The sequence below is a fragment of the Lepidochelys kempii genome, chromosome 25 (genome assembly GCF_965140265.1).
Source record: "Lepidochelys kempii isolate rLepKem1 chromosome 25, rLepKem1.hap2, whole genome shotgun sequence".
Classification (NCBI taxonomy): domain Eukaryota; kingdom Metazoa; phylum Chordata; order Testudines; family Cheloniidae; genus Lepidochelys; species Lepidochelys kempii.
The window spans coordinates 4,447,581-4,585,508 of NC_133280.1; the positions used below are offsets into that span (position 1 = coordinate 4,447,581).

The 137,928-nt window shown below is 54.0% G+C and overlaps 6 protein-coding genes and 1 long non-coding RNA gene across 17 annotated transcripts in view; 4 read left to right on the forward strand and 3 right to left on the reverse strand.

The window, feature by feature from the left end:
• Nucleotides 1–407: 407 nt before the first annotated feature.
• Nucleotides 408–32,615, forward strand: LOC140903111 (uncharacterized). Of its 4 annotated transcripts, XM_073323887.1 has the most exons (14): nt 685–754; nt 10,793–11,174; nt 15,174–15,311; nt 15,949–16,030; nt 22,117–22,186; nt 22,267–22,370; nt 23,545–23,661; nt 24,071–24,142; nt 24,605–24,679; nt 26,289–26,352; nt 26,820–26,876; nt 27,625–27,721; nt 28,255–28,362; nt 31,056–32,615. In XM_073323887.1, exons 2-14 carry the CDS (start codon nt 11,128–11,130, stop codon nt 31,069–31,071), a joined length of 1,047 nt encoding a protein of 348 aa, XP_073179988.1. In that variant the 5' UTR covers nt 685–754; nt 10,793–11,127; the 3' UTR covers nt 31,072–32,615. The 4 variants fall into 4 exon arrangements, with proteins under 4 accessions (XP_073179989.1, XP_073179986.1, XP_073179987.1 ...); XM_073323885.1 differs by lacking the exon at nt 10,793–11,174 and having other exon boundaries at nt 419–754; XM_073323886.1 differs by lacking the exon at nt 10,793–11,174 and having other exon boundaries at nt 424–754; nt 23,545–23,643.
• TEKTIP1 (tektin bundle interacting protein 1) lies at nt 29,725–39,188 on the reverse strand. The gene is made up of 4 exons (XM_073323889.1): nt 39,001–39,188; nt 37,991–38,223; nt 34,491–34,616; nt 29,725–33,905 (listed from the first exon to the last, which is right to left on the reverse strand). Exons 1-4 carry the CDS (start codon nt 39,072–39,074, stop codon nt 33,763–33,765), a joined length of 576 nt encoding a protein of 191 aa, XP_073179990.1. The 5' UTR covers nt 39,075–39,188; the 3' UTR covers nt 29,725–33,762.
• A 1,638-nt stretch (nt 39,189–40,826) lies between these two features.
• Nucleotides 40,827–72,225, reverse strand: FZR1 (fizzy and cell division cycle 20 related 1). 3 transcript variants are annotated; one of them, XM_073324697.1, is made up of 14 exons: nt 72,109–72,225; nt 60,888–61,030; nt 57,270–57,395; nt 56,894–56,957; nt 56,486–56,613; nt 55,812–55,894; nt 51,494–51,677; nt 50,792–50,857; nt 48,927–49,029; nt 48,015–48,199; nt 46,804–47,037; nt 46,597–46,701; nt 45,571–45,663; nt 40,827–44,477 (listed from the first exon to the last, which is right to left on the reverse strand). In XM_073324697.1, exons 2-14 carry the CDS (start codon nt 60,954–60,956, stop codon nt 44,436–44,438), a joined length of 1,482 nt encoding a protein of 493 aa, XP_073180798.1. In that variant the 5' UTR covers nt 60,957–61,030; nt 72,109–72,225; the 3' UTR covers nt 40,827–44,435. The 3 variants fall into 3 exon arrangements, with proteins under 3 accessions (XP_073180798.1, XP_073180796.1, XP_073180799.1); XM_073324695.1 differs by having other exon boundaries at nt 60,888–61,033; XM_073324698.1 differs by having other exon boundaries at nt 60,888–61,033; nt 72,105–72,225.
• A 7,829-nt stretch (nt 72,226–80,054) lies between these two features.
• LOC140903176 (uncharacterized) lies at nt 80,055–84,246 on the reverse strand. Its single transcript, XR_012156176.1, has 3 exons — nt 83,205–84,246; nt 82,176–82,253; nt 80,055–81,949 (listed from the first exon to the last, which is right to left on the reverse strand). It is a non-coding gene; the product is annotated as an uncharacterized lncRNA (long non-coding RNA).
• On the forward strand, nt 83,667–93,181 carry LOC140903175 (uncharacterized). 3 transcript variants are annotated; one of them, XM_073324043.1, is made up of 2 exons: nt 83,667–84,398; nt 86,064–93,181. In XM_073324043.1, exons 1-2 carry the CDS (start codon nt 84,132–84,134, stop codon nt 87,165–87,167), a joined length of 1,371 nt encoding a protein of 456 aa, XP_073180144.1. In that variant the 5' UTR covers nt 83,667–84,131; the 3' UTR covers nt 87,168–93,181. The 3 variants fall into 3 exon arrangements, with proteins under 3 accessions (XP_073180144.1, XP_073180145.1, XP_073180146.1); XM_073324044.1 differs by having other exon boundaries at nt 84,342–84,398; nt 84,918–93,181; XM_073324045.1 differs by having other exon boundaries at nt 84,342–84,398; nt 85,534–93,181.
• A 9,018-nt stretch (nt 93,182–102,199) lies between these two features.
• Nucleotides 102,200–112,018, forward strand: DOHH (deoxyhypusine hydroxylase). Of its 3 annotated transcripts, none has more exons than XM_073324349.1 (5): nt 102,200–102,368; nt 104,774–105,141; nt 105,865–105,941; nt 106,869–107,106; nt 108,678–112,018. In XM_073324349.1, the coding sequence occupies exons 2-5, from the start codon at nt 104,868–104,870 to the stop codon at nt 108,992–108,994; spliced, it is 906 nt and encodes a 301-aa protein (XP_073180450.1). In that variant the 5' UTR covers nt 102,200–102,368; nt 104,774–104,867; the 3' UTR covers nt 108,995–112,018. The 3 variants fall into 3 exon arrangements, with proteins under 3 accessions (XP_073180450.1, XP_073180451.1, XP_073180452.1); XM_073324350.1 differs by lacking the exon at nt 102,200–102,368 and adding an exon at nt 102,384–102,489; XM_073324351.1 differs by lacking the exon at nt 102,200–102,368 and adding an exon at nt 102,551–102,571.
• Nucleotides 112,019–133,867: 21,849 nt separating this feature from the next.
• Nucleotides 133,868–137,928, forward strand: part of SMIM24 (small integral membrane protein 24) — a 6,875-nt gene continuing 2,814 nt past the window's right edge. Inside the window, exons 1-2 of one of the 2 annotated variants that reach the window (XM_073324353.1) lie at nt 133,868–134,220; nt 134,634–134,769. In XM_073324353.1, the coding sequence (XP_073180454.1) occupies nt 134,157–134,220; nt 134,634–134,769 (200 nt within the window). In that variant the 5' untranslated portion in view covers nt 133,868–134,156. The remainder of the gene's footprint in view (nt 134,221–134,633; nt 134,770–137,928) is intronic. The other variant, XM_073324352.1, reaches the window with a different exon arrangement.

Below are 137,928 nucleotides of genomic sequence, written 5' to 3' on the forward strand. Positions count from 1 at the left end.
AAACCCCTCTGCCACTGCTACTGCCCCCCGCTGGCTGGAACCTGAATGGCTCAGCTGTGTGTCATAGGCCCAACACTGTTAGCAGTGATTCTCCCTTCCATCCCTGTTTTTGTATACAGGGACTCTGGGTTCTGGCCCCAGCATGGCTGTGGGGTTCTGGGTGCGCAACAGCATGACTGTGCCTTCATCCCAGCACCGAGGGCTGTCACAGCTCAGTTTAGGAACGTCTGCGCAGCGCCCGGGGTGGAAGGGGCGTCGGAAGCTTTTGTGGGCATAAGCTGCCATCTGATTATCAGCCTGGCTGCCAGCCTGGCTTTGGCGTGTGCTGGCATGTGCCATGCGTGTTCGTGCACGGCTGTGGGCGACGGGAGGAAGGAATATAAAGATGATCTCAGAGCCGGCAGTGGTGCAGAGGCAGCTTTGCCATGCTTGGATTTCCTTGAAGGCGGAAAACACCTGCTGACCGGTCGCCGGGGAAACCGTCACGAGGAACAGAGTCCGGAGTCACTGTGGCTAGGAACGAGCAGCCCTTGGTGCGCCAGGGCCTCTCAGCGTCGACATCAGCGCAGGCTTCCTGCGGGCAAGTCCCCCAGGCCAGCCCAGTTCCAGCCAGCGCCGGACTCTGAGCTTTGAACTCGCCCTCTGCCGAGTTGCAGACGGACAGACAGGAGCGCGGCCAGGGGATGAGGGAAGCGTGTCCGATGGAGCCCCAGCTCAATGGAGCGGACAATGCCCTGGGCGAGGCGCGGGAGCCGTAAGTGGATTTCTCCTTCCAGGCGTTTAGGAGCGGGCTGTCCCTGGGGCCCTAGGGCTGGCCCCAGCCCTTCCATCAGCCTGCCCCTGAGGGACCCCCCCACCCCCGTGCCCTGAGGAGCAGCCTCCGGGAGGGGGCCTGCAGCGTCTCTCGGTGCCCAGCCACCCACATGCAGGCACTGCTAGCGTACGGGCACATGGCAGCAGGGCTTAATTTGTAATGAAAGACACGCCGGGGCTCAAGCAGTTTTTTTATTTTCATAACTGATGCGGCAAGCCCAGAGGTGCCGGGGCTCTGAACTGCCGGGCCCAGAGGTATCAGGGACCAGCCCTGCCAAGCCCAGAGGTGCCGGGGCTCTGAACTGCCGGGCCCAGGTGCCGGGGCTCTGAATGGCCAAGCCCAGAGGTATCAGGGACCAGCCCTGCCAAGCCCAGAGGTGCCGGGGCTCTGAACTGCCAACCAGAGTTCCGGGGCTCAGCCCTGGCATGAATTAAACACTACGCGGCAGAGGCATTGGGACAGCGTTCGCAGTGGGGGAAAACACACCTGTAACCCCTGTGTGAGACGTTCGGATGCTGTCACCCCTAGTTCCAGTGCCCCAGCACGCGCATGTAGGGAGAGAGATCTTGGTCCAGTCTGTCCTCTCCAGGCTAAATTAACCCAGACTCCCTGGGGATTCCTCTGGGGGTGTGTCCAGGGGTGTATTGGGTTTGATTCCTCTGTGTGCTGTGACAGGGCCAGGCCAGATGGCGACAGGAGAGTGAAGGCAGATATATTAGTCCCAGATTAAGCAGGTGCATTTTCCCTGGGTAAGGTAACGGGCAGTTCCAGAACAAGAAGGAACTTGCAATTCAGGCAGGCAGCGTAATTAGGACACCTGGAGCCAGTTAAGAAGCTGCTAGACTCAATTAGGGCAGGCTGGCTAATCAGGGCACCTGAGTTTAAAAAGGTTTCAGAGTAACAGCTGTGTTAGTCTGTATTCGCAAAAAGAAAAGGAGTGCCACAAGTACTCCTTTTCTTTTTGAGTTTAAAAAGGAGCTCACTTCAGTTTGTGGTGTGTGTGAGAGGAGCTGGGAGCAAGAGGCACCAGGAGCTGAGAGTGAGAACACGGACTGCTCAAGGACTGAGGTGTACAAGCATTATCAGACACCAGGAGGAAGGTCCTGTGGTGAGGACAAAGAAGGTGTTGGGAGGAGGCCGTGGGGAAGTAGCCCAGGGAGTTGCAGCTGTCACACAGCTGTTCCAGGAGGCACTCCACAGCTGCAATCCACAGGGCCCTGGGCTGGAACCCGGAGTAGAGGGTGAGCCTGGGCTCCCCCCAAACCTTCCAATGTAGGAGGAGTTGACCTGGACTGTGGGTCCCACCAGAGGGAAAGGTCTCTGGGCTGTTTCCTGACCTACATCGTGGATCAGCGGAGACTGTGGGGATTGTTCTCCCTTTCCCCACGCTGGCCAGTGATGAGGTTAGCTGAGTGAACGGCAGGTTTGAGCCACTAGCAAAAGTGGCCAAACTGAGGGCTGCCGTGAACCTCTGAGGCGAGCAAATCTGCCAATAAGCACAGGACCCACCAGGGCAGAGTAGGAATTCTGTCACCGTACATGTCCTGGGTTCAGTTCCTGTCTTGGCTACAGAGTCCCAATGTAACCTTGAGTAAATCTGTTACCGGCTCCATGCCTGAGTTTCCTCCCCTGGGGGTGGCTGCAAGGCTAGGCCCCCACCTGGAAAGGCTGGGCCATGGAACCTGCTAAAGGCTATAAAGCTCTTCAGAGCCCCTGGGCCGGTAGGGCTGGGGTGTGTTCCTGGAGAGTTTGTCTTGCTCTCGGGGCCTGCAGCGTGGGCCTGCAGCAGACTTGATCCAGGGGCCGGTGGCTGTGGCTGCTTGGTTCTGCGGCAGGTGTGGGCGTCCCAGGAGCTGTGGGTGTTGGGGTGGAGGTAGGGAGGAAGTGGGGTGCGTGGTTTGGGGGGCAGGGTGCGAGTGGGGCTGTGGTTTGTGGGAATGGCGGTGGGAGGGGGTGTCTGAGGGAGGTGGAGTGTCCAGGGGAAGGAGTTTGTGCCCTGGGCTATGCATGTCCCCCACCCGGTGTCTGAGCGCTGCCCCCCTCTGTGGGCTGGGGCAGCTCAGCTGTAACACGCACAGCTCTCTCCTCCCCAGACATTCAGCAGTGCTGGCCTGCCCTGTCTGCTGTGGGGTGATATGACCCCCCCCGCCTCTCCACTGGCATCACCCCATTGTGCCGGGGGTGCCTGTGCAGCGGCCAGAGCCAGGAGGGGAGGGCGCCAGTCACTCCCCTCCGGCAGCCTGGGCTGGGCTTTGCTGTGAGCCCAGCACTTGCCAGCATCACAGGGCCTGACCTGGCACAGGGAGATCAGCGAGCTGGTCGGAGTAGGGACCCTGGTGGCCTGGATGTGCCTGCTCGGCCCTGGGCGTCTCCACAGGGCACAGAGCATGACCTTGTGGGTGAGGCATGAGACCTGGGCTCTGTTCCCAGCCCTGCCACATGCTCCTGGGATGACCCTGAGTAAGTGATGCCCCCACCCCGTGCCTCAGTTTCCCCATCTGTAAAGGAGGGAGAATGATATCTCCACCCCTGGGCATGCTGTAGGGCTTCAGTCACTGACTCATATCAGGGGCCTGCTGCTGGAAGTGTGTGTGTGCGCAAAGGGAAATCACTGCACTTACACAGCCCTGTGCTATTTGCAATGGGGCAGGAGTATAATCTCCCCTGTATCACAGCTGGGAAAACTGAGGCATGGAAAGGGGTGTGACTTGCCCAAGGTCACCCACTGAGTCTGAAACGGAGCTGGGAATAGAACCCAGGAGTCCTGGCCCCACTCCCTTGCTCTAGGCACTAGACTGTAGAGTTTGGGTTCACACAACGAAAAGCACTACATGTAAGGACTCCCTTGCTGGGCCTTCCCGCTTTCGACCACTTTTCCCCCGGACAAGGAAACAGCGGTCAGGTAACCATCGGAAAGGCCAGGCAGATTCAGGCTGGGAGCCATCTAGCCTAGCATCCTGCCTTGGGCAGTGGCCAGCATCTCCCAAGACCAGCAAAGCTCCCTATCTCCAGGAAAAAAACTGGCCAAGCCTGCCATGGCAGAGGGTCCATCATTTGTCCGCAGCGGGGTCCGTGCATGCTCTTGCTGATCAGCAAAACACCCAGCAGCAGCTTGACAACTCAGCGACCCTGGGGTCAGACACCCTCTTCCTCCCTCCGCTGGGGGAGGGGTTTCTCCTCCTCTCCCCTGTCCATGGGTGGGTGCAGTTACCCGGGCGGGGTATCCAGGCCCTCAGAACATGCAGATGGGCCCTGTGCTGAGCTCACTCCCAGCAGGAACATGTGTTTCTGGAGCCTTTCCAGCTAATCATCATCTCGGAGGGGCCAGAGAGCTTGGGAGCAAGGTGCAAACCATCATAAAATCTCAAGGCTTGGGAAAGAGGAAACAACCTTGTGGCAGACGTGGGTAACCCCGTGGAGGGGCAGCTTGTTTTTTCTTTTCCCTGTAACGCTGGGAGAAATCGGACGTTTTGTTGGGCATGAGAGGGGCAGGTGGATTCCGAATCCCGGCTCGGCCCCAGCCCTGCGCTGTCCTTTCACCTCCCAGCCCCACCGTCATGGTAGGTTCCTACCCTGCCACTGTGATGAACCTGAGTCCACAGACACGATCCTCCCTACACACAGCAGAGGGGAGGGGATCCTCCTCCCTGCCCCACACAAGCTGAAGAACTAGCTACTATGTGTAGCAGGGCCCAGCCACTAGAAAGCAGCAGCCACAAAGCACTAGAAGGGGGCTCTGTCAGGGTGCAGTAGCTCAAAGGAATACTGTGGTCCAGTGGAGAGTGCTGGGCTAGAGAACCCCTGGCCGGTCTGGGTGCTTCCCCCCAAAGTCCCCCTGGCCTACAGGGTGGCTTTAAGCAAGCCATTTGGCCTCTTTGTGCCTCAGTTTCCCTGCTTGTACAATGGAGATAATGATCCTGACCTCCCTTGTGAAGCATATACAGATGGACTGGGGTCAGTAATAGTCATCCATCCTGAATTCACAGCTGTGGGCTGGGTTAGTGAATCGTTCAGTGGAAGCCAGCCAAACCCCCAGTAATAAGAGATTCTATCTCGGTGTCTCTCTCGTCCTGTAGCAGCAAGGCATTGCATGCCATTATTCTTCATTATTTAACATTAATGTTGCAGCAACATCTAAAAGCCACAGCCAGGCTTTTGTGCTGGGTGCTTTACAAACGTATAACCAAGGACAGTCATGTTTCATGGGTTGCATAATACCAGGAGAAGACTCCATGCCTGTAAAACTAAAGGGGCTCTTTATTAGGAGGACTATGTATAGAGGAGTTGGAGCTGCAGCAGACATTCCAGCCATGTGCACCCAGACTGACTCTGGGGTGCCTTCCCACAAACTCTTCCCTCCTGCAGCCTGTGTTCCTCCCTCCAAGTTCCATGCCAGTTGCTACAAGCCCCTACCCCAAAAATCACACTCCAAAAAACAGGAGGCTATAGGTGGGTGAGATGAGGAAGATGGGGCAATAAATAAATGAAAGGGGATAATTCCTAGCCAGTCAGTAGAGAGATCCCAGCTCTCCTTTGCATAACCATTCTCACACTGAACTTCCCCCTCCGCATTACCGAGGAGGGCTGTGCAGGACAAGGTGGTGGCTTTGTGGCATCTGCCCAGGAGTGGTTCCTGAGCCCTCTCGCAGGGGAAGCATGAAGGTGGGTTGGCAATAGGTGGCTCTGTAGGGCAGGGGTATGCTGGGGAGGGCTTTCTGTGTGCAGACAAGGAGCGTGTGTGCAATGCAGCATCTCACACACCAGCTGCTTTAAGGCTCTTTGCCATCCCAGCCCACCCCAGGGATCACATCCCTGAGCTGTGCAGCCGTGGATCCGGCCTGCGCTCTCCTGGGGACAGCAACCTCACCTGCCCAAGTCTCCCACCAGTGTCTCCCTGCCTGTCCCCACCCATGCATGGCAAAGCCTCCCCAGCAAAACACATAGAGCTGCCCCAATCCCTCCTGAAGCCTTCCAGCGCTGCCAGTAATGCCCTCCTGCCAGGGACACGCTGGGCCTTCTGCTTTGCTGCTTAACTCTGTCTGCCTGCTGGTGACCTCACCCTCCTGTGGCCTGTCTGACATGTAGATTGCAAGCCCCCAGGGGCTGGGACCTCAAAGGTATTTAGGCACCTAATTGCCACTGATTCCAATAGGAATTAGGCATCTCAATACCTTTGAGGACCTGGGCTTGTCTGCTTTGTTACATCTGAACAGCACCTGGCGCAGTGGGACCTGGTCCTTGGCTGGGGCCAACAATAAATAACAATGGCACAAACTGGCCAGCATGGGCCCAAACCACTATTTCCAGCTCCTCCTGATCCCATTCGAGCTCTGCTGGAAGCCAGGAGATAAGCGTGAGGCCCGGAGCAGTACAGGTTGTTCTCCTCTCTTCTCAACAAGCTAAGATTTTAAAACCCAAAGCCCAGATCCACCATGCGACCCACTCATACCACCAGAAATAGAAACTCCCCAGGGAAGGCAGGAGTCCAAATATACCGCTCATGTCAGGAAAGGGACGTGACGCACAGAGAATGGGCCTGAATTCATCTCCTACCCAGCAGATGCTGCAAAAGCAAAAGGCATTCTGAGTGCAAATGAGCTGTCATTTCTGACTTGACGTGTGTAAAATACAAGGGGTATATTTAGCGGCTTGCCAGACATTGTTCCTACTGGGACATCTAGCTGTGGTGACTATAGAAACAGCTCTGAATAAGCTCTATATGGCCACAGCTTTGCTACCATGTATAGGCTCTTCCCACACTGAAATGTGGCCATCTCTGGGGTAGAACAGCACAGTGCAACTGGAATTTCAGCCATGGCTGCTTCTCCTGCATGAAGGATTTAACCTCGCTGCCCTGGTGCCTTCTCCACCAGCCCCACGCGACGGTCTCTCGGACAGTGGCACTGATTTCCCCTTCCTGTGGGTGCTGCACTGTATACCTCAGACGCTGAAAGCAATAATCATCCGTGGCACAGTTGGCCATCCCCATCTCTGGCCAATGCCTGAGGTGCAAACAAGTAAAAGGCACAGCCCTTCTGCCTGCCACCAGGGGTAGATACAGCTTCTACGTGTGCATGAGAAATTGGAAAGGGCTCCGGCCCCACTGCCTTCTTGAACATAGTGTGCACAAACCACCCTCCGCCGACTGGAAAGCTTGGTGTATGGGTCTGCTTCTTTCACTCCATTGGCTCTTCTGCCTGCGCACGGGCTAATGGCTCCCTCAGAGTCTGGCGCATGGCGGCAGAATCTTCACTGCCCTGCTCAGAGGAAGAGCTGTCCTCTGATAAGTGTCTCTGAGGCTACCTTCTCCCAGGGAGCCTGTGCACTGGATGGCGTCTAATCAGTTACACCAGTGTGAATCCAGAGTCACTTCAGTGGAGTGACTCCGAATTTATGCCTGTGTCAATGAGCAGAATCTGGCCTGCCGGTTTGGTTAGGGGTGTGTGAATTTTATCAGTATAGCCAATCGTGTGGACACAGTTATACCAGAATAAAGGTTTCTGTTACTGGTATAGCTGATTTCCCTTCCCTTATATTGGTGTAACTGTGTCCACATTAGGGTGTTTTACCACCAATACAGACCCAGAGAGCCCACGTTTGTGTGCAAACAAGGCTAAGGCAGGTTATGATGGGCCAGAGTCGGCGTTCAGCTAGTGGGATCCTGTAGGGAAAGCCCTGTGCTCCCCTGCCCACCTGGGCACTGTCCAGCTCCCTGTAGGGTTGCCAACCCTTTAGGGTGTCTAGGAGTCTCCAGGAATTAAAGATTAATCTTTAATCAAAGATGATGTCATGTGATGACACCTCCAGGGATACATCCAAACAAAACCGGCAACCCTGCACCCTGGGAGAGCAACACCCACTCTGCTGGCGGCACCCTGGGAAATGCCACCCCCTCAGCCCCGAGCCCCTCCCACCAGCCCTATGGGGCATGGAGTTGGGAAACAGCGAGGCCTTTCTTTGCTGTGTTGGGGCTGGTCCAAACTTTCCCATCACAACCGTGGTTCGACCGGCACGTGGGGGTTCGACTCGGATTCTCTGCGTGACGAGAGTTCCCCAAACCCCGAAATGCTGCCATGGTGCCTCGGTCGCTATTATCCTCTCTGGGCTGGGCTCCCCAACTGGACTTCATCTCCCAGGATGCCCTGCCTCCCTGCTCAAGAGAAAATGACATTTATTTTCATTTCCACCAACATTTTCTGAGGGAAACCCCCCTGTTTCTCAGCAGCTCGGCTGGGCCTGGCCCCGTTACATCCAGGAGACGTGTATGCTCTGCTTGTGGCTCTTGCTTGTTGAGATTTTTCCCTCGGTAGAGGGGATAAAGCCACCACAAACAGAGAGTGCATGTTTTGCTGGGAAAACACAGTACTCCTGTAGAATCAATAATGCTTCGCTATCCTTTGCCATCTGTAAGGCTCTCGAACTGCTCTTTGAAGATGGTAATGAGTTAAGGGTCAGGGAGGGAATCCCCATCCCCTTTCCATCAGGAAGAAAACCGAGGGGCAGGAAAGGGAAGTGAAATTAGGTAATGCAGTGAAGCAGTGGCAAAGAACCCAGGAGTCCCAAGCCCCTTTCCCCCATGTCCAGAGCTATCAATCCAGCATGACTGAGCTGTCACTGCTGACCGGAAGATGTTGATAAATCGGAGAGGGTTCAGAGAAGAGCCACTGGAGTGATTAAAAGATTAGAATATCTTCCACTGTTGTAGGCAGCGTTGTTGTAGCTGTGTCGGTCCCAGGATATTAAAGGTAAGAGCTTTTCTTGGACCAGTATATGGCTTATTACAACAACCCCTGCTCCTTTTTGTCCTGTGGTTACAGGGGTTGTCATAAATATAAAGGGAAGGGTAAACACCTTTAAATCCCTCCTGGCCAGAGGAAAAACACTTTCACCTGTAAAGGGTTAAGAAGCTGGGATAACCTCGCTGGCACCTGACCACAATGACTAATGAGGAGACAAGATACTTTCAAAGCTGGGGGGAACAAAGGGTTCTCTCGGTCTGTGTGATGCTTTTGCCGGGACCAGAGCAGGAATGCAGGTCAGAACTCCAGTAAAGGGCTAATAAGTAATCTAGTTAGATATGTGTTAGATTCTGTTTTGTTTAAATGGCTGATAAAATAAGCTGTGCTGAATGGAATGTATATTCCTGTTTTTGTGTCTTTTTGTAACTTAAGGTTTTGCCTAGAGGGATTCTCTGTTTTGAATCTGATTACCCTGTAAGGTTTTTACCGTCCTGATTTTACAGAGGTGATTGTTTTACTTCAATTAAAATTCTTCTTTTAAGAACCTGATTGCTTTTTCATTGTTCTTAAGATCCAATGGTTTGTTTCATTGTTCTTAAGATCCAATGTTCACCTATGCAAATTGGTGAGGATTTTTATCAAGCCTTCCCCAGGAAAGGGGGTGTAGGGCTTGGGGGGATATTTTCGGGGGGAGATGTTTCCAAGTGGGCACTTCCCCTATTCTTTGTGTAACACTTTGGTGGTGGCAGCGTTTTACCTAAGCTGATAAGAATAAGCTTAGGGGGTCTTTCATGCAGGTCCCCACATCTGTACCCTAGAGTTCAGAGTGGGGGAGGAACCTTGACAGGGGTGTTTACGGGCCACTGCACCTTGAGCGGGCCCTTGAGATATGTTAACTCCTTATGCTAAACAATCTGTATTTAGCTGGTCCAGTACATTTCCCAGCCCTGAAGAAGAGCTCTGTGTAAGACTGAAAGCTTGTCTCTCTCGCCAACAAAAGATATTACCTCACCCACCTTGTCTCTCTAAAGGACTGGAAAACCTGCCTTACCAAGGAGCTCTATCTATTTAGCTTAACAAAGAGAAGGTTAAGGGGTGACTTGTTTACAGTCTGGGGACCAAATATTTGATAATGGAGGCTTCAGTCTAGCAGGGAAAGGGCTAACATGGTCCAATGGTTGGAAGTTGAAGCTAGACAAATTCAGATTGGAGAGAAGGCATACATTTTTGACAATGAGGGTAATTAACCACTGGCACAATTGACCGAAGGTTGTGGTGGAGTCTCCATCCCTGGCCATTTTTAAATCACGCTCAGATGTTTTTCTAAGTGATCTGCTCTAGGAAATATGTTGAGGAAGTTCTCTGGCCCCTGTCATGGGGAAGATCAGGCTAGAGGATCACAGTGGTGTCTTTTGGCTCTGGAATCTCTGGATTTGTCAATAATCTGCCCAGGAGATGGAGCTGAGACCTTGCAGGGTGAAGCTTTATCAGGTGGAGGGTCTCGGGGGCACAACCCAGGAATCACCAGGTAAAGAATTTTTTCAACTAAAGAATTTTTCATTGAATGCCCTTTTGGGGACCATTTCCCCCAAAATAGGTGTTTTTCAAAATAGCACCACAGAATAAATATTTCCTACTGATTTTTGATCAGCAGCGTTACCTGTGGTTCCATTTTCTGAAATGAGACATTTTAAAACATTGTTTTTTAAGTTTCAAAATAAAATTTGTGTTTCGGGGGGGAGAGGGAAAAAAACCAAACCCCTCCTGCCCTAAAATAACGCCAAAACCCTTTTAAAAAAAATAAATCTTATTTTGAAAATAGATCGGTGATGAAAAATGTTGCTAAAAATGTCTGATCATTCTGGAAAAACAACAACATTCTTTGGAAATATTGTTCAGGTAAATCAGAGCTGCCAAGTCCAGGTGTTCAGAAATCATGAGACTGGCTTAAAAATTGCCTTTTAAAGAAACAGGGTTTTGCCTTGCTTTCGGGCCATTAGGGGTTACCTTTCCAGTGTTTCTCTGCAACCACAAGGGCTAGAAATGACTGTTCTTTTTTTATTACAAGCTGTGATTCTCTCATATTCACATGACTCCAGGGGCTGGGGCTTTAACCAAAACAACAGTTATGGCCAGACTTGCAGGACTGGGACACTGCATCCCCATGCTGTAGCCCTGGGCTGGGGAGTGTTTGATTCAGTGGTTACACACTAAAGGCACACCTGGTCTCTGCTTTCAGAGCAGGATCTGCCCAAGCAGATCCTGGGAAGTGAGGTCAACACTCAAGTGAGAGGAATGTGCTGGTGGGCAAAGGGCCATGTGCTTGCAGCAAGAGTGTTCATTCTCTGGGTCCGGCCCTTTAAGGAAATGGTATTTGGAGCAACGCCTCCCTACAAACTCGACTGGGCTGGTCCCAACAAGCTGGGCCAGCTGAATACAAGGCATCCCTTCCCATTCCCAGCCAGCTGGGAGGAGGCTGAGGGGCAGGAGCATCAGAGCCAGGAGAGGAGTGTGTGAGGCAGACAGGCTGGAGTGCAGCAGGGATCCGGAGCCCAGCAGAGCAAGTGGGAACCCATGGGAGCCGGGGTGGGACGCGACCCCTCAGCTGTCTCAGTGATGAGGTAAAGGGTGTGTGTTGGCTCCGGTGGGCTCTGATCTCAGCCAGGGTGGGGGTGCTTTGGCCCCCACGCAGAGGTGGGAAAGGGCCCCAAGGTACAGCTCTGAGCACCCCCACTCTGCAGCTCAGGCTCGTCTCCTGTTCTCTCCCCCTCCCCCCTTCATGATGCCAACTCCCACTCGGCAACAGAGACTCAAAATCCCTTTGCTCTCAGTAGAGCGTCTCTCGTGTGCCGTGGGATTGCACCGAGGGCTTGTTAGCAATGGGGGAAGCTGAGCCATATGGCAAACCAGTGTCATGGCTGAGACTCGAACGCAGGAGTCCTCTCCCCCACGCCACTCTGTTTACTCTAACCACTAGGTAACTTTTCCTCCCAGAGCTGGCAATCTAGGGATTCCGTCCCCAAGTCCGCTCTCTAATTAACAGGCTGCCCTGCCAGACCTGGGAACAGAACCCAGGAGTCCTGGCTCGCCATCCTCCGCTCTTACCCATAAAATCCCACGCTGTCCAAAGAGGCCTGCGCTAACATAGAGCTATAAATACTCCGGCAGGGCCTTTGATTGTGGTGAGGAGGAGAGGTCAGGCTGGGATGGGTAATGGGCAGCTCTTTTTCTTTTCATGGTTGAGGACACTGGGATGTTTCTATCAGGCCCCAGATGGGTGTTTGGACAGAGCTGTGGACTGATTGAGCTGCGGCTGGTTGGCATGTGCTCAGAGTACCGTTATGCCTTCGCGATGCCTGCGTGTGGGGTGTAGTGTTGCCCTAGAGGGGAGGATGCCCGTGGAAACCAGCACAGTCATTTTAAAGAGCTCAGGGCTTTTGACTGTGGGATTCCCCCCAAGGGTTTTATCACCAGCAGGCACCCCTGCGAGGCTGGGCCGGGTTAGTCTCTCCATTGTCCAGAGGGGGACGTGAGGCACAGACAGGCTAAGTGACATGCCCGGGGGCACACAGGAAGCTTGTGGCAGAGCTGGGAACTGAACTCAGATTTTAAAGTCTCAGGCTCACACCCTAGCCACTGGACTTAACTTCCCCATGGTCCCCATGTCGCCTCCCTATTCCCACTGCATGCTGGCGCCAACAGGAGGCCTGGAACCCCGAGTTCCCAGGCAGTGTCACAGGGCTCAGAGCAGCAGCAGGAATGGTCAGGGTTGAACAGCCAGAGGTTCCCTCATCTCAATGGGCCTGATCCTGGGAGATGTTGATCACCCCCAAGCCCCCACTGACACAGGATGCTGTGCACCCCACATGGGCCCGAGCTTGGGGAGATTGAGGGGATGAAGAGCTCAAACAGAAAAGACATGCTTATTCAGTGCTGCAGGAAACCCAGCTCTCTCCTCCTCCCCTCCCCCCCCCCCCCCCGGCAGCACAGGGCACCCCATTACCCAAGCTCCAGGCCTCATGCTGTTCAGGGTTTTGTGGGGGTGGGGGGAAGAGGTTAATCTGATGTTAAAGGCAAACAAGGCTGTCACAGGGCGAGAGGCAGTGGGAAGGGAACAATTCCACAATGCAGTCTTCTCCCTGATTTAACCCGCTCTGAACACAACCGCCCAAGGGGTAAACTCCTGTCTGGGTCATTTGTTTCTGTAAGAGGGAGCTGGGAGGGGTGACAGGTCCGGCCACTGGGCTGGAGGCCAGGAATTGCTCAGATCCCCTGCCCAGCTGTGTGTATATGGGGGAGAACAGCCCTTACTGCATGGAAAGGGTTGTGAGAATGAATTGATTGGTGTTTGCAAACCTCATTGGAAGGTAAAGGCAGGTTGGGCCACCCTTGCAGTCCTTGCACAGGCAAAATTCCCTTTGACTTCAAGGGGAGATCACGCCCAGTATCCTGTCTCCAACAGTGACCAGTTCCAGCTGCTTTAGAGGAAGTTGCAAGAATCCCTGCAGTGATGAGATAACATTCCCCCAGGGGAAGTTCCCTCCTGACCCCCATGATTCAAGGTCAGGTCATGCCACGCCCTGAAACATGAGTGTTTATCTCCCTTTTGCCTTAGGAAGCAAAAATCAAAGGCTCCATAATCTACTGAGAACCCTCCAGTTCCATTGCTCTGGGTCAGGGCTTTAGAATCTGCCCCGATGCTGTTACCATCTGACATGCAGGGTATTACACAAACTGAAACTGATCTTGCACTGTATCAACACAGTATTATTAACTTCCAGCTAATTACAGCCAATCCTTGTTAATTCCCCTAAGGCAGGGGTGGCCAACCTGAGCCTGAGAAGGAGCCAGAATTTACCAATGGACATTACCAAAGGGCCACAGGAATATGTCAGCAGCCCCCCATCAGTTCTCCCACCCCGCTCCCAGCGCCTCCCAGCCACCGGCAGCCCTGCGGATCAGCGCCTCCCCACACCTCCCAATCAGCTGTTTTGTGGCGTGCAGGAGGCTCTGGGGGGGAAGGAGCGAGGGCACGGCAGGCTCAGGGGAGGGGTGGGGAAGGGGTGGAGTGGGGACAGGGCCTGTGGCAGAGCCAGGGGTTGAGCCGTGAGCCCCCCTCCGGCACATGGGAAAGTTGGCGCCTGTCACTCTAGCCCCGGAGTCGGTGCCTAGACAAGGAGCCGCATGTGGCTCCGAAGCCACAGGTTGGCCACCCCTGCCCTAGTGGGAGGGACACTTGTTGCGAGTGATTACATGTTGTGAGTTAGCAAGTAAATGAATAAACCCCTTTAAAAAAAATAATGAAAAGGCAGAAAAATGGACTTTATGCTTTTGTTCCGCCAGTTGGCGGTTTAACTGGGAATTGGTCCTGCTTTGAGCAGGGGGTTGGACTAGATGACCTTCTGGGGTCCCTTCCAACCCTGATATTCTAGGATTCTATGACGCTAATTGGTGCTGTGCGGGGAGGATGGAATCTGCCGGTGCAGCGTGGTTGGGCTGATAGGGAACTGGAGTCAGCGACAGGACACCTGGGTTCTACTCCTACCTCTGCCATTGGCCTGCTGGGTGACCTTGGACAGGTCACCACCCCTCCCTGTGCCTCAGTTGTCCCATCTGTAAAATGGGGGTAATGATACTGCTCTCCTATGCAAAGCGCTTTCGGGATCTGCTGATGGGACGTGCTCTGTGAGATCTCACAGCAGCCTCCCTCTGCGGAGAAGCAGGAGACGGAGAAGCTCATACAGCTCGTGTGCAGATTGTGGAGGGCTGAGACTCGGCTGGGCCCAGCTGAGTGGCAGCAGCACTGGGATTGGGGCCGTTTGACGCTGCCCTCTCTTGGCTGTGGGATTGTCACGCAGCTTGTTGGCCCTTTCGCTCTGTTCCCCTCCCCCCTTTGCTGTGTCTGTGAATCTGGCTTTTCAGCAGGGGTGTGCCTCACTCCACCCTGCCCCCGGGGCCATCTGATCGGCCTGTCTGAGACCAAGGGAGGGTGGAGGACATCAGAAACGGGGCCAGGTCGTGTTCTGCACCTGGCCACGGAAAGGCCTTGCCACGGTCCATGGCAGGGGGGGTACGAGTCCTAGAGGAGGTGCAGCTGGGGACTGGAGAGCAGGGACCCACCCCCCCTGCTGCAGCCCCCCAGGCTGGCTGTGCTGTGAAGAGAGCCCTGCCCCCTCCCCATTAAGATCAGCCACAGAAACTCTTCCCTGGGGACTCAGCTGTAAAGACCCCCCAGACCCGGGGGGGGGGTTGGGCGGGGCAGAGGGGGCAGGGAGCCAGTGGGCATCACTCAGCTGCCCCACGTGTCTCTGGAGTTTCTCCATGGCCTGGGGTAGCACCACCATTACCTATGGGAGAAAACAGCCTGCAGGTTGGAGTGGGGCTGGCTGGGGAGGGCGGGGACGGCCATCGGCCAGGAAGGAATCGCACCCGTGTCACAGCAGGGACCCCGGGAGTGATGGCAGGGGGTGGGCCGTCTGCACTGACGGTAGCTGCCAGCTGGGGCACTAGGTGAGCAGGAAAATCGAATCCCCCCCTCCATCTTGGGGAGATGAGGGGGCAGGAATGAGGCTCCTTGCTGGGGGCGCCTGTCACCCCACCCTGCTCTCTGCCCTCCCCAGCGGCCTGGCTGACCCTGCCGCCAGCTCCGGGAAACTCAAGAAGAGCAAGAAGAAGATGCTGGAGCTGAAGAAGTGGCAGAGCCTGGAGGAGACGGGGAGCGATGCCCCCCAGCCAAGGAAGCACCCCAGCCTCTCTAGGTGAGGCCCTGCCGCTCCCACAGGGACCTTCCCCAAGAACAAGGCCCCACCACCCCCGAAATTCCCTTCTCAGACTCCGCACACGTGGGCCCAGGCGAGCTACACTGCCCTGGAAAGCCGCACAGTCACAGTGCACCCCCCTCTCCCACCCAGACCATCCTCAGTGCCTCCCTGTGCTGCTAGGGTTGCCAACTTTCTAATCACACAAAACTGAACACCCTAACCCTGCCCCTTCCCCGAGGCCCCGCCCCTTCCCCAGTGCCCCTCCCGGCCAATGGGAGTGCGGAGCCGGTGCTCTGGGCGGCGGCAGCGCGCGGAGCCCTGTGGCCCCCCTGCCTAGGAGCTGGACCTCCTGCCCGCTTCCGGGGCACAGGGCAGAGCCAGGACAGGTAGGGACTAACCTGCCTTAGCCCCGCAGCACCGCCAACCGGTCTTTTACTGGCCTGGTTGGTGGTGCTGACCAGAGCCGCCAGGGTCCCTTTTCGATTGGGTGTTCCAGTCTAAAACTGGACACCTGCTCACCCTACGGCCTGCCTGCCTGCCCCCTGAGTCCAGCCCTGCCCTGTGAGGACTCCCCCCCGCCCCCACCCTGTCCAGGGCTCTGCCTCTCTCACTTTTGGCCTCTGGTGCATTTCAGATCAAAGACCTATGACCTGTCTTTCTCCAAAGAGACCGAACAGGAGCCGGCTCTGAGCAGGCAGAGGGCCACCTCGTCCTCTGTAAGTCCCCCCGAAGCTGGCATGGGGTGCGGGGGGTGGGGATGGACTCTGGGGGTCAGGATCCCTGTGGGGTTGGGGGTTGGGATGGCAACCAGGGTTTAGGATGGATGCTGGGGGGGTGGAATATCAGGGGGGTTGGGATGGGTGCTGGGGGTGGGGTTGGGATACCTGCGGCAGGGGGGTTGGAATGGATTCTGGGGGGTTGGGATCTGTGTGGGGATGGGGATTGGGATTCATAGATTCATAGATATTTAGGTGAGAAGGGACCATTATGATCATCTAGTCTGACCTCCTGCACAACGCAGGCCACAGAATTTCACCCACCACTCCTGCGAAAAACCTCTCACCTATGTCTGAGCTATTGAAGTCCTTAAATCATGGTTTAAAGACTTCAAGGAGCAGAGAATCCTCCAGCAAGTGACCCGTGCCCCATGCTACAGAGGAAGGTGAAAAACCTCCAGGGCCTCTTCCAATCTGCCCTGGAAGAAAATTCCTTTCCGACCCCAAATATGGTGATCAGCTAAACCCTGAGCATGTGGGCAAGATTCACCAGCCAGATACTACAGAAAATTCTTTCCTGGGTAACTCAGATCCCACCCCATCTAATATCCCATCACAGGCCATTGGGCCTATTTACCATGAATATTTAATTACCAAAACCATGTTATCCCATCATACCATCTCCATAAACTTATCAAGTTTAATCTTAAAGCCAAATAGATCTTTTGCCCCCACTGCTTCCCTTGGAAGGCTATTCCAAAACTTCACTCTTCTGATGGTTAGAAACCTTCGTCTAATTTCAAGTCTAAACTTCCTGGTGGCCAGTTTATATCCATTTGTTCTTTTGTCCACATTGGTACTTAGCTTAAATAATTCCTCTCCCTCTCCGGTATTTATCCCTCTGATATATTTAGAGAGAGCAATCATATCTCCCCTCAACCTTCTTTTAGTTAGGCTAAACAAGCCAAGCTCCTTGAGTCTCCTTTCATAAGACAAGTTTTCCATTCCTCGACTCATCCTAGTAGCCCTTCTCTGTACCTGTTCCAGTTTGAATTCATCCTTCTTAAACATGGGAGACCAGAACTGCACACAGTATTCCAGGTGAGGTCTCACCAGTGCCTTGTATAACGGTACTAAATCCTCCTTATCCCTACCAGAAACACCTCTCCTGATGCATCCCAAGACCACATTAGCTTTTTTCATGGACATATCACATTGGCGGCTCATAATCATCCTATGATCAACCAATACTCCAAGGTCCTTCTCCTCCTCTGTTACTTCTAATTGATGCGTCCCCAGCTTATAACTAAAATTCTTGTTATTAATCCCTAAATGCATGACTTTACACTTCTCACTATTAAATTTCATCCTATTACTATTACTCCAGTTTACAAGGTCATCCAGATCCTCCTGTAGGATATCCCTGTTCTTCTCTAAATTAGCAATACCTCCCAGCTTTGTATCATCCGCAAACTTTATTAGCACACTCCCACTTTTTGTGCCGAGGTCAGTAATAAAAAGATTAAATAAGATTGGTCCCAAAACCGATCCTTGAGGAACTCCACTGGTAACCTCCCTCCAGCCTGACAGTTCACCTTTCAGTAGGACCCATTGTAGTCTCCCCTTTAACCAATTCCTTATCCACCTTTCAATGTTCATATTGATCCCCATCTTATCCAATTTAACTAATAATTCCCCATGTGGCACGATATCAAACACCTTACTGAAATCTAGGTAAATTAGATCCTCTGCGTTTCCTTTGTCTAAAAAATCTGTTACTTTCTCAAAGAAGGAGATCAGGTTGGTTTGGCACGATCTACCTTTTGTAAAACCATGTTGTATTTTGTCCCATTTACCATTGACTTCAATGTCCTTAACTACTTTCTCCTTCAAAATTTTGTCCAAGACCTTGCATATTTCAGATGTCAAACTAACAGGCCTATAGTTACCTGGATCACATTTTTTCCCTTTCTTAAAAATAGGAACTATGTTAGCAATTCTCCAGTCATATGGTACAACCTCTGAGTTTACAGATTCATTAAAAATTCTTGCTAATTCTTGCAAGTTGCAGTGGGGGAGGTTTAGATTGGATATTAGGAAAAACTTTTTCACTAAGAGGGTGGTGAAACACTGGAATGCGTTACCTAGGGAGGTGGTAGAATCTCCTTCCTTAGAGGTTTTTAAGGTCAGGCTTGACAAAGCCCTGGCTGGGATGATTTAACTGGGAATTGGTCCTGCTTTGAGCAGGGGGTTGGACTAGATGACCTTCTGGGGTCCCTTCCAACCCTGATATTCTATGATTCTATGATTAATGGGCTTGCAATTTCATGTGCCAATTCCTTTAATATTCTTGGATGAAGATTATCTGGGCCCCCCGATTTAGTCCCATTAAGCTGTTTGAGTTTCACTTCTACCTCAGATATGGTAATATCTACCTCCATATCCTCATTCCCATTTGTCATGCTACCTGTTACGGAGTCCCTGAGTGATGCTCTGGAACTGCTCCCTACGAACCCAGTCAGGACTCTGGGGCAGTCTCCTGTCTGTGAGCAGACTGTCTTCAGGACACACAGCTCACACAGCTTCTACCTTCCTGGGTCTGACCTCGGAGCATTCAGCATCCTCTGCCCCTCCGTGCGCTTCCCACAGCGAGTCCACCCATGCGGGGTCCTGGGGAAGCCAGAGGGCCCTGCACCCCAACTCTGCAGTCAGATGTGACTCTCAGCCAGCCAGTAAAACAGAGATTTATTAGATGACAGGAACATGGTCTAAAACAGAGCTTGCAGGTGCAGAGAACAAGACCCCTCAGCTGGGTCCATTTTGGGGGCAGTGAGCCAGACAACCACGTCTGCCCTTCACTCCATGTCTCCAGCCAGCCCCAAACTGAAACTCCCTCCAGCCCCATGTCTCCAGCCAGCCCCAAACTGAAACTCCCTCCAGCCCCATGTCTCCAGCCAGCCCCAAACTGAAACTCCCTCCAGCCCCTCCTCCTCTGGGCTTTGTCCCTTTCCGGGGCCAGGAGGTCACCTGATTCCCTTGTTCTCCAACCCTTTAGCTCTCACCTTGCAGGGGGGAAGGGTCCAGGCCATCAGTAGCCAGAAAACAGGGTGTTGGCCATTCTCTGTGTCCAGACCCCTGCACACACCTGCCCTCTAGGGCTCTGCAATGATCATACACCCTTATCCCACCCCCTAGATACTTAAGAACTGCATGGGGAAACTGAGGCACCCCCACACTATTCAGAGGAAACATTAAGAACAGTCCCGCTTCGTCACACCTTGTCTCTTTGTCTCCTTGTCCCCCCTCCCCCCTCCCACACACAAACCCACTCTCCTGCTGGTAATAGCTTATCTAAAGTGACCACTCTCCTTACAATGTGTATGATAATCAAGGTGGGCCATTTCCAGCACAAATCCAGGGTTTAACAAGAACGTGGGGGGGGCGGGGAGGAAAAAAAAAGGGGAAATAGGTTACCTTGCATAATGACTTAGCCACTCCCAGTCTCTATTCAAGCCTAAGTTAATTGTATCCAATTTGCAAATGAACGCCACTAGCCGTCACCTTCAGCCCCCAACTAAAACCCCTCCAACGCATTATTAAGGATCTACAACCTATCCTGAAGGATGACCCAACACACTCACAAATCTTGGGAGACAGGCCAGTCCTTGCCTACAGACAGCCCCGCAACCTGAAGCAAATACTCACCAGCAACCACGTACCACACAACAGAACCACTAACCCAGGAACCTATCCTTGCAACAAAGCCCGTTGCCAACTGTGCCCACATATCTATTCAGGGGACACCATCACAGGGCCTAATCACATCAGCCACATGATCAGAGGCTCGTTCACCTGCACATCCACCAATGTGATATATGCCATCATGTGCCAGCAATGCCCTTCTGCCATGTACATTGGTCAAACTGGACAGTCTCTACGTAAAAGAATAAATGGACACAAATCAGATGTCAAGAATTATAACATTCATAAACCAGTCGGAGAACACTTCAATCTCTCTGGTCACGCGATTACAGACATGAAAGTTGCTATATTACAACAAAAAAACTTCAAATCCAGACTCCAGCGAGAAACTGTTGAATTGGAATTCATTTGCAAATTGGATACAATTAACTTAGGCTTGAATAGAGACTGGGAGTGGCTAAGTCATTATGCAAGGTAACCTATTTCCCCTTGTTTTTTCCTACCACCACCCCCCCCCCAGAGGTTCTTGTTAAACCCTGGATTTGTGCTGGAAATGGCCCACCTTGATTATCATACACATTGTAAGGAGAGTGGTCACTTTAGATAAGCTATTACCAGCAGGAGAGTGGGGTGGGAGGAGGTATTTTTTCATGCTTTGTGTGTACATAAAAAGATCTTCTACACTTTCCACAGAATCCATCCGATGAAGTGAGCTGTAGCTCACGAAAGCTTATGCTCAAATAAATTGGTTAGTCTCTAAGGTGCCACAAGTCCTCCTTTTCTTTTTGTGAATACAGACTAACACGGCTGTTACTCTGAAACCTGTCATTAAGAACAGTCTCACTTTGTCACACTACCATTATCCCTAAGATCCTCTTTAGTCTTATTAAAGACTGAGGCAAAGTATTTGTTTAGATATTGGGCCATGCCTAGATTATCCTTGACCTACACTCCATCCTCAGTGTTTAGCGGTCCCACCTCTTCTTTCTTTGTTTTCTTCTTATTTATATGGCTTTTAATTGCCTTTGCAAGGTCCAACTCTACTTGACTTTTGGCCTGTCTCACTTTATCCCTACATGTTCTGACCTCAATAAGGTAGCTTTCCTTGCTGATCCCTCCCTTCTTCCACTCCCTGTAGGCTTTCTGCTTTTTCTCAATCACCTCTCCGAGATGCTTGCTCATCCAGCTTGGTCTACAACTCCTGCCTATGAGTTTTTTCCCCTTTCTTGGGATGCAGCCTTCTGATAGCTTCTGCAGCTTTGATTTAAAATAATCCCAGGCCTCCTCTGCCTTTAGATCCATGAATTCTTCAGTGCAATCCACTTCCCTAACTAATATCCTTAATTTTTGAAAGTCAGACCTTTTGAAATCAAACACCCTAGTTGCAGATTTATTTTTGTTAATCCTTCCGTTCAGTTTGAACTGAATCAGTGCATGATCACTTGAGCCAAGATTGTCCCCTACAACCATTTCTTCCATGAGGTCCTCACTACTCACCAAACCAAATCTAAGATGGCATCCCCTCTAGTCGGTTCAGCAACTACTTGACGAAGGAATCCATCAGCTATCGCATCTAGGAAAATCTGAGCCCTATTGTTATTACTAGCACTCGTCCTCCAGTCTATATCTGGGAAGTTAAAGTCTCCCGTGATCACACAGTTCCCATTAGTATTTACTTCATTAAAAACATTAAAAAGGGCTCTATCCATATCCAGATTAGATCCCGGTGGTCTATAGCACACCCCAAGCACTATCCCAGGGGAGGCTCTAATAGTTTTCTTCCCCAAGAATGATGGGAAGATGGGCACTGTGGTTTAGGATCGGTGCAGGGGGTGGGTTTGGGATACCGGGGGGGTTGAGAGGAGTGCCAGGGCAGGGGGTGGGGTTCGTGCTGGGGGTGGAGTTAGGATACCTGCGGGGGGGTGGGATGCCCGTATGAGGGGTATTAGGATGGGTCGCTGGGTGGGGGGTTGGCACCGTCCATTTGCCAGAGTACCTGGCATTAGCACTGGGCTGTGCCAGCTGCTGGAGAGCCGGCTCTCCTGGACAGGGGTTGGCAGCGTTGGGCAGGTCCCGGGGTACCCATCCCCCCAGCCAGCCAGGGGGAGAACTGGGACAAGTCCCTGTGTGCCCACAGCCTCCATCAGGTCCCGCGTGTGCCTCCTCCCTGCTCCCCCACCGCATGGGATCCGGGGGGCCCGTCCTAGTGTCAGGGCACATCTCAAGGTTGGCTGATAGTCCTTGGGATGGTGCCCAGCATGGGGGTTCTGAGCTGGCCCCAAGCTGCTGCCAGCCCCAGCAGACCCTCGGGCCCGTTCCGGGGATGCAGGGCGGGGGGGAGGGCGTGTTCTCCAGGACTGACGCTGCCCCTGTTCCCTCCCCAGTTAGCCAAGCGCCTGGCGAGCTACCACAAGGCCTTCAAGGAGATGCCCGAGGAGGAGTCCCTACTGGACAGTGAGTGCCGCTCTCCCCAGCCGCCCGCCTGCCCCCCCATGCCTTGCCCACTCACCCGCCTCTCTGCCCCTCGCCCACAGGTGTCTCCTGTGCCTGGCAGAGGGAAGTCCCCTATCACGGGCGCCTCTACGTCTCCCAGAACTACATCTGCTTCCACTGCAGCATGCTGCTCCGGGACGTCAAGGTAGGGCCCCTGCGCCCCACGGTGGCTCACGTGGGCTGGTAGCACGGGGGGGGAGGAGAAAGAGGGACAGGCATGGGACGTGTGGGTTGTGTGGGGGAGGGGGTGGGTGGGATGCATGTAGGGGGCAGGGGGCTGGGATGTGTGGTTGGTGTGAGGGAAGGGAGGGAGGATGGGGTGGAGGTGTGGGGGGGCGGGGAGATGGGATGGGGAGCGGGTGGGGATGTGTGGGGGAGGGGAGGTGGGCTTGGGGAGGGGGTGGGTGGGATGCATGTAGGGGGCAGGGGGCTGGGATGTGTGGTTGGTGTGAGGGAAGGGAGGGAGGATGGGGTGGAGGTGTGGGGGGGCGGGGAGATGGGATGGGGAGCGGGTGGGGATGTGTGGGGGAGGGGAGGTGGGCTTGGGGAGGGGGTGGGTGGGATGCATGTAGGGGGCAGGGGGCTGGGATGTGTGGTTGGTGTGGGGGGGGCAATGTGTGGGGTGGGGGTGTCTGTGTGCGTGTTTTTATCTCCTCTCCCTCTAGCCCCCGAGGGCAGCGCTCCCCTCCCCCAGGGAAGCCAGCCCAGCAGCGGGTTTGCTCACCATCGGCCACCCCAGCTGGGCCCCACGCGCCGGCTCCTCTGGGCTCTCTACAGCTGCCCTCTGAGCTTCCACCCTGGCACAGGTGCCAGGCAGCCTTACTGAGCCGTGGCCGGCCTTCTGTGGTGCTGCCCCGGGCCTGGCACCAACGCCCGGGCCAGGGGCTCAGCACCCAGCTGGAGGTCAAGGAGTGGCCCCCATCAGGCCTATGGAGCTGGCTGGTGTTGGCATGGGATGCCAGTGGCTGCCAGGCGCCCAGGTTAGCTGTTGGTGTCAGAGGCTGAGGAGGCCCCTGGGGGGGGTCTATGTCAGGGGCTCCCGCAGGGACCATGGGGCAATGGCTCAGCCCTCGGGGCACAGCTGGAGGAGGCAATCCCCACCCCCACGTGCCCGACCCCACCCTCGCCGCTCTGGCACCCCAGCGGCTCCTAGCTCCTGTCTCTGCCACCGTGGGGTGCAACTCCCCCGCCTGCCCTGGGTCCTGGGGACCAAAGCAATCAGGGGCATGTCCCTGGCCTTGGGGCCTCGCCCCTCCCAGAGCAGGCGTGATGCCATGAGCGATGGGCCCATCACCCACTGGACCCCTCTCGCCCTGCAGGTGGTGATCCCCGTCTCCTCCATCACCGTCCTCAAGAAGGCCAACACGGCGCTGCTGGTGCCCAACGCCCTCAGCATTCGGACCGTGGAGGGTGAGAAGGTGCGAGCAGAGGGCAAGGCACGTGGTGCATCTACCCGCCCACATAGCACAGGGAGCGGAGTGAGCCCGGGGTAGCCCATGCGGTGCCTTCCCCCGTTTGGCACCGGGAGCAGAGCGAGTCCCAAGCACAGGGCAGATCATGCAGTGCCCCCCTGCCCCTGGCACCAGGAGCAGCACAAACCCCACTGAGGACTGGGGGAGTGCAGTGAAAAGCATCGGTAGTGGTGAGAGGCTGGAGGGATGAACTGGTGGGCAGTGAGTGGACAAGCGAGCTCCTCTGACCAGCCTGGGATAGAGGCAGCCACATGGGTGGGGAACCAGCTCCCAGCATGGGTGGAGTGGGCATGGGAGTGGTGGGAGGGTGGACGCTGCGGCTGTGCGCTCCCCGGGAATCAGGCCAATCCCTTCTCCCTCTCTCCTCCTGCAGTTTCTCTTTGTCTCGATGCGGACCCGGGAGGCCACGTACCAGCTGCTGCGATCGGTCTGCAAACACCTGCAGGTGGGGACTGTGCCAGGCTTTTGTGCCTGTTCTCCCGTGTCTCTGGCTGAAGGGGCTGAAATGCTAATGCCCATCTGCTAATGCCCCGCCATCCTGATCCCCAGCTAGTCCATCCCGGGCTCCCCTTACTCTTGCAGCTCTGTCGGTGCCCCTCAGTCCCCACGGCCATGCCAGACCTTCTTCCCCCCCGCCCCACGCACTGGGCTGATGCCCCTCGTTCCTGCCCCTGGCCCATGTGTTCCAGACCGGAGGGAGTGAGTCAAGCTAATGTACACGCTGAGGAAGAAGGTCCCAGAGGTGACCGATCCTGGGCCTCCTTGTGCCTGGGAGCCGTCCCCCAGGTCAGGGGAAGCCTCCGTCTCCTGGCCTGCCTGTGCACCGTGCACCAAGGGCTGGGCTGGCCAGCGTCTAGCAGGCTCTGCTGCCTGCCGGGGGCTCACTCTCCTCGTTGTTCTTGTCCAGGACGGGAGCACGGGCACCAGCCCCCTGGCCTCGCCCGCCAACACCAGCTCCGAGCAGCTCCACGAGAAGTCTCTGGTAAGGTCCCCGACTCCCTGGCTGGTGGCACAGACTGTGGGCAGCAGGGCAGAGGGGCTGGTGCCGCCGTTAGCAAACCATGGAGATTCCTGAGAGCTGGGCCAGCTGCCCCGAGGCCCTGACAGTGCCCGGGGCTCTGCGCGGTCCAGGCGGCCCAGTACCCACTTGGCGCCATGCTGCCAGGTCACAAAGTGGGTGGGGGTGACTCTTTAAGCCCTGTGTGCGCAGGAACACACCTGCCCGGGCACCCTGGTGGCTTGGACGTGCCCTTGGTCACCCGGCTGCTGCCCAGCTCCAGGGGCTTGGGCTTTCCCAGAACTCATGTTGTCTGGTCTGGGTGGAGGTGGCTTGCGGGCCAGCAGTCCTGGCTGTCTGGGGCTTCTCCGTGCCCCCTTCTGCCGCTCTCGGCCGGGCTGCCCCAGTCAGACACCCCCTGTGGGGGAGCTGGGACCTGTGAACCCAGGGCACACGGAACTGTGGGCAAAGCCCAACCCCGGTTCTAAACTCCCAGGAGTGGGAGGGGCTCTGAATCCAAGCCCCAGGCTGAGCCAGACCCCTGAGCTGGCCCCCTGCTCCTCAGCGGCCTCTCCCTCCCTGCCTTGGGGATCCCTAAGCCGAGGCTTCTCCTTTGCCACTTAAACCCGTTGGCATTGCCAGTGTCTTTGCAAAGCGCACGGGGAGCACACTGAGCAGGGCACTTCCGAATGCAGCAGGGGCCCCATTGTTTTCAGCAGCCCCCTGCCCAGTGTCACCCAGGGCTCTGGCACCCCTGCCCTTCGCCACAAAGCCCTTGGCAATCCCAGCCAGATCACAGGGCATGAATCACCCCCACCCTGGGTTTGATTGGCCCGGAGCTGCGAGCTGGCCTTGTGCTTGTTATCGGACTAGGGCCCTGCCTGAGGGGCGCGGCAGGGCCCGGCTCAGACACGGGCGCCAGGAGCAGCACGAGTGGCTCAGAAGCCACCCTGGGCTGGGGGGAGCCTTGGCGGAGCTGCTGGACGGGGGCTGCCCAGGACTCGGGGCTGCAGTTCAACCCATGTCAGACTGTCCCCTAGCTCAGTGGGTCGAGACCCCTCCTCAGATTCTGTCTGCCCCTCGTCCAGAGATGGGGGAACTGAACCTGGGGGTCCCCCGCATCCCATCAGGGAGCTCTGACCCCCGGGCTAATGGCTAAGGTGGGTGGCAGCAGCTTTGAGTGGGGCCTGGGCCCCCAAACACGCCACCGGCTGGGCCCCGCCAGACGCCCGCCGCCCCTGGGTTTGTGACTCACTCCTGGGTGCAGGCAGGAGGCGGGAATCCAGGTGCCCACAGGGAGGCAGCGGTGCCCAGGCCCAGGAACTTAGGTGCCGAGAGAATTTTGTCCGGCAAGTTGAGGTGCTGAGGGAGGCTAGTCACCGGCAGGGTGAGGCAGGAGTTCTGTGCACCTCCGAGGGGCCAGAGTGAGGACTTGGGGGTCTAACTGCTCTGAGCAGCCAGCCCTGAGCGGTGCTGTGACTCGGAAGCAGGTTGGGGCTGGGGCTGGGGAAATGGCAGGAGGAGGCAGAGACCAGCGAGCAGTGGGGAGGGAGCCCAGGGCCCCTTTTGCGACCTGCAGCTTTTCCCCTTTCAGACCTCGAGCCAATCGGACCTGGAGCTGAACCCCCTCGAGTCTGACGGCCTCCTGGACCAGCAAGGTGAGCCAGGGCCCTCAGCCGCGCCCCCTGCCCAGAGCCTGGCCCCGCAGCCCTCGCACACTCAGCAGCCCACGTGCAAATGAGCGTGCAGCGAGGAGCTCCCTAGGGGCCTCCTTTCTCTTCCGTTCCAGGCAGCATCCTGCGCCCTCGGCCTGCCTCTGAGTGTCACAGCGTCCGGCTAGGAGCATGGCTCCAGTGACAGCCGCTTGTATTAGGTAGAATGAGTTTGACCAGCCTCCACTCAGCCCCTTCCAGAGCCATGGCGGGGCAGAGCTGGTGACTGGTGGCATGTGGCCCCAATCTCCTGCCCTGTCTGGGCCACAAGAACCCCCCAAGGCAGACAGAACACACCATGCCCGGCCCACAAGCCACAGCCCCCCAACCTCCCTGGGGGCGGCACACGGGAGCCTGGCACCTGGCTGGGCACAGGCAGCGCCAAGTGACTGGGTATCCTATTGTGTATGCAGACGGGCTGGGCCCGAAGCAGAGCAGAGAGGGCGAGGAGATGGCAGTGCCGAGCAAAGGTGAGTGGATCCCTCAGGCCCACTCAGGGTCCCTGGCTTGGCTCGGGGTGGGGGTACCCAGGCGGGAGCCCCTGTGTCTGCTCTCCTGTGGGCACTGTGCCCCAGTGCAGAGCTAAGGTGGTTCCATGGGCCCTCCCCGGTGGCCATCCCTAGCACATGTCAACGGGCACCCGTCTGCAGCCACTCAGGACATTGTGACAGGTGTGTCCCTTATAGCTCTGGGCAGCTGGGAAGGGAGGTAGCTGGCATCCCTTGGCTGCTGAGCCCCCATCCCAGCGGGTCCTAGCAGGCTCCAGATGTGCCTCCCAGCTACACCTTTGCCCATAGGGCAAAGAGCTGCTGTTGCGGTGTTTGGTGCCAGGGCATTGGCACATCGCCTCCTCGCCAGCCCTGCTGCAGGGTCAAGGCGAGTCTGACCAGGCTGGCCTCCCTGCAGCCACCCCCGACTGACACCGGGGGCAGAGCTGGGCCAGCTGGCCCCTCTGCAGGCGCTTGGCATGGACCTGGCGCAGGCCGTCCTGCAGCTCCCTTGGCTGCCACCCGTTACACGCACCAGGCACCAGGCAGGGAAGCCAGTCCCTGGAGGGGTCATCTCCTGGCTGCAGAGGGTGGCTGCTATGAAGGCTTCTGAGGGCGGCTGGCAGTCCTGGGGGGCTGTGCAGTGGCAGATCCCCCCGATCCCTCCCAGGGTAGCTAAGGACCACAGCCCTGCCTTCCCCCCATCAGTGACCGCTCCTTTTCCCGGCAGAGGGGGCGTGGCCAGGCAGGCAGACGACGAAGACGCCCAGGGGCTGGTGGGCGCAACTGAGCACCCTCAACGTCGTCATCCTCATCTACCTGCTGCTGTGAGTCCCGGGGCAGTCAGCCCAGCGGGCCCCAACAGGGCCTATTCGAGTGTGGCACTGGGCAGCGCTCATAGCAGGGCACCATATGCCAGTGCCTGCCCCCCCCCCCGTTAGCTCCAGTGCCCCAGACGCAGCCTGGTGCTCCTGGCACAGGGGAGATGTGGTACTGGGGCAGAATGTGCCGGTCTCTGGTTCTGTGCGCCGAAGCCCCGGCCGGCTGGTGCCCTGGCTGCCGGCTCCTGCTGTGCCTTGCACAGACTGACCCTCTCGCTGTGTGCGTGGCACCTGGGGGCAGCAGCCTGCTGCATTCCCTAGCTCCCTGCCAGGCTGTGCCACGCTCGGCGGCTCCCAGCCATCACACGAGAGCTTGGAGTTTGCGGTTCTACTCTGGCTAAACCCAGCTCCTGTGGGCAGTCTGCCCTGGGGTCCAGGCACTAAGCAGCTATTCGTCAGCCCGGCTCTGCCAGGTGAATGCCCCTGCCCGGTGTGCCAGGCTGGCCTAGCTCTCTCTGTTCACACGGGCCTCCCCGCAGGGTGGTGGTGTTGCTGCTGTCCTCGGGGTACATCGGCCTCAGGATCGTGGCCCTGGAGCAGCAGCTGATGTCAATGGGGGCCTGGCCAGAGTTCGACCTGCAGCACCAGTGAGTAGCAGGACCCCGCGGGGGGAGCTGGGAGAGGAGAGAATCAGCAAGCGCGGAGGGCCCCAGCCCCCGTTCCCAGCCATGGTCCAGGGCAACAGTGGGGACCCCAAACCCTGGGTTCCTTGGGCAGGTCACATCCCCTCTTCGGGCTGTTTGAGGGGCGGCTGCTGTCTCTCTGGTGTCTGTGCTGGGCCTGGCACAAGGGGAGAGAGAGCAGCCAGCCAGCCCCTACTGGCTGGGCGTGTTGGGGGACCCCCAGCCCCCCTGGTGGAAAACACAGGGCCCTTAAGTCAAGACTCCCACCCAGAGCCACGGGAGCTGGACCCCAGGGCCGGCACTGCACCGTTTGCAGGGGGCTTTGCTGGGGAGCTGGGGAAGGCAATGCCTAGATCCTGGTGGGCCAAAGGACTCCTCGGTATCTGCTCCAGTGAAAGCCCCTCAGTCCTTTGCCCCCCGCAGGGCTGGGTGTCTGCTGGCGTGTGGCACGCAGCCTGGGCGTGCAGTAAGGGGCATGTGAGGAACTGCCTGCCTGCCATTTTCTGTTTGCCATCGGGTCCTGGGCCGGTAACGTCCATGCAGCCAAATCTCAATTCCCCGACGAGCCAAGGAAGCGGGACACCAAGGGGGGCACGTGGCCTCCACCCGTGACTTCTCCCCACCCAGCCTGGGGCCCCAGTGCTCTCCCCATCCCTGCCTCAGCCCACGTTACCTGGGGGGGCTCTGCCCTCCTGCTGTGGCGGACACTGCCCCCAGCCCCGTCCTCCGGCGGGGCTGTACAGACCCAGGAGATGAGTGTGGAAGGGCTGGGGGGCGGTACAGCCGCGCTGGAGGAGCTGCTGGGGTGGGGCCGTCCCACGGTCACCGCGGCGGTTCTCTGCTGAATGTGCCCTCCACGCTCAGCTGGGGACTTGGGCCTCCAGGCCCCGGGGCAGGGAGGGGAGCAGCTGCCAGAGACAGGAGCCCCTTGCTTAAGTGGGGTTCGCTGGGAGAGACCCAGGGGAGCAGGGGGGATTCCTCCCCCCGGCCCAGCCTGTCTCTGCCTCCCCTGCCCGTGCCTGGCTCCTGCTCCCAGCTGGGAGCTCTGCTGGGACCCACAACTCAGCCCTGGCCCTGGCAGGGAACAGTGGCCACCCTTCCTCCCCATCGCCCTCGGCCCTGAACCGGGGCAGGGCCCCCAGCCCGGCACAGGCCCCATGAGGGAGGGGGAGGGGGAAATGAGGAAACCGAGGCCCAGAGATGAAGTGATTTGCCCCCAGGAAGTGGTGAGGGGGCTCCCCCAGCCCAGCGCTGTATTCCCACATCCGCCAGCTCCTGTGGGCCTCCACTGGATACACGCAGCCCCCAGTCACGCCACCGGCACGAGGCCCAGGGCAGTGCTGCAGGGAGCCCGGCGGGGCTGTGCCCACAGCCCAGCATCTGAGAGGGGGCAGGACGAACGGGGGAGGGTGCCGACGCCCTGGCAGCAGGCAGGATTCCCCAGGGCGCTAACCCCTGCTTTTGGCAGAGGCTCAGCAAAGGCAAACGGGCAGGGAGCCGCCCCAGGTCTGCGACCGACACTGGGCGCCGAGGTACGGGGCACGCAGGACTCACTGGAGCCTGCAGCTGTTGGCCCTATGGAGGGCAGGCGCTGGGTGCAGGGCCAGGCATGGAACCCAGGAGTCCGGGCTCCCAGGCCCAGGGCGCAGCAGGCAGCCATGCTCCTGTCAGTGCTGTGCAGGCTGTGTTTGTTCTTTAGCGGGCGGAAACGAGTGTCAAGTCCCTGGCTCTGGGCCCATGGCTGTGGAGCCGCTTGGCCTTTTCCTGCTGTTCCCTTTACGCTCATTTCACATGGGGTGAGGGGGGCCCCAGCTGCAGAGCAATTGGCTTTCTGCCTCCCTGTCCCCTCCTAGAGAGCCACGGCCCCCACTCCGGGTGCAATTCACCACCTGCTTGGGGTTAACGGGAGGTTGCCTCGCTAGTGCCCGATCACCGTGTAGGGAAACAAAGGCGAGGGGGTACCCAGAGCCCCCACTGGTGGGGCTGGACCTGCTCCTGGCCTGCTGCGCTGTCCCCCCAGCTCCATGCCAACCGGGGGGCACTCATCACCCCCCCCCCCGCCAGCCCCTTGGTCAGTGGCAGTTCCGGGTTGTGGGGGGCAGGCAGGGGGGACTGAGAACAGCGCCTGTGATCGGGGCTAGGGTCGGCACTGGAGCAGTAATTACACCCCATTTAGTCAGCAGCGAGCGATGGGAAGCGACCGGGCTGTTATCCCCAGGGGCTGGGAGGCCGTGTCCCTGCAGCCACCACAGCCCGCCCGATTGTGGCACCGTGTGAGCAGCCACTAGCCTGAGGCTGGCAGGCTCGGCTGCACCAGGAGCCCTGGCCCACGTGGGCTGCGGGCATGGCACCAGTGGGATGCTTCGTCTGCAGCTGGCCCTCGGGTTACTCTCCAGCCGCAGCCTCAGGACCCTGCCGGGAGATTTGTTAGCTGGACGAAAGGTGGCATTACCACCCCCTGCCGGGGGAGTCGGCTGCAGTTTCAGCTCTCGGCCCCCCAGTAACTGGGGGGATTCCATTTGTTTACGGAGGAGGGGTTGAACCCACGCCAGGTGCCCTCTGAGCCAGCCTGTCTTTTCACAATATTGCTGCCCCCCACAGCTGTAGTAATTTGCCCCGCTCATTTGCTTAACCAGTTTTCTCTTGTTTATGTGAAGATACAAGACGACCTGAAACCAGGGCGGAGTCAGGCTGCGCTCAGCGCCAGAGCCTCGTGCCCCCGAAGGACCAGGCTTCCTGCTGGCAGATGCCACCCTTAAAAATGGGCTGGAATCCCATGGCCACGCATCAGCTCTCCCCCCATCCTGAGCTGTGTCTTGCCCTCAGCTGAGCTGGGGCTGATTTTTAAGGAGACTGGGGGAGGGAAATTAACCAACAAGGCCTGGACCAGGAACCACTCCTCGCTGCTGAAATGCAGACAGAGCAGTGCGGATGCAGAGGACAAGTTGAACTTCTCCTTCTGAGCGGTCAGGAGCTTCAACGCTGTGCCTTAAAGACCCCCCTGTGCTGCGTTTCATAGCGCACCAGCTTCCCTTTGGTAACCTGCAGAAGCCCTGGTGCAGCTGATTTCATTGCACGCGGGCTTCCCACTCAGCCACACGGTTTGCAACCTCAGCTGTACCGGACGCAGGGATTGAACTGCACTGAGCAAGCAACTTTCATGCAACCCTCAGCTGAGGCAGCAAAACCGTGATGGAATCGGTCCGGCTGCTGCGTCCTTGTGCCAAAAAGGAAAGGGGCGTTTTCGGCTTCCGCCTGGGGCCCTTGGCGAGAACACGGATCACAGCTCCAGCCGGGCCGGGAGGGGAGCCCTGTCCCGCGTGAGCAGCTGCATGGCTGTCACAGTAGCTGTGCAAGGGTGCTGGCCTGCCGGGCCCCAGAGGCAAGGACAAGTCTCCTGCTGACCTCCCTATGGCGTTTCACTCCTCCAGCACTGAGTGTCACGGGGACGCTCTGGGCCCCAGCGGGGCTCCCTTTGGGCACGGGCTGCTGGGGGGGCTGCTGCTGTCAGACTCCAGGGGCCCCAGCCAGGCCTGGGGGAGATGAGGCTGCTGCTACAGCCGTGGGGGGGGGGGTCCCCTAGCACCACTGGTCACAGCCCCTGCAGCTGCTGGGAGGACTCTGGCAGTGGGTGGGCCATGGGTTCCGGTCAGTTACAGGCAGGGGGCTGGGGGTCCGTGTCATAGCACTGAACCCAGGGGGTATGGCCCCCGCCCGTTCAGGAACCAAGCCCAGCACCCCACTGCCCAACCGGCTCCAAGAGCAGAACAAGGGCCCAAACCCACCTGCTGGTGCCACCCACCCCAGGCTGGGGTGAGAATCCAGGTCAGACTCGCGCCCTGTGCCCATGGGCCAGACTAGCCAGCCCCTCCCCTGCTCTCCGTTGAGCTTGGCACAGTTCCTTCCTCCAGTGCTGCAGGCCAGCGCTCAGAGTCGGGGTAGCCAGGTGATGCCTGGGGAGAGGCTGGGGGCAGCACCGCAGGGCCGTGCCCCAGCCTGGGCAACGCCAGACACTGCCCATGCCCGTGTGGGCACTGTGCCTACCCCTGGAGTTCAACCAGCAGGATGAGCCATTTCCTACAGCCCCGTGCTGCTGTCGGCCGACCCTGGCAGCTTGCCTGTGTCCGTCCCCCACAAGCCCCCGGGTCCGTGAGAGGAGGGTGGGGTAAAGGGCTGGGGTCTGTTGTTAATAAAGACAAGTCAGCCTCACACTCCAACTCGTGTGTCTGCAGCAAAGCTCTAGGCCTACAGGGAGGGCTGGGAGCCCAAAACAGAGGGATCCCACGGGATGGGGGCCACTTGAATCCCTACCATTCCCCTGCCCTGCAGCAGGACCCTCCAGCCTGGACCCCGGGGGATGTTGGGCCCCTGCCTTGCCAGCTCCCAGGACTGGCTCTGGGCAGGGAGAAGCCAGGGATGGGGGCGCTGGTGAGTGAGTGGGTCCTTGAGAGAGCAGGGGTGGGGAGGAGGGCCAGGTAAACCCAGCTGCCCAGGCAGGAGAGGCCTTGGGGGGGGGGGGGGGAGGCCAAGGGGAGGGGGATAGTCTCAGGAAGCTGCTGGCCCTGCTCATCCTTTCATGGCTGGGGCAGAACTGTTATCAGCCCCTGTGGCTGCCTGGAGTGGGAACAAAGCAGGGGTGAGAGGGTGGGTGAGCCCTGCCCCGGGCACGGCCAGCTCAGGGCAGCAATGATGCTGCCGAGGAAGAACAGAGCAGCAAGCCTGGGGGCCCAGCATCAGCCATATCCCCTACAAGGCCCCAAGCCAGTGTAGGGAGGAGCCCAGAGCAGGTTCTGCCCTTGGCCCCTTGTGCCAGGGGAAGGGAGGCCAGGGGACTAGGGGTGGTGGGTGAGCCCGAGAGCACCCTAGTAAGTGCATGTCAAGGGGAACCTGGGCCCAGCCCGGGAGCACAACCAGCCAGGAGCCCTCTTGCCCTGCCCACACGCAGCGCCGGTGCCTGCCCGGGGCAGAAACGAAAGTTCGGGGGTGGGGGTCGCTGCTAACCCCTCTGGCTGCCACCCACTCCGGCCCCAGGGCTCGGCCGAGGGGCAGGGGTTGGGCAGAGCAGGGAAGGCAGCCGGGAGTTTCCCGTGTGGCGATGCTGTGTGCTCCCGGCGGGAGGGGGAGCCCGCTGGGGGTGGCACGGCCCTGGAGGCGGGCGCATGGGTGGGCAGGACCTGCTGCCAGCTCAGCCTGCGCAGACACAGGCCTGCCACGGGTACTCCATGTCCCCAGGGCTGCTGGCCACGAGCCCAGCCAGCCACGAGCCCAGAGCCAGGCTCATTGCAGCAGGACTCCCAGGAGAGCCCCTGGCAGCCCCACTCGCTCCCCTCAGCCCCCCAGAGGCAGCCTGTGGCAGAGCAGCGTTTACTGGTTGGTGGAGGGCTGGGCGCTGAAGAGCGGCCAGGTGCGGAGGTCCCGGGTGGTGAAGGCAGGCCTGTGGGCAGCCAAGCAGGGGACGTAGCCAGCGTGGCCCTTCAGCTCACTGCTGGCGCGGTTACGGTTGACAACTGTCGAGGGGAGAAGAGAGCAAGTGAGTGGGGGGCCTGGGAGAGACTCCGAGAACCACATTGGAAGCAGCCAGGCCTCGCCCATTGATTTAACGCTGCTGGCCCCTTCACACGCCTTCCCCAGGGCGCTCGGGATGGTGCAGGTCTTAACCCTGCGTTGCAGCTGGGGGACAGGAGAAGGGACGTGCCCCACCTGTGAGAGGCCATGGGGACAGGACAGGGGCCAAGCTGCACCCGAATCCACCTCCCCCTTTACAAACATACTCAGGCTAATGGCATGAGACTTAGCACTGCTCCGGGCCTCGCCCCCAGCCCCCCCAGCAAAGGAGGGGCCAGATCACTAGCCCTGCCCCGAGAAGGAAAGCGATTTGCCCAAGGTCTTGCAGGGAGTTGATGGCAGCATGAGGGGCAGAAGCCAGGAGTCCCCCAGCACACTGCCTCTGGGCCCCCTGCGTGAGTGTGTGGGGAGGGGGGGACAAGGAGAAGACTCAGAAGCAGCAAAAGGTCCGTAGGGGGTGGGAGTCAGTGACCTGCTTTGCCCACTCACTCCCCCCAGCCCTAGAGATCAAAGCCACAAGCTCTTACCATACTCCTTTCCGAGGACGGGTTTGTCTTTCCACAGGAAGGCCCCCCACCTGGTACTGGGCTCCAAGTACTGAGCTGGGACCACTGGGTCATACCACGATACCTCCCGCAGGTGCTGGGCATAGGCTGTTGGAGAAAAGCAAGCTGAGCAGAGTCACCGGGATGGGGCCCAGGCGTGGATCGAGGAGATGCAAAGCATGTTCCAGCAAACCCCACGACAGACTGTGTGGGAATGATCTTCACAACAGGCAATGTTCCTGCTGAGCTCAGCCAGTCAGCGAGGGTCTAGTGCCTTGAAACCCGCAGGTTCCCCTGCCTTATAGTTATTTATCCTACTTAACACAGCTCTGGCTAGTCTTGATAATGTGATCCTTTTCTTGTAACCATGTAAACTCCGGGCCTCGTTAATGTCTTGTGGCAAGGGGTTCCACTGGCTGGTTAGGCACCGTCACATGCAAAGGGTAACATTTTACACCTCAATCATACTGCAATCAGCCTCGTGCAAAATACTGGTTTTAAATGCATAGAAAAGACATTTCCCTGGCCCCTCTCCCCACTGCCTCAGCTTGTCAGTTACTTGAAAACTGATTTCCCCAAAACATCCCAAGGAGTCACCAGGGGGACAGGGCCTGGCACGGAAAATTTCAGCCCCCAAGGAGATTTTCCCAGGAGGTCACAAGCGAGTGCCTTTGTGTCTTGCAACCCTCTCGTGAAGCGCAAGAGATTTCAAAGCTGAGCCCGCGTTCCCCAAAGAGGGAGGAGCGGGGCTCTGGAAAGACAGGGTTTAGGTTGGGGTATGTGCAAAGCAGCAGCCAGGGCAAGGGGGCAGAAGGAGTTCTTAGCCCCTGCATTGCAGAAACTCAGGCCCAGCTGATGCAATTTTGCATCACACCCAGTCAGCGTGCATCTGTCAGCATGGATCCGTCTGTGCTGACTTGCCTCATGCCCTGATCCGTGGTGTCCCGGCCCCGGGGCCTCCTGCCGCAGTGCAGAGGAGAGCTCCTTCTCCACCTCCAAAACGCAGGTACCAACCTTCCCTGCACAGCTGTTCAGGTCCTTCCAGCTGTTGCACAAAGAATGTGAGCTCCCTCTACTGGACTGTTGGTGCATCATACTGACGCCGAGTGTCCAGCACGGCCCTGATTCCCCAACGTGCCCCCGAGGGCCCTGGCACGTTCCCACAAGGGGCAAATGCGCAGAAGCAGCAATGGGTGCGTGACTCATGCAGAGCATCAAAGCCTCAACTTGCTCCCACTTCCCATAACCTTGGGGCACCCTCGACCTCCCTCCCCCAATCACTGCCCACAGCCTCGCTTGCGTACGGCACAGCCTTGACGCTGCCTCTGTGGAAATCCTGCATTTCCCCTGGCCTTGGCTACAGCAGCTCTGGAGCAATCCCTTCCCCCACTCCCACGAGGGCCGGTTAGCCAGGCTCCAGCGCACACGCATGGTTAGAGGGGGTCCCATCGGCCCGGCCTGGGAATCAAGGTCAGCTCAAGACGTTCCTTTAGAAAAAACCTGACAGCAATTAGGCCACTGCTCTCATCTTGGACAGTCAGCTCTTCAGGGCAGGGAGCGTCCCCTTGGTCGGTGTTTGTTCCGCGCCCATCACAGTGGGGTCCCAGGTGCTAGGATAACACACTCACTAAAAACTCATCATGTAGGCAGGTTGCCATTGCTACGCTCAGCTCACTCCCTAAAAGGAGCCTGGCACGGAAAGATGCCCCATGCCATTAATTTGAATTTACCCACATCACCTCTGTCTTCATTGTAGAGAGACGAGACTCCCATGGCCTATAAAACTTGATTCCCCCGTTGCACCGATCCCATCGGCTCTCACGCCAGGGCCGAGCGAGCGCAGAACTGGGCTGAAAGCTAATTGGCCTGACGCCCCGTTACCCTGCAGCTAGTGCTGTGCAGACACAGGGCAGCAGACAGCCCCCGGAGCTTTTAGGGCATTGGTTGGGGCTATTATTAAATGGCTGCTCCAATCGTGTGTTTAACACATATTTAGCCAAACAAGAGGAGAAGAATCTGCAAGATAATCAGTCAGGTTTCTTTCAGCACATTTAGTGACATTATTAGTAGTTTTTTTTAAATTAGCGAAGTGCCTTGGGGCATGTCTCCACTGCAAATCCTCCCACCCCCACCTGGCAGTGCGTGTAAGAGGCCAGATCTACAGCCCTGTGCCCCCAGGGTTTGCGCTCCCGGGCCGAAAACAGCTGTGCTGACTATCCCGCTCCAGCTCTGGGACCCGGCGAAGGGGTGGGTCTCAGAAGGCAAATGGGAGTATCTGTACAGCTGTTTCCAGCCCTGGAGCACGAGGCTGAGTTTGAAGCCCTGGACTCAGACTCGCTGCTGCAGGGTTTTCTTGCCATGCCATTGGAGTCCGGGCCCGTGACCGCAGTTTCTGTGCGCTGGGGGCTGGGGACACAGAACATGAGGCAGGTCCCCTGCCGCCACAAGCCTTAGCAGAGATTTTTGAAAAGGACGATTAGTCAATGTTCTATTTCCCAGCATCCTACAAACTCGTCTTAAGGACAATACACATAAGTAGCCAGCCAGCAAGCTGCGATCAAGAGCCCAATGCCTCAAGGAATACAGCACCAATGAAAGCTTTCTGCTCTCTGACACTCAAGGTAGGTTCTGTTTAGGCCCCTGCTCTCCTCTGGATTCCAGTGCCGAGCAGCATAGCCCCGGCTGGGAACCCGGCGTGAGGGGAGCATTCAGAGAGGCTGGCGTGGAAATACGTTTTAAACTTTATCATCAATCATTATCGGCCTTTGAGATCCTCTGATGGAAAGGGCTGTACAAACATTTAGCGTCATGACTCCATTGCCCGGTAGCTCTTGCTGCCGTTTTACAGGTAGGGAAACCAAGGCACAGAGTGGTTAGGTGATTGGCCCACATGTCACACAGCGAGTTGGGGGCAGAGTTAGGAATGGAACCCAGGATTTCTGCCATAGTGCAAGACCCAGAAGTGAGCAGCCACCCGGCACATTCACCCCCAGTTACTGAGTCCGCACTGGGGCTGCACTCCCCTGGGCAAGGTGCTAGGAACACTGGGGTCACCCCCACGGTTCTTGGTGCTGCACTCTATTGTGGGAAAACTCGCCTGGCCTTGCTCAGCACCGTGCCCGTCTGCAGAGTGAGACCTTCTCCAGAACCGTCCCGGGCGATGACAGGAGCCAGCTGTTGGTATCAACGGGATGAGTTTTGGAAGCAGGCGGCTGGTGCCCTGCCCCAGGGGAGGCATTTTGACAGTGGCTTGTCACCCTGTGCAGGCCTTTGCAAGGGGCTCCCGCGGGCTGCAGGCAGACATGGGGCAGCCGCAGGGTTTAGTGGCTGGTGGGTCCCGCTGTGGTGAACGGCTCTGGGAACTGTCTCGATCTGCAGACAGGCAGAGTGCAGGACACGAGACCGAGGGCGGGTTTCAAGTTCCGCACACTGGCGCTCTCTGTCTCTGCACGCAGCCCCCACTCCCAGCCCCACCTCCTTACCAGGGGGCAAGGTCTTCCGCTCCCTCTCGGCATGGGAGCGGGCCCAGCGGTGGTAGGCCTCGCGGCTCAGGCTGTTGGTGAGCGTGTACCAGGCGTCTCGGTTGTCGCTGTTGGTCAGCCCCGTGTACCAGGTCTGGGAGATGGCATCTTGGCCCATGGGGGTGCACTTCCAACGCACGGCCTGCTTCAGGATGGGGGCATTGCGGGGCCCGTGCAGCGTGAGGTACTCGTCACTGCGGGCAGAAAGGAGTCGTCACTGCACTATCTCCCGCTGAGGGAGGGATCGCCTGGCCAGTGGGACAGGGAGAGAACACGTGGGGCCAACCTGTCTCCTGCTCCAGGGAGCGCACACAGGGAACTCAGAGCCAGGCTGCTGGGGTCAGGGCTCAGCGAGCTGGGGCAGGAGCTCAGAGAAAGCTGCTTCCCACAGTGGAGAATGGGGGATCCCTAGGACACCCACATGGGCTCAGCTAGCAGTCAGAACACGCATGCGCACACGTGTCCTAGGTTTGGCCAGGGGTCAGAGGGCACACGCACATGCTAGTGAGTAACCAACTGCTGTCTAAAGAAGGCAAAGGCTGCCTGTCAGCCACACGCAACATACAAGAGCCCAAGATTTACATGGAATGGGAGCAGGGGTCCATTGAGAACCTGGTAATGAGGGAGAACAGCCAGCAGTGAGGGGTACAGCAGACCGTTGGTTTCAGGGTTGCTTCCCATCCCCACCAAAGAGGTATTTTGGTTTCCTCTTGGCGCCAGCTTGGCTGCCTGGCAGACTCAGTGCTACTCACCTTCCGTCACAGACCCCCTCACTGCATTCTGGGAGCAGATCATCATCCCCACTCTACCACCGGGGAAACTGAGGCCCAGAGAGGCAAAGTGACTGAGCTGGGATTGGGACTCAGGAGGGCCTGGCTCCCAGCCCCGCTTCTCACTGCCACCAGCCAGCGAGGGATTCCAGGTATTACAAGAGACAGAGACCTGCAGTCGGACGCCGGCAAGCCTCTCACCTGTACAGTGGTGTCGGGAAGTCTGTCTCCAGCGTCCCCTGAGGGACATATGGTCGGTCTGCCTCCAAATCCATGCCCCCTGTGCCTGCCTTGTCCAGGCCACGCTGCCCCTGCCTGGGCTGCTGCCGGCTCACTGCTGCTGCCAGTCATCTTTCTGGGCTACTGTTGCCCAACACAAAACATGGCAACCATCCCCTAGCAACCAGGCTGGCAAAGCAGGAAGCAGCTAGACTCTGCCAGGAGTGGCAGGTTTAGGGCAGCTGCCCTGGGGGCGGGATTCAGGACCATTCCCTCTGGGGGAATGGGAAGGTCTTCTTCTGGCTCCTCTCAGTACAACAAGGCAGGGTGCCCTAGGATCCGATCTGGCCAGACTCTGCTTTTTTACACACACACACACACACACACACACACACACACACACACACACAGACCCACCCCCGGCTCGATTACACCCTTGTGAGTTTGCCTCGTTCAGTTCCCACACATGTACGCTTCTGGCTGGGCTGCTAGGATTTGCAATGCTTCCCCCGCCAAGGTGTGTGTGTGGGGGGGTGTTATAGCAGTGGGCAGCCTACCTGACTGACACTTTCTGGTCAGTCGCTTTTCTTGATCCATTCCTGCCTGTGGGGCAACGCACAGACCCCTGCCGTCAGTAACCCTCAGAGCAGGAGGGCAGGATAGCTGGGTAGCCTTTTTGCTGCAGGGAATTCAGTTTTCACCCCAATGACAAGATCCTCCCTCCAGCAGAGAAGCCTCCCAGCAGCACCCCACCCGCCTAGACAGGACGCCTAGTACGGCATCGCACCCATCAGAGTAGGGCAGATAGTGCGCAGCTCAAGCCAAGCACAGGAGAAAAGTGAGGTACGGGGACTCCAGCAGCAATCAGCTCCCTAAATTCTCTCTTGCAAGCACAAAGTATTTGAGCCAGTTACCAACTCACAAGGGAAGATTAAACCCTCCTTTAGCTCTGGTGCTTTAGCCAGCCATTTCAAACCTCTCTCCTCCACAAAGGGCACTTGTGCTCTCAACGGGCAAACTGAAATCTGCACTTCTTCCTTCAAAGGGAGACAACGGCCCAATCTATACACAGTGCCCAGCAGCACCTCTGGGAAAAGCATTCCTTCCTGACCCCTGTGATCTGTTTATGTCCTGAAGCATGAGGATTTGGTTGTCCCCATCTTGGCGCACACAGCTGCATGGATTACTATTCTTAGTAAGACAAGGGTGGGTGAGATAATATGGGAGGTCTCACCATCTATAACCTGACCACTACCACCTTGTCTGTCTAATATTCTGGGATGCACTAGGCTACAACTAATCTGCAGACGCTGTTTAATATGTCACCCGCCCTTTAGTGTTCAACCACCACCACAACACAGGCTCTGTCTCCCGGTGTGCAGTGCCTTGTCCAGGGCACTTGCCCATTTCCCCAGTAGTATCGCCCATCTGGTCTCTTAAATCTTTCCTTTGACACAAGTGACACTCATTTCTTTACGCAGGGTGGATGCAAAAATCCTCTGTCAAACACTGCTTAACATCTACAGTGGGGGTAGTCAATAGATAGTCCCCAGTCCAAATCTGGAGACTTTTCAGTGGACTGCAGGGCTCACAGAGGCCCAGGGCTTCAGCCCTGCAAGGGGGTGCTTCAGTGCCAAGGTGCTTCGCGTGGGGCTGAAGCCCTCAGTCCAGGCGCACTTCCCACAGGGCTGAAGCCCCACCGGAGGGGCACCGGGACTCGGAACGTCAGCCCAGGATCCACACAGCACTTTAAAGCATAACATCACTCACAAGTTTCACATGAAGCTTTAAAGAAAGTGACACCAGGCTTAAATTCACAATGTATTTAATGCCAGTTACATTGCTTTACATGAAAAGTTACAACGGTCTCTATATTTCCCCCCCCCACCATATGATGCATTATATGTAACAACGCCACAAGTTCTTAGAATTTACCTGCATAAACTCTGGGGAGACCTTTCAAACTGCCTGAACTGTACAAGTCAGAAACGTTATGGTTCATACATTGAAATAAGTGTACGCAAGTTTTTTTTCTTCCATTTACAACACTATTGAGCACACTCCAGACAGCCAATCGCTTCACACGAGTTGCATACATGAGATTCTAGACACAAATGCCCCCAGCACCCCCTCCCCCCCGAAAGATACCTTTTGAGGACACTCCCCTGGCCCCAGCAAACTACCTCCTTTGGCAACTGCATGGGTAACGGGGAAATTTGTGCTGGTATTTTTTTATGTCCACTAAAGACGTTCTTTAACATTGCTCTCCTCCCCTCCAACCAGGTAGCCGATACATTCAACCATAAACCAGCTATGGGATCAGGAATCAACTATCCATCCCTGCTAAGCAGAACAGTAGAACACAAAGTAACCTGTCCTGCTCCCAAGGCAGGCGTTAGCCCAGCCTTCCGAGCAGGGGGAGGATTAGGAGCGCGATCGTTTTGAAACAGCGTTGACAGAAATAAGGGGCGTGTTGTTAGAAGCAGAGAATGACACATTGAGCCTACCGAAGGATGCTCCCTCTGGACCAAGATCTCTGTCGAATGCAATTCTCTGCTTGAGATTTCAGTGCAACACACAAGAAAGCTCCCATGCGTAACCGCAGCACAGATGCCAGAGCATCTAGATTTCTAATTTCCCTCCACGCCCCATTATATTCCTGGGGATTACTTCAAAACCAAACCCAACGCTGCAGGCCTAAAGGAAGGGGAGGGTCTGCTCCCCTCTCCTTTCCAAAGCAAATCCTCCCCAATAAAAAGCAAAGCTCGTCTCACCATGGGTTCGAATGTTCCTTTTACCAGCTGCTTCAGCAAGGGTGGCTCTCTGATGTAGGGCGCACAAGCCTAGGCTGATCACATGCCTGACAAACAGTAAAGCTTGCTCCTCTCCAGCTTCTGGTATTGGGGCGGGCAGAGGGGATTACTGTCAGTATAGTTACCAGGACCATTGCACAACCTAGCCTGTACCTCTCCTTCCCGCCCCCCACCACGCCTGCACACACCATCAGACACCTTCCGAGTTTCTCTCCTCATTAAGTGAGCACTTTTACACAGCTTGAGCAGAGACAAATTTACTCCCCTTTCAGGGATGGTTTCCTGGTTCCTCTCCATTTAAAGATTTTTCTCCAGGAGGAAAACGTTTGGTGGGTGGTTTGGACATTGAGCTAGGGGTCTGGGGAACAGTTATCCCAAAGAACAGATCGCAAATGAGAAACTAAGCCACAGAAGTAACTTGCAGCCATATTCCCCCTCCTCCCAGTCACTGATTTAAGACATGCATTACTTTCCTCTGGTCCTTTCTCCATTATAATTGCCCCAGGGGGTGGAACAGGCACCCGTGACAGACCATGTTTCACTGCAAGTGATGCCTTCAATTCAGACATGCGTGCCTGGCTTAACGATCTGACAGGGTAACAATTCCCCAGTGCGTTAGCGATGTGATGGTTAAGGATGCCAAACATGTAACAAGCAGCAAGAGAGGAATCAGGAGGCCATTGCAGAACATTTTTACAGTGCCTCAGAATTTTGTGGAGAGAACCAGAGTAAAGCGGATCTGTGATGAAACGCTTTTTCGGAGGAGTGTGGGAAGGAGGCGATGGGAATATGCAGGTCCCATTTTTGGCTTCAAGAGCTCCAAGGCCGTCAGTTTTGCTAAGGAACACAGCGTATTCCGGGCACACTCAAGCCTCGAGAAGCACTTGTAGCACCCAGAGACCAACATCCACGCACTAGCTGTAAATGGCACGCTTGGTCAAGGCTGTAGTGAAATGGAATCACAGTTCACGGCAATTCTCTTTGCCAGACTTGCTACCTGAAATTTGCCCTTTCTAAAGGAGTCACTGCTGCTCTAGAGAAGCAGCTGCCTCCCACACCTCCCCCCCTGCAACCCAGGCAGTATGGTTTCACAAGAAGGTATCTGCCTACACACTATGTACAAGAGGACAAGGTCTATATACACACACATACACAACCACACACACACCAGCCAAGAGAAGAAAGAGGCAGCACTTACATCCAAACATTTTACAAAAGGAGGCGAGGGGGTGGGCCGAACAGCCCGATGCACAGCAGACGAGCATTGGCACATGTACAAAGTAGACAGGAACTGGCTGCTGCAAGCATAACAGCGTCTCTTTAAATTAAAAGCAAGACACAGACACACACGCACACACACACACAAGTGCTTAGCATCACACCTCACTGCATTATTTCAACAAACTGGCAGGATCTCTCTCTTCCTGAAACTTAAAAATGGGCCTCTGGCTCTGACCTAATTGAAGTTTAAAAAAAAAAAAAAAAAAAAGCAACACTTCTCCCTTGCCTAGAACCCCTCGCACACAGACTTCCATACACATGATGTTTCTTCCGTCCCATGTGGAAGACAGGCAACAATCTTACAGAACCTTTGTCTTTGAAAACAGATCCACAATAGTCTTTCTTTCTAAATCCATCTCAACTGCTTTTGTCCTCAGAAAGACACTGCAGCAATCAGTCTGCAATAATTGGCACAGCATAAAGCTCTAAATAAATACTCCTGGGTCTTTAAAAAAAGCCATTGTTTCCCCATTAAACTAAAAGTCTTGAGACCGGCTTTGAATGTGTAATATCAATAATTCTTTTTAAAAAAATAATCTTTGGATTGTGCAGTAATCTTTCCTTCAGAAGAGGCAGCTGCTGTTAAAATCTTTTAAAAAATTCTCAGCTCAATTTTTTTAGCCAGATACTAAGCGTGCTGAAAATTAAACTCTTAGGTGAACGTCCATGTCAAGTATTAGTCACTTCTTTAAACGGAAGAGAAAACTGTGTGCCTGAGGAAAATAAGCAGTTCTTTTTTCTACTTGGAATATTAGTGCCAAGCAAAAACAATACCCACTCTACATTCGAGAGGCTTCTTCCCAGCTCTAACTTTTTGTCCTCTCCCACCAATAAAATTTGATCAAGTCTGACTAACTCAGACTTGTGTCAAATCAGAGAATGATGAAGAACCCAGAGCAGCATTCCAAACCTCTCACAAACAAATCCCACCTCCCACAATACTCATCTCTCACAGAGGTTACAAAGCAGCAGTTGGGATGCCCTTGGCCTAGTCTTCCTTATCATGGTCCACATCACACAAGTTCTACCCTATGTATAAAATTAGATACTTTAGTTTTTCCCTCTTGCACCTGTTCCCCTTTATGAAGAATGTCATATTCTTAACCCTTTGATAATTGCATCACCCTCCCAACCCCACCCCAAATACTGTCCAATATGGTTCGCAATCATGTATTTAAGAAGAATCTTGAAAGTCCAGCCTCCAAACCCACTGGCACTCCCCTTCCCCTCTTCTGGTTGATAGCGAGAGGTTCCATACAAGCCAAGTTAGTGGTTTTTTCCTGGCACATCGTGCCGGGGTCCCCTGGTGTGCAATTACAGAGTTTACCGTATCCTGGTGAAGAGATTTAGAACAGACACAGACTCCTGCAAAAAATGAAGAGAAAAGTTTTGAACCCAAGATCCCCACTCTAAATATTCACTGAGAAAATGAGTTGAGCGCAGACAGCTCCACCACACTGCCTCAGCCCTATCCCCCCACACACTCATTTCTGCCACGAAGCCAGGGCTCGAGGCAAACCAAGCCAAGGGAAATGGTCTGGGGCTCGCCCAACATTAGAGGGCAAACCTTCATAAGCATGCCCGAGTCGGATATTGGTCAGAGATCAACCTTCCTGTGCCCATGCACGTATACAGGGTGCAGGGTGAGCGTGAGCATGGCAGAAGATGGTATGGGCTAGTTTTGCAGTACAAGTTTCTGTGAAACAGGGATTGCTGTGTATATCCTACAGCAGAGCCACCAGAAACCAGATGAAGAAACTGCTGGTCTCTGTCTCTCTGTGGTCCCTCCACATAATATCTCGGTTCCTGGCATCCTCTGCTGTCTCTCCACATCTGCTCAAGATGCCTGGAGACTAACTTTTCAAAAAGAGCCCTCCAGACCCCCATGGAGAAGTCATCTCTGGAATGGTGACGGTTCTCAGAGACTTAAGGGAGTTTGATCCTGTCTCCTAAAGCCATTGTGCCAGAACTGAAGAATACGTATACAAATGACACTGCAATAGTGTATTAAAATGCTAGCAAGGAACAGGCTAAGCCGGACACCCTACACCACTGCTACTTAAAATCAGTGGTGTGGCATGGCACCAGCATAACCACCAACAGTTCAATTTTAAGAATGTAGATACCCACCCTGAAATGGAGACCCATGGGCCTTTAGTTGTGCTAGTTACTTCACGTATTCTGTGCACAGAGGCCTCACAAATCACTACTTTCAAGTGAGAATCACAAACCCCTTAGCATTTGACCAAGACTCAATCCCCACAGCTGCTAAGAGAGAAGCATTGGGTGTCTGATCATTATACACATAGGTAGTGGAGGTATACAAAAGCAGTGAAGTGACTGTCCAATGTCACACAGCAAGTGACTAGAGCTGGATAGAAGATCCACAGCTTCCCTCACTGGGCAGCGCTTGCCGCAGAAACAGGAACTAACTATCCACATACACTAGCGAGTTTACCTTTGTTGAGCGGGTTTTGCTGAAGACATTCCAGAACCTCAGGGTTTCATCTCCTGCTCCTGTAACTATGGCCTCCCCATCAGGAGACATTGCCTAAGGCAAGAGAGAAAACACAGTCTTCAAAATACATGTTCACAGGTCGTTAAATGGTAGTTTAAAATGGAGGCCTCCCCCACACCAGAATACAAACGTTCGATTCCTTCTCTCTAATGGAGGTGAACCAGGCCCACCTGCCTTTGCTTTCCTCCTGCCTCATCACCATTGCCACAGGTAAGATACAGAATTATGGAAACAAATCTCAGTTTATGCTGCTATAGAGTACACAAGGGTCATTCACATTATCTCTGGAATCGCACCTCTCTTTATAAAGCCAGAAGTAAGCTGTTAAGATGCCAACATCCCCCTACACATTGTTAACAAATGAACTAGCCACAGTGTCTAAAACAGTATGAGACAAGCTCAGCTGATCCCATTCTGTGCTGAAGCTTCCTCAAGTACCATGAAAGGGAGAACAAAGCAGGTAAGAGACATAGCTATCAAGAGATGGAACTGGATTAAACAGAACTGAATGTTTTAATGCACAACCATGAAGAGGAAAAATAGCAGGTGGAATAAGGGGGAGGATTAAAAAAAGTCTTCTAACTCTGAAGAAGCTTTTGGCTTTTATAAATTTCCCTTAAGAGCTGTTTGCTGTACCAGGTATCTGTGCTCCTCAGAAGTGAGAGGAGTTGGAGTTTGACAACCTGGGGCTTGTCCAAAGGTTAATGTGTGTCACTTTTTGTCAAGCAGTGCAGAAGAATCCCTCACTCCAGTGTCAGCAAGCAGGGACTGCCAGATCTCAAATGCTCCTGTTGAGTGCAGTGAAGTTTAGTTTTGTTTGTTTCACTAACCAAACCCTGGATAGCTAGGAACCAGCAGACACCAGTACTAGCCAGTCTGGGTTCGGTCTCAGTGCACAACCCAGTCGCAGCAGAAGCAGAAGCAATATAAGAGAGCACTAAGCAAAGGGCATGGGTTATAGCTTACCAGGTATAAGACTCTGTATGAATGCCCTGTTAGTTTTGCTACTTGGGTTAATGAGGGATATTTCCAGACGAGAATCTGGTTCTGCGAGTATCCATGGGTACTCACCTGTAGGGGGAAGACACAAGAATTACAAGAGAGAGTCAGCGCTGACAGTTCCTGATCCATGAAAGCTCAGCAGCAGGACTCCAACCCCATGGTTGAACTTACTAGTTCATTAGCATGTTTGGACCAAGCCAGATTGCACACTTGTGACCCAGTATCAATGCACTGCAAGGGCTGCCCAGTTAGCGTGTTCCAGAACCGAATGCAGCGGTCAGCTGTCCCACCACCAGAGGCCAACAGACCATGCTGGTGTGGAGACCACGCAATAGCTTTCACTGCTGCTAGGTGCTCTGTATATTGCTGGACAGGACTCAAGCTGGAGTGATTCCACACAAGGAGCTGGTGGAGAGAAGAAACAAGACTAATTAACATACAACTCCAACCTCGGCTCCCCTGCCCTCCAAACCGAGGAGACAGCACCGGCTAAAGCCCAGCCTGGTGAAGACTGCCCTGCACAGCTCAGCCAATGCACCTACATCTTAATGATTAGCGATTCCTGTACTGGGGCCTCTCCCTCAGGGATCGCCAAACCTGCTCAACTCAGGGATCCTTTTGGGGCTAGACTAAGAGCTACAAACTCATGTCACTTGGGCTATGTGCAGTGCTCTGGTCTCTTGACATGCAAGACTTTGTAAATAATCCAGTCATAATCTGTTCTCATTCACCGGTGGGGGGTGGGCAGGCAGTGGGAAAGGAATGGAAGAGAGAGAAGAAGTTGAAAGAGCTTGGGATACAGTATATTCCATCACACCAGTGTCTGGGGAGTTAATTGTGCAGGAATCTATCCCAAGGTGCTCTCAGAATTGTTCTTGGTACCATATGTAACCATTATTTGTTCGCTGGTAAATAGTAAACCTGAGTTGTGCCTGCTAAAACAAAACAAACGTGCAGAAGGGAATTTCAGTGTAAACTAAGTTATCTAAAACTGCAAACTTCCTTCACTGCACACTGCCTAACTTCAAGTTTAAGTGGAGACAGTTTAAACCAGCTTCACTGAAATCTAACATCCTTCAGGCCAAACATACAGGTGTAGGTACCCAAGCACATTCGGAGCAACAAAGGATAGTTAAGTTGCCCTACTAATTTTTACTTAAGACAGATACTAGAAAGTTGTAGGATAGTCTAGTTTAGCCACATTGGGGTGGGGGGAATATGGATGGTCTGTCAATCGTCTCATTAGTAACAAAAAGGCATCTTCAGATGAGAGGCTACAATTCAAAAGTTGACATATCTTTGAAAGAAGGCAGCTTTTAAGATTAGGAGTGCAGGTGCAGAGATGAGGCCAAGGCCTACACCAATAGCAATCAGTACTTTACCTTGTTATCATTTCCACCCGACGCTAGGAGCTGGTGGTCTGTGGACCACTTCAGCCCACACACCTCCTGCCTGTGGCCCTGAAGCCGTCGCTCAGACTGTAGTGGGGGGGTCCGGATGTCTCTCTGAAGGATCATTCTGTCCCGACTGCCGGAAGAAAGCTGGTCTGCATTCCATGCCAAAGCACCTGTAATGCAGGCAAAGGAACAGAGTGAAAATTCCATGCAGCTGTCAGTGCAGGATTCCTAGGGGTAAGTATCAAGCCACTATAACCAGAGGAGGCCTACACAAATCTCTTCTTGAGCAACTTTTGTTGGAAGATCAAAGAGTTTTTAACATATACAAAACCTATGGGAGTTCATATTATACCCACTTTACAGCAGGGTAAACTGAGGCACAAATGGTGTAACAACTTGTGTGAGGTCATCAAAACAGAACTTATGAGGTGTCCTGACTCCCAACCCCTGACCTGGTCACCAATCCACACTGCTTACTTGTAAAAGCTATTCCCTGAAAAGCAGGATGAACTGGAATCCTCAAGCAGCCAGCCTGGAGAGTTGAAACCAATGACATTCAACAAGGTGTATTAACAGAACACACCTAGGATGCCTCATCACACAACACCTTCCGCAACTGTATGTGGTGATGATTCATAGTATCACCACCCCCAAGAGCAGGCCAGTGCAATTTAAAAGGACTCTTATACACAAACAAAAAGCTATTTCACAGAAGGCTTGGGGAAGGAATGGCGTGTAGGGGTGGGACAGGACTGACAATTCCCACACTCCCTTTTGGATCATAAATTATAGCAATACTGCAATATTAACATGGCCTCAAGGGATCCCTCTTCTAGGTTAGCAAATGCCACTTTCAAATGGTAAACTTCAGCCCTCTTGCCTCCTGTTCCTCCTTACCCACTCTGGCTGTGTGACCCTCAAGCATGGATAATTTCTTCCCTGCAGCTGCGTCCCAGATCTGTACAAAGCCCTTGTGAGTTCCAACTGCTACCAAGTTGCCCTAAATGCACAAAAAGAAAACTTGCAATCAATAAAGTCAGTAACTAGACGTACAAAGAGATCCAAGAGCCACACAAGAGATTCTGAGGGCTTGTCTTCACTATGGACTAAGTCGACCTAAGCTACGCTACTCCAGCTATGTGAATAACGTAGCTGGAGTCGACGCAGTTTAGGTCGACTTATCCCGGTGTCTTCACTGTGCCATGTCCACAGGAGACGCTCTCCAGTTGACTTCCCTTACTCTTCTGGGATCTCTGCCGTTGATTTAGCAGGTCTTCACTAGACCCTCTAAATCAATCCATACTGCATTGATTGCAGCAATGTCAATCTCCCCATAGTGAAGACTAGCCCTCAGCCCCTAAAAGGCAAACAGATGGGGGTAGGAGTATCATCCCTGGAGATTACACATCTTGTAAGATCTGTCCTGCTCAAAGGAACGCCATCTGTTAATCAGCAATGAGTTGAATGAAGATGCAATTTCTGCAGTAACTTAAGATCTGCTGTAGAAATGAAAACTGAAAAGTATCAATAGATCCTTTTAAAGACAGATAATACTGGCACTTCTTTCTAGTGCACATTTTCCCCAAGGCCCGCTAAGATTTTTACAATCATTACCTAATTACATCTTTTTTACACCCCCAAGCGGTTTTAACAGATAGGGTAAACTGAGGCATGGGCATTAAGTGACTTAGAATCATAGAACGTCAGGGTTGGAAGGGACCTCAGGAGGTCATCTAGTCCAAACCCCTGCTCAAAGCAGGACCAATCCCCAACTAAATCATCCCAGCCAGGGCTTTGTCAAGCCTGACCTTAAAAACTTCTAAGGAAGGAGATTCCACCACCTCCCTAGGTAATGCATTCCAGCGTTTCACCACCCTCCTAGTGAAAAAGTTGCCCAACATCATACAGTGAGCTATTGGCAGAGTTGGAAACAGAACCCAGGAGGCGGTCTTGACTCCTTGTCTTCCACTCTAAACTCCATTTGAGTGCTTGCTAAAGGGACAGCGAATACCTGTTCGCAGAAGCTATTGGTTTAAACAAGATGGGGGAAATGTTGCTGAATTCTTCTGCAATGGGATACATCACTTTGGCCTCAACCAACCAGCCAGGCAGGATTTCATGGCACTATGCAGAACATCAAATAGAGCACCTGGAGGTTCTGCCTCACAAGAGACTTTTTAGTAGGATTCTGGGCTCTTTTACCCCAAGCCTTTCCTGGAACAAGGAAGACAAATCTGGCATGACAGGACTACGGAGAGTAATTGGAGCAAAGACACTAAGCACATCAGTTCATGCAGACCATCTCTCCAGAACAAGCAGTAGACCATAACCTCTCTCTAAGAGCACGGCTCACTCACATACAGATATATTTGTAGTCAATTTAGGAGGCAGTTCTACACTCACAGACCAGTCCAGGTCCATCCCTGCTATCCAGGTAAGGTGCTTTTTTCTTTTTTTTTTTGAGGGGGAGGGGGAGGATGCACATGCCTCAAGCGCATACATCTTAGGCTTTAACAAAAAAGGAGAGAGAAATGCTCTTCGGCATCTCTTGACCGAGGTCAGATGCTGCTCACTGAACTTAATCTAGGTGGTTCTCACTCCAGCATGAGACACGGTGTATTCCTATCGGACTCTAGCGTTGAGGATCAGATGTTCTGAAATGTTGAGCTCTTACAAATGCAACTGAAGTTAACAGGAGCTTTGGGTGCTCAGAATCTCTGAAAAGAATATCTTAACGGTCTGTGTGGTAGTATTATACTGACCCGTTCTGACCAGCCCACTGATGTCACAGAATCGCCTTCCACAGACAAATCACATAACCGGGTCACCTTGAAAATTAGGAAATAAGATGGAAATTAGGACTAAAGAGATTAGCTGCCTAGCAGATTAGGTATTTGGAACTAAGAGCACTAGTATGTTGCACCACATAGATCAGGGGTGGCCAACCTGTGGCTTCGGAGCCACATGCGGCTCTTCAGAAGTTAGTATGTGGCTCCTTGTCTAGGCACCGACTCTGGGGCTGGAGCTACAGGTGCCAACTTTCCCATGTGCCAGAGGGAGGCTCACTGCTCAACCCCTTGCTCTGCCACAGGCCCTGTCCCCACTCCACCCCTTCCCCACCCCTCCCCTGAGCCTGCCATGCCTTCGCTCTTTCCCCCCCCCAGAGCCTCCTGCACGACACGAAACAGCTGATCGGGAGGTGCGGGGAGGGATGGGGAAGTGCTGATCAGTGGGGCTGCTGGTGGGCAGGAGGTGCTGGGAGGCTGCTGACGTATTACTGTGGCTCTTTGGCAATGTCCATTGGTAAATTCTGGCTCCTTCTCAGGCTGGCCACTCCTGGCATAGATGGTACATTCCAGGGTACTGGAAAAAGTACAGCAGCAGAATATAAAACACAAAGGCCGATCCAACTGACCTGCCGTCCATTTTTCTCCTATAGCTGCAAGGAAAGGGCCATGCCTTACCTGGCTAGTACAAGCACTCCATAGGTAAACACAGGTACCAAGGCCAACACTGAGAACATTGAGAGAAGACCAGTCCACTAGGTTCAGGTAGAAGTCATCCTGCAGTTCTGGAGCATCCAGCACTTTGAAAGGAATCTTGGAGATTTTTCTTGTGGGTTTTCGAGGTGATCTTAGCAACTTCTGACTGTTCACACAAATAGAGACGTGATTTTTTTTATGAGGCTTTGAAGGTACAAAGAGATTTAGAGAAATTCCTACTGTTTTGATCATTGCCCTTCTAGAGAAATTTAGAGACTCAAAGAGACAGGAGGGTTGCAGCTCCGAAGGAATAGTACTGAGGTGAGCAGCTAGAGGGAAGTAATGGACACAAAATGAAAAAGAGGGAAGTTGCCCTGTGCCACTGAGCCAGTGAGGGTTAAGCAACCAGCAGGCTAAGTGACCCAAAATCAACCTTTAATAATACATTAGAGGAGTATTGAAATGGTAAACAGGGCTATTTCTTGTAGATCATTATCAAAGCCAGGTTAAGTAGATTTAGGCTTTGTCTACACTAACACTTTTGTCAGTAAAACTTTTGTCTGTCAGGAACATGGAAACCTCCCACCCCCGTCATGGACATAAGTTTCACGGACAAAAGCACTGGTGTGGACAGCGCTATCTCGGCGGAAGACGTTCTCCTGCCAACATAGCTACTGCCACTCGTTAGCGGTGGTTTAATTATGCCAGCAAGAGAGCTCTCTCCCACCGGCATAGAGCGGCTACACGGGAGACCTCACAGCAGCGCAGCTGTAAAGTCTGTAGTGTAGATATAGCCTTAATTCTTTTAAATGTAAACCTATATTGTCAGAGAATTAGAAGTAGATACTAACTGTATTTGTCTGTGTTTACATATATCTGTTGAGTTTGTAGATGATAAACTTCTGTTCTTGTCTGTTACTATATTCTATTGATTAAGAGATCAAAAAGGAATATTAACATTTAGAGGAAACTTGTGGTGTACTAATATCATTGTCTAAATTTTTCTTTGAAGTTTGTAGTAGACGGTCTATGAACTGCTTGAATGGTTAACTACCTTATGCTAATGAATGCAGCTAGTTACTAGTGGAGTAACTAAGTGGCTAAGTCATTATGCAAGGTAGCCTATTTCCTCTTGTTTTTTCCTACCCCCCCCCCCCGATGTTCTGGTTTAACTTGGATTTAAACTTGGAGAGTGGTCAGTTTGGATGAGCTATTACCAGCAGGAGAGTGAGTTTGTGTGTGTATGGGGGTGGGGGGGGATGTGAGAAAACCTGGATTTGTGCTGGAAATGGCCCACCTTAATTATGCACATTGTAGGGAGAATGGTCACTTTGGATGAGCTATTACCAGCAGGATAGTGAGTTTGTGTGTGTGGTTTTTGGGAGGGGGGTGAGAGAACCTGGATTTGTGCAGGAAATGGCCCAACTTTATTATCATGCACATTGTGTAAAGAGTTGTCACTTTGGATGGGCTATCACCAGCAGGAGAGTGAATTTGTGTGGGGGGGTGGAGGGTGAGAAAACCTGGATTTGTGCTGGAAATGGCCCACCTGATGATCACTTTAGATAAGCTATTACCAGCTGGACAGTGGGGTGGGAGGAGGTATTTTTTCATATTCTCTGTGTATATATAAAGTCTGCTGCAGCTTCCACGGCATGCATCCGATGAAGTGAGCTGTAGCTCACGAAAGCTCATGCTCAAATAAATTGGTTAGTCTCTAAGGTGCCACAAGTACTCCTTTTCTTTTTGCGAATACAGACTAACACGGCTGTTACTCTGAAACCAGTTATTAGTGTGTGACTAAGAAACAGATTTACTTCAGAGCAACAATGTATATTACCTATTCTTCATCCAAGGAATGCCTGCTGTGATGTTTGCTGTCAAGATGTAGCCTAGTGGAGAGAACTATAAAATAACTCTAGGGCCTGAAACTTTTTCATCTCAGATCTGCTCAAACTTCGTCAGGGGAAGTTCAAGTCACAAGTCTGAGGTCTCCAGGTGCGCCCTGGACTATCCTTGCAAATTCTCCTGGAATTCTACATATGGACTAACTTATTGAACCGATTCTAAAAGGACTTTTACAAATGAGCAGCTCGCCATCTCTGCTATGAAACTGACCTGAGAACTTTATTCATATCTTACTCTGGGAGAAATCCTGCACTATTGTGCATGTGCATAATTAATTAGCCACACATTTTTAATTTTTTGTTCAGAAAAAAGCTTCTGCTGAAATGTTGCTGCAGTTCCACCTTTTGCCCACCAGAGGGTGATGTGGCAATAGAACAAAGCAGCAGCTCCCAGCTAGCTGAGAAGAGAAAGAGCCTGCCTTCTTCACAGAGCCTGTCAGGAGACAGGGACTATGGGGAAACAGACAGCATGGGTGCTGGGTGAGGGGGTCAGACGGGCTCATAAGGGCTAGTGGAAGAGGACAGACTGGGGCAGGGGCTGAATGGGAGTGGAGGCACAGAGCCACAGGGGGAGGGAGGTGCAGGGCCACATGGGGATGTGAGGAGGTGGTGTCTGAGTGGGGGTGGAGGGACACGTGGACAGGAGCAGACGTGCCTGACTGAATGGGAGAGGCTAGGAGACAACCAGGGTCTGCATCGGGGAAGCTCCCTAACAATCCCTCCTCGCCACCCCCCACAAAAAATCTGTTCCATACTTTTCCCAGCCATACCCAACAAGCCTCCCAGTTCACAGCCAGGCTCCTTCCCAACAATTTACTTCCCTCTCCCTCAGCTCCTCCATTATCCCCGACTCCTCCAACCCTTTGCACTGCTTCTGAGGGGTGCGAGAAATACAGTTCTGTATTATAGTTTAAATGAATTACTACTCAGAGTTCTGTATTACTATGCCTAGTAAGGAATCTATTTTTCAAAAAACATTTCCTGACTCTTTTTTGTTGTCTGTATTGTTACACACATACTTGCTGACAGGTATTTTGAAATAAATGACCAAAAATAATTGAAACTGGTGTGACTATATTGTGTTACTTTGACAAATGACACATGCAGAAATTTGCAGAATTTTAAAATATTGTGCGCATAATTTTGAATTTTGGGGAGCAGAATTCCCCAGGAGTAATCTGTATGTATAATGATCTTTTAACCATAGCAACTGTCTCTTTTTTAAAATAAAACTTAAATTAGTTAATAAGAATTGGCTGTAAGAATGTATTTTGGGTAAGATCTAAAATATTCATTGATCTGGTGGGTAATGTGTCTGGTCTCTTGGGATTGGTAGAACTTTATATATGGTGAATAAGATTTTAAGTAATCTTCACTATATTGGATTTGGCTCTCCGGGTGGGAGCCCAGGGCTGGATTGCTTAAGGGGAACTGTTTTAGCTTCTGGGTAACCAGTGTGGTATTATAGAAGCTGTTTTGTTACTGGCTTGGTGAATCTAATTATAAGAATAAACTACCAGTTTTGGGGATTGTCTGCCCCATCCTTTGCAGTTTGCCCTGACTGATCGATCTCCGTGTGGCCCCTGCACCGACCATAATCACATGCCCAAAAAGGGGAGGCTGCTTAATAACATTCCTGATATTAACAACTTCTGGTTAATAGCAACATTTTGCTGGGGACCAATCCTGTCTCATTAGACTAAAATGTTAATAGGATTCAGATACTAACAGGCATGCTGCTTTCGGACAGCCTTTTGACATGCTTTTCCTGGCTGTAGGCCTGCAAATCTGCCTGCTGTTTGGGAGGAGGATGCTGCGCTTTTCATGGGAGCAGGGGTGTGTGTGTGTCCAAGGGGCTGCACAGTACCACTGTACTCTCCAGGCTGTGCCCTGCCCTGGTACCAGTGGCTCAGGCTTGGCACATCCCAGTGCTTCCTTCCCTGGCTATAGCTATAGCCCTGCACACATGCCTTCAGGGATGTGGCAGAGAAGAGAGCACTGAGACATGCCGAGCACCAGCCACAGGCAGGTTTAGAGCTGGCTAGAGCCTCACAAACCTCCCCATGATTCCCTGCCCACAGCCTCCCCTCCCAGCTGCCAGCACTGCCTTCCCTGGCTGCAGCCCTGCAAACCTGCCTTTCGCTTACCGGCAGCCTCTGGATAATAATAGCAGTTGCTGGGAACCAAGAGGTTGCTAACAAGTGGAATCTACTGCATTTCTAAGGCTGGCTGCACAGAGACAAGATCCTTGCTCCTTAGGTGTCGGACAACTCCTGCTGCCTACTTCCCCTCCTGAAATCCCATAGCTGTACAGCAACCAATTATGACATTAGTCAGAGAGCGCCTTAAGAACCCCAGCCCTCATTTTTTCCCCCACCCATAGGTAGCATTACCTTTTGTTGCTGACAGGTGACAGGGAATACGGGGAGACCTCATTGCCATCATCTGGACTAGAGCGTTTGGTGCTGAGGGAGTACTGCACAAAGAAGAAAGCATTGGATACAAAACCCCCACACAGTACAGGTCCTGACGTGCCAGAGGTTTACAAGATCACCTACAATGTAATTAATTAAACATACATTACCTAGTCAGAGGTCCCTCCAAAACCCTGCACTGTGGTGGCCCACTGTGTTTTACTTTCTACCCTCTTCAGTCCCTTCCCTTAAAGATTCCTTTAAATCTTGCTCTACAGCAATACTGAGAAACTAACTTCTGTTGAATCTCAAAACCTCTCCTTCATTTAGGGAGCACATCAAGACCATGTGTTAAGTTGCCCACATTTTTTCCAAAACAGTCTTTCAAAGCCTCTGTCATAACTCAGGAAAGAAGGATTTCTGCAGCAAGCAGCACTTCCTCATGCTATCTGTGGAGTCACTGAACAGTGTCCACTGGATTTTGTTACTAATACAACCCACCTTAGCCGTTCCATACTATTGATGACCCACTTTAAACCTTGGCTAGACTTCTTAATAAAGCTACTACACTATGCACCTACTAGCATATTTGAGGAATGCCCAACTCCTCTTGCATAAGCAATGCAGAACAATGAATTGTTAGCCAAACTTACCGTGAAGAGACTCTTCTTCTCTGGTGTGGATGGCTGCAGTCTCCTGTCTTCTGTCTGAGGGTCCTGCACTTTCTCAATCCCTGCTCCCAGCAGTTCGTTCTTTAGCAAGGCTGAGTAAGCAAGGCCATCTGTACGAACATACAAACGAGCTCTTGAGCAGAGTCCTACGCTAGTGGTTCTCAACCAGGGTATGCAGTGGTCTTGCAGGTGGGTACGTCAACTCATCTGAATGGGCTGTGAAGACCAAGTTATCATATTCCCTGTGATGGTGCCTCCAGGTCAGGGCTGTGGCCCAATAGCTAGAGCAGCAAGCGAGATGCTTGCACTGCTGCTGCCCATGCTATATTTGAATTCAGTATTGAATCAAAAGCTAGACACAAAGGAACAAGTGGTACAAAACACATCTACCTTTGCCATTGTCTGAGGTAGCATCCTTTGCTTTTCTGTTTTGACTTGGTGACTTTTCGTTTTCCTAGGGGGGGAAAATATATGCTTACAAACACTCCAGTCACTGCAAAGATCTCACAAAATTTACTTTTCTTCCCCCCCTCCCCACAGTAATGGGAAAAGCACTGCCATCTTGAAAAATCTGCAACAATAATTGTGATGCTGAGGCATCAAATACTGAAGCAGCAAAAGAGACGGAGAGCAGAAGGGGAAGGCAATGCTCTACTAGTCCTCTGAAGTAGTTTTCCTGCCAAACAAACTTCTTTAACTCCGTGCAAACTCCCCCTTCCTGATAAGAAAAATACCCTGTGCTGTGTAACACGGGGGTAATACTCACATTTATTCTGTGGAAGTTAATGCTCCAGTTGGCCCCAGCTCTTGAGGGAATGAAACGGTCTCCATGTTTACTGGGGGAGGACATTGGAGAGTTGGAAGGTGTCAGCGTTCGTCTCATCTCAACTACCTGAAGTTTAAAAAGTTACATATGGAGAAACACTGCAAGAACCAGACAGAAAAAATGTTGGATCACAGTGGGCTCTGAAAGACAGACTCCAGAAATCTGCTTTCATTAGGACCAAATAAACCTGGAATGACAGAACACATGGTTTGTCACCTTAAAACTCTAGTAAGCACTCCTTACACAGGCACAATTCCCACTGACAAGTGCTAACAGGAGCACTTAAAGAACCTCTCTCTCCACATGCGCCCTCTCAATAGTGGAGATCAGCTGGTATGCTCTTGCCAATGGTCCCGAGGTTTGAAATCTGGGCAGCTGGAGGCAGGGCACTATGAGGTATAGGTATGACTGGAATCCCTTCCCCTGTTGGTCTGAAAGACCCGAATATTAGCAATTCAAGCCTCACGTAAACATACAGTGTACGGTACCTTATAAGAATATCTCACACACAAAACATGTTCTAGTTAAGGTTGCAGGCACTCAGCCTGGTCTTCTTTCTGTCCTTCCAGAACAGGAGCGCGTTGATCCCTGAGAGTCCCGCAGGGAGATCCCAGTATCTTGCTCCTCCCTAAGCTTTTTGGCTAGCGTGATCTCTGCCATTGCCATGCTGCTGCCATAAGTATGCCAAGGGCCTGCTGCAGCGTACGAACAGGAGTTTGGAGTGGGTGTGTGCACGTTGAAGACAGCAGGTTTTATTAAGGTCAGATAAGTACAGCAATGCTTCCAGGTCCTCTTGGCATTCCTATGGAAGTAAAGTCACGGCCGCCGTGTTGTGTGGGAAAATGTCCCCTTAACACTACTTCCTGGTTTTCTAACATTTGTTTGTTTTCTCCATAATGCTAATGTTCTTGTAGGGGGTACATAAAGGGACCTCCTTTATATTTCTTGGTTTTACTAGAGAGATCATGTGTAACCCAGCAGTATCCTTTCAATGTGCATTCAGCATAGTCATTTAAATTCAGCACTGAACCTAAATCAATTACATCAAGTAGAATCTGGCAGAACTACAGCTAAGTGTGTATTTTAAGATCTTAGTAATGACAAAAGATATTATGGAGTTCGTAGCAGATATGCACCGGTACCAATATACGAATCCTCCTGAGGGAGTTTTACTTCAGTTAAAAGCCATTTACGTGCATCATGTCAGCTGAGGACTCGTTGTTCCAAGACTCAGTAAAATATGAAGATCAGAGATCACGGTCTTTAGAATATTTACACACCTTACCCAAGGCAAAGAAAGCAAGAACAGTGAAATACCAAAATAAGTGGATGACATGGATTAGACTGTGTCACAGACTTGTAACGATTTGAAGGCCTATCCAAGTACAGACAGAGGGTGCAATTTGGGGCCCTTTCACAGCATAGAAGGACCTTAAAATACTAGGGGCTAGCTCAGAGGTGGGCAAACTATGCCCCGCAGACCACGTGTAGCCCGTGGGAACGTCCTGCCTGGCCCCCGAGCTCCTGGCCTGGGAGGGTAGCCCCCAGCCCCTCCCCTGCTGTTCCTCCTCCCCCGCAGCCTCAGCTCACTGCGCCTCTGGTGCAATGCTCTGGGCGGCAGGGCTGCGTGCTCTTGCCAGGCAGCGCAGCTGCAGAGTTGCGGCCTGACCCCGTGCAAGGATAGAGGGCAAGGGACTTCGGGGTGGTGGTCAAGGGTGTAGATAGAGGTTGGGGCAGTCAGAAGGCGGGGAACAGGGATGTTGAACGGGGACAGGGATCCCAGGGGGGCAGTCAGGAAGGATGGGGAGGGGGCGTTTGGATGGGGCAGCGGGGGCACATTCCAGGGCAGGGGTTCTGGGGGCAGTCAGGAATGAGAGGAGGGGTTGGATGAGGTGGTAGGGGGCAGTCGGTCTGGGGGCGGTCAGGGCACAGGGAGGGGTGGATGGGGTAGGGGTCCCGGGGGGGGGGGCATCAGGGAGCAAGAAGCAGGTGGGGGGGGTCAGATAGGGGGTTAGAGCCAGGCCATGCCTGACTATTTGGGGAGGCACAGCCTCCCCCAACCTGCCCTCCATACAATTTCAGAAACCCGATGTGGCCCTCAGGCCAAAAAGTTTGCCCGCCCCTGGGCTAGCTGGAGGACAATTCTCTCAGCACAGGTGTTGTGTTGATAAATGAGAAGTAATGAACACTGGAAAACATAATCCCAACTATACATACAAAATGATGGGGTCTAAATTAGCTGTTACCATTCAAGAAAGATCTTGGAGTAATCACTGATAGTTCTCTGAAAACACCTGCTCAATTTGCAGAGGTAGTTAAGAAAGCAAACAGAATGTTAGGAATCATTAAGGAAAGGATAATATAATGCCACTATATAAATCCATGGTACGCCCACACCTTGAATACTGAGTGTAGCTCTGGTTGGCCTATCTTAAAGATAGATTACAATTGGAAAACATACAGAGAAGAGCAATAAAAATAATTAAGGATAAGGATCTGCTTCCATATGGAGGAAAGACTGGGACTGCTCATCTTAGAAAAGAGGTGACTAAAGAGGGATAGGATAGAGGTCTATATAATCATGAATGGTGTGGAGAAAGTGAATAAGGAAACATTATCTACCCTTTGACATAACTCAAGAACTAGGGGTTGCTCAACAAAAATTAATAGGCAGCAGATTTAAAAGAGAGAGAATTACTTCACATAACACACAGTTAACCTATGGAAGTCATTGTCATGAGATGTTGTGAAGCCCAAAACTATAACTGGGTTCAATTAGATACGTTAATGGAAGATAGCCATCGATGGCTATTAGCCAAGATGGTCAGGGATGCAACCCTATGTTCTACATGGCCTTAAACCCCGACTGCCAGATACTGGGACTGGATGACTGGGGTTGGATCACTCGATAATTGCCCTGTTCAGAGTATTCCCTCTGAAGCATCTGGCCTTAGCCAGCACCAGAAGACAGGATACTGGGCTAGAGGGACCATTGGTCTGACCAAGTATGGCCATTCTTATGCTCTTATGACATATAACACCACAGAAAAGCTGGAAGATCTGCATGCATCTAAAGTCCACCTATCGTATACCCCCAGCATTCAGAAGATTTGCTCGTTTAAAAAAATTCAACTGTCTATATTCCCGTAGTACCTAATGAGATTATGTAGTTTCCTGATGCCAAGTACTGAATAATAAAGATATTATAACCCCCTTAGGCTTCTGAGTATTACATACATATAGAGATTTAACACATTTTAGCTGACAAAACTGGCCAAGTTATGAAATTGTTGGAGCAATTGTTTCCCAGGATAATTCAAAAACTCCGACAGTAGAGCATTTCAGTCCAAGGTTTGGTTTAGTTTCTAATTAAAGGCCTCCATGCTATTAAGTAGCTCATAGAGGAAGCTAGAGAGCCTGTCTGAAAGACAGTCGAGAAAGCATATTACAGCTCACAGAATAAAGTCTGGTCTTTGTTGGGGGATGCTGGGAGGGGCAGGGGCAACTGCGTAAGTCACTAGGAGAATCATTAAGCACAGTGTAAATGTGCTGACTTACACAAGGCATTGTGTTTTCATTCTGGATGTTGATCTGGCGCAGGAGACGTCTCTCATAATCCTGGTCCATGTTGGAAAGGGTGGGGGCTGGGGAGTCTAATGGTCGCAGGACCTTCTGTTCATGAAGTCTAGACAGGAATCAGTCTGCTGCAACAAAACAGGAAGAAAGTCAAGAAATGGTGCACAGTCCCATGTACAAACCCACTGCCACCACCAAATTTAATTTCTATACCACTGCCCACGGGAGACGCTCAAAGCACTTTACACCCAACCAACATGAGAAGTACACCAAGTTTCTGCCACAATCTGTGAAGGGAAGCACAGAGACGCTAAGTGAGTAGCAGGATCACAAATGGAAGCTAGAAGTTCCAACTCCAAATCTTGTGCTTTAGACACAAGACCATTTTGCCTCTCAGTCGCACAGTATTCAGAATTTCAATAGGCAAAGCACAGCACAGAATCAGCGCACTATCTGGTTAGGAACATTACACCACACTATTACCCTCATGGTTGCTGATACCACTTGCCTCTACAATTCTGGGCGGATGGTTGGTCCCAGTCTCCACTGGGACCTGGTTTATGCTTAAAATTAGATCTACCTAGCTATGTTGCTCAGTACTGTGAAAAATTTCACACCCTGAAAACCGCAATTAGGTTGACCTTATTCCCAGTATAGACACAACTAGGTCAGTGGAATAACTTCTCAGTCGATCTAGCTACCACCTCTCAGAGAAATGGATTAAACTACACTGATGGAAAAACCTCATCTGTCAATGAGGAAGTATCCACACTACGTGCTACAGCTGTAGCAGCAGTAGAATAGCCATGCCCTGACTATCTTTCAGTCATAAGATCCGGGACAATGTGATTTCACAACAGATATTCATTAACATTTGGTTGGTAAGATTTTATCAAATGTGTCATACAAAATCAGACATATTAGCCTGCCTTACACTGAAAAATAGCATTAACTTTCAAGTTCTATTCTCACAGTCTTATAGCTTTTCAGCTACCTACAGAATTTATACCATTAGATTACAAGATCACACTTTATCATCTGTTTTTAAACGGAACTCCCCTTTCTTTCAGGCATGAGAAAGGACAACTAAAGACATCAGACAAATTTTTCTCATCTACTGCATTGTCACACTAATGTTGCTTCCTAAATGGACCAGTGAATAAAGGATGCATTTTAGGACTCTGTGGCTACAATATACAGAAAATGGCAATAGCAGTTTGTTGGGAACATACAGGGTCTCATATTTTAGGTTAAATCCTGACCAAAGCAAAAACTGGAAATCTTGTTTGCGCACGATATACACTGACCAATAATACAGAAGGAGATGTTGAAGTTTTGCAGAAAACATGATTTCAGTTAATCACTGAAAGATGAAGGTTTTCATTTGGGAATGTTAACACACTTACTATCCTTTGCTTAAAATAGGCCAAAAAAACACTGCTAGTTTGGTATCAAGTGAATTTAACATAAATGAGAATGGTCTGAAAACATAAACCCATGTTTCCTCATGCATCTGTATCAATAAGGTTAATTTAAACTTTAAACCAATCACTGCTGTTGAAATCAGCTATGTCCCAATTTACAGTGCTCAACCTGTAACACATACAAACAAAAGCTATTCAAGGGAAGATATTTTTGATCATGGATACACATCATTTACTTCTAAAATGAAAGTCAGTTTGCCTAACAGAACACACCAAAACCTTGAAACATATAGCCAGATTTTTGAGTTCACTCAACACTCAGCATGTATTGTAACACTCTGCACACAAAGCATTGCATTAGATTCATAACATTACCGTAATTATCATAATCTTTCATTTCAAGGTTGTGTGATCCCGGAAATTAAGGCTAGAAAACATTATCCAAGTAAAATGTGTTGCTACTTTCAGTAACAATAAGAAGTTTGTGGATTTCTTTTTAACCTTCCAGAAACTAAAGGAATTTTTATTTTAATAAAACCAAGTAAAAATGGTACATTGTTCTCAGTGGCAGCAACTTGGGGCTGAACTCTTGAAAGTACGGCCATCAGGACCTGATTCAAAACCCTCTGAAGTCAGTGGAAAGACTCCAATTGACTTCACAAAACTTTGGAAGAGGCCATACTTTTTGCAAAATTAAGAGTCACTAATGACCTCCGAAAGCTTTAAAAAAATAAACCCCCAATGTCTTACTGCTACTGAAGTACCACATTTTACTAGGATAGCTGTTTCTAGACGTATTTCAAAAGAATTCTTCTGTAACGACTATAACCTACATTCTAGGACACTGCCTACTCGAAATCTAGTCACTTTAAAAATCATTCAGAGCTGTTCCAGGTACCATATCTGCCTTGAGTTCCTTCCACTGCCCAATTTTCATAGAATCATCATAGAATATCAGGGTTGGAAGGGACCCCAGAAGGTCATCTAGTCCAACCCCCTGCTCAAAGCAGGACCAATTCCCAGTTAAATCATCCCAGCCAGGGCTTTGTCAAGCCTGACCTTAAAAACCTCTAAGGAAGGAGGTTTTTTACCATTACATTACCATTTTACCATTACATTTTCCAATAAAATACTTCTCCCATGTCAGTTTTTTTGTACAGAAGCAGAAACAGAGGAAGCCTGACTGCCTGCATCTGACAGCACTGAGTTTGTCTCTTCTGCATAAAGTCTGTAAAAATGGATGTTTCACTCATCTTTCCTTTACAGTAATCTTCAGTGTTACTTGTAACAAAGATAGGTTAAAAAAGCTGCACTTCTCAAAGCTTTATGTTGACGTTGTCCCTTTAAGCTTCCTTTTGGCTTGGTATGTTTGAACGATTCCATGGCAGTCACTCTAGTATCAAAAAAATATTCACTTTTCACACTACTTAGTAGAAGACCATCATCTGTATATGTAGCAATAAAACTAAAGTAATCCAGCATAAGAACACTCCATCTACTCTTAATCATGGTATTAAAACTGTTCAAGATTTTAATCCAAATCACTGTTACACACAAGATTTGTCAGTTATATAACAAGTTAAATACAAAAAGTAAACTTAAGTTTGCAAGACCTGGGACTCAGTGAAGAAGTTCACAAAATTAAGGCTGTGAAAAACCAGTACCTCAGCCACACTTCACATCTTGTGTATTTTATGATACGCTTAAATAACAAAAAGAGTAGCTTTAACACATTTTACAAGGAAGGGAGAAGAGAAAATATTGCACAGAAGCATCAGGGCAAAAAGTGCTAATGGTGCTCAAACAGCTACCTAACTTTCCAGCTTGTGTGTGCTTGAAACCAAAACCATAACATTAGGTGTGTGCATTTAATGGACTAGAATTTTTTTTTAATTACAAAGAGAACAATAAATAGAGGTAGATTGCTTGTGCAGTTTATGAATTCCACTGGCTTTGGTATTCCTACTGTCAAGAATAACATAAATATAACCTGTGTTTGGACCTACATAAACAGTTTAGTACCCATTTTAAAAGGATCACCGCCAACTTCTATATGAATGAAATGGATAGGCAGGGTTTGTTAAACCCAAATGTTCAACTCTTGCACTGCTGGTGTGATCAGGGTCAAGAGAATTCAACTGTGGCTGAGGCGGTGGAGAAACCTGTGTTTGATACCCAATGTCAACATTGCTAAAGATTTACTCCTGAGGGAATTCTGCGCCAAAAAACTAAAAATTCTGCACACAATATTTTAAAATTCTACAAGTTTTATTTGTCAGTAAATAAATGCAGAGGCTCCAGCATGACAGTGGGGAGCACAAGCCATTGGCTGCACAAAAGTGAGAGATCTCCCTGCAGCCCCTCCACCCGCAGGACAGAGACTCAGCGGTGAGGCTGCACCCAACCCCGACACAGCACAAGGCCTGGGCCTACCCCAGAAACACCCTGGAGCCCTGCCCCTTTGCACCAGACACACCAGGTGTGGGGCAGACAGACTCAAATCAGGCAGGATCCAAGTGTGAGAGGTCCAGGTGTAGGAGGCTCTGGATGCACAGAGGCTCATTGGGCTGGGTGGGGGTTCCAGATGCAATGTGACTCCACAGGGGCTTCCAGGTGAAGGTGGCTGGGGCTCAGCTGAGGGCTCTGGGTATGGGGTTCTCAGCGGGGGTATCTGGGTGCTGAGGGAGAGGGGCTTGGTGGGGTGTGGGGTCTGGGTGCAGCTAGTTGGGGGTCAGTGGCATGGGGGTCTGTATGTGGGGGCTCAGGGTGGTACGGGGATGGGGCATCAGGGTTGTAGTTTGAGTGCAGGGAGTGGGAGGTGGTCTGGGTGCAGGGGTGGGAGTCCAGAGGAAGGGGAGCCTGGGTACAGGGGGGCTCCAGATGCAGGGGTTGAAGTTCATTGGCTGGGGTTCAGGTGTAGAGGGCTAGGGGAGTTCTGGATATACCGGGTGAGGCTTGGCAGGAGTGTCTGGGTATGGGAAGTCTGGACGCACATGGGTTGGGTGGAAAGGGGAGCAGCTCCCCGTACAGTCACCCGTTTCCCCCCTCCCCACAGCTGAGGAGTGATGGGGACAGGAAATGGGAGGATGCTGAGCTTCCTGCAGCTGGTGGAGGTTTCTGGGGATGGATCTGACATTTCCCCTGCAAGGAGTTGCTGGGGCTGAGAAAGTCCTGTCCTCTCCTGCCTCCAGCCCAGATGGGACTAGCAGGTGATCTTGGCTCAGGGTAGGAGCCATGGGCTGGGGTGTTCCCAGCCACACAATGATTTACCTCTCCACTGGCTGCTCCGGGTACCTTAAACAATGTACCTCCACTGCTTGGGAGTGGTGCGTGACTGCTCTTGCAGCTTCCTTTGCTTCCGTCAGAAAGTCATTTTTCTGCAGGGAAGCAAAGAAATCTGTTGGGGACATGAATTCTGCGCACATGCAGTGGTGCACAATTCCTCCAGGAATAAAGAGTCCAGGGTAGATACAGCCCACGTGTCAGGACACATATTCCATAAGGCAGCAAGGCATATACAATAGATACGAACACCAGAGTTACGAACTAACTCAGGGGTCTCAAACTCAAATGACGATGAGAGCCACATGAGGACTAGCACATTGGCCCAAGGGCCGCACCACTGACTTCCCCCCCTCCCACCCGCTGCCCCAACCCCACACCCACTCCACCCCTTCCGTGAGGCCCAGCCCCTGCCCCTATTCCCACCCCTTCCCTGAAATCCCCATCCCACATCTGCCTCCTCCCTGCCCCCAGGGGGTGCAGGGTGCGTCGGGGGCTCGGGGCAGGGAGTTGGGGTGCAGGACTTGTGTGGCAGGAGGCTCAAGGCAGGGTGCTGGGGTGTAGCAGGGGGCTCAGGGCAGGGGGTCGGGGTGCAGGAGGGGTTTGCGGGGCAGGTCTGGCCCAGCAGCACCTGGGCGGGGGGGGCGCGGGGGAAAGAGAACCACGGACAATGGAAGCTTCAGGGGAGGTACCTGGAGGAGCAACCAGGGCAACACACAGACCCCTGTGCCTCCCCTCCCCCAGGTCCCGGCCGCTGCCCCAGGTGCGCACCAGGCCGGAGCCGCTCTAGGTAAATGCTGGGGGGGGGAGGGGGCCATGGGGAGCTGGCGGGCCACAGAAAATAACCCTGCAGGCTGCATATGGCCCACGGGCCGCGTGTTGGAGACCCCTGAACTAGCTAGTCAGCCACACATCCCATTTGGAACAATCAGACAGCAGTGTAGAGGTAGAGAGGTGGAGGGAGAGAGAGACAGACACAATAAATACAGTACTGTGTTAAAAGTAAGCTACTAAAAATACAAAGGGAAAGCAGCATTTTTCTTCTGCATAGTAAAGTTTCAAAGCTGAATTAAGTCAATGTTCAGTTGTAAACTTTTGAAAAAGCCACCATAATGTTTTGTTCAGAGTTATGAACAACCTCCTTTCCCGAGGCGTTAGTAACTCTGAAGTTCTACTGTAATTAGAACAGCATTCAAACAAATGCAGTTATTTTGTCAGCTAGTTAAACTGGCATTCCAAATACCATTGGAAAAAGTTTTAAATGCATGGATATGCTCTTTCCTGATCTATAATTTAAGTGATCTTCATACCAATGAAAAGGATCATATTTCAAATGTCTGACTACAGAACATATTATTACATATTATATTTCTTGTCAAAGTTAAGATGAAATTGCAGTCAGATTTTGAGTCAAGAAAGAGCCTTTTCAAATAGTTAAAAGTTGTCTGTTTTAATACTCAAGTAGCACTTTGACAGAGGTTGAGGGGAAAAACAGTTACTGCATGGATAACCAAGCATCCTAGAGATGCCATGTTTTGAAGGAAACATTATCTCCTGGCCTGTACATTCCAGGACTACATTATCTTGCTTTACTGGAATCTCCCCTGATCTGTGCTTCTTTTACGCCACAACTCCCACATGCAGTCTTATGTACAAGCCCCATGTGTCTAATATCCCAAATACTCACAAGCATATACTGTAAAAAGATGAGCTCCATGAAGGCGCTACAAGAGTTTTTACTCAGACAATTATATTTTGTACTTATTGTTTTCTAATGCCTCATGAGAAAAAAAGACATGGAACTGTTAATAGTGCCAACCTACAAAAACAGATCTGCTGTATTGTAATTGAGTCTTACGTTACACCTGCAAATCTAAACCAAAGTTGTAAAATGCACTAAGTCTGTAATACTTTCAGAATTTTGCTGAAAAGCAAACCATTAAAAACAACAAAACACAGATCAACACACCTGATGTTTTAACTACTTAGAATACAATCCAGGCCCAGCCATAAAGAAAAATAATAAATCATAGCATTTATATATATATGCAGCAGCCCCAATCCACAACTTCACAAAATTCTATTTGTACATAAAACACATTTTTTAAATATGAGAAACTTATCAGCATGGGAATTACTATTAGTGATGAACTCTTAAGCATGAAGCACTGTGCTAGCACCAAACACACTATTTCAACAAGACTCAGCACTTCTCCCCAGGAAAGTGAGCATGGTGCCTTCAGGGAGCTACAAATCAAATCAAATTCATTTAAGCAATAAAATGTCAAGATTGGGGCTGTGTCAAATTCCTCCAAAACGATCAAACAGGTTTCATTTTGTTTTAATGACTATTCCAAAGGAAAAGACTCTCCCTCCACTGTAGAAGAAAAGAAGCTGAGTTTAGGATTTCTAGACCCATGAATTACAGAACACGTGCACCATCTCCTTAAAAGAAGACATTCTAATCTTAAAACAAATGAAAGGGGGAATGGTTAGTAAGGAGACTGACAATAAGGTCTAGAGGCCAGGTGGGTGTTGTAATAGCCTCTGCTGGTGAAAGAGGCAAGCTATCAAGCTTACACAGAGCTCTTCTTCAGGTCTGGAAAAGCTATAGAGACTTTTGCCTCTAGGTTGCTTGTTTATATACAGCCTAGGGGCTAATGACACTGTGTTGTTGCCTTTCGATGGCTGTCCAGTAGTTTATGGGAACTGAATTTGGCTCTAGTCCCCAGCTGACAAGTGGAGACCTCTCTCCCAGCGCTGGTGCCACAAACTACAGCGGCACAGCAGCGCTTTAACATTGTTAGTGAAGACACACCCTAAGTGTGCTGCCCTTGTTGTGGAGACTAATAGATATTCCAGTGTGACAATTTTTAACAGCTGTTTTAAAGTGAGATTAAATTTTGAGCCTATCCACTTTGACAACCCCCCTACAAAAAAGGAAATAGTTTTGTGTTATTGAATGGTGCTGGCTTGATATTCTTGGAGAGCAGAATCCTCTATTTGTGTGTAGAATTGACACAGTACAGGCAGCAGTAGCACAAGTTTCCCCTCACACTGCCCCATCTCTAGGTCTAAGGAGCAAATGCAGTCCCCGATAGCCCAGTATAGTCTTGGTCTTTCTGCTGAGATGGCCAACTAAACTGACAGCCAGTGCCAAATGTGTTGATATTTTTCATAACGGGGACACTTGTCACACTAGCACCTGGACAAATTCATTTCACAAAGGATGCTGAAAATGCACGAGAGCGATTTTTGGCTCCCAGGCTCAATACAGAAGGATCCGTGTTTGAAAATAGTGCTGACACACTAGTCAAAGTCAGCCCCTTCTTAAACTCGGTTTGACTACCAGTGACACCAAACCACTTGCCAAAAAACACGTTCTCAAGCAGTTGATGCGTATAAGAAATAAGCAGTTAAAGAAAATGTTCAGATACATCATGCACCGTTATAACCAAAAGTCTTGTTGATTACCTTAAAGTAGGGCTGTCAGTTAATTGCAGTTAACTCATGCGATTAACTCAAAAAAATTAATTGTGATTAATTGCAGTTTTAATCTCACTGTTAAACAATATAACACCAACTGAAATGTATTAAATATTTTGGATGTTTTTCAAATATATTGATTTAAATTACAACACAGAATACAACATGTACAGTGCTCATTATTTTTATAACAAATATTGCACTGTAAAAATGATAAACAAAAGAAATAGTATATTTACCTCATACAAGCACTGTAGTGCAATTTCTTTATTGTGAAAGTGCAACTTACAAATGTAGATTTTTTTTTATTACATAACTGCATTCAAATACCGGCACTTTTGTAGCCCGTATTTCAAGGTATTTATGTGCCAGATATGCTAAACATTCATATGCCTCTTCATGCTTCGGCCTCCATTCCACAGGACATGCTTCCATGCTGATGACATTTGTTTAAAAAAAAAAAAAGTGTTAATTAAATTGTGACTGAGCTCCTTGGGGGAGAATAGTATGTGTCCTGCTCTGTTTTACCTACATTCTGCCATATATTTCATGTTATAGCAGTCTCGGATGATGACCCAGCACATGTTGTTCATTTTAAGAACATTTTCACACAGATTTGACAAAACGCAAAGAAGGTATCAATGTGAGATTTCTAAAGATAGCTACAGCACTGACCCAAGGTTTAAGAATCTGAAGTGCCTTCCAAAATCTGAGAGGGATGAGATGTGGAGCATGCTTTCAGAAGTCTTAAAAGAGCAACACTCTGATGCAAAAACTACAGAACCCAAACCACCAAAAAAGAAAATCAACCTTCTGCTGGTGGCATCAGACTCAAGATGATGAAAGTGAACATGCATCAGTCTGCACTGCTTTGAATAGTTATTGAGCAGAACCCATCATCAGCATAGAACCACAGAACATCAGGGTTGGAAGGGACCTCAGGAGGTCATCTAGTCCAACCCCTTGCTCAAAGCAGGACCAATCCCCAATTTTTTTTGCCCCAGATCCTATACGGGCTTCTCAAGGATTGAACTCACAACCCTGGGTTTAGCAGGCCCATGCTCAAACCACTGAGCTATCCCTCTCCCCGCATGGACGCATGTCCTCTGGAATGGTGGCAGAAGATGAAGGGATATATGAATCTTTAGCACATATGGCATGTAATTATCTTGCAATGCTGGCTACAACAGTGCCATGTGAATGCCTGTTCTCACTTTCAAGAAGTGGGCTGCATTATATCCTGCAAACGTAAACAAACTTGTTTGTCTGAGGCCACATCTACACTACCCACCGGATCGGCGGGTAGTGATCAATTTATCAGGGATCGATTTATCGCATCTAGTGTAGACACGATAAATCGATCCCTGATAGCTCTGCTGTCAACTCCGGAACTCCACCATGGCGAGAGGCAGAAGCGGAGTCGACGGGGGAGCAGTGGCCGTCGATCCCACGCCGCGAGGACGCAAAGTAAGTGATTCTAAGATACGCAACTTCAGCTACAAGAATAGCGTAGCTGAAGTCGACGCATCTTAGATCGATTCCCCCCTCCCCCCAAGTGTAGACCAGGCCTGAGTGACTGGCTGAACAAGAAGTAGGACTGAGTGGACTTGTAGACGCTAAAGTTTTACATTGTTTTATTTTTGAATGGAGGTTTTTTGTACATAATTCTACATTTGTAAATTCAACTTTCATGATAAAGAGATTGCATTACAGTACTTCTATGAAGTGAATTGAAAAATACTATTTTTTGTTTTTTACAGCACAAATATTTGTAATAAAAAATATAAAGTGAACACTGTACACTTTGTATTCTGTGTTGTAATTGAAATCAATATATTTGAAAATGTAGAAAACACCCAAAAATATTTTTTAAAATAGTATTCGATTAACAACATGATTAAACACAATTAATTTTTTTAATTGCTTGACAGCCCTACCTTAAGGCGATGAGAACTACTTCTGTAAATTTTAATTCTTAAATAAATCATCCCCAAAGTACTAGAGCAGTGGTTCTTAAATTTTTGTACTGGTGACCCTTTTAACATAGCAAGCCTCTGAGTGCAATCCCCCCTTATAAATTAAAAACACTTTTTAATATATGTTTAACACTATTAGAAATGCTGGAGGCAAAGCAGGGCTTGGGGTTGAGGTTGACAGCTCACGACACCCCATGTAATGACCCCCTGAGGGATCCCGACCCCCAGGCTGAGAACCCCTGTACTACAAGGCACTGCATTATCTCCGCTGGAGCAGATTTGTGTTTCGCCAACCTGAATAAGGAGGCCCTGTGCACATCTGCCAGCCAAACTGTCTCCAGAGCCAGCTCGAGGGGAGGGCTTGCTAGGCCCCCGGCTTGCTGGGGCCCGACTCCAGCCATTTCACCTCCCTTCCAGACATTCCTGGGGTCCGCTGAGCTCAGGCCACTGGCGCAATTGACCCCTTCGCTCCCGCAGGCTGACCCGTGATGTAACTGGGGAGAGGGGCTAACCTGGATCTAACCCCACCGCGCAGCACACAGACCAGAGCCCTGCACCCTCCGCCCCCCCAGGCCTGGGCCCCTCGCCCCCGTGGTAAGGGGGCCCCGGCCCCCCCCAGGCCTGGGCCCCTCGCCCCCGTGGTAAGGGGGCCCCGGCCCCCCCCAGGCCTGGGCCCCTCGCCCCCGTGGTAAGGGGGCCCCGGCCCCCCCCAGGCCTGGGCCCCTCGCCCCCGTGGTAAGGGGGCCCCGGCCCCCCCCAGGCCTGGGCCCCTCGCCCCCGTGGTAAGGGGGCCCCGGCCCCCCCCAGGCCTGGGCCCCTCGCCCCCGTGGTAAGGGGGCCCCGGCCCCCCCCAGGCCTGGGCCCCTCGCCCCCGTGGTAAGGGGGCCCCGGCCCCCCCCAGGCCTGGGCCCCTCGCCCCCGTGGTAAGGGGGCCCCGGCCCCTCCGCCCCCCCAGGCCTGGGCCCCTCAAGCCGAGCCCCCCACCCCGGGAGAGAGGCCTCCCCCCGAGACGGCCGCACGCAGCCCCCCACCTACCCAGCCAGCCAGCCAGCCCGGCTCCTGCTCCGCCTCCTCCTGTCACTCTCCGCCGGCCTCAGCCCTCAGCGCTCCCCAATATGGCGGCCGCCCCTGCCCGGCCCCTGCGCTCCCCGCGGCTCCGCCCCCTCCCGCGCGGTGCATCACGGGAGCCTCCTCCCCCTCGGCCCGTTCGAATCAATACAGGAAGGAGGCGAGACGCTCGTTGCCCCGAGCAACCACGGAGGCCTCGCGGCGCCCGGCGGAGGCAGGAGCCGGGGCAGGGCCGCCATGGAAAGTCTCTCCGCCCGGGGACAGGCGGAGGGGAGGTTTCGGGCGGCCTGGCGGGTTCAGGGGGTGGCGGAGATTACGGGGTCGGATGTGGGTTCGGGGCACCGTTGGGGGGGGGGTCGTGGGGCTGGGGGGGTTGGGGTCCTGCTGGGGGGGGTTCAGGGGGCTGGGGGTGGGTTTGGGGTCCTGCTGGGGGGGGTTCAGGGGGCTGGGGGTGGGTTTGGGGCCCTGGTGGGAGGGTTCAGGGGGCTGGGGGTGGGTTTGGGGCCCTGGTGGGGGGGGTTCAGGGGGCTGGGGGTGGGTTTGGGGCCCTGGTGGGGGGGTTCAGGGGGCTGGGGGTGGGTTTGGGGCCCTGGTGGGGGGGGTCAGGGGGCTGGGGGTGGGTTTGGGGCCCTGGTGGGGGGGTTCAGGGGGCTGGGGGTGGGTTTGGGGTCCTGCTGGGGGGGGTTCAGGGGGCTGGGGGTGGGTTTGGGGCCCTGGTGGGAGGGGTCAGGGGGGTCAGGGGGCTGGCGAGGAATTGTGGGTTCAGGGGGCTGGATGTGGGTTTGGGGGAGTGGCAGGGAGTTGTGGGTTCAGGGGGCTGGGGGTGGGTTCAGGGGGCTGGGGGTGGGTTTGGGGTCCTGGTGGGGGGGTTCAGGGCGCTGGGGGTGGATTTGGGGCCCTGGTGGGGCGGGGGTCAGGGGGCTGGGGGTGGGTTTGGGGGGCTGGCGAGGAATTGTGAGTTTGGGGCTGGAGGTGGGTTTGGGGGAGTGGCAGGGAGTTGTGGGTTCAGGGGGCTGGAGGTGGGTTTGGGTGGCTGATGGGGGGTTGTGGGGCTGGGGGTGGGTGGATTTGAGGGGCTGGCAGGGGGTTGTGGGCCCATGACTGGGTTTGGGGCCTGGCAGGGATCGGGAGTGTCACAATTGAGAGCTATGACACAATTTCGTCATCATCTCCAGGGCGCTGTTGCCATAGTGCCCACGGGGCAGCCACGAGTATCGCCGGTGGTGTCCTCTGGTCGTGTTGCTGGCTGGGCCCAATTTCTAAAAGCGGAGCCAGGCCTCGTGTGGACACAGTACAGGTCTGAGAGCCGGGGTTGTATTCTACCACCCAGTCTCCCTCCCCGCCATTGTCAACTGGCCTTTCACAGTGGCTGGCACTGGTGGGTGCACGGCTCCCTGCAGAAGCCGGGGGTAACGGTTACTCTGCCGCCCAGCCATGGCATGTAACCGTACCGGATGTCTCTGTGCAGGGAGGCACCGGAAAATCTAGCTTTGCACGGTCGACGCAGTGATATCCGCTCTTATGATTTTTATTGCAACTCACCGATATTTGGTTTGTTTCCTACATGGCCTGCTTCTGCAGTCACATGAAAATCTCAGCTGTTTGTTTTGTTTTGTTTTGTTTTAGTATAGTGCTCAGGGTTACAGAGAAAAAGTGGGGAAACGTGACCTGCGTGAACCTTAAAGACTCGGAAACCTGAAAACAAATAACAAGAACCCAATATTTATTATTAAAATCTCATTAATTTTGAGCCCATCTCATGATGGGTTGGGAGGCGACTCGTGATTTTTGAATGCTTGGGGTTGGCAATTCTGCAAGATGCTGTCACCTTCTTCGGCTGTATGCAATCTGTGGTAAACCCCATGTCAGTGCTCAGTGCACTGTAGCAAAAAGTCCCTACAGTCACAGCTACATGACATCCATGATGCTGCAACACTGAAAACCTCAGTCTCTCTTTAAGTATCTTATGGTGAATGCCTATCTAATGATCTAAAATGAAAGGGACGGTGCATATCTCTTCATTCCGTGTGCCCTGAAAGTTCATATTGGCATGGTTTTGGCTTCTGGTGTCAAAGCAAGTTTTCCTGCCAGCTCAGAATCCTGTAAAAATTGCAGGACTGCCAACACTGGCAATTTTATAGTGAATTTAAGAGATTATTAGTTGCTTTCCCGTGATGCTCCCAGTCATACCTGGAATAACCTGCAGCTCAGAAATTTGGGTTTAGCTTTCTGTCATACATTCTGTAGCCAGCAGAGGCTGCTGATCCAATCCCAGAACAGGGTGGCAGCTAGAGAAGCTCACAATTACTTGTCTCTGCCTCCCCCATCAAGAGGCACTGTATGGGGATGGAGTTGGCATGAAGGCAGTGAGGGACAGCTACTGGACCATTATCCTTTTTCTGCAGGAGGCCACATAGGGAATGCGGTAAAAGTGCTACCTGTGTGGGAACTAACGGCACTGGTTTGCAGACATTGCCAGCAGTGGGTGCTAAAAGGGGGGGTAGAAGAGTAGTGACTGTAGTGGAAGCTCTCAGCTCCTCGAGTATCAGCCTCTTCCAGCAGGAGTCAGTGCACAATACCAATACCAGGGCTGAGCTCAGCCAGGATTCCTCACAGTCCCCAGCTGTGAGCCAGGTGATGAAATTCAGGATCAAAATAGCCAGTGCCTGTTGTGTCAAGATGGCTCTGCCTGGGTTTGGTAAATGTATGTGGGTGAAAAGAGTGAAATATTTTATATGCACAAACAATATATATCTGTAACACCTACATTCTTTTATAGCAGAGTAACTGTTGTTGGCCAATAGTCTCTGCCATATGCCAGCATAACACTGACTACAGAAGATGCGTTGGAAATCATTTTGGTTTTGCTTGAGTGCTTATGGCTCTGATCAATAAACGGAACCAATATGGTTTCCATATTTAATAAAGGACTGACACCCAATCTCTAGCGGTTACTCAAATTCAAATCCCTACTCAAGACCCAAAAGCCAGCCAATGCCTCAGCCTTGCTGATTAACAAATCAGAGAAAACTATGTTTCTTCATTTAAAATAATTCATGTGACTTAGAACCACCAAGCTGTCCAGTCCCTCATACATATAGCTGCATGATCTGATGCTATCACACTCAAACATACTCTTTCTCAGATTCTGGGTGCATTAGAGAGAGAAGGGGGGAGGGTTGGTATCCAAATTCGGAGAGGGGATTAGGGTCTGAGTTCTGTGCAGGTCATGAGGTGGGAGGTAATTTGGATCTGGGTTCTGCATGTACGTTTCAGGGGAGGATCTGCAAGCAGGCTGGGAGGAATCAAAATCCAAGTTCTGGGTGCAGGCCAAAGGGGAATTAGTATCTGAATTCTTGGTGCAGATCAGGAGGAGATTTAGGGTGTGCATTCTGTGTTCAGGTCAGGAGAGGGAGAGGGATCACTATCTGAGTTCTGGTTGATGGGGTGGAGGGAAATCAGGATCCAAGTTCCAGTTGCAGTGTGTTCTCATCTCCCTCTATCCTGGGCAGCACTGCAGGGCCCATTTGGCTGCCTAGGCACCCTGAAGCCAGCTGAAAACAAAGGTGAATGAGCTTAGCAGCAAGGGCACGACTGGAGATCAAAAAATCAGACAGCCCTTCCTTCCTCCTCTTTGCCTGGCCCAGCCCAGTCCCTTGAAGGAGTAGGTGGTAAGGGAAGCCCCGACTTCCACTGATTGGGCAGGAGCCTCAGGTGCACCGGACAGACATTCTCAAACGTGGGAGAAGTCATAGAATCATAGAATATCAGGGTTGGAAGGGACCCCAGAAGGTCATCTAGTCCAACCCCCTGCTCAAAGCAGGACCAATTCCCAGTTAAATCATCCCAGCCAGGGCTTTGTCAAGCCTGACCTTAAAAACCTCTAAGGAAGGAGATTCTACCACCTCCCTAGGTAACGCATTCCAGTGTTTCACCACCCTCTTAGTGAAAAAGTTTTTCCTAATATCCAATCTAAACCTCCCCCACTGCAACTTGAGACCATTACTCCTCGTTCTGTCATCTGCTACCATTGAGAACAGTCTAGAGCCATCCTCTTTGGAACCCCCTTTCAGGTAGTTGAAAGCAGCTATCAAATCCCCCCTCATTCTTCTCTTCTGCAGGCTAAACAATCCCAGCTCCCTCAGCCTCTCCTCATAACTCATGTGTTCCAGTCCCCTAATCATTTTTGTTGCCCTTCGCTGGACTCTCTCCAACTTATCCACATCCTTCTTGAAGTGTGGGGCCCAAAACTGGACACAGTACTCCAGATGAGGCCTCACCAATGTCGAATAGAGGGGAACGATCACGTCCCTCGATCTGCTCGCTATGCCCCTACTTATACATCCCAAAATGCCATTGGCCTTCTTGGCAACAAGGGCACACTGCTGACTCATATCCAGCTTCTCGTCCACTGTCACCCCTAGGTCCTTTTCTGCAGAACTGCTGCCTAGCCATTCGGTCCCTAGTCTGTAGCTGTGCATTGGGTTCTTCCGTCCTAAGTGCAGGACCCTGCACTTATCCTTATTGAACCTCATCAGATTCCTTTTGGCCCAATCTTCCAATTGGTCTAGGTCCTTCTGTATCCTATCCCTCCCCTCCAGCGTATCTACCACTCCTCCCAGTTTAGTATCATCCGCAAATTTGCTGAGAGTGCAATCCACACCATCCTCCAGATCATTTATGAAGATATTGAATAAAACCGGCCCCAGGACCGACCCTTGGGGCACTCCACTTGATACCGGCTGCCAACTAGACATGGAGCCATTGATCACTACCCGTTGAGCCCGACAATTTAGCCAGCTTTCTACCCACCTTATAGTGCATTCATCCAGCCCATACTTCCTTAACTTGCTGACAAGAATACTATGGGAAACCGTGTCAAAAGCTTTGCTAAAGTCAAGAAACAATACATCCACTGCTTTCCCTTCATCCACAGAACCAGTAATCTCATCATAAAAGGCGATTAGATTAGTCAGGCATGACCTTCCCTTGGTGAATCCTTGGTGAAGTCCTGCTGAAATGAGCAGGGTTCTGCGTAAGCACATTGGGGATCCGAGTGCAGAATTGGGGCCTTTGTCAGATTCTCCTTTTATTTGCGTGGGGTTTTCACAAAGCAGCTGGGGAGAGAAAAACCATGAAGCAGAGGGGGGAGGAAAATATGTCAAAACCCCACACGTTGGGAGGGATGAGACCAGAAACTACTTTTACTCACATTTTTAAAACATTGACTGTTTTGCTTTAACCTTTGTAAACCCCCTGGAAGATGAAAGCCATGATAAAAGTATGTGTAGTTTACAACATACCCTGAGGCTCTTGGGAAGGATACTATGTCCATGGGCACTGCATAATATTATACTTTGCGCTGGGGAAAAAATTGGAACTGGAACTTGCTCTTCTGGTCATCCCGTAATACGCGCTTCCAAGACACTGGATTTTGTTCATTTGTTAGAATTCAGAATTGGCTGGGGGGGAAAAGTTCATCGTCCAAACTAATAATAATGAAAAACATGGTATTGGGCCATGTTCTCTTTTACATAGTATCCTTCACAATTCTCTCAGGCTGTGCTGCAAATTAAACACATTAATCAAGATTCAGTCAATTTAGACCAGTTTTTAGCATTTCACAGTTTATCCAGATGCTGGTTCTGCAGCTGTGAAGTAAAACAGAAATATTCAAGACAGGTAGCTGAAAGCCCCAATCCTGTCAAGACTCTTGTTATTAACTTTAAGCACACAAGTAGACCCATGAAGTTCAGAACAGACCCGCTGATTTAATGGGATCGTCACAGTTCAGGGCAACTGCACTTGTATTCCCGATCCATGGTCCAGTAAGGGCACCCACTCTAGGCTCCTGGCTTGTCAGCCATCATCTCTCTTGGGCAGAAAACTGCCTCTCTCTCCTGACCTGGGTTTTTCCAGGCTGCACAGTTCCCTGCATACACTGTGAGTTCCCTAGCAAGCCACACTGCTTAAGCAGGCAGTCTGCACTTTGCTTTCTCCTCAGAGTCTGTGAACAGTTGTAATTGCCCACGGTTCTAAGGTCTACTCAGCCCTTTCTAAGCAAGCACATTTAGTCTTAAGGTGAAAGCATTACAAAGAAAACATTAAAACAATAGAAGAATCCCAAACCTGCTAATAAGTTTCCCAGACATCACCAAGTCCTTCCAACTCTTTCCGGGAAGGATTGGGGCCCCCCATGCTCAGAAGGTCCTGAGTCATAGAATCATAGAATATCAGAGTTGGAAAGGACCTCAGGAGGTATCTAGTCCAAGCCCCTGCTCAAAGCAGGACCGATCCCCGACTAAATCATCCCAGCCACGGCTTTGTCAAGCCTGACCTTAAAAACTTCTAGGGAAGGAGATTCCACCACCTCCCTAGGTAACGCATTCCAGTGTTTCACCACCCTCCTAGTGAAAAAGTTTTTCCCCTAATATCCAACCTAAATCTCTCCCACTGCAACTTGAGACCATTACTCCTCGTTCTGTCATCTGCTGTCACTGAGAATAGTCTAGAGCCATCCTCTTTGGAACCCCCTTTCAGGTAGTTGAAAGCAGCTATCAAATCCCCCCTCATTCTTCTCTTCTGCAGACTAAACATCCCCAGTTCCCTCAGCCTCTCCTCATAACTCATGTGTTCCAGTCCCCTAATAATTTTTGTTGCCTTCCGCTGGACTCTCTCCAATTTTTCCACATCCTTCTTGTACTGTGGGGCCCAAAACTGGACACAGTAATCCAGATGAGGCCTCACCAATGTTGAATAGAGGGGAACGATCACGTCCCTCGATCTGCTGGCAATGCCCCTACTTATACATCCCAAAATGCCATTGGCCTTCTTGGCAACAAGGGCACACTGTTGACTCCTATCCAGCTTCTCGTCCACTGTCACCCCTAGGTCCTTTTCTGCAGAACTGCTGCCGAGCCATTCGGTCCCTAGTCTGTAGAGGTGCATGGGATTCTTCCATCCTAAGTGCAGGACTCTGCACTTGTCCTTGTTGAACCTCATCAGATTTCTTTTGGCCCAATCCTCCAATTTGTCTAGGTCCCTCTGTATCCTATCCCTGCCCTCCAGCATATCTACCACTCCTCCCAGTTTAGTGTCATCTGCAAACTTGCTGAGGGTGCAATCCACACCATCCTCCAGATCGTTTATGAAGATATTGAACAAAACCGGCCCCAGGACCGACCCCTGGGGCACTCCACTTGATACCGGCTGCCAAATAGACATGGGCTCAATGGGTAGTGATCAATGGCTCCGACAATCTACCCAGCTTTCTATCCACCTTATATAGTCCATTCATCCAGCCTATACTTCTTTAACTTGCTGGCAAGAATACTGTGGGAGACCATGTCAAAAGCTTTGCTAAAGTCAAGGAACACGTCCACTGCTTTCCCTTCATCCACAGAGCCAGTTATCTCATCATAGAAGGCAATTAGATTAGTCAGGCATGACTTGCCCTTGGTGAATCCACGCTGACTGTTCCTGATCACTTTCCTCTCCTCTAAGTGCTTCAGAATTGATTCCTTGAGGACCTGCTGCATGATTTTTCCAGGGACTGAGGTGAGGCTGACTGGCCTGTAGTTCCCCGGATCCTCCTCCTTCCCTTTTTTAAAGATGGGCACTACATTAGCCTTTTTCCAGTCATCTGGGACCTCCCCCAATCTCCATGAGTTTTCAAAGATAATGGCCAATGGCTCTGCAATCACATCCGCCAACTCCTTTAGCACTCTCGGATGCTGCGCATCCAGCCCCATGGACTTGTGCTCGTCCAGCTTTTCTAAATGGTCCCGAACCACTTCTTTCTCCATAGAGGTCACCTCCTCCCCATGCTGTGCTGCCCAGTGCAGTAGTCTGGGAGCTGACCTTGTTCACGAAGACAGAGGCAAAAAAAGCATTGAGTACATTAGCTTTTTCCACATCCTCTGTCACTAGGTTGCCTCCCTCATTCAGTAAGGGGCCCACACTTTCCTTGACTTTCTTCTTGTTGCTAACATACCTGAAGAAACCCTTCTTGTTACTCTTAACATCTCTTGCTAGCTGCAACTCCAGGTGTGATTTGGCCTTCCTGATTTTACTCCTGCAAGCCCGAGCAATATTTTTATACTCATCCCTGGTCATTTGTCCAATCTTCCACTTCTTGTAAGCTTCTTTTTTGTATTTAAGAGCAGCAAGGATTTCACTGTTAAGCGAAGCTGGTCGCCTGCCATATTTACTATTCTTTCTACACATCGGGATGTTTTGTCCCTGTAACCTCAATAAGGATTCTTTAAAATACAGCCAGCTCTCCTGGACTCCTTTCCCCCTCATGTTATTCTCCCAGGGGATCCTGCCCTGAGGGAGTCAAAGTCTGCTTTTCTGAAGTCCAGGGTCTGTATTCAGCTGCTCTCCTTTCTTCCTTGTGTTAGAATCCTGAACTCGACCATCTCATGGTCACCGCCTCCCAGGTTCCCATCCACTTTAGCTTCCCCTACTAATTCTTCCCGGTTTGTGAGCAGCAGGTCAAGAAGAGCTCTGCCCCTAGTTGGTTCCTCCAGCACTTGCACCAGGAAATTGTCCCCTAGATTTTCCAAAACCTTGCTGCATTGTCTGTGCACCGCTGTATTGCTCTCCCAGCAGATATCAGGGTGATTGAAGTCTCCCATGAGAACCAGGGCCTGCGATCTAGTAACTTCTGCGAGTTGCCGGAAGAAAGCCTCGTCCACCTCATCCCCCTGGTCTGGTGGTCTATAGTAGACTCCCACCACGACCTCCCCCTTGTTGCTCACACTTCTAAACTTAATCCAGAGACTCTCAGGTTTTTCTGCAGTTTCATACCGGAGCTCTGAGCAGTCATACTGCTCCCTTACATACAGTGCAACTCCCCCACCTTTTCTGCCCTTCCTGAACAGCTTATATCCATCCATGACAGTACTTCAGACATGCGAGTTATCCCACCAAGTCTCTGTTATTCCAATCACATCATAATTCCTTGACTGTGCCAGGACTTCCAGTTCTCCCTGCTTGTTTCCCAGGCTTCTTGCATTTGTATATAGGCACTTGAGGTAACCTGCTGATCGCCCCTCTTTCTCAGTATGAGGCAGGAGCCCTCCCCTCTCATGTGCTCCTGCTCGTGCCTCCTCCCGGTATCCCACTTCCCCACTTACCTCAGGGCTTTGGTCTCCTTCCCCTGGTGAACCTAGTTTAAAGCCCTCCTCACTAGATTAGCCAGCCTGCTTGAGAAGATGCTCTTCCCTCTTTGTTAGGTGGAGCCCATCTCTGCCTAGCACTCCTTCTTGGAACACCATCCCATGGTCAAAGAATCCAAAGCCTTCTCTCCAACACCACCTGCGTAGCCATTCGTTGACTTCCACGATTCGACGGTCTCTACCCAGGCCTTTTCCTTCCATGGAGAGGATGGATGAGAACACCACTTGCACCTGAAACTCCTTTATCCTTCTTCCCAGAGCCACGTAGTCCACAGTGATCCGCTCAAGGTCATTCTTGGCAGTATCATTGGTGCCCACCTGAAGAAGCAGGAAGGGGTAGCGATCCGAGGGCTTGATGAGTCTCGGCAGTCTCTCCGTCACATCGTGAATCTTAGCTCCTGGCAAGCAGCAGACTTCTCGGTTTTCCCGATCGGGGCGGCAGATAGATGACTCAGTCCCCCTGAGGAGAGAGTCCCCAACCACCACCACCCGCCTCCTTCTCTTGGGAGCGGTGGTCGTGGAACTCCCAACCTTAGGACAGTGCATCTCATGCCTTCCAATCAGCGGAGTCTCCTTCTGCTCCCTTCCCTCAGACATATCATCTGGTCCACTCTCCGCATTACTACCTGTGGAGAGAACATGAAAACGGTTACTTACCTGTATCTGCGTTGCTGGTACATGGACGTTCCCCCTTCTTCTTCTGGGGGTCACATGCTGCCAAATTTCTTCACCGTCCTCCTGTCCCCACAGTGCAGCCTGCTCTGAATCTTCAGAACCTTGTGCCCGTAGAAGCCTATCCTAACATCCGCCCAGAAAATCTTCAGTTTCTCTTGTGCAACGCAGGGTCAATACCTGTTGCTCCAGACCTTGAGCCTTCTCTTCCAGTATGGAGACCAGTTTGCACTTTGTACAGACAAAGTTGCATCTGTCCTGTGGAAGAAAGACAAACATAGCACATCCAGTGCATGTCACAACCGCTGAACACCCCCCATCCATATTACCTTCCTTCTACAAGCTTCCTCAGGAGTTGTAATAATTACTCAGAGAATCTGGCAAGATGTAAGCCTCAGTGGGCTCTCCCCAGGCAAACTCCTTTTGTTCGCTTCTCAGCTGGTTTGCAACTGACTGGCTTTTTATGCAGTCAGGCCCACTTAAGGCTCACCTGGAACAAAGCACACCCAGTTCCCGCCCTTTTCAAACAACCAATCAAGCACGCAGCACACAGTCTTTTTTTTTTTTTTTTAGGAAAGAATTTTTTTTTTAAGGCAGAAAAGAATTTTATTTGTGTAACACTTACAAAGAATCACCAAAGAGGATAAAGCAAAACTATGCAACAAAACAAAAGCAAACAGAAGGTATGACACAGCAGCCTTCAGGAGGGAGAAGTGTTCAGGCTAGCCTGGGCCCAGAGCGGGGGGGGGGGGGGGGCTTCCTCGACACTCATGGTCTTCCACCCTCCTGAGTTACCTGGTGGCCTAGAGCGGGGGGGCTTCCTCGACACTCGTGGTCTGCCACCCTCCTGAGTTACCTGGTGGCCTAGAGCGGGGGGGCTTCCTCGACACTCGTGGTCTTCCACCCCCTCGAGTTACCTAGTGCCACGCCCAGTGTCACCGATTATTCCTCTCCTGAGAGTGCCCGACAAGATGGGCACGGCTGGGGGGTGGGTGGTTTGGGGTGGGGGGGGATTACACCCACGTGTTATAGGACCCCTCCTAGGTGACAGTGATGATGGCAGCAACGGCTGGGGTCTCTCGCTCTTCCCCTCAATCAAAGGGTCAGATGGAGGGAACCGGACGAGGTCACCGAGCAGAGAACCTCGGACAGCGCCCACCGCGCAGCACACAGTCGCACTGTCCTCACAACAAACACTCAGATACTCACCAACACAGTCAGTTTAAACTCAGGCCAAAAGTCCTTTCTTTGTCTGTTCGTCTCTGGAGAATCCAGTTTGGATCAGTCCATGCAGCCTCTCTGGAGGTGTTACAACTTGAATGAAGTTGTCTAATCAACCCCCCGCCACACTCACTGTTCTCAGTTCCTGGAAGGCTGTGGTCACCCTTCCCCATGAAATTGCGTACTGTCTCTGGCCATCCATGGTACATATACTCAGTACAGTGAGATCTCCAAAGGATATTGCAGGCAACTGCCATGGCTGTCAGGATTACTAGCGTGCTGAAAATTAAGCACATGCATAAATCTTTGCAGGAGTGCTGCCTAAGGCTGAGACCGTAGTGTTGTCAGCCGTCCATTCCATTGATCCTGTGTTCAGGCCAGGATTTAGATAAATCCTGCCTAATGCCTGTAAGCAGCAGCGGCTGTATGAGCCCATTTGGAAGCTAGAGAGTCAGGGAGAACCACAGGGTCTGTCTGCGTCTAGCTGCTCCATAGCCAACCCCTGGTGTTCTTTACAACTGAGCCCTGTCGCTTCTGTGCTGGGAGAGGCCTTGCCAAGTCCATCTCTCCAGCCCTTGGATTTTTAAATACGAATCGCCTCCATGTTAAAATGGGAGCCGTCAGGGAGCTCAAGCCTCCGTTCGGGTTTTGTAAATACAGAGTTACCAACCAGCATCAGGCGAAACGCTTGTATGTATACGGGGAAAAAGGCAGCCTTTGCAAGCCAAAGATTGCCGCAGAGGGTTAGTGCCTGAAAACCAGAAAGGGAAACCGACCAGGGACACAGGCAAGGAAAGTCCTTGCTGGGGTCTGAATGGGAGACTTTGACCCGCGTCCCTTGACTTCCTGGGGCCCTAGCAGCCGTTCTGGGGCCCGGTCCCCCCGGGCGGCGGCTGGGTGGCTGGGAACCAGCAGATGGAGCTCCGCGTGCAAGACACCTTCCCCCTGCCCGCGCCTTTGTGCTCCCGGGCCCTGCGGGGACCCCGGGCGCTGCTCCGCCAGTTCACTTCCTGCGGGGGCCGGGCTCCGGGTGTGAAAATGCGGGAGTCGCGGCTGCTGCTGCACCTGGTGGTGCACGGCGCGGCCGGCCCCCCGCGGGAGATGGCCGGCCGCGGGGACGAGCCGCAGAGGGCAGCCTGGCTTCGGCAGTACTACACGCAGAGGCAGAAGAGACTCATGACGGTAAACGCCCTGGCGGGGGGACGGGGACGGGGACGGGGTGTCCGGGCCCGGAGCGCGCCGCGGGCAGGGCCCCGGGGGCCGCCGGGCAGCAAAGGGAACGCGGGTGTGGAGCGCCTGGCCTGGGCGGCGGGGGTCGCGCTGAGTTACGGACCGATCGCGCTGGCGGGGACTAGCGGAGACCCAGGGGCGGCAGGAGAACAGGCCGGGGAGGGGGGGGGGACGACAAGGGTTGGGGGTTGGAAGTGGGCGGCGGAGTGCAGAGAAATGAGAAAGGAAATGGGGGAGCAGAGGGGGCACAAGGAGAATGGAGGAAAATCGGGGGGGCTGGGGTAATAATTTAAGACTTTTAACCCCCACCCCCCATCTAGAAAACTTGGGCTGGGGGGACCAACCGCCGGAGACAAAATCAAGCCCCTTTATTGTTCCATTCCGCTAATTCTCCATTAATTCCCATTCATAAACTGGGCCAGGACCATGGGGCTGCATAAAGACTTTCTACCACTTTCTGTCTCCTCACAGCTTCAGGGCTTTGTTCGTCTTATACTAATGACCAAACCAGATCTCAGTTGGAATGGCCAGGTCTAATGCCGGTCACCGTCGATGAGCAAACCAGCCCCACTACAGTACCAGTCACCAACGATTGTTTTGTTTTACAATCCAATTTAACAATAATGATTCAACCTGAGTATCAAAACAAAAATAAAATGTGGGGGAAAGTTGAAATTGGAACATTGCAATTGACCCGAAATGGGGCCCCCGAAAGTTCGTTTTCTGGGACACGTTGACTTTTCATTCCCATTCGGAATGAAATGTTTTCCAATTTTCTGCAGCAGAGAAATTCCAAGCATCACCCAGCTGTAGCGATGACATTCTGCCAGCCTAGAACTCCCTCCGTGCTCTCAGTTGGCTGCAGTGTTGTGTTTCACAGCCTGGCCTCGCATGTGTGCATTATTGCTGTGTGCTGGCAAACAGCGTCTGTGGTGCATCCCAAAGGTGGCTGGGCTAAGGGAGGAGCGGGCTAAGGGAGTTACATAGAAAGAGAGAGAGGCATAGTATGTGTAATATCTTGTAGGCTTTTGACACTCGGTGAGTGAAAGCTGGTATAGGGCTGTAATAATATCTCACTCTTATCTAGCACTTCTTGGCCATAGATCTCAAAGCGCTTTACAAAGGAGGTCAGTATCATTGTCTTCATTTTACAGGTGGGGAAATTGAGGCACCTATAGGCAAAATGACTTGCTCAAAGTCACCCAGCAGGTCAGTGGTAGACCCAGGAATAGAACTTAGGTGTCCTGAGTCCTAGACCAGTGCACTACCCACTAGGCCAGACACTCATTCCATTCAGTATTAGCTTGGCATTCATGTAGACAGCCTGATACAGGGGGCTGGGCTGTGTGCCAGGGATGACTGAGCTCCAAAGCCAACTCAGTGACTAAGTGGGTGGCCTTGGGCAAGTCACTTAACACCTTTTTGTGTCAGTTTTCCCCCTGTGTCCAGTGGGGATGGTGCTGACCCAATACCCAGGGATGCTGAGATGATTAATTGATTGTGCAGCATGTTGGGTTGTTGTAGATGCAGTGCTGTAACAGTGCTGAGCATTGTGACATTGCAGTATACGTGTCTGGAAGGAAATGCTGCCTCATGCCTGGAACTGTCAAATTTCAGCTGCTGATTGCCCGCCGGAGGAGATCCAGCTGTTACTTCCACCCCCGCGCATGGCCCAGCTTCCGGAATGCTGACTGGTGGGAACGGGTGGTCCTGAAAGACTTCCAGCCACGGGACTGGCTGGAGAAATTCCGAATGTCCAAGGAGACCTTCTTCTATGTCTGCAACCAGCTGCGACCCAAGCTGTCCCACCCGAGTACCCTGCCTCTGGAGCAGCGGGTAGCTGTGGCCATTTGGCACCTGGCCACCAACGTAGAGTACCAGATAATCAGCCCCCTCTTTGGGGTGGGTCCCTCCACAGTGCAGAACTGTGTCAAGGAGGTCAGCTATGCCATTGTGCTGCTGCTGAAGCCGCTCTACCTCCGGCTGCCCAGTGAGCAGGAGCTGGAGAACATGGTGCGGATTTTCAGTGCCCGCTGGGGATTCCCACACTGCATCGGTGCCTTGGACAGCCTCCATGTCCCCATCCACGCCCCTGCGCACCTCGGTGCCGACTACTGCAACAGCCAGGGCTGGCATTCTGTCCTCACACAGGTGACGGTGGATGGGCTGGGTCAGTTCTGGGACATCTGCGCCGGCTTCCCTGGCAGCATGGAGAACAACACAGTTCTGGAAAACTCCAGCTTGTGGGTGTTAGCCAGGGAGGGCCACCTCTTCCCAACCCCCCCGAAACATTTCATGGGGAGGGCACAAAAATACGTCCTGTTAGGAGACGCCTCTTACCCGCTGCGGGATTGGATCCTCAAGCCTTACCCAGAAGACGGCACCCTCACACCACAGCAGCTCCAGTTCAACTATCGCCTGAAGCGAGCTCACAGCGTGATCGAGAATGCCTTCCTACGCCTCAAGGCCCGGTGGCAGATCCTCCTGAAATGCGACGACTGCAGCCTGGACCTACTGCCCACGGTCATACTCGCCTGTTGCACCCTGCACAACGTGTGCGAGGCCCATGACAGCCCCTTCAATGATGAATGGCTGGAGGTGATAGAACCCGCTGAGTTCGCAAAGCCCTGCCAGCCTGCGCCCATGTCCATGGACGACAGCAATGCCGAGGAAGTGCGAGAGCTGATGTGCAAATACTTTGAAAGCTGCGGAGAAGGCTGATTGCTACAAAGCAATGCCGCATGCTTTCCAGCTCTCAAACTTTCAGTAACCCTAGTACACCTAACATTGCTCCAGCAATCAAAGGCCACTGAATGGGGACTGTGTGCTGTCCCATACTGCAAAGCCTTTTCTGTGGAATGAAGGCGGCTTGGGGGATTGGTAAGGAGCCAGCCCTCCCCAGCTCAGCCACCAGTTCCCGTCCAGAGGAGGTCGGCCGTGTTGTGCGAAAGCAGTCTTTACCTTGGTGCTGTCGGGCAAGGGGATGGATTTCATGCCTTTGTAATCTGCCAGGGTTTAGATGATCTTGTGACATGGTTTGTGAGATGTAAATAAAACAGGGGGTCTAGGTTTGGACAAAAAGAGGGGTGCATTTTTTTTACTTTCTTTAAGAATAGATCGGGCTCAGTAGCTCAGGGTGATTGGAAAAGGGACACGAAGCCTGTCACGCCTCGGTCACTGGTATGAAGCCAGTTTAGGCTGCAGGCTGGCAGCCAATGACAGTTACCAGCTGATGAGCGCTCAGTGGCCTGTGGGAACAGATGGGTGGATCTCAGTTCAGGAGACAGGTGACCTTCACCCAGTGCTACTGTTACTGTTGGCAAAGTGTCCCCTGCGTGGACAGCCTCAGCAGCAAGCGCCTAGATGCTGTGGTCATGGGTGCTCTCGAAACACATCAGCAGAAAGGCCAAAGGATGGAATAGGTACTATGGTCTGAATCACAATAGCATCTGGATGCCCCAGCTGAGGACAGGGCCCCATTGTGCTGGGTCCTGACCCAGAGATGCCAGTCCCTGTCCTGATGAGCTCACTGAACAGGCAAGATGCACCCAAGGTGGGAGGGGAAGTGAGTTGCCTGAGGCCAGCAGCAGAGCTGGGATTAGAATCCAGAAGTCAAGGATTCCCAGGCTAGCACCCTACCCACTAGACAGCACTACCTCCACGTCCCTCAGGTGGCTGAATTACCTTGCCAGCCTGAGGCTGAAGTTCCTGGCTAATGCTGAGGAACGTCGGTGGAGCACGTGGTGTCTCAGTGCTCGGTGGGTCACCAGACTGGCCCCCTTCAGGAGCACAGGAGCTGAGACAGCAGCAGTTGAGAAAAGCCCTAGGGTCATTTTAAGAGGTATTTGGTTTTCCACAGAGGTATCTGCCTGGCATGGTGGAACCTCTTCAGAGATGCTGCCTCCAGGTGAAATCACGTGATGAAGGAAAAAACAGCAAACTCAACATCGTGGGCCAGATTCAACTGGGGCTTCTGTGAGTGACTCCCATTCGCATCAGGGCTAAGTTTAGCCGCACACATCTGCTTCTGCTGACACCCGTCTCCCGTTTTGCCAATCACGCTGCCTAGCATCATCATTCCTGGGGACACACTGATAGAATCAGTCATTTCCATACTCCCACGCTTCTGCCTGCTGTCCAGAACTCACTTGTTTTCTGGAAATCTAGTGTTTTACTCCAACAATCTGAAAACAAGAATTTGGGACTTTAGCAATATCTGAGGCCTCTCCGTGTGTCTGAAGGGCTGTGGATGTAGCAGGGGCATTAACCTGAGTATCCAGACAAATTCCAATGTAGGTAACTACATTCTGCCTATCTATGGCCCTGAGCCGGCAAAGAGTTACACATATGCTTAACCCTACCTGCATGGACAGACCCACTGAGTCCAAGCCTTAAGCCTCTAGGATTGGAGTCTTTGATTTTTAAGACATGGCCGGATATTTATCTGCTCATAGACTTTAAAGTCAGAAAGAACCATCATGATCATCTAGTCTGACTCCTGCACATTGCAGGCCACAGAACCTCACCCACCCACTCCGGAAATAGACCCCTAACCTCTGGCAGAGTTACTGAAGTGCACGCTATTGGGGATGTGGTTAGCAAAGTCTGGCCATTGCATTACGTAGGGTGGAAGAATCCAGGAGTCTGACTGGTTCTTTATGAACCACATGGGTGGGAACTTACTGCCTTTGAGTCAAAGAAGCCTTGACTGGATGCCTCTCTGAAAGAGATGCTTTAGCTTAATACATGTTATTGGGTTCAATGTAGGGGTAACGGAGAATTCCATGGCCTGTGACATACAGGAGGTCAGATGAGCTAATGGTCCCTTTGGACCTTTAACTCTATGAATATCTGGACTGTACAGTTCGGCGAAAACTCCAGCACTCCCTCCGCACTTTACTTCCTTCCCCAGACTCCTGGCTCTCGCACAGCAGCGATGGTTCAGCAGCTGCCACCCCCCACCTAAACCTACCAGCCCTACCTCAGCAGGTGAGAGGACTTCTCTTGGAGCTGGGTGAATGGCTCCCTAAAGTCTCCCCAAGGCCCTGCCTGTCCCATGAGAGCTTTAGATACACTGTGTGACAGTGTTCCCCCCGGGGTGCCACCTGGAACTGGGGTACCACTGAGCCCCCTGACCCACCAGCCTGGGCTCCCTCTCATTCTGCTGTGACAAGCTGCAAAGCCCTCCAGCCTGCACTTTCACCAGCATTCACACAGGTAGGGACACACCCAGCTGCAGTTACATGCAGGCTCTCTAACCACCAGCTTCCCAGCTTGGGACCCCAGAGCAGTACCATCCTGCCCTGGTCAAATCTGGCCAGTATATGGGTTTAATACCCAGTCTGCCTATCCCTCAATGTGAAGAGAACAATGCACACTTGTGGTAACCAACCAGAGATTTTCCCCAAGCACTCCAGTCAAAGCTCAAAACAAAAACAAGTTTCACTACAAAAGATAGATTTTAAGTGATTATAGGGGATAGCAAACAGAGCAAACCAGATTCCCTAGCAGATATTCAAAAAATGCAAACTAAGCTTAATATATTAGATTGGACATGAATTAGTTAGTAGATTCTCACACTAAGAGATGATACAAGCAGGTTGCTGATTCTTAAGGGGCCAGCTGCACTTACTTTACAGCTTGGAATCCCCAGGTGTTTCATACACAAGCTAGAAATCCCTTTAACCTGAGTCTAGCACTTCCCCCAGATCAGTCTTTGTTCGTCACATGTTTCCAGGAGTCTTCTTGTGTGGGGAGTGAAGAACCCCAGATGATGTCAGTCCCTGCCTTGTATAGCTTTTGCATATGGCACGATCCCTTTGTTCCAAAGCTTGGTTCCCAGACTGGTCTGTGGAAAAATACTGACATCCCGAGATGGAGTCCAGCATCATGTGGCCTGGTCACAGGTCCTTGTAGAGTCATAGCAGCCATCACTCACAGACTGTCTGTATCATTCTCAAGAAGAATCACCAGGTGGGAGATAAGCTTGTGAAGGGTAACAAGAAGGGTTTCTACAGGTATGTTAGCAACAAGTAGGTCAGGGAATGTGTGGGACCCTTACTGAATGGGGGAAGCAACCTAGTGACAGATGATGTGGAAAAAGCTGAAGTACTCAATGCTTTTTTTGCCTCAGTCTAAAGAGACAAGGTGTGATGAAGCGGGACTGTTCTTAATGTTTCCTCTGAATAGTGTGGGGGTGCCTCAGTTTCCCCTAGGCAGTTCTTAAGTATCTAGGTGGTGGGATAAGGGTGTATGATCATTGCAGAGCCCTAGAGAGCAGGTGTGTGCAGGGGTCTGGACACAGAGAATGGCCAACACCCTGTTTCCTGGCAACTGATGGCCTGGGCCTTCCCCCCTGCAAGGTGAGAGCTAAAGGGTTGGAGAACAAAGAAATCAGGTGACCTCCTGGCCCAGGAAAGGGACAAAGCCCAGAGGAGGAGGGGCTGGAGAGAGTTTCAGTTTGGGGCTAGCTGGGGACATGGAGTGAAGTGCAGACGTGGTTGTCTGGCTCTCTGCCCTCGAAAATGGACCCAGCTGAGGGGTCCTGTTTTCTGCACCTACAAACTCTGTGTTAGACCATGTTCCTGTCGTCTAATAAACCTTCTGTTTTACTGGCTGGCTGAGAGTCATGTCTGACTGCGAAGTTGGGGTGCAGGACCCTCTGGCTTCCCCAGAAGCCCGCCTGGGCGGACTCGCTGTGGGAAGCGCACGGAGGGGGAGGATGCTGAATGCTCCGCGGTCAGACCCAGGAAGGTGGAATTTGAGTGAGCTGTGTGTCTTGAAGACAGTCTGCTCACAGAAAGGAGACTTCCCCAGAGTCCTGACTGGCTTCGTAGGGAGCAGTTCCAGAGCATCACCCGGGGACTCCGTGACACAAGGTCAGCTCCAAGACTGCTGCACTGGGCAACACAGTATGGGGAGGAGGTGAGCAGCCCTTACTGATGAAAGAACAGGTTAAGGGCTATTTAGAAAAGCTGGACATGCATAAATCCATGGGGCTGGATGCAATGCATCCAAGGGTGCTGAGGAACTTGGCTGATGTGATTGCAGAGCCATTGGCCATCATCTCTGAAAACTCGTGGCAATCGGGAGATCCCGGACGATTGAAAAAAGGCAAATATAGCTCCCATCTTTAAAAAAGGGATCCATTTTGAAGCACTTGGAGGAGGGGAAGGTGATCAGGAACAGTCAACATGGATTCACCAAGGGCAAGTCATGCCTGACCAACCTGATTGCCTTCTATGATGAGATAACTGGCTCTGTGGCTATGGGGAAAGCGGTGGACGTGCTATACCTTGACTTTAGCAACGCTCTTGACACGGTCTCCCACAGTATTCTTGCCAGAAAGTTAAAGAATTAGGGATTGGATGAATGGACTATTAGGTGGACAGAAACCTGGCTAAATCGTTGGGCTCAATGGATAGTGATCAACGGCTCGATGTCTAGTTGGCAGCCGGTATCAAGTGGAGTGCCCCAAGGGTCGGTCCTGGGGCCAATTTTGTTCAACATCTTCATTAATGATCTGGATGATGGGATGGATTGCACCCTCAGCAAGTCCGTGGATGACACTAAACTGGGGGGAAAGGTAGATATGCTGGAGGGTAGGGATAGAGTCCAGAGTGACCTAGACAAATTGGAGGATTGGGCCAAAAGAAATCTGATGAGTTTCAACAAGGACAAGTTCAGAGTCCTGCATTTAGGCTGGAAGAATCCCATGCACCACTACAGGCTGGGGACTGACTGGCTAAGAGGCAGTTCTGCAGAAAAGGACCTGGGGATTACAGTGGACGAGAAGCTGGATACGAGTCAGCAGTGTGCCCTTCTTGCCAAGAAGGCTAGTTGCATATTGGGCTGCATTAGTAGAAGCATTGCCAGCAGATTGAGGGATGTGATTATTCCCCTTATTAGGCACTGGTGAGGCCACATCTGGAGTATTGCGTCCAGTTTTGGGCCCCCACTACAGAAGGGATGTGGACAAATTGGAGAGAGTCCAGTGGAGGGCAACGGATATGATTAGGGGGCTGGGGCACATGACTTACGAGGAAAGGCTGAGGGAACTGGGCTTATTTAGTCTGCAGAAGAGCAAGGGGGGATTTGATAGCTCAGTGGTTTGAGCATTGGCCTGCTAAACCCAGGGTTGTGAGTTCAATCCCTGAGGGGGCCATTTAGGGATCTGGGGCAAAAATTGGGGATTGGTCCTGCTTTGAGCAGGGGGTTGGACTAGATGACCTCCTGAGGTCCCTTCCAACCCTGATATTCTATGATAGCAGCTTGCAACAACTGGAAGAGGATGTTCCAAAGGTTCCAAAGAGGATGGAGCTTGGCTGTTCTCAGTGGTGGCAGATGACAGAACAAGGAGCAATGATCTCAAGTCACAGTGGGGGAGGTCTAGGTTGGATGTTAGGAAACACTGTTTCACTAGGAGGGTGGTGAAGCACTGGAATGGGTCACCTAGGGAGGTGGTGGAATCTCCTTCCTTAGAGGTTTTTAAGGCCCGGCTTGACAAAGCCCTGGCTGGGATGATTTAGTTGGGGGTTGGTCCTGCTTTAAGCAGCGGGTTGGACTAGATGACCTCCTGAGGTCTCTTCCAACCCTAATCTTCTATGGGTATGTCTACACTACGAAATTAGGTCGAATTTATAGAAGTCGGTTTTTTAGAAATCGGTTTTATATATTCGAGTGTGTGTGTCCCCACAGAAAATGCTCTAAGTGCATTAAGTGCATTAACTCGGCGGAGCGCTTCCACAGTACCGAGGCAAGCGTCGACTTCCGGAGCGTTGCACTGTGGGTAGCTATCCCACAGTTCCCGCAGTCTCCGCTGCCCATTGGAATTCTGGGTTGAGATCCCAATGCCTGATGGGGCTAAAACATTGTCGCGGGTGGTTCTGGGTACATATCGTCAGGCCCCCGTTCCCTCCCTCCCCCCGTGAAAGCAAGGGCAGACAATCATTTCGCACCTTTTTTCCTGAGTTACCTGTGCAGACGCCATACCACGGCAAGCATGGAGCCCGCTCAGGTAACCGTCACCCTATGTCTCCTGGGTGCTGGCAGACGCGGTACGGCTTTGCTGCACAGTAGCAGCAACCCATTGCCTTCTGGCAGCAGACGGTGCAATACGACTGGTAGTTGTCCTCGTCGTGTCCGAGGTGCTCCTGGCCACGTCAGCTGGGAGCGCCTGGGCAGACATGGGCGCAGGGACTAAATTTGGAGTGACTTGACCAGGTCATTCTCTTTAGTCCTGCAGTCCTATTGAACCGTCTTATGGTGAGCGGGCAGGCGATACGGACTGCTAGCAGTCGTACTGTACCATCTTCTGCCAGGCAGGCAAGAGATGAGGATTGCTAGCAGTCGTATTGTACCATCTTATGCCAGGCAGGCAAGAGATGAAGATGGCTAGCAGTCGTACTGTACCATCTTCTGCCAAGCAGCCATGAGATGTGGATGGCATGCAGTCCTTCTGCACCGTCTGCTGCCAGCCAAAGATGTAAAAGATAGATGGAGTGGGTCAAAACAAGAAATAGACCAGATTTGTTTTGTACTCATTTGCCTCCTCCCCTGTCTAGATCACACTGCAGTCACTCACAGAGAAGGTGCAGCGAGGTAAATCTAGCCATGTATCAATCAGAGGCCAGGCTAACCTCCTTGTTCCAATAACAACGATAACTTAGGTGCACCATTTCTTATTGGAACCCTCCGTGCAGTCCTGCCTGAAATACTCCTTGATGTACAGGCACACCCTTTGTTGATTTTAGCTCCCTGAAGCCAACCCTGTAAGCCGTGTCGTCAGTCGCCCCTCCCTCCGTCAGAGCAACGGCAGACAATCGTTCCGCGCCTTTTTTCTGTGCGGACGCCATACCAAGGCAAGCATGGAGGCCGCTGAGCTCATTTTGGCAATTAGGAGCACATTAAACACCACACGCATTATCCAGCAGTATATGCAGCACCAGAACATGGCAACGCGATACCGGGCGAGGAGGCGACGTCAGCGCGGTCCCGTGAGTGATCAGGACATGGACACAGATTTCTCTGAAAGCATGGGCCCTGACAATGCATGCATCATGGTGCTAATGGGGCAGGTTCATGCTGTGGAACGCCGATTCTGGGCTCGGGAAACAAGCACAGACTGGTGGGACTGCATAGTGTTGCAGGTCTGGGACGATTCCCAGTGGCTGCGAAACTTTTGCATGCGTAAGGGCACTTTCATGGAACTTTGTGACTTGCTTTCCCCTGCCCTGAAGCGCATGAATACCAGGATGAGAGCAGCCCTCACAGTTGAGAAGCGAGTGGCGATATCCCTGTGGAAGCTTGCAACGCCAGACAGCTACCGGTCAGTTGGGAATCAATTTGGAGTGGGCAAATCTACTGTGGGGGCTGCTGTGATGCAAGTAGCCCACGCAATCAAAGATCTGCTGATATCAAGGGTAGTGACCCTGGGAAATGTGCAGGTCATAGTGGATGGCTTTGCTGCAATGGGATTCCCTAACTGTGGTGGGGCTATAGACGGAACTCATATCCCTATCTTGGCACCGGAGCACCAAGCTGCCGAGTACATAAACCGCAAGGGGTACTTTTCGATAGTGCTGCAAGCTCTGGTGGATCACAAGGGACGTTTCACCAACATCAACGTGGGATGGCCGGGAAAGGTGCATGACGCTCGCATCTTCAGGAACTCTGGTCTGTTTCAAAAGCTGCAGGAAGGGACTTTATTCCCAGACCAGAAAATAACTGTTGGGGACGTTGAAATGCCTATATGTATCCTTGGGGACCCAGCCTACCCCTTAATGCCATGGCTCATGAAGCCGTACACAGGCAGCCTGGACAGTGGTCAGGAGCTGTTCAACTACAGGCTGAGCAAGTGCAGAATGGTGGTAGAATGTGCATTTGGACGTTTAAAGGCGCGCTGGCGCAGTTTACTGACTCGCTTAGACCTCAGCGAAACCAATATTCCCACTGTTATTACTGCTTGCTATGCACTCCACAGTATCTGTGAGAGTAAGGGGGAGACGTTTATGGCGGGGTGGGAGGCTGAGGCAAATCACCTAGCTGCTGGTTACGCGCAGCCAGACACCAGGGCGGTTAGAAGAGCACAGGAGGGCGCGGTACGCATCAGAGAAGCTTTGAAAACCAGTTTCATGACTGGCCAGGCTACGGTGTGAAAGTTCTGTTTGTTTCTCCTTGATGAAACCCCCCGCCCCTTGGTTCACTCTACTTCCCTGTAAGCTAACCACCCTCCCCTCCTCCCTTTAATCACCGCTTGCAGAGGCAATAAAGTCATTGCTGCTTCACAGTCATGCATTCGTTATTCATTCATCACACAAATAGGGAGATGACTACCAAGGTATCCCAGGAGGGGTGGTGGAGGAGGGAAGGAAAATGCCACACAGCACTTTAAGCACAGCACTTTAAAAGTTTACAACTTTAAAATTTATTGAATGACAGCCTTCTTTTTTTTGGGCAATCCTCTGTGGTGGAGTGGCTGGTTGGCCGGAGGCCCCCCCACCGCGTTCTTGGGCGTCTGGGTGTGGAGGCTATGGAACTTGGGGAGGAGGGTGGTTGGTTACAGAGGGGCTGCAGTGGCAGTCTGTGCTCCAGCTGCCTTTGCTGCAGCTCAACCATACACTGGAGCATACTGGTTTGGTCCTGCAGCAGCCTCAGCATTGAATCCTGCCTCCTCTCATCACGCTGCCGCCACATTTGAGCTTCAGCCCTGTCTTCAGCCCGCCACTTACTCTCTTCAGCCCGCCACTTACTCTCTTCAGCCCGCCACCTCTCCTCCCGGTCATTTTGTGCTTTCCTGCACTCTGACATTCTTTGCCTCCACGCATTCGTCTGTGCTCTGTCAGTGTGGGAGGACAGCATGAGCTCGGAGAACATTTCATCGCGAGTGCGTTTTTTTTTCTTTCTAAGCTTCACTAGCCTCTGGGAAGGAGAAGATCCTGTGATCATTGAAACACATGCAGCTGGTGGAGAAAAAAAAAGGGACAGCGGTATTTAAAAAGACACATTTTATAAAACAGTCGCTACACTCTTTCAGGGTAAACCTTGCTGTTAACATTACATACATAGCACATGTGCTTTCGTTACAAGGTCGCATTTTGCCTCCTCCCACCGCGTGACTACCCCCTCAACCTTCCCCCCTCCCTGTGGCTAACAGCGGGGAACATTTCTGTTTAGCCACAGGCAAACAGCCCAGCAGGAATGGGCTCCTCTGAGTGTCCCCTGAAGAAAAGCACTCTATTTCAACCAGGTGACCATGAATTATATCTCACTCTCCTGAGGATAACACAGAGAGATAAAGAACGGATTTTGGTTGAATGCCAGCAAACATACACTGCAATGCTTTGTTCTACAGTGATTCCCGAGTACGTGTTACTGGCCTGGAGTGGTAAAGTGTCCTACCATGAAGGACGAAATAAGGCTGCCCTCCCCAGAAACCTTTTGCAAAGGCTTTAGGACTACATCTAGGAGAACCGCAAATGCCAGGGCAAAGTAATCCTTTCACATGCTTGCTTTTAAACCATGTATAGCATTTTAAAAGGTACACTCACCAGAGGTCCCTTCTCCGCCTGCTGGGTCCAGGAGGCAGCCTTGGGTGGGTTCGGGGGGTACTGGCTCCAGGTCTAGGGTGAGAAACAGTTCCTGGCTGTCGGGAAAACCGGTTTCTCCGCTTGCTTGCTGTGAGCTATCTACAACCTCCTCCTCATCATCATCTTCTTCGTCCCCAAAACCTGCTTCCGTATTGCCTCCATCTCCATTGAAGGAGTCAAACAACACGGCTGGGGTAGTGGTGGCTGAACCCCCTAAAATGGCATGCAGCTCATCATAGAAGCGGCATGTTTGGGGCTCTGACCCAGAGCGGCTGTTCGCCTCTCTGGTTTTCTGGTAGGCTTGCCTCAGCTCCTTCAGTTTCACGCGGCACTGCTTCGGGTCCCTGTTATGGCCTCTGTCCTTCATGCCCTGGGAGATTTTCACAAAGGTTTTGGCATTTCGAAAACTGGAACGGAGTTCTGATAGCACGGATTCCTCTCCCCAAACAGCAATCAGATCCCGTACCTCCCGTTCGGTCCATGCTGGAGCTCTTTTGCGATTCTGGGACTCCATCATGGTCACCTGTGCTGATGAGCTCTGCATGGTCACCTGCAGCTTGCCACGCTGGCCAAACAGGAAATGAGATTCAAAAGTTTGCGGTTCTTTTCCTGTCTACCTGGCCAGTGCATCTGAGTTGAGAGTGCTGTCCAGAGCGGTCACAATGGAGCACTCTGGGATAGCTCCCGGAGGCCAATACCATCGAATTGTGTCCACAGTACCCCAAATTCGAGCGGGGAACGTCGATTTAAGCGCTAATCCACTTGTCAGGGGTGGAGTAAGGAAATCGATTTTAAGAGCCCTTTAAGTCGAAATAAAGGGCTTCACTGTGTGGACGGGTGCAGGTTTAAATCGATTTAACGCTGCTAAATTCGACCTAAAGTCCTAGTGTAGACCAGGGCTATGACTCTCCTAAGGCCTATTGTTTTCCCTAATGGCTCATTGCCCTGAAGAGGCCCTTCCCAACCAGCTATTCTGACTGAAAGCGTCTTGTCTAGTGGGCGTTACCCAGGTGCGACTACATTTGAAATACAGATACACGGTCAATATTCATAACTTCAGATACAAAAATGATCCATGCACACAAATAGGATACTCATATTCAGCAAACCATCACTTTTCACTGACACCTCCCATGACTTGTACAAAATGCATCATAAGAATATCACTGCAAAGAGCATGGGGTGCAGCATCCCACTGTGCAGCAGCAGTTGCAAGGAGCAACTTCTGGGAGGGCGGCGGTGGGGGAAGGGTAGCAGCCCACCAGCGCACAACACAATGGGTCTGCGGTGTGAGTTTAGACAAACCTATTAATTTTGCAAATGGTGCCAGGAGATCTCCAATGTCCAAACAGAGCAGAGAGGACCTAATTTTTTAAGGTTTCTGAAAGACACAGACACGTACAGTAAATTGTGTAGAAAGAGATGGGACTGCCTCGGGAGGGATAAAAGGCTTAGTCAAAGCAGCGGGGATTTGAAGCTATGCTTGCAGGTAGGTTAGGTACTGTATTTCCACCTTAAGGCTGAGACTATCAAAGCATCCCTTTTACATATCACACCCACATCAGAGCATGCCACATGGATTGCAATACATTTCTGTAGTACACAGCTGAAGTCTGATCTCCGTTATGCTGGTGGGAATCAGGACTAATTCCACTGAAGTCAACTGTATCAATGTAAAATCAGGGTCACCAAGACCAGAATCAGGGCCCTAATGCCCAATTGGATTATTTCCCCACATTTTAAGCAGCTGAAGAATTCATCATATCAGTAGGGCTCTGGCCCTGATCCAGCAAATACGTACGCACACATTTAAGTGGTTGAGTAGGTCAGTTGACTTCAATGGAACAATTTGTGCTTAAAGTTAAGTTTGTGCATAACAATTTGGGGTCTAGAGAGGCTCCTTTCTTCACTTCCCGTCTTAACCTGTTGTGTGGCATTGCTGTACCAGGTGGGTGAAATGCAGTGGCAGATGATGTATGTAGCTTTGGGATCCTCCAGAAGGAAAGGAGGAAACTCCACTCTGAAACCTTTAATAAGATTGTTATTCTTTTGTTACCTTGCCTTTGTTTCACAAATGCCATTGAGTTAAACATTATAATGAAAATACATTTCTTTTCTTGTATTAATAACAACAGCTCAGAGTATTAAATCTGAAAATTAAACACTTTACTTTGCACTGTTTGCTGTTTATTTCCTTTTCTCTTGGCTTGGGCAATGAAAACAGATTAGTCAGTTTCACTTGGGTCTGTGGTCAGTTTTCGCTTTCAGGTTCTCAGGCAGTAAGTAGTATGAGGCTGCCTTTGGGAACCTCTAGAGCCGTGGTTTATATCCTGTGGTCCGTGGACCCCTGGGACCCACAGATTATGTCTAAGCCATCTGTCTTGGATGGTTTAGAGACAACAAATCCTGCATCTTGGCAGGGGGTTAGACTAGATGATCCTTGCGGTGCCCTCTAATGCTATGATCCTGTGATTCTAAGATTTCCAAAGGTTTTCGCATCCCCATTCAAACATTTTTAGGGGGCCACAAATGAAATGAGGTTGAAAACCACTAGTCTAGAGGGAAGCAGAGGAAGCTGATGACTGGGTCTAAGGAAACTGATTCTATTCCCACTTCTGCCACAGACTTGCTCTGTGATCTTGTGCAAGTCAAAGCTCACTGTCCCCAAAGTGGATACTAATTTTTAAGGCCTCACTTTCTGGGGGCCTGACTGAGGGGCACCTTAAGGCCTGCCTTTCAGAGGTGCTGAGTTCCCACTGACTTCAGCTGAAGTTTTAAGCACTCAGCTTCTCTGAAAATTAGGCCAGAGGTGTGGGCTCCAGGAGGGGCAAGGGTTTAAGGGTGCAGAGGCCCAGCAGCACTTATTGTGGCTCTGATGGACTCCATGTGCTGTCCTTGCACCCGCAGGCTCTGCCCCCGCAGCTCCCACTGGGTGCAGTTCCCAGCCAATGGGAACTGCAGGGCTCCCACTCAGGGCGGGGGCTGCAGGGACCTGGCGGCCACTTCTGGGAGCTGCAGGGAGTCCACCTTAGCCCGGTCGCCAATGTTGACAGGAGCCACGATGGTCCCTGTTCGACTGGGTGTTCCGGTTGAAAACAGGATGCCTGGCAACCCTAGCTGGGGGCAGGTCTGGGGCCAGGAATGGAACCACGGCTAGGGGCCAAGTCTGGGGGTAGGGCTGCTGGCAGTGTGCACAGGGAGTATGCTACGTGGAGTCTAACTTTGGCCTTGATCCAGTAGAGCTCAGATCAGGGACTGATTGTGCTGAGTGCTGTACAGACAGAGTAACAGAGAAGTCCTGCCTCACCGAGCTCGCAGGCTAATTCTTACTGGTTATTTGTTTGCAATAAAACTGTTTCTATTGGGATTACAGATGACAAATCAGGACATATTTCTACTGACCATAGGTTTGGCCAACAGTTTACAGACGTGCCGAGGGCACAGAAATCGCCCCGACAAGCTCAGAGCTACCAGCTCCTGCAATATCACTGTGAGGGTCGGAATATTTGAAGTTTCTCATGATCCCGATTTCCTCCATCAAACTCCATGAATTATGCATTTAGTCTAAATGGCCCGTTCCCTGTACTTTCAGTAGGCCCAAAGCCACAGCCTGCACTCAGTTAAGGTGGCTGCCATGTCCCTGTGGCAATTGCAGGGAACTTCCATCATTTCCAATGGGACAGAAGCCAGGCTGCCCTTAGAGAAAATGGCCATCCTCTGCCCTCCATGGTTAGGGAGCTGGGCAGGAAAATGAAGAGAGGAAAGGGGGAGCGGGGGTGACAGGTGACTGCTGGGGTCAGCAGGGAATAGCAGGGTCCGAGAATATGGGGGTCAGCAGGGAATGTCAGGGTGCGGGGGATATGGGGGGACAGCAGGGAATGTCAGGGTGCGGGGGATATGGGGGTCAGCAGGGAATGTCAGGGTGCGGGGTGACATGGGGGAGCAGCCGGGAATGTCAGGGTGCGGGGGGATATGGGGGGGCAGCCGGGAATGTCAGGGTGCGGGGGGATATGGGGGTCAGCCGGGAATGTCAGGGTGCGGGGTGACATGGGGGAGCAGCCGGGAATGTCAGGGTGCGGGGGGATATGGGGGTCAGCAGGGAATGTCAGGGTGCGGGGTGACATGGGGGAGCAGCAGGGAATGTCAGGGTGCGGGGTGATATGGGGGTCAGCCGGGAATGTCAGGGTGCGGGGTGACATGGGGGAGCAGCCGGGAATGTCAGGGTGCGGGGGGATATGGGGGGGCAGCCAGGAATGTCAGGGTGCGGGGGGATATGGGGGGGCAGCCGGGAATGTCAGGGTGCGGGGGGATATGGGGGGCAGAGAGGGAGACTGAAGGAGACGGGTGCAGGAGCAGGGCTAAGGGGGGGTTGGGAAGGGATGGAGTGACAGCTCCCCCCATAATAAGAGCGACCCCTCTGCAGCTCGCAGGGGGACCCACGTTGTTTTCCGTGTACGTTTAAAGCAGAATTTCCGCCTTCGGCGTTGCCAGCTCCAGTGACTTGCCCAGGACATTGGGGGCCCCTCGGAAACCCCCAGCTCCTGGAGTCCTGGGATCGGCACCCCCCAGCCCGCGGGTGGCAGCCCAGGGCCAGTCACTGCGAGTGGGGATCCCAGCTGCTCGCGAGACCAAAGCTGGGGGGCTGGGGCCAGGACCCCCCGGTCCCGGCCAGGCTCACGGTCCGGGCAGACTGGAGCCTGCCCCGCACACAGGCCACGTGCGGCCGCCCGGCTCCTCCACTGCAGCCGGGGGGGGGGGGTGCGGGCCCGGCTGCCGCCCCCCAGCTAGCGGCGGGGAGATGAGCTGCCCCCTGCAAAGCGCCGCCCGTGGCGCTGCTGGGGGAGAGGCGGCTCCCCCCGGCACGGGTCGGGAGTGGTACGATCCGCCTGGGTGGAGGCGGCTCCCCCCGGCACGGGTCGGGAGTGGTGCGATCCGGCCGGGAGGAGGCGGCTCCCCCCGGCACGGGTCGGGAGTGGTACGATCCGGCCGGGAGGAGGCGGCTCCCCCCGGCACGGGTCGGGAGTGGTACGATCCGGCCGGGAGGAGGCGGCTCCCCCCCGCACGGGTCGGCAGTGGTACGATCCGTCTGGGTGGAGGCGGCTCCCCCCGGCACGAGTCGGGAGTGGTGCGATCCGGGCGGGAGGAGGCGGCTCCCCCCGGCACGGGAGTGGTACGATCCGGCCGGGAGGAGGTGGCTCCCCCCGGCACGGGTCGGGAGTGGTGCGATCCGGCCGGGAGGAGGCGGCTCCCCACGGCACGGGTCGGGAGTGGTACGATCCGCCCGGGAAGAGGCGGCTCCCCCCACGGGTCGGGAGTGGTACGATCCACCGAGCGGGTGAGTGCGGGGTCGGGCCCGGCGCGCCCCGGCTGCGCCCCCAGCCCCCGCCTGGCCCCGGGAGCCCGGCGGCGCGTTTCGCTCCGGGGGGCCGGGCCGGGCCGTGGGGCCGCCGGGACCGGTGAGCGACAGGGCCAGGCTGAGCGTCCCGCAGCGCCTACCCCGCAGCCCGGTCTCCGCGCCCCCAGCTCCGCGCGGCCGGGGTGCGTGAGCTGGTCCCCGGCCCTGCTGGGAGCGCCGGGGGGGCAAACCCGGTTCCTGCCTGGACCCGGCACGTGGCCGCACCCCAGTGTCCCGTCCCCCGGCGGGCGGTGCTGCGTGGGCGCTCCCCGGCTCCCGCAGGGGGCAGTAAGGGGCCGAGCCCTGGGGCACTGCGCCTCCGTCCCGCAGCCCCCTCGCCCCCCGGGGCGGGAGCAGGGGCGAGAAGCCCAGGGCTGTTTGCTGACGAGGGGTGGTGCGCACGGGGGGGCCTCTCCTCTGGCTGCGGCTGCTGACTGAGTCCCAGAGCGGGGGCAGGGATCGCTCGGTGGGGTGAGCTAAACGCAGGGTTGTGAGCTCCACCCTTGAGGGGGCCATTTAGGGATCGGGGGCAAAAATTGGGGGTCGGCCCTGCGTTGAGCAGGGGGTTGGGCTCAGTGACCTGCTGAGGTCCCCTCCAGCCCTGAGATTCTCTGATTCACTGTGACAGCAGCCAGGGGATTAATCCTAGAATATCAGGGTGGGAAGGGACCTCAGGAGGTCATCTAGTCCAACCCCCTGCTCAGAGCAGGACCGATCCCCAACTAAATCATCCCAGCCAGGGCTTTGTCAAGCCTGACCTTAAAAACCTCTAAGGAAGGAGATTCTACCACCTCCCTAGGTAACGCATTCCAGTGTTTCACCACCCTCTTACTGAAAAAGTTTTTCCTAATATCCAATCTAAACCTCCCCCACTGCAACTTGAGACCATTACTCCTCGTTCTGTCATCTGCCACCACTGAGAACAGTCTAGAGCCATCCTCTTTGGAACCCCCTTTCAGGTAGTTGAAAGCAGCTATCAAATCCCCCCTCATTCTTCTCTTCTGCAGGCTAAACAATCCCAGCTCCCTCAGCCTCTCCTCATAACTCATGTGTTCCAGTCCCCTAATCATTTTTGTTGCCCTTCGCTGGACTCTCTCCAATTTATCCACATCCTTCTTGGATCGAGCCAGTGACCCCTGGAGTAAAGGCATCAGCTCCCTAGCTCAGCTCTTTCTTCTGGGGAGGGCACTAATAAGGCGGGCGCGAGGCTGAGCGGTTGTAAAGCGCTTTGAGATGCTTGGCTGAAAGGTGCCGAAGGGGGGCAAGACGTCATTCACAGATACAGAGAGCACCTTTCCTCTCCAGGGGCTTCCCACGCGCAGCAGAGCCTGCCAGCGGGCCCTCTGTCAGCTTGGCCCAGGCCAGCACTAATGGCTATATGCCCGCTTCCCTTTTCGGTCTTGTTTAACGCACTCACTAGCAGGGCTGTAAAGTCTGGTGTCGACACTCACGGCCAGGCTAAAGGGCACTCCACCTGCTGGGGGCCTCACTGGGAGCCGAATGCGGCCTCCAGAGACGGACAGGCAGCACTAGAATAGCTGGCCCTGAGTTCTTTGGAAATTCTGGCCCCCTGTCGCCGGCAGAGGCCAGGTTTTTAAAAATGCATCATTGGTAGGGAAGACAAGGCCCAACAGTCCGTATAATCCTTAGCCCTTGTGGTCGTGGCTGGAGCAGTGCTGGGTACTGTGTGCCGCTCTGCCTGAATATGAAAAAAATCTCTCCCACCCGAACTGGGTATCGTGGAATCCTAGAATCTCAGGGTTGGAAGGGGCTGCAGGAGGTCATCTAGTCCAACCCCCTGCTCAAAGCAGGACCCATCCCCAATTTTTGCCCCAGATCCATAAACAGCCCCCTCAAGGATTGAACTCACCTCCCTGGGTTTAGCCGGCCAATGCTCACGACACTGAGCTATCCCTCCCCCACAATAATAAGTTCTCCTTCTGATTTCCCTGCATGCCTCCCCATGAACCAAACCGTGAATCTCCCATGCGGAGCTGAAGACCCCAGCTACCTCGCATTTATACCTGCTGCAGGTTTACACCTGTGCTTTCTACCTTTGCTCCCAGACTGGCACCTGCTGTCAGGTGTCTCCAAATGCCCTAGGTCTACTCTTGAATTTGAGGTTGGGCTTGAACACATGTTAACTAGCGGGATTGTAAATGGCAGAGCGGATGCTACCGAGAGGCCCCCGGGCACAAACTAGGGTTAAACATGACTAGCACAGAGCGGTTGTGTCCTGTCCACACCAGAGTTTTCAATTCTGTTAGTGAATGCGTTAAAACGTGACTGTGGAGTTTGATCTACCCCAGAGTATTGGAGACCTGACCCCTCTTTCTCGTGCCTAGGTTCTTGCAGTGCCTGGTTTGTGGGAGCTGCTGGCTGTAGATTAAGAGAAACTGCCTCTAGCTGGAGACCCCCGAGACTCTCCACCCAGGCACCATGGTGACCGAGGAGGAAGTGGAGGCCATCGGCCGGACACTGGTGGACACGATGCAGCCCCTGAAGGCTCGTTTCCGAGCCCTCTTCACCCTGCGCAATGTGGGCGGCCGTGCCGCCATTGACTGGATCAGCCGGGCTTTCGGGGATGAGTCTGCCCTTCTGAAACACGAGCTGGCGTACTGCCTGGGGCAGATGCAGGATGAGCATGCCATCCCCTGCCTGGTCCGGGTACTGCAGGACACCAGCCAGGAGCCCATGGTGCGCCATGAAGCAGGTACGAGAGCTCAGGGCGTGAGTGGGACTCTGTCCTGGTTCCATGGGCACAGAGGCCCTTGCCAGTCCAGTCCGAAACGGGGGCTGACGTAGCCAGGCAGGGCAGGGATGGATGGAATTGTGGCTGTGAGTCACAGCGTGTTCCTGGTGGGGCAAGAACATGTGCCAACCCTTTCCAGGTGTGTCTTATTTCCAGCTCTGGGCTGGCTGGCACCTTAGGGGGAGAGCCAATGCTCCACTCCACATTGCTGGCTCCCCCCAGTGGCTGGCGATGTGAGGAGCAAGGCGGCTCCCAACTCCCCTGCACAGCCCCCCGATGGAGCTCAGGGCTGCTGGGGCAGACCCCACATGGTGATGCATGTACCGTGAATCCACGCTCCAGGGGTCGATGCTAAACTCACTGGGGTGTGACGTTGCAGACATCTCCTCAACGCCAGGCCGAAGCTGCTTCCTGTCCCCGCAAAATGCCAACTCGTCTCTACCCTGGTGCCCGTGCTGCGTTTCCCTCTCCCTTTTCGTAGCTCGGCTGCCGCTCTTTAGAAGCGCCACAGCCAGGCTTATGGCAGGGCTGTCCCCCCGTTCCCCCCCACCCCGCCTCCAACCCCGGGGGAGGGGCAAGGCCTCGGTAATAGGGACAGCAGTGCGATAACTTGTCTCTGCGAGCGCCGCAGAACCCCGGCCACCCACTGGCTGGCTTCGTCTCCTCCTCCGCTCTGTGTTCCAGGGGAAGCTTTGGGAGCGATTGGGAACCCCCAGGTTCTGGATGTTCTGAGATGTTATTCAGAAGACCCAGTGATCGAGGTAAAGCTTTCTCTGCATTCACCTGCCAAGGGCAGCCGTCAGCACTGATCATACCGCCCAGCAGCCTGGGCCAGTGGGCAGAGCTCCACACTGGGACTGCAGAGATCTGGGCTCTATTCCCAGCCCTGCCACTCACCTGCTGAGTGACCCTGGGTAAATCCCTTCCCTGCTCCGTGCCTCAGTTTCCCCTCCCATGTTGGTCTGTTGAGGCTGAGCTCTTCAGAGCAGAGACTCTCTTCCTGTTTGTCTGGTCAGCGCCTGGCCTAGCGGGAGCCTGATCTGCTGTAACGCTGGCACTGATGCAGGGGTCCCCAGGTGGCAATCAGTGGGGCAGTTGTTGGGGGTTGTTATGCTGATGGGTGCACATGCCTCTTGTCTGTGCATTTTTTCTCATGCAGATAACAGCCCTAGTCCTGCTGGCAGTGCCGCTTTCCCCCATCCTCCCCCTGCCTGGGAGGGGCCCTGTCTGTGTAGCCCCATTTGATACTTGGCACGTCTGCTGCCATTGGGATTCCTGCTGACCAGGAACTGAACTGGCTCCAGTAAGGGGGTTATTTGTACCCCAGAAGGCCCAGTCACCCTACACAGAAGCAGTTCCTGCCTTTGTAAACCTCACTGGACAGCCGGACCCCGTGGAAGTGGAACGTCAGAGCTGCATGTCTGACCATTGGCCGCTCCATCACTCCTTTTGGGTGAGGCTTGACAGAGCTGGGGACGAGCCCTGTTGTGCCAATGGGCAAACTGAGTCGCAGAGGAGGATGTGACTTGTCGGTGGTGTCCCAGTGTGTCGGTAGCAGAGCTGGGGTTGGAGCCAGGAGCTGGGACTGCCAGTCCCATGCTCTGACCACTAGACGCTACTGCCTGGCTGGTGGGACTGCTCTCCACAGGGGATCCCAATGAAGGTGTGTCTGTCCCATTCTGCTGCAGGTAGCCGAGACCTGCCAGCTGGCAGTCAAGAGGCTCGAATGGCTGCAGAAGAACAAGGAAGCACCCGGCGCCGGCCCCTACCTGTCTGTGGACCCGGCTCCCCCTGATGAGGAGAAGGACGTCGCCAAGCTCCGGGAGACCCTGCTGGATGAGTCGCGCCCGCTGTTCGATCGGTACCGCGCCATGTTCGCCCTGAGGAACGTGGGGGGCGAGGCCGCGGCGCTGGCTCTGGCTGACGGTGAGAGAGCCCCGGATTGCCGATGCTGTGGCTTCTCCTCGCCCTCTCCCCTGGTCCATACTGAGTCCAGAGATCCCCAGTCGGGGGCCCCACTGCTGTGCTGTCCCCGGGACCCATCCCCACATGAGCAGCTGGGCTCCCCAGCTGGGTTGTATCCCTGCTATTCCCAGCACCCTCCACCAGGGGTCACCCTAGGGAGTGCCTCACTTTCCCCGGGCACAGGGCATGGGCTCAGCAGCAACCCCCCGCCCCCCAAGCCTGGGCCAGGGATGGGAAGAGCAGACGTGGCCCCCTGTTTCCCCCCCATGTTTTGTAATCCACTTACCCCCGGGACTTAGCTCCACTGGAGCCTTTGTCCTGTTCCGTGCCTGCTGGGCGGGCGGGTGAGCCCACAGCGTGAGTCGCCCACTCCCCGAGGAACCCCCCGGGGGCCGTGTCCGAATCCAGGATCCTCCATGGCAACGGTCTGCGGCCAAGACTCGCCCTGTGCCGCTGGAATCCAGAGACGCGGGGCGGGGGAGCCGACGACAGAGCCCCCGCCCTAGTGCCCTTGGCAGGGCCAACTCCCTGCCCCCTCGCCAGGAATCGCCACCAAACTGTGGCATCTCGGCTCCCTGAAAGGGGGCCAGTCGCTCGTGCTCCTCCCCTTCTGATGGGCATAAGAATTCCCTGGGGCAGGCAAGAGCAGGGGCTCCCAGTGTCTGTGGGGGGACCCCCTGCCCTTCCCGTGTTGGGGCGCTCCTTACTGAGAACCATTGCTCTAGGGAGCGTGCCTCTTCTCCCCCCCTCCCCAAGCTGAGTGCGGAGCCCCCCTGAACCTGCCCCTGTCCCGGGGGGGTGGGGGGGTTCTCTGAGCTGGCTGGTGCAATTGGAGACGTTCAGAGCGTTTCCAGCTGCACTCTGGGCGTCCTGCTGCCCCCGCTGCTGCCACCAGAGGGGGCCGGTGAGCCCGTCCGGCTCTGGGTGAGCAAGCAAAGGCCGGCTTCAGCGCTGTGGGTGGTTCTGCAGATCCAGCCCCTTGGGAGGGACCCACCCGCAGAGCCTGAGAACCCCAGGCTTGACCCAGTTAGGGATGAGCAGAGCTGTGTGGACCCTTCTGGAGTGAAATCCAGCCCCACTGCAAAGTCCGTCAGGGCTCACTGCCTGGGGTCACTTTCCCTGCCCCCCTAGGGTCCTCTGCCTTCCCGCTGGATGGGTGCTGCTGAGCGCAGAGGGCCCAGGCCTGTCTGGCAGACCACTACGGAGCAGGGCAAGCGCATCCCCTCAGCCCTGCCTGGAGGGACCCTTACGGGGCCGTTGAGTCTCCATGGCCGACACAGCATCTGGTGGGAGGGTGCAGGCGGACCCTGGCTGACCCCCACTCATTCCCCCAGGCTGGATTTGAACTCGCCGTGGGGCCAGGCTGCACCTGCCACTATTAGCCCCCGAGCGGCTGAACCCCCAGCAAGTCGCTCCCAGCCGCCCCAAGAGCAGTCGCAGCGGGAGGGTCTCTCCCTTCAGATCTATGCGGAAGGTGGGGCCCAACATCCCAGGGTGCTTTGGGTCACCACCTCCGACCCGTCTCTCCCCAGGCCTGGCGTGCGGCAGCGCCCTCTTCCGCCACGAGATTGGCTTCGTCCTGGGCCAGATGCAGCAGGAGGCCTGCGTGCCCCAGCTGACGGCAGCACTGGAGAGCATGGCGGAGAACCCCATGGTGCGGCACGAGTGTGCGGAGGCGCTGGGCTCCATCGCCAAGGCGTCCTGCCTGGAGACGCTGCGGGCGTTCGCCCAGGATGGGGAGCGGGTGGTGAGGGAGAGCTGCGAGGTGGCCCTGGACATGTACGACTACGCCAACGGCCCTGAATTCCAGTATGCCGACGGGCTGAGCAAGCTGCAGGCCTCGGGCTGAGCCGGGAGTCTGCCTCGGCCTCTGCGGGGAGCTGGGTCGCTGCCGGAGGCAGCCCCAGGGTAGGGGAGCCAGGGCCTGATTCACCCCTGCCCTGCACGACTGCTTGCACCAGGGCAGAGTGGGTGGGAAGCCAGATCCGCATAGTCCTGTGTGCTCTGTGTCCTGGGGAGGTAGCAGCATGGGCCGGCAGCAAGCCTCTAGCGCAGCTTGTTTCTTTGAGTCCCTGGGATGGGTCAGGATCTGTGCTGGGGTCCCAGGGCAGAGGTTTCAAAGAGCAGCTCTCTGGCCTGCCCGGGATCCAGGGTCTGGGTGTGTCGGGTGGGGCCAGAAGGGAGAGCAGGGCTCGTCTCTCAAGTCACGGGGGGTGGGTGGGTACAAGGGACTGTCACTTAGCTGCACAGACTGGGCCTGGGGCGGGACTCTCAGCCAGGGCTGGTTCTGCAGAGACTCCCTTCTCCATGGCTGGGCCTGTGCTCCAGCTCCATTGCTGCTGGGGGCCTCGTGTGCTGGGCTGTTGGCAGGCGTTTCAGGAGGCGACGCGCTGCTCGCCGCAGCTGCAGCCTTGCCAGACGCCAGCCAGAGCCTCTGCCCGCCCGGCCCCAGCACCGCTGGCTGAGTGTCCGCCCCCGGGCGCGGCTCAGACAGAGCCGGAGAGCACCTGGGTTTTCAACCTGCCCCCGGGCCTTTGCAGGCCCAGCTTTGTACTCACAGTGACGTGTGCTGTGCGGGGGGTGGCTGCCGTGCGGTGAGGCTGGGTGCCTGCTCTGGAAATCTGGCCTCCCATTTCCCTCCTGCCTGGGCAATGGCGGCAGAGAGGGAAGCTGCATTGCCCCAGAGCTCCCCTCCAGTGCCAGCCAGGGAGCAGACCTGCCAGGGCAACACAAACCCTGGCCACGGCTGCTTTCTCTGAGCCCTGGCCTGTGGCCAGAGGAGTCGGGGGCCTGTGGAGGCACTGCTATGGGGTCTCCCCCGAGCGGGTCGCAGCCAGCCTATAGCGCTGTGGGCATGTAGGAGGGTGGGGATGTAGGGGCTGGAGGTGGGAGCTTTGCAGCAATGCGCCAGCGAGTTCCCAAGGTGATCCCGTGGGGAGCCCTCTAGAACTGCCGTCCCTCGGCGTGTGCAGAGTGCAATGCCGAAGGCAGAGCTGGTCTAGTCTCTGCGGGGATGGGGCCGTCTTGCAGCAGATGGAGCCTGTGGGGGCCTGTTGGATACAGCCATTCACTTGTACTGGGGCTTGGAAGGGCTTGCGGGGAATAAATGGAATGGGGGGAAGTCTGGCATTGGCCTGCCTCCTTTCAGCACTGGACCAAGGGTGCCTCTCTTCCTCCGCTGGGCCTTTGCCCCCCTGCCAGCAGCCGTGCAGCCGGGCTTTCCGCTGTCTCACCTTCTGGGCCTTAGTCTCCTGCCACCAGCCCTGCGGCCAGTGTTCCTGCTGTCTCACCCACTGGGCCTTTGCCCCCTGCAACCAGCCGTGCTGCCAGGGTTCAGATTGTCTCACCCACTGGGCCTTAGCCCCTGGCCAGGAGCCATGCGGCCAAGGTTCACTAAGCTGTTCCACCCCTGGGCACAAAGGGCCATGTGGCTCTTGGAAGGAAGGTGTGAACGCTGCCCTGGCACAGAAGGGCTCACCCTGAGGGCGGGAGCCGTGCCAGTCAGCACCAAGCTGGTATAACGATAGCACCTAGCAGCCCCAGCTGAGATCCAGGCTCTGCTGTGCTGGGCGCTGATCAGCGTCAGCGAGGGTACCTGCCTTGATTTACCAAGGGGGCAAAGGGATGTTACTGCCGTGGGAGTTGGAGGGAGGGACACAAGGAGGGAGAGTGTTGGAGCAAACCGCTGGTCAGCACAGGGCAGAGAACTGCTGGAATGAAGTGGCTGGGCACTGGCTGCCAAGGTGTAAGTGGGGTGGGTGCTGGGGAAGCCCCTGGGCCCTAACCCCCCTGGGCCCTGCACTTGAACACCATAGCTTGGACTCATGCAGCCGAGCCTGGGTCCCCGCTGCCTGGTGCCTTGTGACGTCACTGGCCCCAGGGCACAGCTGGGTGGGTCACTGCCCATTGGCATGGTGCAGTTTTCACGCTGTCATCCCAGCCTGCAGGCAGCGGGGAATGGGGCTGGGCGTGGTTTGGCCATGAGTTTGCTCCAGTGGGGTGGGTTGGACACATTGCCTGGGCCCTTCGACTGCCTGTCTCTGGCGTCTGAGCTCCCCTGCCAAACACCAGCACTCACGGATTCCCAGGGCCCAGCCGCTCTGACCCGGGCGACACAGGCCAGAGACCTGCCCCCGAATCCCTCCTAGCGCAGAGCTCGTAGAAAAACAGCCCGTCCTGATTTAAAATGGTTGGTGACAGAATGCAGCCTGCCCCTTGGGAAATCGTCCCCATGGTTAATTACATGCACCTTTAACGTCCACCTATCTTTCTAGTGTCTGTGTCTGGCTTCGGCTTCCAGGCACAGGGCTGTGTGAGCCCCTCTCTGCTAGACGGAAGAGCCCAGCATTAAATACCTGTTCCGCGCGTAGATACTTGGAGTGGCAGCAAGACCCCCTTTAACCCTCCCTGGATTAAGCTAAATGGGTTGTGCTCTGAGTCTCTTGGTACGTGGCAGGTTTTCTAACCATCATCCTCATGGCTCTTCTCTGACCCTCTCCAATGATCAGCGCCCCTGGACTGGGGGCACCAGGCCAGGACAGCAGCTCCCCAGGGCTCTCTGCTTTCAGGGCCGAGGGGCACTGGGCTGTGATGCCAGGTCACTCGTGGATGCTTGGAGCGATCCCCGGCGTGAGCCTGGTGGTTTGTGTGGCAGCAGGGCCTGGTGGCTGGGGTGGCTTTGGCCTTTCCCCTCCTTCTTTCCCGGCTGCTCCCAGGCCAGCAGCTGTGTCCGGTTTGTTCACAGATGCTTTTTCCTCAGCAAAAGCCCTTTGTGAGTCACTCTCCCTCAATCCTCTTATTTCCTAAACCCTCTAATGCGGCTGCTGCACTTTGCTCGGGTGGGAGTGGGGCAAAGACCCGCAGCCTGCCCAGCTCCTGGGAGGGGAAGCGTGTGTCCTGCCAGGGGCCAATGCACTGGGTGGGCGGGGGGGCTGGAAGAGCCATGCCAATGGCATCGGATGGGCAAGAAACTGGCAAAGGAAAGTGCTGTGGCCAGGGGGGTTGCTGGGTATTGAGGGGGGCATGTATTGGGGCTGTGCTGGGTATGGGCTGGGTGGAGCCGGTGTCTGGTAGGGCCGGGGATCCTGGGGTGGTCGGGAGCCGGCTGAAGGGGACAGTTCTCCGTAGTGTTGTTCCGCAGGGGGATGGGGCCGAAGCCCTTCAACTGTTTCTGCGACCCAGACTGTGCAGCTGAGCATTCTGGCTTCGGGGGGCGAGGGGAGATTCTGACCCTCTCTCGCCCTGGGGGCTGGGTCCCTGCCTGGCTGGGGAAGGCCTGGGGACTTGAACCTGGGTCACCCACATCTGGGAAACCAAGAAGTCTCCACGGATGGTTTGGGCTTCGACACAGAGCACATGCTGGCAACGTCACTTCGCTGGCAATGTTCGGCGCAGCCCTTGAGCTGGGTCAGTAGCTGACCTGCCAGCGGGGGCCGCCGTGCCCCCCGGGGAGCATTAGTGCCAGAGGCTGATACGACTCTCGGATGGTTTAGCTGTTAGAGCTCTCGGTATCAACTGCCCTGGGAACAGCCCCAGGCCCTTTGACTGAGTTGCTCTCGTTGGGGGGGGGGGCACAGTTGGGTCCCTGTCAACAGCAGGACACCAGCTGGATCCAGGGCCCCAAACCCAAGGAGTCAGATTCACTGGTATCATTTGCTTGGCAGGTGGGCTGGCCCCGGAGCTGCCTCCCCAACCCTCTCAAAGGAGCCCCCTGTGCCCCCCCAGCCCAATGCCAGGAACAGACGTTCCCTGTGCAGGGACGTCCCTTGCTGGTCTCACACCATCTGTCCAGGAGATTCCAGCCTGGGAGGGATTAGCTCCGCCTGGAGGGAGCCGTCCCTCCCCAGAGCTGTGGGCACTTGGCTTTGACCCGCTAGCCCAGGGCCAGTCTGCCGAACCCAGCCGCTAAGCGCTCATCACCGGCTGTGTGAGATCCCATAGGGCAGCAGCAGGGGCCGACGTGCCTGGCACTTGGGAGCCCTGCGGCATCTCGGCCACTCCTGGGGGTAAGATTTCCAGAGGTTCTGAGCCTGGCACAGCCAGATGCAGACGAAGGGGTTGGGGACGTGGCTCAATCCTGCCCAGCTGCTCTCAGTGCATCCAACGCAAAGCCTGGCCAGAGGCCCCGGGTCCAGCCTCCTCCTCCTCCTCCCCCGGCCGGGTGCTGGGAGCCACTGTGGGGAGCTCATCCCCTTATCCTAGGAGTGGCCTGGGGGCTGGGGGCTGGTGGGACACGCGTGGCACCTAGGAGGCAAGGGTCGGTGCAATCCTGACAGCGCCCCCAACTGCCTCCCTCTTATGGCCACACTGAACTTAGCCCAGGCCGTCCAGTCCCCCCAGACCCCACTGGGGGTAGAGAAAGGCCTGAGGGGCCCCTGGGCTCCCCCTGCCCGGGCACAACTTGCAGATCCCATCTGAGAGGGGAGTTCGTGCCTCCCAGCTTTCTTCTTCCTCCATGCGTGGGGCTTGCTGAGCAGAAGTTGGGGTGCTGGGGACAGATGGGACCCCCTCCTTCCACAATACTGGGGCCTCCGAATCTGAGTCACCACTGACCTAGCAGGGGTCGCGCCTGCTGCATTCCAGCTGCACCCTGGGGCTCTTCGGCTGCCTGCCCCGTCGCAAGAGCTGTGAGTCCCGCCAGGCCCAGTGACAGGGCCGGGGAGTCTGCTACAGGCTGTTCACGGACGCTCGTCTCCACCTGGCAAGATCTCACGGGCGGCAATGCCTGGGAACCAAGTGTGAAGCCGCTGCCTGGCATTGCCTCTGGAACTGGGCCCAGGGGCCAGCCAGCAGGAGCTGGGGTGGCAGCATCGGGCAGTGCGGGACGTCGAGGAGGGCTGCATAGACTCAGAGGGCAGGCGGGGGCTGGCATGACCTTTTCAGGCAGCAGCGGGAGCCTGGCTCCTGGCAGGGGCGCGGCTGATGGCACGCTGGAGATGCGGCACTTGCTGCGGGACACCCCAGAGCGGGAGGAGGCCCTGTACACAGACTACAAGCCCCCAGCCCTGGACGCCGTCCGCCTGTCCTGCTACGTTCTGTACCTGCTGATGGCAGCACTGGTTGTGGGGCTCGTCGCCTATGCCATCGTGGGCCACTTGATCAAGGACCTGGTGCACGACTTCGCTGGTGAGTGTCCCCGGGACGTGCTGGGCAGAGCCCATGGGGCGGGTGGGTGTGAGCAGTCAGTGGACAGGGATGTGGGCCTGGGGCATGGATCGGGTGGCTCAGAGATGGGGAATGAGACATGGATGTCCCAGCTTGAGATCAGCTGCTCCAGGTACCCTGCATCAGCGCTGGCGGAATGCTGCTCTCATCTCGTGGCTGCCAGGCAGCCTCCACCCAGGGAATTGGGGACCTTGGAGGACGAGGTTGGCATTCACTGATCCCTTTGCTTGTAGCCTCAGTGCCAATGCCAGGCTAGTCGTGGGTGAGGCGTGGGTGCCAGGAGTAGCCGATCTCAACCCACCATGGTTGGCTCCCAGTCCGTCTCCCCTTGGCTGACGCCCCAGCTCTGAACGTACAGCACCCAGCGCCAATGCGGTGCAGCCCCCTCTGGGGTGGGACAGAGCAGCTGTTAGTGTTGCAGCGCAATGAGGAGTGACAGTGTGTGGTGGGGCACAGCGAGGCTGCCCGGGCTGGCTGAAGAAAGGCGGGGTCCGTCTGGGCTGTTGGGGGAATTTGGGCAGGACACTGCGGTCACCAGACCCGCTGCTAGGAAAAGCCCCAGGGATCCTTCATGAGAACAAGTGTCAGTGACCCCTCAGCCTCCGCTGCCCGGGACCCAGGGCAGGGCACCTACTGATCTGCACCTACTGATCTGCCAAGGCTATTGCCTGCCTGTGTCTGCAGCACTCGGCCGGGCGGCCCTGCCCGCCTGCCCTGGGCCCAGCCACCCGCCTGCCCTGGGCCCAGCCACCTAGCGCCCGGGCTATTTCCAGGTCGGGCCCTTAGGCTGCCCCGGGCGTTATTTCAGGGCGGGCGAGGGCGATACCCCTTCTCATCTCTATGTCTCTGTGTTTAGACTGGGCCTTTGGGCCGAAGCCAGAGGAGCAGCTGGAGGCCGGCGGGGGGGCCGCTGTGGGGAAGGCGATGGGGGTGCAGGAGAGGCGAGAGGAGGAGATCGCCATGGCGGGGCAGGGCTGCCAAGCTCCCTGCACCCTGCCCGGGATGGAAGCCCCCCTGGCACCACCCCCCATCGCCGGAAGAAGTTCTTCTAAGGCGCAGCTTGGCGCAGGCACGGGGGGCAGCTCAGCCAGTGGGACCGGCAGAGCAGGCATCGGGGCTGGCCAAGTGGGTGATGGGGACAGTGGGGGCAGAAGGGCCAGCGGAGTGGGTGCTGTGGGCAGTGGGTCTGCTGGAGTGGGTGCTGGGGCTGGCAGAGCAGACACTGCAGGTAGGGCCCATGGTACATGCCCCCTTAGCCAGAGAGGGGTGTGAGCTGGAAAAGGCAGATCCAGCTCCAGACTCCAATCCCCCCACCCTGGGCTGGTGCTCTCTGGGGTCTGGCGTGGGCCCCCTAGAAGGGAAGGGCCGTGTGCCCCGCGAGGACCCTGCCCCCTTCCAGAGCTGAGACCTGGCTCCCAGATCTGGCCCCTCTCTCCTTCCACACGCCCCCTCGGGGCCCCTGCCCACCCGTTGTCTCCCTTGTGCTGACAGTCCTCACACGGCCCCTCTGGGTCTGCTCGCTCTGTGCTGATCTCAGTAATGTTGCCAGGGCAGCGAGGCCTAGTGGGCAGTGCCAGTCCCCTAGGACTTTCACTGTCCCCATGAAGGCAGGGTTTTGCCTACAGATGGCACTGGGAGCTAAGGCACCCAAGTCTGATCCTGGCTGGGCCGTTGACTCGTCCTGCACCCTGGGGGACAGTGGGATGAAGGGGAGCTGAGGGGACGCGTGACTGGGGGTATTGGGGTCTCTAAAGCACTTAGCATCCATCTAGCCTCCTCAGAGGGGTAGAGGGGCTTCCACTGTCCACTAGGGGGCAGCGGCTCCATGGGGCTGGCAGGGCAACTTGCCCCTTCAGCTCCAGCTGCCAGCATGGGCCTGTGGGGCTGGGCAGATGCAGACTCCCTGGCAGAGGGGCCTGGTCAGGCCAGGGCCCAGCCTGTCAGGGCCCAAAGCCAGGATCAAGACTGGCAGGCAGAGAAGGAGCCACTCGACCCGTGCTTCACTGCGCCCACTGCTTGTACTGGGCTGTCAGTGCCACGGCAGAAGGGTTCACTGCTTTCGACAAGTGGCTCCCGTCTCAGGCTGGACAACTTGTGACACCAAATCCATACGGGTGAGCTCTCTCTCAAAAGCTGGCGCCCTAGTGCTGGTCATACTCCCAGCGTGGGAATAACGTAACCACACTGGAATTTACGCCCATATGGGTTAAGGTTAAAAGCAGCGCCCGGCAGTGATACAGGATACAGTGATGCAGAAGCAGCCACCCTCCCCAGTTAGCCAGTGCTGTAATGCATGGCTCAATTCTCCCCCATTGTGCCATCCCAGAACAGTCACTGGAAACCCATCCCAAACAGCCACAAACAATCAGAACTGCTGGGGGTAAACTGGGACCAGTGTAACAGCCAGGGGGTCGCCCTGCCTGGGACCAGGAGGACACAGTGTGGGGAGAGGCTGAGGAGATGGCGTGTTCGGCAGAAGGTTCGTGGACGGTTGATTCCTGTGACACCGGCTCTGCAGTGGCAGGAGCTTGCGGCGGGCATCCACTGTGTTAGGTAGGACAGGGAGCAGGTCACAAGTGCAGGCCCTGCTTTGTGTGTTATCCATTTGTGTCCAACATGCTCTCTGGCTTCTAGGGGTCCCTCTGCTCTTTCCTAGATACACCTCCTTTGGTTTCATGACAAGGAGCAGGGGGGTTACAGGGACCTAGAAAACTGGGCAAACTGCTCCCTTTGTAGGCAGAGGGTCTGGACACCCATGAGTAGCCAGTGTCAGGGGGATCACAGGGGAATGCTCCAGAAGGCCTTGTGGATGCATTTGCAAGGAAAGGAGAGGGCAAGTGGCCGAAAGGCTGGTAGTGTTAGCTCCCACCCGCTTACTCCAGGCAAGACTCCTTCCTGCTGGGGCTAGCAAGGTGTCTCCCAAGCCCAGGCACCCCTGAGAACTGTGAGACACTCGCCATAGCTCTTGGGAGGGCAGGCCAGGGCTAGTTAGCCAGTGGACTCAGGGCTGCCTGGCCAGAGTCAGCTGCTCTCTGGGGTGGGCTCCCCCTGCAATCAGAGCAGCCCAGCGAATGCTGTGCATTTCCCACCAAAAGGGAAAAGAAACAAATACAAATGGGGGGTTTGGAAATCTTCGTAGATTTTCCCAATGTTTAGACCAAACGAAAGCCAAACGTTCCCAGCCCCCAGCCCCCTTCCCCACAGTCCCCGCCTTTCTCTCCCTTCCGTTAGTTTTATGGTTTTCATTTTAAAAAATCAGCAAATGTAAGTGACATGTTACCCAATTCTCAGTGATCGCGTTGGGTTCGGGGGAACAAAATCCGCCCTTGGGGGAGAACATTTTGGTCAATAAAGCTCTGCACAAAGACCCTTGGACCCCTAGGACTCCATCTGGGGCACTTAAGGGTGGTGGTGGGGGGGGGGTTGGGACTCCATTGACCGCCCTGGGGTTAGCCAGGCCAGCCTGAGCAGGGCAACCCTTCCACTCCCCTGCCCACCCCACGGCCGGAGCGCTGTGTATGGGGGTTATGCTGCCCAGTTCTGCCCTGGCTGCCTGGATGACGATGTAGACAGCTGGGCAAGGAGGCCAGGTTTGCGAGAGAGCTGAGCACAGTTGGAGCCAGATGCAGGTTTGGGTTCGGTTCTCAGACAGGGCTGTGGGAGTCCGCCCTGAATCGGCCCCTGTCACGGAGTCCCAGGGCGATGCTCAGGAACTGCTCCCTATGAAGCCAGGCAGGACTCTGGTGAAGTCTCCTCTCTGAGAGCAGCCTGTCTCCAGGGCAAGAAGCTGACACGGCTTATCATAGAATCATAGAATATCAGGGTTGGAAGGGACCTCAGGAGGACATCTAGTACAACCCCCTGCTCAAAGCAGGACCAATCTCCAACTAAATCATCCCAGCCAGGGCTTTGTCAAGCCTGACCTTAAAAATATCTAAGGAAGGAGATTCCACCACCTCCCTAGGTAACGCATTCCAGTGCTTCACCACCCTCCTAGTGAAAAAGTTTTTCCTAATATCCAACCTAAACCTCCCCCACTGCAACTTGAGACCATTACTCCTTGTTCTGTCATCAGCTACCACTGAGAACAGTCTAGATCCATCCTCTTTGGAACCCCCTTTCAGGTAGTTGAAAGCAGCTATCAAATCCCCCCTCATTCTTCTCTTCTGCAGACTAAACAATCCCAGTTCCCTCAGCCTCTCCTCATAAGTCATGTGTTCCAGTCCCCCAATCATTTTTGTTGCCCTTCGCTGGACTCTTTCCAATTTTTCCACATCCTTCTTGTAGTGTGGGGCCCAAAACTGGACATAGTACTCCAGATGAGGCCTCACCAATGTCGAATAGAGGGGAATGATCACGTCCCTCGATGGGCTGGCAATGCCCCTACATATACATCCCAAAATGCCATTGGCCTTCTTGGCAACAAGGGCACACTGTTGACTCATATTCAGCTTCTCATCCACTGTAACCCCTAGGTCCTTTTCTGTAGAACTGTTGCCCAGCCACTCAGTCCCTAGTCTGTAGCGGTGCATGGGATTCTTCCATCCTAAGTGCAGGACTCTGCACTTGTCCTTATTGAACCTCATCAGAATTCTTTTGGCCCAATCTTCTCATTTGTCTAGGGCCCTCTGTATCCTATACCTACCCACCAGCATATCTACCTCTCCTCCCAGTTTAGTGTCATCTGCAAACTTGCTGAGGGTGCAATCCACACCATCCTCCAGATCATTTATGAAGATATTGAACAAAACCGGCCCCAGGACCGACCCTTGGGGCACTCCACTTGATACTGGCTGCCAACTAGACATGGAGCCATTGATCACTACCCATTGAGCCCGACAATCTAGCCAACTTTCTATCCACCTTATAATCCATTCATCCAGCCCATACTTCTTTAACTTGCTGGCAAGAATACTGTGGGAGACCGTGACAAAAGCTTTGCTAAAGTCAAGGAACCACATGTCCACTGCTTTCCCCTCATCCACAGAGCCAGTTATCTCATCATAGAAGGCAATTAGATTAGTCAGGCATGACTTGCCCTTGGTGAATCCATGCTGACTGTTCCTGATCACTTTCCTCTTCTCTAAGTGCTTCAGAATTGATTCCTTGAGGACCTGCTTCATGATTTTTCCAGGGACTGAGGTGAGGCTGACTGGCCTGTAGTTCCCAGGATCCTCTTTCTTCCCTTTTTTAAAGATGGGCACTACATTAGCCTTTTTCCAGTCGTCCAGGACTTCCCCCGATCGCCATGAGTTTTCAAAGATAATGGCCAATGGCTCTGCAATCACATCCGCCAACTCCTTTAGCACTCTCGGATGCAGCGCATCCAGCCCCATGGACTTGTGCTCATCCAGCTTTTCTAAATAGTCCCGAACCACTTCTTTCTCCACAGAGGACTGGTCACCTCCTCCCCATGCTGTGCTGCCCAGTGCAGTAGTCTGGGAGCTGACCTTGTTCGTGAAGACAGAGGCAAAAAAAGCATTGAGAACATTCGCTTTTTCCACATCCTCTGTCACTAGGTTGCCTCCCTCATTCAGTAAGGGGCCCACACTTTCCTTGGCTTTCTTCTTGTTGCCAACATACCTGAAGAAACCCTTCTTGTTACTCTTAACATCTCTTGCTAGCTGCAACTCCAGGTTTGATTTGGCCTTCCTGATCTCACTCCTGCATGCCCGAGCAATATTTTTATACTCTTCCCTGGTCCTTTGTCCAATCTTCCACTTCCGTTAAGCTTCTTTTTTGTGTTCAAGATCAGCAAGGATTTCACTGTGAAGCCAAGCTGGTCGCCTGCCATATTTACTATTCTTTCTACACATCGGGATGGTTTGTCCCTGTAACCTCAATAAGGATTCTTTAAAATACAGCCAGCTCTCCTGGACTCCTTTCCCCCTCATGTTATTCTCCCAGGGGATCCTGCCCATCAGTTCCCTGAGGGAGTCAAAGTCTGCTTTTCTGAAGTCCAGGGTCCGTATTCTGCTGCTCTCCTTTCTTCCCTGTGTCAGGATCCTGAACTCGACCATCTCATGGTCACTGCCTCCCAGGTTCCCATCCACTTTAACTTCCCCTACTAATTCTTCCCGGTTTGTGAGCAGCAGGTCAAGAAGAGCTCTGCCCCTAGTTGGTTCCTCCAGCACTTGCACCAGGAAATTGTCTCCTACCCTTTCCAAAAACTTGGACTGTCTGTGCACCGCTGTATTGCTCTCCCAGCGGATATCAGGGTGATTGAAGTCTCCCATGAGAACCAGGGCCTGCGATCTAGTAACTTCTGCGAGTTGCTGGAAGAAAGCCTCGTCCACCTCATCCACCTGGTCCGGTGGTCTATAGCAGACTCCCACCACGACATCACCCTTGTTGCTTACACTTCTAAACTTAATCCAGAGACTCTCAGGTTTTTCTGCAGTTTCATACCAGGGCTCTGAGCAGTCATACTCCTCCCTTACATACAGTGCAACTCCCTCTTTTCCATCCCCTTTTCTGCCCTGCCTGTCCTTCCTGAACAGCTTATATCCATCCATGACAGTACTCCAGTCATGTGAGTTATCCCACCAAGTCTCTGTTATTCCAATCACATCATAATTCCGTGACTGGGTCTGACCTCGGAGCATTCAGCATCCTCTGCCCCTCCGTGCGCTTCCCTCAGCGAGTCCGCGCAGGCGGGGTCCTGGGGAAGCCAGAGGGTCCTGCCCCGCAACTTCGCAGTCAGACGTGACTCTCAGCCAGCCAGTAAAACAAAAGGTTTATTAGAAGACAGGAACATGGTCTAAAACAGACCTTGTAGGTGCAGAGAACAGGACCCCTCAGCTGGGTCCATTTTCGGGGGCAGTGAGCCAGACAACCACGTCTGCACTTCACTCCATGTCCCCAGCCAGCCCCACACCAAAACTCTCTCCAGCCCCTCCTCCTCTGGCCTTTGTCCCTTTCTGGGCCAGGAGGTCACCTGATTCCTTTGTTCTCCAACCCTTTCACTCTCAGCTTGCAGGGGGGGAAGGGCCCAGGCCATCAGTTGCCAGGAAACAGGGTGTCGGCCATTCTCTGTGTCCAGACCCCTGCCCACACCTGCCCTCTAGGGCTCTGCAACGATCATACACCCTTACCCCACCCCCTAGATACTTAAGAACTGCACAGGGGAAACCGAGGCACCCCCACACTATTCAGAGGAAACATTAAGAACAGTCCCTCTTCATCACATCTCTCCCCCCTTCGAGACCGAACTGAGTGGGATCACTTTAGCGGGTGACCTGGGGAAGTTCGACCCCACCAACGTTTCCATGGATGCCCCAGCATCTCTCCCATTCCTTAGCATTGGCTTGCATCAGCTCCGCACCCAGCCCTGTGTCTGAGGCGTTGGTGAACACTATAAAGACCTGAGCAAAGTCTGGGTTTATCAGATTTACCGGGACCTGGATTAGAGCCTCCTTCAAAGCACAGAGAGCCCTCTGGCACTGCTCGGTCCACACCAGCTCGTCTGGCTTCCCCTTCGTACACAGCTCAGTGATGGGGCAGCTGGGGAGCTCACGTGGGGTACAAACCTCCAATAGTACCCCGCCTTCCCAATAAAGGCCTGGACCTGTTTCTTGGTCTGGGGAACAGGTCACTCTCTGATTATCTCCACCTTACACTTTTCAGCTTTTACCATCAGTCCTGCCTCCTTGAGGCAGCCCAGCACCCTCTTCACCTGGGACACAGACTGTTAGCATGGACTTACAGAACTAGCATGGAGACATTCCTTTCTCAACAACCTTGTCCCCCCAACAAGCTGGCCAAACACAGCCACTTGGTTACAGGACTGTGTAACTTTCTTAACAGCTTTCACTCCATATGAGACTTTCTCAAAGCTCTCCACACTGGATCTTTCAACAGGAAGGTCAGTGGCTTCATTCACAACCGAAAATTTCTGGCTGTTAGGAACTGAAACTTTCTTGATTAAATCACTTTCACACCCTTCAGTTGTAGTAAACTGCTTGCAAAGACTCCATGAGGATTCCTTTCCCTAGGACTTTTCAAATGTGCAACAAATCACCCTTCACAGAAATTCTGCCCTTACCCTCTTCACCTAGGGCTTGCTCTAGAGGAACACTTACCTGAGCAACAACAGACTCTTTCTTTACATCCAGAATTACCTCTGGCCCATCCGGTGGATTCCTATACAATCCCCTTTCAGGCAAACTTACAGACTTCCTAGATAAAAGGTTAGAAGCATTCTCCTTCCCTTTGCCACACACAAGTTCAGGAATCTTTTCCTTCTTGCTACAGGTTTCCACACCCTCAGTAGGTAACAGAAGCAAATCATCTTCATGCTCTCCTTGTGCCCTGGCTAGGATCTCACCCTGATTAGACAGAGTTGCTACACCCTTTCCCAGCCACACACTAGCAACAGGCAAAATACAAGCACCAGAATTGTCTGGTCTCTGGGATTTTACATAGATACTAACTGGATGCGACCTAGTTACAGGGCCATTCTCCCAAGCAGACACAAACTTAGGACCCTTCCCTTCCTGGGCTTTAGTTGAATCCAGAACCAACTCTGAGACAACTGCACTATTCTCAACCATCACAGGCTGAAAGGCCCCTTCTGTCTGCTCCACAGACAAAGAAGAGCCAGACACACTTTCTCCTTTCCCAGACACACAGCTTGGGATCTCATTTCCCTGGTCCCAGCACACAAGGCTGGTCACAGACAACTGCTTGGAGACCGGAGTAGCTCCCTCCATAGGCAAGTCAATACCCCTGACAGACACAGTCACATTCCCTTCACTGTCACAATTCTCCACCCAGCTAACAGGTAAGGTCCAGGGACACTCATCTTCCACTCTCCTCGCCTTCCCACACTGCTGACTAGACAAAGCCATCAGCTCACAAGGCTGCCTAGGCTCATCCAGACTTTCCTTACCAGGCACCTTGTGTGATGATGTGACCCAGCAGGGAGGGGGGAGTGTTGACCTGGGAATGTGCCCTGGGGATGGGAGACCTGAGAGCCTGTCACCTGAGCCAGGAGGGGGAGGGGGAGGTAACACTCTGCCCAGGAATGTGGACAGAGGCTGCAGGAGAGAGCTGCTGGGTGGATTTAGTTTCAGTTTGGGGCTGGGTGGAGGAACACAGGGAACCCCAGGGCTGGGGTCTAAGCTCCCTGCTCCCCCAGAAGGACTTGACTGAGGGGTCCTGGGTGTACCCACAAGCTCTGTTTTGGTTTGTGTTCCTGTTGTCCAATAAACCTTCTGTTTTACTGGCTAGCTGAGAGTCTCAGTGGATCCCAGGAAGAGGGGTGCAGGGCCTGGACTCCCCCACACTCCGTGACAACTGGTGGCAGAGTTGGGATGTACTGCACCCCGTGAACGGCGCTTCCTGCAGTAAGTGACTGGGGAACAGTAAAACGAAGGGGGATTGATGGGGACCAGGCGTGCTGAAGATTCAGAGAGAGATGGTTGCAGGGGGTGGTTAACCCCTGGGAGTGTGTGACCAGAGAGAAGGACTTTTGCAGTAACAGGGTCCCCCGGGGGATTGCAGCGAGCGGTCCCAGGGGCGGAGGAGTCTGCAGCTTGACCCTGGCAAAGAGGTGGTGACCTCAAGAAGGACTGGCACATGAGGGGTTTTTCCTGGAAACCGTGGGAAGCTGCCCAGCCTGCGAGTGGCGAGCAGGGAGATGTACGCTAAACGCCTTAAGAGCGACCTGGTGGAGCTGTGCAGGCAGAGGGGGCTGCGCATCATTGGGAGGTCCACCAAGGAACAGCTGATTGCCCAGCTGGAGGAGAGGGATCGCTTGGATGACCCGATCCCTGTCCCTGAGGGAAGCCGCCCCGCCGACGGACGCAGCTTGGGCCCTGGGGCCTGACCGGGCTGGGAGGGGTCAGACTGCTGCCGAGGACATCCGAGACCCTTCCTACCTAGGTCTGGGGGAGGGGTTGGGGGAAGCCCGGCGAATACCAAGGGCACCCTGACCCCAGCAGCCAGCAGGGATCCTCCCGGCGGAGCTCCCCATCCCTGGAGCAGATGCGGCTGGAATGGGAGAGGGAGATGAAAATGAGGGAGCTGGAGGATCATGAAAAACAACGTCAACATGAGGAGAAACGTCAACATGAGCAGGAGGAGAAGGAGAAACAACGTCAACATGAGCAGGAGGAGAAGAAGAGGGAGCGTCAGGAGAAGGAGAAACAAAGACAGCATGAACTGGAGCTGGCCAGGCTGAGGAGCAGTGGGGCCCCGGCTGTGGTGGGTGACGGGGGACCCAAGACTGCAAGGAGCTTTGATAAGTGCTTCCTGGCCCAGCGGAAGGAGGGGGAGGACATAGATAGCTTCCTGACGGCCTTTGAGAATGCCTGCGAGATGCACAGGGTTGACCCTGCAGACAGGCTCCAGTTCCTCACCCCCTTACTGGACCCCAAGGCCGTGGAGGTGTACAGCCGGATGACAGGGGCTGGAGGCAGGGGACTATGAACTGTTCAAACAGGCCCTGCTCCGTGAGTTTGGGCTGACCCCCGAGATGTACCTGAGAAGGTTCCGGAGTCAGCGTAAAACGCCTGAGGTCACCTACCTACAACTGGTCAACCGGATGCAGGGGTATGCCCGCAAGTGGACAGCTGGGGCCCGAGCTAAAGAGGACCTGCTTGACCTAATCGTACCGGAGCAACTGTATGAACAGTGCCCTTCCGACCTGAGGCTGTGGCTGGTGGACAAAAAGCTCGAGAACCCCCAGCACGCAGGGCAGCTGGCCGACGAGTTTGTGAACAGTCGGTCGGGGGTAGCCGGGAGGAGTCCCAAAAGAACAGGCCCCCCCCGATGCAGAGAGAGATTCACCATGGGACCTCCCAGCGGGGAAATAGGGAGAACCCCCTCCCAAGGGGAACGCCTGGCGTCGGGCCCCTCCGACCTGCTCAAGGGACCAACGTGACCTGAGCTGCTATCACTGTGGCCAGAGAGGCCACGTACGGTCCCAGTGCCCCGGGCTCAGAGACAAACTGAGCAGACCCAACCTACCTAGGGTTAACTGGGTAGGGACTCAGCTGGACGAGGGGCAGACGACCCAGGAAAGGGGGGCTACCAGTTTACCACCTGCGCAGGAGGGAAGAGTACCCCAGGCCAGCTCCGCCAGAGGGCTGGAGGCTCTGGACTCAGGGTGCTCGGTTTACAGGGTGGGCACGGGGCTGTCCCTCTGGAGAGAGTGCCTTGTTCCCCTGGAGATGGATGGGAGGAAGGTCAATGGATACTGGGATACGGGCGCGGAGGTGACGCTGGCCCGGCCCGAGGTGGTGGCCCCAGATCGGGTGGTGCCCAACACCTACCTGAGCCTGATGGGGGTGGGTGGGACCCCATTTAAGGTGCCCGTGGCAAGGATACACCTGAAATGGGGGGCCAAGGAGGGCCCCAAGGATGTGGGGGTACACCACCATTTGCCCACTGAAGTTTTGATGGGGGAGACCTAGAGGACTGGCCAAGCAAGCCCCAGACCACCCTGGTTGTGACCCGTAGCCAGAGCCGGCGAGGGGCACTGCACCCTGACTTTGGGGAGGGTACCACACCGGAGGCGCAGGACCCTACCCTGATGGGGAGGGAGCGCCGAGGGGCACGGCTCAGAGAGTCGGAGGCCTCAGACCTGGTCACTGAGGGGGAACCAGGCCCCGTCCCTTCCCCAGCCGCTGAGTTCCAGGCCGAGTTGAGGAAAGACCCCTCCTTGCGGAAGCTCAGGGACCTGGCCGACCTTGGTGTGGTACGGACCATGAGGAGAGGCTGCCAGGAGAGGTTCCTGTGGGAGAAGGGGTTCCTGTACCGAGAATGGGCTCCCACAAGGGAAGTAGAGTCCTGTGGGATCAGGAGGCAGCTGGTGGTCCCCCAGAAGTATCGCCGCAGGCTCCTGTACCTGGCCCATGACATCCCCCTCGCAGGGCACCAGGGAATCCGGCGCACCCGGCAGAGGTTGCTACAGAACTTTTACTGGCCCGGGGTCTTTACCACGGTCCGGCAGTATTGCCGATCCTGTGACCCCTGTCAGAGGGTGGGGACGGCCCGGGACAAGGGGAAAGCGGCTTTGAGACCTTTGCCCATCATAGAGGAGCCTTTCCAGAAGGTGGCCATGGACATCGTGGGGCCTCTCAGCAAGACGACCCGGTCGGGGAAGAAATACGTTCTGGTGGTGGTAGATTTTGCCACCCGCTACCCCGAGGCAGTGCCCTTAGCTTCCATTGAAGCCGACACCGTGGCCGAGGCGCTCCTGACCATTTTCAGCCGGGTGGGGTTCCCCAAGGAAGTCTTGACAGACCAAGGATCCAACTTCATGTCGGCCCTGCTCCGGTGCTTGTGGGAGAAATGTGGGGTCCGGCACGACTGGGCCTCAGCGTATCACCCCCAGTCCAATGGGCTGGTGGAGAGGTTTAACGGGACGCTAAAGATGATGCTGAAAACCTTTATGAACCAGCAACCGCAGGACTGGGACAAGTACTTACCTCACCTGCTGTTCGCGTACAGGGAGGTGCCCCAGGAGTCTACCGGATTTTCGCCTTTCGAACTGTTATATGGCAGGAGGGTGAGGGGCCCCCTGGACCTGATGAGAGACGAGTGGGAGGAGAAGGCCACTCCCGATGGAGAGTCAGAGGTGGAGTATGTCCTGATCTTCCGAGAGAGACTGGCTGAACTCATGGGCCTGGCCAGGGAGAATCTGGCCAGAGCCCAGAGGAAGCAGAAGGTCTGGTATGACCGCACGGCGCGGGCCCGTGCCTACGCCACCGGGGATCAGGTGATGGGTCTCATCCCAGTGAGAAAGAACAAACTACAGGCCGCCTGGGAGGGCCCTTTCAAGGTCGTCAAGCAGCTCAATGAGGTAAACTATGTGGTGGAGCTGTCAAACCGGGCGCACCACCGCCGGGTGTACCATGTGAATATGATGAAGCCATATTATGCCAGGGGGAATGTGGTGTTGGCCGTGTGTGGACAGTGGGAGGAGCAGGGAGATGACCCTTTAGTAGATCTATTCCCTGGGACCAGAGCTGGTTCCCCCCTGGAAACAATTCCCCTCTCGAATCAGCTAACCCCTGCCCAGCAAACTGAGGTCAGGGGGTTGCTGCATCCGTACCGACAGCTGTTTTCCAACCAGCCTGGACGCACTAATCTGACTGTCCACCGGGTGCAGACAGGGTCGCACCCGCCGATAAGATGCTCCCCCTTCCGAGTCACAGGGAAAACTGCTCAGGACCTGGAAAGAGAGGTCCGGCACATGCTGGCTTTGGGGGTGATCCAGCCCTTGGGCCTCGCCGGTGGTGCTGGTCCCCAAAAAGGATGGGTGGGTCCGATTCTGTGTGGACTATCGGCAGCTCAATGCCATCACTGTATCTGATGCCTACCCCATGCCTAGGCCTGATGAGCTCCTAGACAAGCTGGGAGGAGCTCGGTACCTTACCACCATGGACCTTACAAAGGGCTACTGGCAAGTGCCGCTGGATGCTGATGCCCGGCTGAAATCGACCTTTATCACCCCTTTGAGGCTCTATGAGTTCCTGACCCTGCCTTTCAGCCTCAAGGGAGCGCCGGCCACCTTCCAGCGCCTGGTGGACCAGCTCCTGAGGGGGATGGAGAGTTTTGCCGTGGCGTATATTGACGACATCTGTGTCTTTAGCCAGACCTGGGAGGACCACGTGTCCCAGGTTAGACAAGTGCTGGACCGACTCCAGGGGGCTGGGCTGACTGTAAAAGCGAAGAAGTGCAAGGTGGGGATGGCTGAAGTATCTTACCTGGGCCATCGGGTGGGGAGCGGCCGCCTAAAGCCGGAACCAGCCAAGGTGGAGGTGATCAGAGACTGGCCCGCTCCCCACACCAAAAAGCAGGTCCAAGCCTTTATTGGGATGGCAGGATACTACCGAAGATTTGTGCCCCGCTTTAGCGCCATAGCTGCCCCCATCACTGAGCTATGCAAGAAGGGGAAACCAGACAAGGTGGTCTGGACTGAGCAGTGCCAGGAGGCTTTCCGGGCGCTGAAGGAGGCTCTGGTCAGTGGCCCAGTTCTGGCAAACCCAGACTTTGATAAATTCTTTGTGGTGTTCACTGACTCCTCAGACACAGGACTGGGGGTGGTGTTAATGCAGGAGGATGAAAAGTGGGAGAGACACCCCATCGTGTACCTGAGCAAGAAGTTGCTACCCCGGGAGCAACACTATGCGGCCATCGAGAAGGAGTGCCCGGCCATGGTGTGGGCCCTCAAGAAACTAGAGCCCTATCTCTTTGGGCGACACTTCACCGTGTACACCGACCACTCTCCCCTGACCTGGCTGCACCAGATGAAAGGAGCCAATGCCAAACTCCTGAGATGGAGCCTGCTCCTGCAGGATTACGACATGGACGTGGTCCACGTGAAGGGAAGTGCCAACCTGATAGCGGACGCGCTGTCCCGGAGAGGGGGCCCCGAACTTCCCCACGTCACTGGTTACAGTGACCCCGCTCAGTTCAGTCTTGAAGGGGGGAGAGATATGACGATGTGACTCAGCAGAGAGGGGGAAGTGTTGACCTGGGAATGTGCCCTGGGGATGGGAGACCTGAGAGCCTGTCACCTGAGCCAGGAAGGGGAGTGGGAGGTGACACCTCTGCCCAGGAATGTGAAGACAGGCTGCAGGAGAGAGCTGCTAGGAGGGTTTAGTTTCAGTTTGGGGCTGGGTGGAGGAAACAGGGAACCCCAGGGCTGGGGTCTAAGCTCCCTGCTCCCCCAGAAGGACTTGACTGAGGGGTCCTGGGTGTACCCACAACCTCTGTTTTGGACTGTGTTCCTGTTGTCCAATAAACCTTCTGTTTTACTGGCTGGCTGAGAGTCTCAGTGAATCCTGGGAAGAGGGGTGCAGGGTCTGGACTCCCCCACACTCCGTGACACCTTGCCACTCCCAACAGATAACCTGCTGCTCTTCTCACTACCCTGAGCTACTTCCAGGAAATCGCAGTTACCCTTCTCAGGTTCCCTTTTACAAGCTGTGCTCTCAAAGCTCTATTGTCCTTCCCTCACCAACCTCTGCTTCCACAAGGGACTAGATGTTCAATTCACTGAGAGACTACAAGTCCTATCCAAAGTGTCTAGAGATGAGAGTAGACCTGCCATCCCCTGCATTCTTGAGAGATTAACTACCCAGCTGTTCTGCTCTGCAGACTCAGCTCCCCAGTCTTCCCTCTCGCTGGCTGGGCCTGGGGTCACAGCCCCGCTGAGCCCTGTCCCTGGTAGCTCCATCCTTGCCGTGGACTCACTTCCCAGCAGCGCCTCTGGACCAGGTTGGTAGCCGACTTGCCCTGCCTGTGGGTCCCCCCACTCAGCTGGGGTCTCAGCTCCCACTGTGCTCAGCGCTGCCCTTGCTACCCAGTGCGAGCAGGCAGCGAGCTCGCTGCTTTCCTCACTGCATCAGAGCCAGTGTGAGCCCCCTCTCAGCTGTGCAAGGGGGCGAGGAGCATCTCTCTGTCCCACTCAGCCCCAGGGGTCTGGTTACAGGCAGGCAGGTAGCCTGAGCCAGGCTGCTCCTCCCCCTGCCAGCCAGGTCATTTGCATTTTCACTGACAATTTCCATCTTAGTCAATTGGTTCCCTGGATTCAAATTCAAATCCTCGGCTGTTGCAGGAGCAGGGCCTGGATCCGGTCCCAAAGAGACACAGTCACCCCACAACAACACCTCAGAGCTGATATGCTGGAGAACCCCAACAACCAGCCAGCCCCACCCCTCCTGTGTCTGCACAGGGATCTGGGCCATAGGCAGGGCGAGGGGCTTCATCCCTAGGACCCTCACCCAGGTCACACAGCCCTTCAGCATCTGGTGAGCCTGCACCACCCAGCGCCTGACAACAGTTTTTCTGACCCAGGATCTCGCCACCCCAGGAATGTCTCCCCATTGACCATCACCTTCCGTTCCCACTGCGGGTCCAATGGGTCTGAGCCCAAGAGACTCCACACAGACATATAGGCCAGGGCCAGGAGTGGGAGCCTGTCCACCTGCCCACCCATCTGGCTGACGGAGTCTACGGCCTTGGGACCCAGCAAGGGAACTAGATACCGGGGCTTTTCTGCAGGGTCCCCCTGGTTCAAATCGCCAGCCTGCTCAAAGGCAGCGAGGTGGGCATCCACATCCCTCCGCCCCTTCTTAACCAGGGGCAGCAATTTAGTCTTGAGGTTCCCTGCAGAACTGGCCCCCCGGGGTCTATCCCCACTCACCCCTGGGAGGTCCCCTTTGCCTCTCCGTTCCCCACCGCCAGTTCATGCTGCTGCTTCTGCAGCTCTTTCTCAGGCTCTCGCGTCTCTCACAGTCCTCTTGCTCTCTCGGACTCAGCTCCAATCCGTCTGTCTCCGATCCCCTGATGGGGAACCCGATCGTGAAGACCCCCGTCTGGTCGGGGACAGGAGTCTTGGGGATGCCTGGCTACTACTCCAGCTGCTCCCAGATCCTGCTATAGCCCCATTTGGGTCAGGAATCTCCTGGTCATCCTCCTCCAGCTGCATGATTAACTGTGCTTTGGTGAACTTTCCAATGCTCAACCCTTCCTTTCTGCACAGGGTTACAATGTCCTTCTTAAGGAGATGGTGACAGGCCATCACTCCGCTCTTCCCAAGTTGTCATGGACTCACAGGCCTGTGTGCTCTCAGCTCCCCACGGTTTCCAGGGAGAACGCCTAGTGTGCCAGCCCTTCTCGAGGTCACCACCTCTTTGCCAGCATCGAGCTGCAGACTCCTCCGGCCCGGGACCATTCGCTGCAATCCCCAGGGGAACGCTGTTACTGCGAAAGTCCTTCTCTCTCCCAGGGACAAGCTGCAGGCTCCTTTGCCCCCGAGACTGCTCACCGCAGTTCCCAGGGGGACCCCATTACTGCACAGTCCTTCTCGCTGGTCACACATTCCCAGGGGTTAACCACCCCCTGAAAGCGCTCCTCTCTGAGCCTTCAGCACGCCTGGTCCTTGTCAATCCCCCTTTGTTTTACTGCTCCCCAGTCAGTTACTGCAGGAAGTGCCATCCACGGGGTGCAGTACATCCCACCGCTGACACCAGTTGTCATGGAGTCCCTGGGCGATGCTCTGGAACTGCTCCCTACGAAGCCAGGCAGGACTCTGGTGAAGTCTCCTCTCTGAGAGCAGCCTGTCTCCAGGGCAAGAAGCTCACATGGCTTCCACCTTCCTGGGTCTGACCTCGGAGCATTCAGCATCCTCTGCCCCTCCGTGCGCTTCCCACAGCGAGTCCACCCAGGCGGGGTCCTGGGGAAGCCAGAGGGTCCTGCCCCCCAACTTCTCAGCCAGCCAGTAAAACAGAGGTTTATTAGATGACAGGAACATGGTCTAAAACAGAGCTTGTAGGTGTAGAGAACAGGACCCCTCAGCTGGGTCCATTTTGGGGGGCAGTGAGCCAGACAACCATGTCTGCACTTCACTCCATGTCCCAGCCAGCCCCAAACTGAAACTCTCTCCAGCCCCCCCTCCTCTGGGCTTTGTCCCTCTCTGGGCCAGGAGGTCACCTGATTCCTTTGTTCTCCAACCCTTTAGCTCTCAACTTGCAGCGGGGAAGGGCCCAGGCCATCAGTGGCCAGGAAAGAGGGTGTCGGCCATTCTCTGTGTCCAGACCCCTGCACACACCTGCCCTCTAGGGCTCTGCAACGATCATACACCCTTATCCCACCCCCTAGATACTAAAGAACTGAAGAGGGGAAACTGAAAAGGAGGACTTGTGGCACCTTAGAGACTAACCAATTTATTTGAGCATAAGCTTTCGTGAGCTACAGCTCACTTCATCGGATGAAACTGAGGCACCCCCACAATATTAGAGGAAACATTAAGAACAGTCCCGCTTCGTCACAGGGCCTCAGAGAAGGGGCAGAGCAGGGGTGTTCGGTTTTGGGTTTTGTGTGATTAGGAAGTTGGCAACCTTACTGTCTGTACCAGCCTGTTGCAGGGGAAAGACCCTTCCAGGAATAACCAAAGGGGAGATACTCCACGAGGGCTCCAGGTTGGGCTTTGCCGCAGAAGCAGGAGCCAGGTGCATGGGGCTTGCTCTGGGGGAGGGGGTGTCGCTTGGCCGGAAGATACTGCTTCCCGGCCAGCCAGTGGCCAAATGCCCATTGGCCTCAGTGGGACCAGGAGTTTGCCCTTTGCTCCTGGTGATGTGGGATGCAAGTTCCAGCACTTCCCCCTGCCCCCCTGTGATGAGATGCCCTGGCCCCAGTGCCAGCATGGGCCAGAGGCCAACTCCTCCCAAAGGGGCGGGGTGCTCGGAAGACGCCCAGCGTTTATTTCTGACTGTACTTTGGCACCGTTGGCATGGCTACCTCGGGGCACTTGGCGGCCACATCAAAGTCCAAACTGCAGCAGGCTGGCTGGCTGTCTGCCCCCATGCCACCCCCCTCCCCAAGGGGCACAGCTTCCTGCCACAGGGATGGGTCTGAGCTCCCCAGGACCGGCTGCCACCTCCCATTGCCCTCGGCCCACAGTTGAAGACTCAGCCCCCAAACCAAGGGGCCCACGGGCTGGGAGAACATATGGGGAGAGGGGGGACAGACAAAGGGGGCAGCACGTGCCATCCCTTGGCTGCAGACTTGGTGCCCCAAAGGGGGCATCACCGTGGGTCTGGGTGCGAAGGGGGAAACCCTCCATAGCTGGGGTGTGTGTGTGTCTATGGCTTTGTTTTGATTGGACTTCCTCTGCTGATTGGCTGTTTGCTCAGCTTCACCCCACTCCTGCTCCTCTGTCCCTCTCCTCCCCTGCCCCCCGAGCTGATCCCCTCTGCGGCACTTCCCCACCCCTGGATCATGCTGCTGCTGGGTTCGACCGTTGCCCCCGACGGGTCTGTTTGCTCTGTTCCCAGGGGGCCACACCACGATCAGCGTGACGAACGCTGAGTGGGGTTTGCATGCACAAGTGAGGGGTGCTAACCGGGCATCGCTAAGGGAAGTTGGCATTCAGTCTCTGGCCAGCGTGAGTCACCCCAGGGCACCCAGATAACACCATTAATGTTTAGCACAATCGATGCGTCACATGAACCCAGGGTGGTGAAAGGCCCCCGCTCCCTGGAGAGCTGAGCTGTCCCCCCCAGCAGTCACCTCTTTGCGGCTCCCCTGGTGGGAGGAGGGGTACAGCACCTGAGGGTGGCTGCTACCTCGCCAGCCCCCTGGGTATTGAACCGGGGACCTTGGGGGCGAAGAGCATGAGCGGCTGCAGCTTGAGCTACAGAGCCAGGGCCTGTCCCTGCCACCTGCCCCTGGGGCTCAGGAGCAGAGCTGGCCGCTTGGCTCCCCCTGACCAGCGGGGTGCACAGGGCTGGGAGGAGGGGACTGTGTGAGCAGCTAGAGGGAGCGGCTTTGCCTCCCCGGGGGGTCTGCCCTCGTTCTGGCCGAGCCATGGACAGCCCCCATTCGCCCCTCAGGGCAGCTCAGATGGGGGCCTCCAGTATCCTGGACCGTGCCCGCCCTGGCTAGGACAAACGCTGCCCAGTTGGTTGGCCTGCGGAGTGTTTTCCGGCCGGAACTGACCGTGTCACATGCATGGCACATTTCGGGTTGGCTGAGCTGGCGTTAGGCAGCAAATAAACGATTTGCCTGAAGAATTTCAGCCAGCTCTCTGTGCAGGGCCTGGCCTGGAACCTGGGATTTTCTCTGCTTCCTCCTCTGTCTCGGCTGCCTGCAAAGGGTTAAAGGAATCTGGTTGCCATGGTACCTTTAAAACACAAGTTGGCATTTGCCCTCTTGAGCACAATAAACCCACTGGCTGGCGTCCCTGAGCCATCAGACGGGCTGTTCCCCACACTGGCTGTGGGCTCTGTCTGCTGGGACAGCCGCTAGCCTCACGCAATCCCCGTGCCGCCCCTGGGTTGGGACAGCACCTGGTGCCCGGGAACAGGCAGCCACCGCGTGAGCCGGGCATCATGTCTCCTCTGCGCGCTGTTCTCTTCTCCCTGTTCTTCATCGCCTCCTCGCAGGCCCAGGACGGTAGGGACGCCCCTGCCCAGCTGAGACCGAGGTGGGGGGTGGGAGATCATGGGGTGGGCAGCCTGGCAGGAGGGGAGCAGGAAATGGGTCTGAACCGGGCCCGTCCCTGCCTCTCTGGGCCCCAGGCACGGGCTCCCTGGCCTCATCTCTGTGCTGGGGGGTGGGGGGCTTTGGGAAGTCTGCAGGGCTGGGACTGCTGGAGCAAGCAGGGCTGTGGGGTGCTGGAGACACCCTGGGAGGGTCAGTCCCCGCAGATCACTACTGCGGCCCATGAGTAGAGCTGGAGGCTGAAGCCCCTGAGGCAATCACTGAAGCAATCCAGGGACCCCCCTTGGGCACCAGCTTCCCCCGATCCAGCTGCAGCTCCCTCTCCGGGCCCTTTCCAGAACGAGTCTTTCCCTTTGGCTTGGCAGGCACAGTGCAGGGCACCACTGCGGGCTCCAGGATGCTGCAGCCCTGGCTGGTGGGGCTGACGGCCGTCGTGGTCTTCCTCTTCATCGTTGCCATGCTGATGATCATCAACAGAGTCTGGTGCTACAAGAAGCGCAGGTGGGCTCCCTGTCTGACGGGGCATAGGCCACAAGACCCTCCCCTCGGCCCAATCCTGCGTGGTGCAGAGCGCCTGCCGCTCTCCTGGGCCCTCTGGCCCCCTCACCTGCTCTCCACTGTCACTGACTGGGGTGGTCTGAGACCACAAAGAGCTGTGACCGGCAGGCAGTGCTGGTTAGACTAGTGTAGATTGCGGGGGCAGGGGCTGGGAGTCAGGACTCCTGGGTTCTCCTGCCAGCTCTGGGAGGGGAGTGGGATCTAGTGGTTGGAGCAGGGTGGGCAGGCAGTCAGGGCTCCTCGATTCCATTCCTAGCTGTGCTAGTGACAGGCCTGGGGCAAATGACTTTACTTGCCGTGGGCAGGTGCCTGTCCCGCTCTGTGCCTCCGTTTCCCCATCTATATGAAGAGTGTAACAGAGCTTCTTGCCCCCCAGGAGGCTGGGAGAATGGGTGCTGTAGGCAATGTCCACACAGCACCGGGACGCTCTATGCGATCGCTAATCATATTTGTAAAACATTTTTGAGATCCTTGAACAAAATGTGTTGTCACAGGGCACAATGCATCAGCTCCCTGTCATCTTGGGAGTGGAGCCCGCTGCCTGGTGAAGGTCACCCTCCCCTCTGGTGTCTCCAGGGCTGGAATCAGCAGTTTGGTGCTTATCTGTGGCTTGTTCCACATATCAGGACACACCTGGGCTCTGCATTCTGCTCATACTGCTGCCTCAGGGAGCACGGGGCACAGAGTGTGTACAAAGTACCAAGTCCCTGCTGCGCCAGGCTATTGCAGGCAAAATGGGCAGTGCCACCTGTAGTGAAGGTGGCCTAATGTTTTCCATTATCAGCCCCTGTTTTCAGCTGCTCATAACGTTGACAAATTTTACCAGTTTGGGCTGAAATTTTCCAGCTGGGTCTCAGTGTCGGGCTTGATACAGTCCAGCCTTTCTGAGAACAAGGTTGGGGAAATTAGGTGGTTTTGCCAGGGTCCTTCCTGCCCGTTCCTTTGAAGAACTCCAGCGCCTCCATGCTCTGGCACAGGAACATAAACACCTGGCAGGGGTACGATCCTTGGTTCAGCGAGGTGCCTTTTGCTGTGCCCATGAAAACTCATCCGGCTTTGGCCAAGTTTTTGCCATTTGCACATGCTCAGGAGAGCTTGCAGGAAGCTCGCTGCTGAAGTCTCTAACCATTCCAGCTGCACTGAACGTGCTCCAGGCTCACAGAGCCTGAGCTCTGGACAAGCGGCAGCAGGAAGGCGGGCTGGGAGGGAGCCAGCAGGACACGGTGGATTCTAGTCCTGTCTCTCCCCCAGCCTCAGTTAATAATTCTGTGCACGTCACAGCACCTGTCAGAGGCAGGCAAGTACCAGGCCCCGTCCTGTTTTGCGGAGGGGGAACATCAGGCAGAGCCGTCTCTAGTCGAGTGTCACCCACACAGCGACTGGCCTTTCCGAGCAACCAGCCTGAATAGAAGTGCTTGGCTGTGGTGTCTGCACACACTAGACCAGGGGTCTCAACCTTTGTGGGATCACGACCCCTCTGTAAATGGCTATGACTTGTTGTGACCCAGTAAATAGGCCGGGGATGGAGGCCCCGGGTGGTTTCAGTTGGATCTTGCCCCGCCCCAGCACTCACCCCACAGTGCTGTGCTGTGGGGCTGCCCGGGCTTGGCTCTCAGCTCTGGGGGTTGCAAGATTTGGCCCCGTGCCCCTGACTGGTGTGAATGGAGCTGTGCCCCGGCTCACGGGATGGCAGTTCCACTCACTCAGATTTGGCCTGCCCGGGCTCCTGGCGTCATGACAGCTGGGCCAAACCTGAGTGACCCTGGAACCCCGGAGTTGCAGTGCCTGGAGCAGGGGGTGAGCCCAGCCAGCCCCGTGGGACCGGAGCCACAGGAGCTGCCAGGCCACCCTCTGAAACATTCTGGCGACCCAATTTCGGGTCCCGATCCATGGGCTGAGAACCCCTGATCTAGATGATATTCCTTTGGAGAGCCAGGAGCAGCACCCACCATTCCAGCTTCCCTTCATTCTTCTTCTGGCTTGCAAATAGTTGTGTGAGCCACTAGCAGGTGCCCTCACATGACTGGTCCAGATGGAGGATAACAACTTACTACCTCAGCTAGCTTCCCTACTCCTTAAGTTTAAGTAGCAGAGGATCTGTGCTGTGGATCTAAAGGTCCTGGGTGGCAGCCCTGTTTGTGGCTCTCTGGGGGACGGTTGTTATGATCATGCATGATGAAGTTTCCGCTTTTATTTAACTTCATCCCCCTGGAGCATTCACACCGGGGGTACAGCTGGTCAGAAATGAGAATTTCAGGTAGCAGAAAATGGCAAAGTGCCGGATTTGTTCTCATTCCATGTCAGAATGAGAACGAAACCTTTCCAAATTTGTCACCCCAAACCACCCAAGAGAGTGGCCCCACCCAGAAAACCCACTGCTGCGGGCACTTCCCTGGGATGTGGGAATCCCAGCTGTAGGTCCCTGTTCTGCCTAATTTGGAGCAGGGACTTGACCCTGGCTCTCCTCCATCACAGATAAGCACCCCCGCCCCACTAAGCTAGCCTTCACATTGGGGTGAGGGCTGCTCCCTAGCCAGAAATTCCAGCCTGGACCCAAGACACTTTCCGTGAAAGTTTGTCAAAACGGAAACGTTTCTGTGAAACATTTTGGTTTTGATGAGTTGGCCGTTTCTAACACCCCCCCAGCCCGCCCTCACCACCATTTTGTTGAAAAATACCAAGCCAGCTCTAATGACAATACAGCCTTTCCCAACCGGATGACGCGCTGTTTGCCCTCCAGGACCCCCTGCCTCATTCAGCGTCCCGGACGGACAGTGAAGGAGGCAGAGGCCTGAAAGAGGAGAATGGCTCTTTTCGTGTGTGTAAGACACTGGACAGAGACCCCCGAGAGCTGGCTCCTGTGTGCCGTTAGCAAGGGGGCTGAATTAAGGTGGCCTGGCCTGGCCGATTGTTGCGCTGGCATGTCTTAATTCAAGCACAGCTGAGGGGAAAACAGAAATACCTTCATGGGAAAATGTTTGTATTTTTCAGCTGGCTTGGATGGCTCTCGTCAATTTCACTCATGAAACTGACCCCTCCCCTGGGCTGGAGAGGCAGCAACTGGGGGCACTCCCCCCTGGCCGACCCACAGCTGTGGGAGCT

What these genes read in the sequence shown, in the direction of transcription:
- LOC140903111 (XM_073323885.1), top strand. Translation starts at nt 684, where the DNA reads ATGAGGGAAGCGTGTCCGATGGAGCCCCAGCTCAATGGAGCGGACAAT. An exon ending in CTGGGCGAGGCGCGGGAGCC is followed by an intron (nt 755 to 15,173) that starts GTAAGTGGATTT and finishes TGCCCTCCCCAG; the next exon opens with CGGCCTGGCTGACCCTGCCG. An exon ending in GGAGGAGTCCCTACTGGACA is followed by an intron (nt 22,187 to 22,266) that starts GTGAGTGCCGCT and finishes CCTCGCCCACAG; the next exon opens with GTGTCTCCTGTGCCTGGCAG.
- TEKTIP1 (XM_073323889.1), bottom strand. Translation starts at nt 39,074, where the DNA reads ATGGATTTGGAGGCAGACCGACCATATGTCCCTCAGGGGACGCTGGAG. An exon ending in GCGGAAGACCTTGCCCCCTG is followed by an intron (nt 34,617 to 37,990) that starts GTAAGGAGGTGG and finishes TTTCTCCAACAG; the next exon opens with CCTATGCCCAGCACCTGCGG. An exon ending in CGTCCTCGGAAAGGAGTATG is followed by an intron (nt 33,906 to 34,490) that starts GTAAGAGCTTGT and finishes TCCCCTCGACAG; the next exon opens with TTGTCAACCGTAACCGCGCC.
- FZR1 (XM_073324697.1), bottom strand. Translation starts at nt 60,956, where the DNA reads ATGGACCAGGATTATGAGAGACGTCTCCTGCGCCAGATCAACATCCAG. An exon ending in TTAACTTCCACAGAATAAAT is followed by an intron (nt 56,958 to 57,269) that starts GTGAGTATTACC and finishes TTCCCCCCCTAG; the next exon opens with GAAAACGAAAAGTCACCAAG. An exon ending in GGGTCACACAGCCAGAGTGG is followed by an intron (nt 48,200 to 48,926) that starts GTAAGGAGGAAC and finishes CCTGCATTACAG; the next exon opens with GTGCTTTGGCATGGAATGCA.
- LOC140903175 (XM_073324043.1), top strand. Translation starts at nt 84,132, where the DNA reads ATGGAGCTCCGCGTGCAAGACACCTTCCCCCTGCCCGCGCCTTTGTGC. An exon ending in GGCAGAAGAGACTCATGACG is followed by an intron (nt 84,399 to 86,063) that starts GTAAACGCCCTG and finishes GTCAAATTTCAG; the next exon opens with CTGCTGATTGCCCGCCGGAG.
- DOHH (XM_073324349.1), top strand. Translation starts at nt 104,868, where the DNA reads ATGGTGACCGAGGAGGAAGTGGAGGCCATCGGCCGGACACTGGTGGAC. An exon ending in CATGGTGCGCCATGAAGCAG is followed by an intron (nt 105,142 to 105,864) that starts GTACGAGAGCTC and finishes TCTGTGTTCCAG; the next exon opens with GGGAAGCTTTGGGAGCGATT. An exon ending in CAGAAGACCCAGTGATCGAG is followed by an intron (nt 105,942 to 106,868) that starts GTAAAGCTTTCT and finishes ATTCTGCTGCAG; the next exon opens with GTAGCCGAGACCTGCCAGCT.